The 109,632-nt window shown below is 43.3% G+C and overlaps 4 protein-coding genes and 2 non-coding genes across 10 annotated transcripts; 5 read left to right on the forward strand and 1 right to left on the reverse strand.

The window, feature by feature from the left end:
* The first annotated feature begins 12,976 nt into the window (after positions 1-12,976).
* Positions 12,977-25,219, forward strand: klf11a (Kruppel-like factor 11a). Its single transcript, XM_021600136.2, has 4 exons — positions 12,977-13,157; positions 15,115-15,366; positions 23,159-24,122; positions 24,263-25,219. The coding sequence occupies exons 2-4, from the start codon at positions 15,124-15,126 to the stop codon at positions 24,547-24,549; spliced, it is 1,494 nt and encodes a 497-aa protein (XP_021455811.2). The 5' UTR covers positions 12,977-13,157; positions 15,115-15,123; the 3' UTR covers positions 24,550-25,219.
* A 6,531-nt stretch (positions 25,220-31,750) lies between these two features.
* LOC110522065 (ribonucleoside-diphosphate reductase subunit M2) lies at positions 31,751-37,565 on the forward strand. Its single transcript, XM_021600137.2, has 10 exons — positions 31,751-32,063; positions 32,310-32,378; positions 32,980-33,123; positions 33,216-33,332; positions 33,428-33,561; positions 34,160-34,254; positions 34,330-34,463; positions 34,656-34,760; positions 35,000-35,113; positions 36,974-37,565. The coding sequence occupies exons 1-10, from the start codon at positions 31,971-31,973 to the stop codon at positions 37,124-37,126; spliced, it is 1,158 nt and encodes a 385-aa protein (XP_021455812.1). The 5' UTR covers positions 31,751-31,970; the 3' UTR covers positions 37,127-37,565.
* On the forward strand, positions 33,615-33,755 carry LOC118964513. Its single transcript, XR_005051574.1, has one exon. It is a non-coding gene; the product is annotated as a small nucleolar RNA SNORD94 (small nucleolar RNA).
* LOC118964512 lies at positions 36,681-36,815 on the forward strand. The gene has a single exon (XR_005051573.1). It is a non-coding gene; the product is annotated as a small nucleolar RNA SNORD94 (small nucleolar RNA).
* A 1,540-nt stretch (positions 37,566-39,105) lies between the features above and the next one.
* Positions 39,106-48,736, forward strand: lgals8a (galectin 8a). 2 transcript variants are annotated; one of them, XM_021600138.2, is made up of 9 exons: positions 39,106-39,258; positions 39,850-39,938; positions 40,093-40,303; positions 44,977-45,096; positions 45,333-45,386; positions 45,608-45,634; positions 46,139-46,227; positions 46,420-46,585; positions 47,102-48,736. In XM_021600138.2, exons 1-9 carry the CDS (start codon positions 39,220-39,222, stop codon positions 47,249-47,251), a joined length of 945 nt encoding a protein of 314 aa, XP_021455813.1. In that variant the 5' UTR covers positions 39,106-39,219; the 3' UTR covers positions 47,252-48,736. The 2 variants fall into 2 exon arrangements, with proteins under 2 accessions (XP_021455813.1, XP_036831505.1); XM_036975610.1 differs by lacking the exon at positions 39,106-39,258 and adding an exon at positions 39,683-39,710.
* A 3,666-nt stretch (positions 48,737-52,402) lies between these two features.
* LOC110522067 (probable palmitoyltransferase ZDHHC14) lies at positions 52,403-103,032 on the reverse strand. 4 transcript variants are annotated; one of them, XM_021600140.2, is made up of 10 exons: positions 102,385-103,032; positions 101,907-102,267; positions 76,949-77,109; positions 64,778-64,936; positions 64,375-64,512; positions 60,809-60,857; positions 59,312-59,414; positions 58,923-59,032; positions 55,683-55,785; positions 52,403-53,910 (listed from the first exon to the last, which is right to left on the reverse strand). In XM_021600140.2, exons 2-10 carry the CDS (start codon positions 102,149-102,151, stop codon positions 53,488-53,490), a joined length of 1,491 nt encoding a protein of 496 aa, XP_021455815.2. In that variant the 5' UTR covers positions 102,152-102,267; positions 102,385-103,032; the 3' UTR covers positions 52,403-53,487. The 4 variants fall into 4 exon arrangements, with proteins under 4 accessions (XP_021455815.2, XP_021455816.2, XP_021455814.2 ...); XM_021600141.2 differs by having other exon boundaries at positions 52,403-53,865; positions 101,907-103,032; XM_021600139.2 differs by having other exon boundaries at positions 101,907-103,032.
* Between the last annotated feature and the right edge of the window lie 6,600 nt (positions 103,033-109,632).

Consider the following 109,632-nt stretch of genomic DNA (forward strand, 5'->3'; position numbering starts at 1 on the left):
AACACCTAGGCCCGTACACATTAAGTTGTACACTTTTGCCACAATGGTTGTGATACAACAGAGAGATATTCGGAACCAAAAGAATGACAAAAGTGCTGTAGAGACCCATCGGAATGGTTGTGTAATAATCTTTGCACAGACGAAGGCTATTGCAACCATACTTAACAGGCGGATCTCGACCCGGGAACATTGTCTATACCTGACTTTATTTTTGTTGTATTGTTTATTTTTGGGAAATCAGTCTTGCTTTTTTAACTTACTGATGTTGTAATAGTAGAAAGCACACGGTGCCTTGAAAATTGGTAGTGCATGGGCAGTTTTCCTTTTATGTCCTTCACTGACTGTCTGACCTTAGAGAGCTTTTACTAACTTGTCAGCAGAGATGGGCAGTATTTCAATTACTTCTAAGTATTCTGTCATTTGTATTACACTGGGTTGAACTACAGTCCAATGTATTTTGCAACAAGATACTTCTGAGAGTTGTAATTTGTATTTTCAATACCATTTTTTTTTTTATAGCAGATCAATTTTGTGGACCCCTCTCACCCTGCATTGGTATCAGAAGCCTGATGGCACTATGGTGTGATTAGAGCATCTTATAAAATAATGAAATATAATTGTACATGTAAAAATGGACAATTGCAATTCAATGGGGCACCTTAAATTACATTTCGGGGAAAAAAAAGCCGAATCGGCTCCTTCATTCATTGAATCAGATGGCTCATTCATCACAAAGCCCAATGATATTGCAAACTACTTTAATTACTTTTTCATTGGCAGATAAGAAAACTTAGGGATGACATGCTAGCAACAAACGCTGACACTACACATTCAAGTATATCGGACCAAATTATGAAAGACAAGAATTGTACTTTTGAATTCCATAAAGTCAGTGTGGAAGAGGTGAAACAATTATTGTTGTCTATCAACAATGACAAGCCACCGGGGTCTGACAATCTGGATGGAATATGACTGAGGATAATAGCAGACGATATTGCCTCTCCTATTTGCCACATCTTTAATTTAAGCCTACTAGAGAGAGTGTGCCCTCAGGCCTGGAGGGAAGTTAAAGTCATTCCGCTACCCAAGAATAGTAAAGCCCCCTTTACTGGCTCAAATAGCCGACCAATCAGCCTGTTACCAACCCTTAGTAAACTTCTGGAAAAAATTGTGTTTGACCAGATACAATGCTATGTCACAAAATGAAAACAGAATTTCAGCATGCTTATAGGGAAGGACACCTCAACAAGTGCAGCACTTACACAAATGACTGATGATTGGCTGAGAGACATTGATCATACAATGATTGAGGGGGCTGTCTTGTTAGACTTCAGTGCAGCTTTTGACATTATCGATCAGTCTGCTGCTGGAAAAACGTGTGTGTTATGGCTTTACACACCCCTTGCTATAATGTGGATAAAGAGTTACTTGTCTAACAGAACACATAGGGTGTTCTTTAATGGAAGCCTATCAAATATAATCCAGTTAGAATCAAGAATTCCCAGGGTAGCTGTTTAAGCCCCTTGCTTTTTTGAATTTTTACTAACGACATGCCACTGACTTTGAGTAAAGCCAGAGTGTCTATGTATGTGGATGACTCAACACTACACGTCAGCTGCTCTCTAAACCCTAAACCTGAACTAAATCTTATAATAAATCATGTGGAAATAGAGCAAGTTGAGATGACTAAACTGCTTGGAGTAACCCTAGATTGTAAACTGTCATGGTCAAAACATAATGATGCAGTAGTAGCTAAGATGGGGAGAAGTCTGTCTATCAACAAGGCAGGTCCTACAGACCCTAGTTTTGTCACACCTTGACTACTGTTCAGTCGTGTGGTCAGGTGCCACAAAAAAGAAAATTGCAATTGGCTCAAACCAGGGCAGCACGGCTGGCCCTTGGATGTACACAGAGAGCTAATATTAATAATATGCATGTCAATCTCTCCTGGCTGAAAGTGGAGGCGAGAATGACTTCATTGTTACTTTTATGTATGAGAGGTATGTTGAAAGCACCGAGCTGTCTGTCAAAACTACTGGCACACCCATGCATACCGGACACCCATGCATACCCCACAAGACATGCCACAAGAGGTCTCTTCACAGTCCAGAACAGACTATGGGAGGCACACAGTACTACATAGAGCCACGACTACATGGAACTCTATTCCACATCAAGTAACTCATGCCAGCAGTAAAACTAGATTTAGAAAACCGATTTTAAAAAACACCTTATGGAACAGCGGGGATTGTGAAGCAACACAAACATTGGGACACACACACACACACACACACACACACACACACACACACACACACACACACACACACACACACACACACACTTAGTACTGTAGATGTGTGGTAGAGTAGGGGCCTGAGGGCACACAGTGTGTTGTGAAATCTGTGAATGTATTGTAGTTTTTAAAATTGTATAAACTGCCTAAATTTTACTGGACCCCAGGAAGAATAGCTTCTGCTTTGGCAGCAACAAATTGGGAACCATAATAAATACAAATACAAATGCTGAGTATTATTCTAGTGAGCTCCGCCCAACATAATGCCAATAATAATACCCAGTGTGCTTTGCAGTTCATTTTGATATGTTCATTTTCATTTATACATTTACATTTTTGTCATTTAGCAGACACTCTTATCCAGAGTGACTTACAGTCAGTGCATTCAACTAAGGTAGATGAACAACAACATATCACAGTTATAGCAAGTCAAATGTTTCTGTAACTGTTACTGAGAAGGTTGACATGGCAAAATGTGTAGAATTGTAGGAAAATAGCCTTAATAAAACAGCAACATTTTCTCTCCACCCCATGCCAAAATATGTAGAATTGCAGGAAAGACTTATTAAAACTGTAAAACGTTCTCTCCACCAACAAGAGGGGTGTTAACAGTTTGGGCTTACCTGCGTTGCGAGGTGGTGGTTTGTTACAACGCCAATAAATAACAATATCTATCCGGACCTTCTCAAGTAGTAGTACACCTGAGTACACCTGGTTTATTGTATCACAAAAATATCAGTTGTATAAGTCACAGCCATTGTGTGAAGTACATTGTACAGCTAGCCATATGATGAGCCTGAGTACCAGGATGTCCTGTAGGCAGGGTTGTGTAGGTTACTTTCTAAATGTTAGTTACAGTGCCTTGCAAAAGTATTCGGCCCCCTTGAACTTTGCGACCTTTTGCCACATTTCAGGCTTCAAACATAAAGATATAAAACTGTATTTTTTTGTGAAGAATCAACAACAAGTGGGACACAATCATGAAGTGGAACGACATTTATTGGATATTTCAAACTTTTTTAACAAATCAAAAACTGAAAAATTGGGTGTGCAAAATTATTCAGCCCCCTTAAGTTAATACTTTGTAGCGCCACCTTTTTCTGCGATTACAGCTGTAAGTCGCTTGGGGTATGTCTCTATCAGTTTTGCACATTGAGAGACTGACATTTTTTCCCATTCCTCCTTGCAAAACAGCTCGAGCTTAGTGAGGTTGGATGGAGAGCATTTGTGAACAGCAGTTTTCAGTTCTTTCCACAGATTCTCGATTGGATTCAGGTCTGGACTTTGACTTGGCCATTCTAACACCTGGATATGTTTTATTTTTGAACCATTCCATTGTAGATTTTGCTTTATGTTTTGGATCATTGTCTTGTTGGAAGACAAATCTCCGTCCCAGTCTCAGGTCTTTTGCAGACTCCATCAGGTTTTCTTCCAGAATGGTCCTGTATTTGGCTCCATCCATCTTCCCATCAATTTTAACCATCTTCCCTGTCCCTGCTGAAGAAAAGCAGGCCCAAACCATGATGCTGCCACCACCATGTTTGACAGTGGGGATGGTGTGTTCAGCTGTATTGCTTTTACGCCAAACGTAACGTTTTGCATTGTTGCCAAAAAGTTCAATTTTGGTTTCATCTGACCAGAGCACCTTCTTCCACATGTTTGGTGTGTCTCCCAGGTGGCTTGTGGCAAACTTTAACCAACACTTTTTATGGATATCTTTAAGAAATGGCTTTCTTCTTGCCACTCTTCCATAAAGGCCAGATTTGTGCAATATACGACTGATTGTTGTCCTATGGACAGAGTCTCCCACCTCAGCTGTAGATCTCTGCAGTTCATCCAGAGTGATCATGGGCCTCTTGGCTGCATCTCTGATCAGTCTTCTCCTTGTATGAGCTGAAAGTTTAGAGGGACGGCCAGGTCTTGGTAGATTTGCAGTGGTCTGATACTCCTTCCATTTCAATATTATCGCTTGCACAGTGCTCCTTGGGATGTTTAAAGCTTGGGAAATCTTTTTGTATCCAAATCCGGCTTTAAACTTCTTCACAACAGTATCTCGGACCTGCCTGGTGTGTTCCTTGTTCTTCATGATGCTCTCTGCGCTTTTAACGGACCTCTGAGACTATCACAGTGCAGGTGCATTTATACGAAGACTTGATTACACACAGGTGGATTGTATTTATCCTCATTAGTCATTTAGGTCAACATTGGATCATTCAGAGATCCTCACTGAACTTCTGGAGAGAGTTTGCTGCACTGAAAGTAAAGGGGCTGAATAATTTTGCACGCCCAATTTTTCAGTTTTTGATTTGTTAAAAAAGTTTGAAATATCCAATAAATGTCGTTCCACTTCATGATTGTGTCCCACTTGTTGTTGATTCTTCACAAAAAAATACAGTTTTATATCTTTATGTTTGAAGCCTGAAATGTGGCAAAAGGTCGCAAAGTTCAAGGGGGCCGAATACTTTTGCAAGGCACTGTACTAGTTACCTGTCCAAAATTGTAATCAGTAACGTAACTTTTGGATTCCCCAAACCCAGTCATGTAATCTGGTTACATTCAGTTACTTTTAGATTTACTTCCCCCTTAAGAGGTATTAGAAGAAGACAAAGTATGTTACCAATTGAACGACATCTATTGCAGGATAAATCAATGTTAAAGTTTACATAGCTGGCCGTATATGGATGTTAAATTTTACTTTATGGGTTGGTTTTGTAGGCTTCTTCTAACCCATCGCTTTCTACGACATATAATAATACGATTAAATTACATCTTTACATTAAAAACCAAAGTCTATCAGAATTCCAGTCATTCCAATAAATGTTATACCCCTTGATCTTCAAGAATAGGATTTTTTTGTTCCAACCTCTGTGTCTTTGTGAGACGCAGAGTAGGTGAACGGATGATCTCTGCATGTGTAGTTCCCACCATGAAGAATGGAGGAGGAGGTGTGATGGTGTGGGGGTGCTTTGCTGGGGACACTGTCAGTGATTTATTTAGAATTCAAGGCACACTTAACCAGCATGGCTACCACAGCATTCTGCAACGATATGGCATCCCATCTGGATGCGCTTAGTGGGACTATCATTTGTTTATCAACAGGACATTGACCAATAACACACCTCCAGGCTGTGTAAGGGCTTTTTGACCAAGAAGGAGAGTGATGGAGTGCTGCATCAGATGACCTGGCCTCCACGATCACCTGATCCCTTCCCTCCACGATCATCATATCCCTTCTCCTTGTGTAAACTACAGGTGAGCAAGGTAGCCTTGTCTGTGTGCAGTCTCAAATGGTCCCTATTTAGTTTAGTTCACCACTTTTGACCAGGGCCCACAGGGAATAATGTGCCAATTGGGACATATCCCTTCTCCTTGTGTAATCAGAGCCAGTCTCTGGCCTCACTTCACCCCACCCCAGGGCCGTGGGCTACATTCATCCCAGTGTGTTTTAGCAAGGCCTTGTAGGTCTCTGCTCGGGCCCAACTCTCCTGACTGTGTGAATTGTTAGCTGCATGGTCTAACTGGCAGTCACAGTGCTGCCTGCCTGCATGCCTCAGCTAACCGAAAGCGCATGTGAGGGTGTGAGAGACATCCCACTGGGCTAAAACTGGTTGAATCAACATTGTTACCTGGCCATAAAAATGTACAAAAAAATCTGTGATGACGCTGAATCAATGTGGAAACTGAATGGATTTGAAAAAAGTAATCAACCTAAGTAAATGTACTATTTTTTTCACCCAAATTTAAACCTAAATCCACTGACATGGTGATTTTTTTTGCGGATTACCCGTTGAATTTGCATTAGTTGACAACTCAACCAAATGCAAATCAAAACTTGTTGTTGAAATGATGTTGAAATGCCCAGTGGGATGCTTGGAGTGCTGTGTAATTGTTTGGTGTGGTTCAAATCTGAACCAAAGAGATATTTCACCTCATGGGTCAACAGAGAAGCATTCTCTTCTCCCAAATACACTTCCACTAAGGGAGTTTGGGGTGAGAGGGAGCGTGGACAGTATGCAATACAGCAAGCATGTTACATCTCAGTGCTTGAGTCAAGCCCTCCCTTTTTTGGGGAGTGGGGTGACCAACATTCCAGAACCCCACCCACCACAACACACTCCACTCTCTGTTAGTTAGGCTCGCTGAAGTGACGTTCATTTTCCTGTGTGCATGTTTGTGTGTGTGTGTGTGTGTGAGTTCCCCCTTGGTTGGTGAGCCCACCACTGTTCAGTGTCCCTGGGGGACGTCACATCTGTTGCCCAGAGCTCTCAGCAGCCTCTCTCTTCTCACACCCACCCACTCTGCATTGCCTCTGGGCTCACTGCGGACCAAATTAGTGACAACCTTAAAAGTTTATTTTCTGAAGTCTCTCAATCATTTGGGGGATCAGCAGGGCTCTGGTCAAAAGTAGCACACTATATAGGGAATAGGGTGCCATTTGGGATGCAAGCCTTTGTGATGAGTAGGATGAGGATCCACACCTGTGAAAATATAGTGCGTATTCTGTAGCATTACGCTACCAAAGTTGAAGGATATTGATTGTCTGAGTTCTTGGGCTTTAGAAGTTCTAAAGGGCACAAATGTGGGGTTGGGAGTAGGCTTGAAAGCGCGACCTCTGACCTCTGGGTAATGTGCACAACTGCTAGGACAACAGAACGTGACCTTAAGCACCCCTCGAGCATTTCACGCACTAAAGTCCTAATTTGCACACAACCCAACAGGTCAGCTCAATAACTAATGCAAATGATCTATTATAGATAATAAACTAACCTTGATGTGGACAGCAGTTTATGATCCCATCCCTTGCCTCTTTCCTTTCTGTTTTTTCTCACCGTAATAAGTTACTATCCCATCACATGCCAAAACACCAATCAAGTCTCCCCATTAAGTCTAGGTGGAGTCTAGCAAGCAAAGTGTTAGTTTACTCCATATTCCAGCGTTTCCAAGACAACAGCCACCCAATTAGAATTTCCTGTAGCTTGGGGTGATGTCATGTGTTGATGTCATTGTGGGATTTTGGTTCATATATCTCTCCATGTTCTAGAATTCTCATTTGATTCACAGAAAAGACCATCCACTTAACTTAACATGACATGCTCCTATATAGTAAAAGCATGACTATACAAGGTAAAACAATTGAAATGTAGGTTGCTCACACTCAGAAACTGGGGTTGACATTTGGCTGTGTTGAACAATGACTTCTTTGTTCGTAAGAAATTGCACGACTTTCGTCTCCTGGCCCCCAAAGGATGTCTTGAAAAACACTACATTTCATATGTGATCCTATTGAGGTCCAAATGAATTTGTTTAAAAGCAAGGCAATGCTTTAAACATTCTGTGGTTAGAAAATACCAGAAGTGTATATATGCTGGGTCAGGAGGTTAGTGGAGGAGCCAGATCTGTTATCCCTCAGTGTATTTTAGCATGGAGCGGCTGTCAGCTAAAGAGGTTATATATGTGCACTACACTACACTACCGCCCCTCTACTGGAGTCTGGAGGCATTGTGTGTGTGTGTGCATGAGGGTGTGTGCATGAGCGTGTGTGCGTGAAATGAAAGTTCATTCAGTTTACCTCCCCTCCCACCAACCCTCTCTCTCTCTTTCTCTCTAGGTCTCTTGGCTATCAGCTGCCTGCATAGCGGCCCCTTGGCTTGCAGTGTGGCGTCACCCTGCAACTCCCTGCCAAACAGCTTCCCTGCTCCCTGCCCTACACACAACATTACAATGCCTTCCACACCCACAGCCTCAACAGGTGCTATGCGTTGCCTTAAAATAACACAATCTATAGAACAAACTCACTGTGTGAACAAGGTGAGACTGGATTGATCTGGAACTTAGTGAGAAGAAAGTTGCACAATGAGAGAAAGATAAGTGTGTGTGTTTGTTTTAGCGCTATCGCATGAACCGCAGGTACACTATATATACCTGGGGGGGCAGGTAGCCTAGTGGTCAGAGCGTTGGGCCAGTAACCAAAAGGTTGCTGGATCAACTCTCCAAGCTGGCAAGGTAAAAATATGTTTTGAACAAGGCAGTTAACCCACTATTCCCCAGTAGGCTTTCATTGTAAACTAAGAATTTGTTCTTAACTGACTTGCTTACTGACAGTTGAATAGCCCTTCTAAGGGTAGCTTTTCCACTCTCTATTTAATATTGCTACTGGGTTCGAAACGGGTCTCCTGCATGTCACAAGACTGTGTTAGCCCACTTAGCTTAGCTAAAGCCCAAAGGGATGAGTTCAGGAAGCTTATACAAATCTTCAAGTCTCCAGCAAGGTTACTCAGCAAAAGAGCGTGGACCTCGGTTACATTTCACCCCCCTTTGACCTCATACTCAGAGATCACAGCACCAATATAACTGACTGGGTTAGAACTCAGGCCAACATCTTCTGTGTCAAACAGAAGCAGAAGGATCTGTGCGCCCCAATGAGAGTGCAAAAGAGGTGGTTTTCTGATCCATGCATTGTGATGAAAAACCTTATAGCTTGAGACCTGAAGACATGCGCCAGACAATGTAACTTTTCAGGTCTCCCCTTGCGCAATCGAAGATAGCACAGTGAGTCATTTTTGTCAAGGGTGTCAATAATTGTGGAAACCAAAGTGAATGAAATTGCCATTTATTTGACATGCATTCAGGTGTTTGACAGCTTTTCTGTGTTTTAAACGTGTAGATCAGGGGTACTCAACTCTGACCCTACAATGTCCGGAGCCTGCTGGTATTCTGTTCTACCTGATCATTAATTGCACCCACCTTGTGTTCCAGGTCTAAATCAGTCCCTGATTCGAGGGGAACAATGACAAACCTGTGGTTTTAATTGAACAGAGCAGTCATTAAGTGCATACAAAGGATATCAAGGATTCTGTATGGAGGAATGGTCTAAGATCCTTTCTAATGTGCTCTCCAACTCAATTTTTTTTTTAGAAAAAGGCTCAAATCAAAATGTATTCGTCACATACAGTTTACAACAGGTATAAAAAGTGCACTGAAATGCTTATGTGGTAGCTCTCTCAACAATGCAGTACATTCATGAATAACAACAATGAAGAAATGAGTCGAAATAACAAGTAGTAGAAGTAATGGAAGGAGTAGTATGCATAGTAATAATGGATGTATTTACAGTTTGTGTAAGTTTGTGTGGAAGGATTGGATGTGTGGGTAGTCAGTGCAAATAATTTCTACGGTGTATATAGTCTCTCTGGTGCAAATAGTCTCTAAGGTGCAGGTCTGTGACGAGAAACAGCTGGGTTTAGCTTTTCAGAAGTCTGATTGTCTGGTGGTAGAAGCTGTCTTGGTGACTGTTGGTTCAAGACCCGATACGCCGATACTGCTTGCCAGATGGTAACAGAAACAACAGTCCATGGCTCCTTGACGATCTTTCTGACCTTCCTCAGGCACCGCCTGCTGTAGATGTCCTGGAGGGCAGGTAGCTTACCCCAGTGATGTGTTGGGCCGTCTGCACCACCCTCTGTAGGGCCTCCTGGTTGAGGGTGGCGCAGTTGCCATACAGGCGGTGATGCAGCCGGTCAAGATGCTCTCGATAGTGCGGCTGTAGAGCTTCTTTAGGATTTGAGGGCCCCATGCCAAATTTCTTCAGGCACCTGAGGTTGAAGTGGCGCGGCTGCAACTTTTTTACCATGTGGTGGTGTGGTTGGACTATGTGAGGTTCTCTGTGATGTGCACACCGAGGAACATTTTATTATACCCTCTCCATTGCAGCCCTGTCGATGACAATATGGCTGTGCTCCTCCCCGTTTCCTGAAGACCACGATCAACTCCTTGCGTTTCCTGAAGACCACGATCAACTCCTTGCGTTTCCTGAAGACCACGATCAACTCCTTGCGTTTCCTGAAGACCACGATCAACTCCTTGCGTTTCCTGAAGACCACGATCAACTCCTTGCGTTTCCTGAAGACCACGATCAACTCCTTGCGTTTCCTGAAGACCACGATCAACTCCTTGGTTTTACTGATGTTACCCTCCAAAAGGGGAGGTATTGAAAGGTATTGAAAACAGAGGTGTCAATATTTCTGACCCCTACCTTTTTGAAAAAATATATATATATTACATGTTAAACAAAATCTCTTGCTTCTGAGCAATTGTATTAGTATAAAATAATATAATTTCCAAATGTTTTGGCGCATACAATATATCTCAGTATTTGTATTTATTCTATAAAGACATTTTTGCCCATCTTTATCAAGGGTGTCAATTCATTGGGACCCCACTGTAGATCGAAATGAGGGTTATTTCTGTGAGCTTAATACAACCTCCAGGGAGCCGGTGGGGAATGAGAAAAAGCTCTTTGTCTGCTGCCTCTATCTCAGACTGAATGACTGATGTATTCTCTCTCACCCCTCCAAGATCGCACAACATGGAAGACTTCTGCTGCATTTCTTATTTACACAAGTGGTGCTCATTTTCTGTGGTTCAGTTCACTGTCAAATGGAGCAAAGTCCATTGGACCTGGATGTGCTCAAGTCTGGGCAGCACCAAGTGAAATAAAAAGGTCCTTTTAAGGGTTAATGTAATGTACAACCACAACAAAAGGGGTGAAGCGAGCTCCCTTCCAGGCCCCACCCTGAAATTATTTATAGGAAGCCTGTTACCAACCTCAATGCATAGGAGTCCTTGGGTTCACCAGCTGGAGGGGAGAAAGGAGGGAAAAGGGGGCGGGAGGGAGGGAAGGGAGGGAAAGGGGGCAGGAGAGTGGGGTGCAGATTCGGGATTCAGTCATAAGAGACTGGAGAGGAGGAATACGGCACAGCGCACAGGAAGACAATAAGAGACACAGAAACAGTGTAGGCTGCTGAGGGTAGGACGGCTCATAATAATGGCTGGAATGGAGTCTATGGAATGGTATGAAAAACATCAAATAACTGTTTTCCATTTGGTTGATACCATTCCATTGACTCCATTCAAGCCATTATTATGAGCCGTCCTCCCATCAGCAGCCTCAACTGCATAGAATGTATATACCTAAAATGGTTCGCTCCTACAGACAGTGAGTCATGTGCCCGTGTCTTGCTATATAAAGCAGGCAGACAGGCATTGAGGCACTCAGTTACTGTTCGATTGAACATTAGAATGGGCAAAGCGAGTGATCTAAATGACTTTGAACATGGTATGATTGTCGGTGCAAGGCACGCCTGTTGTAGTATCTCATTACCAGCCTCCTGGGCTTTTCACGCACGACAGTTTACTGAGAATAGTGAGAAAAACAAAAAACATCCAGTCAGTGGCAGTCCTGTGGGTGAAAACAGCTTGTTGATGAGAGATCGAAAGAGAATGGCAAGAATCGTGCAAGCTAACAGCGGCCCACAAACCGGTAAATAACGCCGCAGTACAACAGTGGTGTGCAGAATGGCATCTCTGAACACACAACTCGTTGGTCCTTGTTACGGATGGGCTATTGCAGCAGACGACCATACCGGGTTCCCCTCCTATTTGCTAAAAACAAAAAGAAGCGGCTCCAGTGGGCACGCAATCACCAACACTGGGCAATTGATGAGTGGAAAAACAACGCCTGGTTTGACGAATCCCGGTTCCTGTTGTGTCATGCTGATGGTAGAATCAAGATTTGGCATGAGCAGCATGGCCCTTTCCTGTCTGGTGTCAACAATACAGGCTGGTGGTGGTGGTGTAATTGTGTGGGGAATGTTTTCCTGGCACACGTTAGGTCCCTTGATACCAATTGAGCAACGTTTCCATGCCCCAAAGAATTCAGGCTGTTCTGGAGGCAAAGGGGTCCTACACGGTACTATATGGGTTTACCTTATAAACTGGCCACTGAGTGTACATTTAACATTTAAATATACATTGAAATAAATATAAATTACATTTCAGTATATTATACGTTCTGTAATTTGTGCATTTTAGAAGTGTTTCAGTGGGCCATTTGTTGATATTTTCTATTCTTCCACACACTACTCTGTGATCCTATTTGATCATGTTGCATCATTTAATTATTTACTTAAAAAAATGTGGGATTGTTTTTGTTTACTATGGGTATTGACGGTAATTGTTCAGAATGTCATAACGATGAAGCTCCATTTATATTTCAACATATATTCCCATAGATCAGAAAATGAAAACTATCATAATAGCCTAATTGCATAATCTTATTACTGTATATATAAAATAAATGTCAAATCTGTAATATGAATTTTATGACCCGGTTGATTCACAACATTTACTTACACTTAGAGTAACATCCATTTAATACACCAGATTTTTACAATGCAATTACACTAATCGATAATAAAACAATTTAGACGCTATAAGATATTATCGGATTTATAAAATAAAAACAGCTAATTATTTATTTCGAAGCCAACGTATTGCATTCTGCAGTTTCCCTATTCATTTCTTTGTGCCCATTTTGCGCATGCCCGCTTAGCGCGCGCTCTCGTTCCAAAGCAAGCCAGACGCGTGCAAGTATCTCACGATTCGCCGTTTCAACCTTTCCCCTAGTTCTCGAGCATTGAGTTCACCGGGTTTACTCTGACACCACTGACTCCTTCGTCACGCCTTCCAACAGCCACGCACCCTCTTTGCTCCAATCGCGACGCAGACACGTCCTGATCACGCGCTGCTTGCGATCTGATTGGACGAGGTCCGCTACACCTTTGTTTTTGATTGGTAACATGTTACCACCCGCCAGTCTGCTCTGAATTTTGTTTCTGTTTTTTTCGTCTCCCCTTTTGATTCACTCAGCTAAGGCCAGTCTCAACAACTGGCAGCGGGAATACTTGTGTGCTCAGGGCTCGTTGAGTGGTTAAATTGCTACTGTCTCTACTGTTATTGTTTTACTCATACTTTCCATATGGTGACTTTCACATCACCCCCGAATTCATAGCAATCTTGTCGGGTAAGTTGATTGATTTTTACTTAAAATTTTAAATCTTCAGGTATTTCAAGACCATCGATAAGTTACACACAGACAAACACACACACACACACACATTACAGCATTATATAACTTGAATTGAATGCATTGAAGCAAGCCGCCCAAGTTGAACGTGATGTTCTTTTAACCCAGGCAGTCTGGTTTATTTGAAGTCAGAATGAAACTAGTGTATCCCCGCGCAACGGACAGTGTATCAACTGTGTGATCACACATTGCTACATTATATCCGCCCTATATCACTGCATTGTTACATTGTAATAATACTTTTCTTCAATACGTTATTTTAAACTGTTACACACACACATTGTTACACAAACACACACATGCGCTCAGAACTCTCTCTCTCACACACACACACACACGACGCTGCTGTTCTATTATATACTATTTATTCTACTGCGTGACCAAGTCACTGCCCATTTTATATTTGTAAATACAGTCCATTATTAATATGCATACCACCTACTCCATTACTTGTTTTGTTTTGGACTTATTGTTATTATTGATTAATGTACTGCATTGTTGCAGGAGCTAGCGCATAAGCATTTCGTTGCACATGATATTATACCTGCTGTAAACTGTGTATGTGACGAATAAAATTTTAATTGATATCGTGTTACATTTTAATTGTGGCCCCTAAAAGCCAAATGGAACTGTACATCTCATTTTGCATTTTAGCGGGGCTCAACTAGACTACTGTGTTTGCTGTATGTATGTATGTATGTATGTGCCATGTATCAGTCTGCTTGGTTGAACATTTTGGACATAAATTGACGATTGATTCATAGATTAGCTAATTGATAAAAGCATGAAGATTGGAATTGGATTATGAGCTGCTTCCATGTGTGTCAATAAAACAAGTGGCTGGTTGTTATTGCTGGAGAGTGTCCTCAAGCAGTTCAATAAGAGGCGGGGGTTCTCAATTCAACCTTCCTGATGCGGCCCACACCCCCTCCACAGTTCTTGCATGTTAATCAAATCGACTATTCTGGGTTTTTGTTGTTGATGTAGCACATTACTCACATGTCTATTTTTGGTGATGTCCAATGTTATGTGAGCTACTGGGAACTGGGAGGATTGGATGCACCCACCTGCCATCCACCCGCTCAAATGGCTGCTGTTAGCTTAGCGTTGCAGTGGGGCCCCTCTCTCTCGCCATTCCTCTAAAGCAGCTAGCAGCCTGACTACGTGCAGCTGAGCATTCAGCGGATGACAACAAACTGCACTACATAGCTACATGCACATCTAGAAGAATACCCAACCCTTGTTCATTGACTACTGTCTATGTGTTTTCCACCATTTTGAGGCTTAATATGGTTCATAACTTGAGCTAAAACCATCTGAGGGAACCATTGCAGTAGTAGGACTCTAGATATATTTAGTGAGATAGATGTCAGTGTTGAAAAGAGTCTGCAGCCATCAGAAGCTATTGAGCTGTAATTGTGATCAAATCAAATTGTATTTGTCACATGCACCGAATACAACAGTGAAATGCGTACTTACAAGCCCTTAAACAACAATGCAGTTTAGAAAAATAAGAGTAAACTAAAAAAATAGATAGGCAAAAAAAATGTTTTTTTAAGAGCAGCAATAAGAATGGGCAGTTTGGGCAAATACCAGATGGGCTGGTCCATCTTCATTCCACTGGGCCAGTCTCAATTTAAGTTTTTGCACATAATTTTCTTTATTTGGGGGGTGGGGGAATAAATAGACTAGAGTGCATGTTAGTATTCCCTAAACTGATTTCTGGTCTGATTAATGGTGCATCCTCGTTATGGACTCATTCTCTCCCACACTCCGTCTGATCTAATGGCCCATAGGGCTCTGGTCAAAGGTAGTGCGCTATATAGGGAAAAGGGTTCCATTTTGGGACACAGATGGTGATTGGCGGTGCATTTTCCCTGTGGCCTCCCATCAGGCTGATCTAATGGACATCAGGGTGATGATGATGGAGAGGAACAGGTACGACAGTGAGCAGTCCTGCTGCAGCACCTTTGAGTACCACGACCTGGAGGCCGCCGAGGCGCTCGTCAGCATGAGCTCCTGGGGTCAAAGTTCACCAAACCACAAGCCACGCCCCCTGACACCTACCTCTGACTCCTGCGACTCTCTCCTCCTGCACCCTGAGAGCATGGAGTCCCCCAAGGATCTGATCGCACTCTCATCACTGGTGAGTTGAATCCCATTATGTAGGCCTCAGTGGTTTTGAATTTCTACTGTAAAATATCACTTTTCTATGCTAACGTAGTTAGTCTAGTAGCCTGAGTATAGAAAAATGAGTGGTTGGGACTAACCAGCGGCTGCCATTTTATTCAAAACTACAATCAGCTTTTTTGCAATAGAGAATTGAATGGGTTTGTGTCACATTTGAGAGTTAAAATGTTTAAAGCAGGGATCCGCAGGTGGTGGGCAACCTTATGCCGCCCCACTTCTTGTGTAGTGGGTTCAAATGGAACGAAAACAAGGGGATTGAGCCCTGAGCCGTTTTGGGCTGGCCTTCTGGGCTAGGTGTGTCTGGCTAATCCCGCTGCCCCGGAGCTGGAGAGGAAGTGAGATTCACTTGCAATCTAACATTACAGCTGCCAGACACAAACAGAGCAGACATAGTCAACAGGTATCATTCTCTGTTCTTGGATCGGAATCAATGACCCCAAAAGAGAAAAAGAAGCAAGAAAACGACTGTTCATGACCAATCCAGAAACCGGATTAACATTGGAGTTAATTTTGAAAGGTGAAAGAGTGACGCCAACATGGCCACCGCTCTCATGGACTGGTAACGTTATGTACAGTGCATTCGGAAAGTATTCAGACCCCTTGACTTTTTCCACATTTGTTACATTACAGCCTTATTCTAAAAATGTATTAAATCGTTTTTTTCCTCATTAATCTACACACAATACCACATAAAGATAAAGCAAAAAATAAAATTAATTAATATCACATTTACATAAGTATTCAGACCTTTCACACAGTACTTTGTTGAAGCACCTTTGGCAGCGATGACAGCCTCGGGAGTCTTCTTGGGTACGACGCTATAAGCTTGGCACACCTTTATTTGGGCAGTTTCTCCCATTCTTCCCTGCAGATCCTCTCAAGTTCTGTCAGGTTGCTGCAGCGCTATTTTCAGGTCTCCAGGGATGTTCGATCGGGTTCAAGTCCGGGCTCTGGCTGGGCCACTCAAGAACATTCAGAGACTTGTCCCGAAGCCACTCCTGCGTGGTCTTGGCTGTGTGCTTAGGGTCGTTGTCCTGTCTGAAGGTGAACCTTCGCCCCAGTCTGAGGTCCTGAGTGCTCTGGAGCAGGTTTTCATCAAGGATCTCTCTCAACTTTGCTCCGTTCATCCCTCGATCCTGACTAGTCTCCCAGTCCTTGCCGCTGAAAAACATCCCCACAGTATGACGCTGCCACCACCATGCTTCACCGTAGGGATGGTGCCAGGTTTCCTCCAGACGTGACACTCGGCATTTAGGCCAAAGAGTTCAATCTTGGTTTCATCAGACCAGAGAATCTTGTTTGTAACAAATGCTTTAACAAAATGTGGATAAAGTCAAGGGGTCTGAATACTTTCCGAATGCACTGTAAGTGTTAGTTGCATTTTTAGCCTGCTAGCTACATTAGCTGCTAACCGTAGTGTGTTCAGTGTTCAAGCTAGCTAACACATACTTAGCTAGCTAGCTAACATTTTCTGTATTCTGACATTTTTGGTTTGGAAAGACCATTGACATTTGCGCAAATAAGGATTTCAATTTATTTGAGTGATATGACTTTTTCTTTCCAATCACCATCAACACTGTCAGTGTAACAGAACCATGGATAACTTGGGACTACTTTACTGCATGATAAAATGACAAATCTGTAATGTAAAAATCCACATTTACATTTGAATTCACAATTAAAAACAAAAATGTGACTGATTTCTAAAAAGAAATGGGACAATTACAATGACAACTGAACACTTGTAGAACTTAAATGAAACACACACACACAAGGCAGGACATGTACAGCTAGCTACCAGCTACCAGGAATAAAGCCTCAAATTTGCTGAAGCAGATCACGGGAGGCCAGTACTTTCCACACACAGCAGCTTGGAATAACAACTCTGTTGCCAGGTCCCTCACCTCCAGGCCACAAACTGTTATGTGCTGTTCCTGGTTCCCACGTTTCATCTCCTACTAGAAGGTCATCAGAGCCGGTATAACCACAATGCATCCGTACTGCTTTGCTACAGAGGGTCAATTCTCAATGGCTGACACAAATCCTTATTTCTATCTTGAATTGAAATGTTGATTTGGTTGGGTTCTGGTGTAGCAGGTAGAACGTCACATGGACACTGCTGATGGCGACGCATGTAGTGTAGCTGAAGGGTTAGGATATTCACATCTATGGCTGACTATGTTTCCTCCATCCAACAAGTCCAAGCTATCCTGTGCATTATAGGTTAACATTGTGGGAAAACATTAAACAAATTGTTATTTCATAGTACAATACGTCATATGCTGAACATCCTGCATATGCCAAAATAAAAAGGGATTTTGATTTGATAACTATACTGGACTTGCTAAATAGCCCTTACCCAGCTATCCAGTTAGCTAAACACTCATTTAAATAACTCAGTAAGAAACAGGGTGCCGTTTTGGAAGTTTACTTGAATCACAGTGTGAAACTGCAACAAACAGTAAAGTATGTTTTCAGTTACAGTAGTATAGAGTACAGAATGTATTCCACAATAACTGCACTAAATATAAGGAATAAGAGTACTCAATCTAGAGTCAAATATGAAATAAAGTTACTGGAATGCAACTGTATGCTTGATATTACTCAGCTAGATGTCCCTGGGGAGAAATAGCACTGAAGCTAATGCAAAGTAGCTAACCGTTAACTCAATTTTCAATCTATTACAGAAGCATGAAAATTATATGTGATAAACATTTATCTTGTGTTAATAAACAAATGTACTTACAGACATGGTGTATTACAAAGCTTATATAGAAGGATGTTGAAGGATTATAACTACTCTGTCAAACATTGCTTCACTTCAGAAACTGCTTCCTGTCACATGACACAAACAGTTTAATTCTACCCTGCTGCACTTAAACTGCCACTAGGGGGTGCTAAACAACTAACAGGTCCAGAACAATAACATAATATTGATAAAATATGAGTACATTAGTGAGAACGTACTAGAGGTCGACCAATTAATCGGAATGGCCAATTAATTAGGGCCGATTTCAAGTTTCCATAACAATCGGAAATCGGTATTTTTGGACGCCGATTTTTGTTTAGATTTGTTGAAATTTTTAACAAATACATTTTTTACAACTTTATTTAACGAGGCAAGTCAGTTAAGAACACATTCTTATTTTCAATGACGGCCTAGGAACGTTGGGTTAAAACTGCCTTGTTCAGGGGCAGAACGACAGATTTGTACCTTGTCAGCTCAGGGATTCAATCTTGCAAATTTACGGTTAACTATTCCAACACTAACCACCTGCCTCACGAGGAGCCTGCCTGTTACGCGAATGCAGAAAGAAGCCAAGGTAAGTTGCTAGCTAGCATTAAACTTATCTTATAAAAAACAATCAATCAATCATAATCACTAGTTAACTACACATATTTGATGATATTACTAGATTATCTAGCGTGTCCTGCGTTGCATATAATCGATACGGTGCGCATTTGCAAAAAAGGACTGTCGTTGCTCCAACGTGTACCTAACCATAAACACCAATGCCTTTCTTAAAATCAATACACAGAAGTATATCTTTTTAAACCTGCATATTTAGCTAAAATAAATCCAGGTTAGCAGGCAATATTAACCAGGTGAAATTGTGTCACTTCTCTTGCGTTCATTGCACGCAGAGTCAGGGTATATGCAACAGTTTGGGCCGCCTGGCTCATTGCGAACTAATTTGCCAGAATTTTACGTAATTATAACATAACATTGAAGGTTGTGCAATGTAACAGCAATATTTAGATTTAGGGATGCCATCCGTTAGATAAAATACGGAACGGTTCCGTATTTCACTGAAAGAATAAACGTTTTGTTTTCGAAGCTGGTGGTTCCTTTTAACATGAGTCTTCAATATTCCCAGGTAAGAAGTTTTAGGTTGTAGTTCTAATAGGAATTATAGGACTATTTCTCTATACGATTTGTATTTCATATACCTTTGACTGTTGGATGTTCTTACAGGCACTTTAGTATTGCCAGTGCAACAGTATAGCTTCCGTCCCTCTCCTCGCTCCTACCTGGGCTCGAACCGGGAACACAACAGCCACCCTCGAAGCATCGTTACCCATCGCTCCACAAAAGCCGCAGCCCTTGCAGAGCAAGTGGAACAACCACTCCAAGTCTCAGATCGAGTGGCGTTTGAAACGCTATTAGCACGCACCCCGCTAACTAGCTAGCCATTTCACATCACTTACACCAGCCTAATCTCGAGAGTTGATAGGCTTGAAGTCATAAACAGATCAATGCTTGAAGCACAGCGAAGAGCTGCTAGCAAACCCACGAAAGTGCTGTTTGAATGAATGCTTACGAGCCTGCTGCTGCCTACCATCCCTCAGTCAGACTGCTCTATCAAATATCAAATCATAGACTTAATTATAACATAATTAATACACAGAAATACGAGCCTTTGGTCATTAATATGGTAGAATCTGGAAACTATCATTTCGAAAACAGAACGTTTATTCTTTCAGTGAAGTAGGGAACCGTTCTAACGGATGGCATGTACAATTCTGGCAAATTAATTACGGTCTTTGTTAGGAATAAATGGACATCACACAGTTCGCAACGAGCCAGGCGGCCCAAACTGCTGCATATACTGCTTGCACGGAACGCAAGAGAAGTGACACAATTTCCCAAGTTATAAGAAATTCATATTAGCGGGCAATATTAACTAAATATGCAGGTTTAAAAATATATACTTGTATATTGATTTTAAAGAATGACATTGATGTTTATGGTTAGGTACACATTGGTGCAACGACAGTGCTTTTTTCGCGAATGCGCTTGTTAAAATCAATCACCCGTTTGGCGAAGTAGGCTGTGATTTGATGAGAAATTAACAGGCACCGCATCGATTATATGCAACGCAGACACGCTAGATAAACTAGTAATATCATCAACCATGTGTAGTTAACTAGTGATTGTGTTAAGATTAATAGTTTTTTATACGATAAGTTTAATGCTAGCTAGCGACTTACCTTGGCTTCTTACTGCCCTCGCGTAACAGGTAGTCAGCCTGCCACGCAGGCTCCTCTTGGAGTGCAATGTAAGGCAGGTGGTTAGAGCGTTAACCAGAAGGTTGCACAAACTAATCCCCGAGCTGACAAGGTAAAAATCTGTCGTTCTGCCCCTGAACAAGGCAGTTAACCCACCGTTCCTCGGCCGTCATTGAAAATAAGAATGTGTTCTTAACTGACTTGCCTAGTTAAATAAAGGTGTAAAAAAAAAACAATCGTCCACAATCGGTGTCCAAAAATACAGATTGCCGATTGTTATGAAAACTTAAAATCGGCCCGAATTAAATCGGCCATTGACATCTACTTTGTTTACTACAGCTAAATGGGGAGGGCATTACCACCAAATAAGCCAGTCACAACCGTATATTTTACATGCAGTGCATTCTGGAAGTATTCAGACCCTTTTGACTTTTTCCACATTATTCTAAAATTAAATAAAAACAATTCTATACACAATATCCCATAATGACAAATCAAAAACAGTTTATTTATTTTAGCAAAAAACAGAAATACCTTAACATAATTATTCAGACCCTTTGATCTGAGACTCGAAATTGAGCTCAGTTGCATCCTGTTGTTTCCATTGATCATCCTTGAGATGTTTCTACAACTTCATTAGTTTCAACTTCATGTTTCTACAACTTCATTCATTCCACCTGTGGTAAATTCAATTGATTGGACATAATTTGGAAAGGCACACACCTGTCTTTAAGGTCTCACAGTTGACAGTGCATATCAGAGCAAAAACCAAGCCATGAGGTCGAAGGAATTGTCCGTAGAGCTCCCAGACACAATTGTGTCGAGGCACAGATCTGGGGAAGAGTACCAAAAAATGTCTGCAGCCTTGAAGGATCCAAGAACACATTCTTAAATGGAAGAAGTTTGGAACCACCAAGACTCTTCCTAGAGCTTGCCCCTTGGCCAAACTGAGCAATCAGGGGAGAAGGGCCTTGCTTGGTCAGGGAAGTGACCAAGAACCCGATAGTCACTCTGATAGAGCTCCTCTGTGGAGATGGGAGAACCTTCCAGAAGGACAGCCATCTCTGCAGCACTCCACCAATCAGGCCTTCATGGTAGTGTTCAGATGGAAGCCACTCCTCAATAAAAGGCACATGACAACCCACTTGGAGTTTGCCAAAAGGCACCTAAAGGACTCAGACCATGATTCTCTGGTCTGATGAAACCAAGATGGAACTTTTTGGCCTAAATGCCAAGCGTCACATCTGGAGGAAACCTGGCACCATCCCTACGGTTAAGCATGGTGGTGTCAGCATCATGCTGTGGGGATGTTTTTCAGCGGCAGGGACTGTGAAATTAGTCACGATCGAGGGAAAGATGAACGGAACAAAGTACAGAGAGATCCTGGATGAAAACCTGCTCCAGAGCGCTCAGGACCTCAGACTGGGGCGAAGGTTCATCTTCCAACAGGACAACAACCCTAAGCACACAGCCAAGACAATGCAGGAGTGGCTTCGGGACAAGTCTCTGAATGTCCTTGAGTGGCCCAGCCAGAGCCTGGACTTGAACCCGATCGAACATCCCTGGAGAGACCTGAAAATAGCTGTGCAGCAACCTGACAGAGCTTGAGAGGATCTGCAGAGAAGAATGGGAGAAACTCTCCAATACAAGTGTGCCAAGCTTGTAGCAGCATATCCAAGAATACTCAAGGCTGTAATCGCTGACAATGTACTGAGTAAAGAGTCTGAATACTTATATAAATGTAATATTGAAGTTTTTTATTTTTAATAAATTAGCTAAACGTTCTAAACCTGTTTTTGCTGTGTCATTATGGGTTATTGTGTGTAGATTGATGAGGGGAAAAAAAATATTTAGGCTGTAACCTAACAAAATGTCAAGGGATCTGAATACTTTCCAAAGGATGTGATGTTGCGCTGTAACCAGTTTAACATGTGTAATGCTAATGTGACCATCCTATGACTTTATGGCCCATAGTCTACCAATGTGTCATGCAGATGAGCCATTGTTAACTTGTCTGACCACGCTGGGTATTCAGTCTTTCTGGTGGGTAGTTCACACTAGGTAGGAATCTATGCTGTATATAGGCAGGCGGTGTGCTCAATAGGCAAACATAGCTAACTATTTTGGTCGATTACCAACAAAATAACTATTGAATCACAAAGCATAACAAAAAATACCAACTATTTTTCAGTGAGATCCACTATTGGCTCCTTGATTAAGCTAGAAGTCGCTAGATCACGTTGCTGCGATGACATCCCAGCACCAATTTGCCTTCATGCGGCACAGCTGCAGTCCCTGACGTAGCGTTTCACCCCCTCTCCAGCCGCACACCCCCTCCCCTTGTGCTTCTCTGTCTGTGTATGCACCATTGATGTGACTTCTGTTGCACAGACAGTTTCTCCCACTCACGCTAAATGCTATCAAAACCGTAGAAACCCTCTGTGTCAAAACACTCCAAAGGCAGCCTGAAAAGTAGCTGAAATTTTCGCAAGAAACCTTTCCTAGTAAAAGTTGTGAAATGTAACGACAAAGTTACTAAGTTGGCAACACTGGCTCCGGGGCAGCAGGGTCATTCGAGTAGGCGGTATTAGCACAAAGACACACCTAGCCTAGAAGGCCAGCCCAGGGCTCAACCCCCTTGTTTACGTTCAAAGAGAAAACACTACACCAGAAGTGGGGCAGCATAGGGTCACGGACGACCTGCGATTCCTGCTTTAATTCATCTTTCTCTTTTCCAGTGCATGACCCCTCCTCAGAGCCCCATCTTTGCCGAGACCTCCACCTCCACAGCTGTCCACACCACCACCACCTCATTGGCCAGCTCCAGCTCAGGCCCCAGACCAGTCTTAACCCGGCCAAGACTCCGTGCAGGTCTGCCCCACAGGAATGCCCCTCTCCTGGGCCAACAACTTGGCACGGCCCCCCTCTTAGAGAGCTCTGGAGCTCAAGAGCTAGCCAGCAGAGCCATGGTGACCAGCGTTATCCGTCACACTGCTGACAGGGCCCTCTCACAGCACAGTATCAACATTCCACCTCAGTCCCTCATAGGGATACAACACACCTCCTCCAACAGAAACCCTACAGCAGCCTCTTTGGCCGAGACCATTCCCATGCAGACTGAACCACAAAGCTGCAGCACTGGTCCGTGTGTTAAGGTAGAGAAGGACGTTAGTCCATCCTCACCTGACAGCAGCACAGGCCCCTCCACTCCTCCCACTGAAAGTTCCCCATCCCAAGCCACAGCCACCTCCCGGTCCTCACTCCCCATCCAAAGCTCCCAGGTCCTCTGCCAGGTGTTTCCAATCAATGGGCGGACAGGGATGATCTCTGCGTTTGTCCATCGGGGTCCGGTGCAGATGCAGACACAGGGGGGGCCCAAGCCAATACTAGCCCAGTCACCATCCTCCTTCCCCCAGCCGCTGCAGCTGGTGGGCTCCTCAGTGACTCGCGGGACGGTGATGTTTGTGGTTCCCCAGTCCCCTGTTTCCCAGGCCTCGTCATGCCAACAGACTGTCATGACCCTCGGGAACACCAAGCTCCTGCCCCTGGCCCCAGCTCCAGTTTACATGCCCTCAGGGCAGAGTAGTAATGCCACACAAGCTGACTTCTCCCGCAGACGGAACTACGTCTGTAACTTCCTGGGCTGTAAGAAGACCTACTTCAAAAGTTCCCACCTCAAGGCCCATCTCAGAACTCACACTGGTAGGTACTACCTCCCCACCACACTTGTTAGACAATTCACTGGATATTCTAACCAATGGCAATTTGATTAATGGTCATGTTGAATAGGTAGTGGAGTTATCTTCTACTGATATAGTTTCCATTTGTCCCATGCCGTCCAGGTGAGAAACCATTCAGCTGCCACTGGGAGGGCTGCGACAAGAAGTTTGCCCGCTCCGACGAGCTCTCCCGCCACCGGCGAACACACACCGGCGAGAAGAAGTTTGTGTGTAACATGTGCGATCGGCGCTTCATGCGCAGCGACCACTTGACCAAGCATGCTCGCCGACACATGACCACCAAGAGGACCGCCACGTGGCCGACTGAAGTCAACAAGATGGCGGCATCTCAGGGTCCGTCGAGCAACTCCAGCCTTTCTCTCAGTGTGCTGGTCCCTTCCCCTAATTAGCTGGGTCTCAGGCCGTACGGTCATCTCAGGACAATATACCACCACCAACCACACAAGACCAGGGGTTTAAATTAAACAAAAACTATAGGCTGCTACTCATTCATGGACGGAGACAAACTGACCTTGCACTGGATTTTTTTATTATGCTTGTTTTGTACTTTCGATCTGTAATATGTATACAGTATGTAATGTTTAGCAAAATGTATGCACTCTTTTTGCCAAAGCCTTTGCATTGTGCTTTTCTGTTACTATTTGTCTCTGTGATTATAAATATGTATATATTAATATCTGTATATGAATGTTACGTGTATTCCAATCTGCATTTATTGAATATATGTTATTGATATTTTAAAATGTGTCAGTGGACATTATACCTCACTGTGATACTACCTACTTTCTTGCTTTGCATATTATTTAATAAACATTTGTCTTAAAAAGTGCTGTTTTTGATAGCTTGATTGTTTTTTTGAATTACAGATACAGTATATTATTACTTAATAAATACTTTATAAAGCCTCACCATACTAATATGAGTAATCCATTTATGAATGAATTCTATAGATATGCCATGTCCCAATGTGTAGTTTTACTAGCTTTCAATGTAGCCAATTGTAATTATTATGAGTCCCATTGTTTTTTCCCATAATAAAATACAAAATAAAATACACTAGTAAACTTGGTCTCTATATTTTCTCAATAACATGATGATGAAACACCCAATCTTGCTATTTCTCATTCTCAGCGGTGTTGGGGACAATATTACGTATTCTGTTACACAATTGCACTCGATCCCCTTTGATTTCGAATACCAGTCTCATCCCACCACCCAGTAACAACATTCCTCAAATCACATTGCAGTATTTTAGAGTGCTAAGGGGGCGTGACCAATTGGAAAATGTCCATTCAGCTGGAATATGATCAGAGGATTTTAACTGGCTAACACAGTACCCGCCCATTTGCCTTACTGACCGACATTCACATAAGCAAAATATTGAAAGGTCCCTGTAAGCGCTCCCACTAAAATATAGGCCAACAGCACCACTCAGTGGAAATAAATACTTCACAACGTGTGTGAATAAAGTAAAGCCGTGTCAGGTTTCCAGTTCTTAACTTTATGGACACACGACACACCAGGTTGGGCATCCTCATCAACCGGGCCACGGTGGAGACGCTCAAAAACGTCAAGTTCCTTGGCGTACACATCTCAGAGGAGTTGAAATGTTCAAACCACACGGACACCATGGTGAAAAAGGCACCACAGCAACTCTTCAAACGCATGAGGGTGAAGAAATTCAGCTTGTCCCGGAGGACTCTGTGTTCTACAGGAGCACCATCTAGAGCATACTGTTGGGCAGCATCACAGCCTGATACGGCAACTCCTCCGCCACTGACTGCAAGGCGCTACAGAGGGTGGTACGCTCATCCAAACACACAATTGGGTGCACACTGCCTGCCCTCCAGGACACCTACAACATCAGGTGTCGCAGGAAGGCAGCCTCCCCGCTTCCATCACTCAGACACGGGCAGTCATGGCCTCATGGCAAAAACTAACAGACTGGCCAATATCTTCTACTCCCAGACCATCAGGCTGCTGAAAAGTCACCACTAGACTAGTCAGCTATCTTGCGACACCTGGTGTCCTGTACTCCCTGTTCACCCATGACGGCGGGGCCAAGCACATCTCCAACTCAATCATCAAGTTTGCAAACGACAACAGTAGTAGGCTTGATTACCAATGATGACGAGACAGCCTGCAGGGAGGAGGTGAGGGCTCTGGGAGTGTGGTGCCTGGAAAATAACCTCTCACGCAACGTCAACAAAACAAAGGAGATGATCGTCGACTTCAAGAAACAGCAGAGGGTGCACCTCCCTTATCTACACTGACGGGACCACAGGGGAGAAGGTGGAAAGATTCAAGTTCCTTGGTGTACACATCACTGACAATCTGAAATGGACCACCCATACACAGTATGGTGAAGAAGGCGCAACAGAGTCTCTTCAACCTCAGGAGGGTAAAGAAGTTGAACTTGTCACCTAAAACCCTCACATTTTTTTTACAGATGCACAATTGAAAGCATCCTGTCAGGCTGTCTAACCGCCTGGTACGGCAACTGCAACCTTCCGCAACCGCAAGGCTCTCCAGAGGGTGGTGCGGTCTGCCCAACGTATTACTGGGGGCAAACTATTCGCCCTCCAGGACACCTACAGCACCCGATGTCACAGTAAGGCCCAAAAAATCATCAAGAACAACCACCCTAGCCACTGCCTGTTCACCCGGCTATCATCCAGAAGGCGAAGGTCAGTAACAGGTGCATCAAAGCTGGGACCGAGAGAATGAAAAACAGCTTCTATCTCAAGGCCATCAGAGTGTTAAACAGCCATCACCAGCACATTAGAGGCTGCTGCCTATAGGCATAGACTAGGAATCACTGGCCACTTTAAGGAATGGAACACTAGTTACTTTAATAATGTTTACATATCTGGCATTACTCATCTCATATGTATATACTGTATTCTATACTATTCTACAGTCTCTTAGTCACTTAATGTTTACATTTCTGGCATTACTCATCTCATATGTATATACTGTATTCTATACTATTCTACAGTCTCTTAGTCACTTAATGTTGACATATCTAGCATTACTCATCTCATGTGTATATACTGTTTTTCTATACTATTCTACTGTATCTTAGTCCGTTCCGCTCTGACATCGCTCCTCCACATATAAACTCACCAAAAAACGAAACTTCCTCTCACTGTCAACTGCGTTTATTTTTAGCAAACTTAACATGTGTAAATATTTCTATGATCATAACAAGATTCATCAACTGAGACATAAACTGAACAAGTTCCACAGGCATGTGACCAACATAAATGGAATAATGTGTCCCTTAACAAAGGGGTGTTCAAAATCAAAAGTAAGAGTCAGTATCTGGTGTGGACACCAGCTGCATTAAGTACTGCAATGCATCTCCTCATGGACTGAACCAGATTTGCCAGTTCTTGCTGTGAGATGTTACTCCACTCTTCCACCAAGGCACCTGCAAGTTCCCGGACATTTCTGGGGGGAATGGCCCTAGCCCTCACCCTCCGATCAAACAGGTCCCAGGCGTGTTTGAGATCCGGGCTCTTCGCTGGCCATGGCAGAACACTGACATTCCTGGCTTGCAGGAAATCACGCACAGAACGGGCAGTATAGCTGGTGGCATTGTCATGCTGGAGGGTCATGTCAGGATGAGCCTGCAGGAAGGGTACCACATGAGGGAGGATATCACATGAGGGAGGAAATCTTCCCTGTAACGCACTGCGTTGAGATTGCCTGCAATGACAACAATCTCAGTCCGATGATACTGTGACACTCAGCCCCAGACCATGACGGACCCTCCACCTCCAAATCGATCCCGCTCCAGAGTACAGGCCTCAGTGTAACGCTCATTCCTTCAAAGATAAACGCGAATCCGACCACCACCCCTGGTGAAACAAAACCACGACTCGTCGGTGAAGAGCACTTTTTGCCAGTCCTGTCTGGTCCAGAGATGGTGGGTTTGTGCTCATAGGCGACGTTGTTGTCGGTGATGTCTGGTGAGGACCTGCCTTACAACAGGCCTACAAGCCCTCAGTCCAGCCTCTCTCAGCCTATTGCGGACAGACTGAGCACTGATGGAGGGATTGTGCGATCCTGGTGTAACTCGGGCAGTTGTTGCCATCCTGTACCTGTCCTGCAGGTGTGATGTTTGGATATACCGATCCTGTGCAGGTGTTGTTACACGTGGTCTGCCACTGCGTCCTGTCTCCCTGTCTTAGGCGTCTCACAGTACAGACATTGCAATTTATTGCCCTGGCCACATCTGCAGTCCTCATGCCTCCTTGCAGCATGCATAAGGTACGTTCACACAGATGAGCACAGACCCTGGGCATCTTTCTTTTGGTGTTTTTCAGAGTCAGTAGAAAGGCCTCTTTAGTGTCCTGAGTTTTCACAACTGTGACCTCAATTGCCTACCTCCTGGAAGCTGTTAGTGTCTTAACAGTTCCACAGGTGCATGTTCATTAATTGTTTGTTTGTGCTCCATTAAACAAGCATGGGAAACCGTGTGTAAAGCCTTTACAATGAAGATCTGTGAAATTATCTGGATTTTTAGGAATGATCTTTGAAAGACAGGGTCCTGAAAAAGGGACGTTTCTTTTTTTGCTGAGTTTATATATTCCTAATTCATTCCTACTTAGATTTGCGTGTATTGGGTATATGTTGTGTAATTTTTTTGATATTACTTGTTAAATATTAATGCACTGTCAAAGCTAGAAGTACAATAATGTTGCTACACCCACAATAACATCTGCTATTCACATGTATGTGACCAATACACATTGATTAGATCTTGTCCCCCCCCAACAGACATTTACCCTACCCCCCATAAATTGTAAATAAGATGTTTCTAAATACTTCTCCTCAACTTGTTCTACATTAATGTGAACTCCACAATCATTACAGATAGTCCTGAATGGATCGTGAATAATGATCAGTGAAAAAGTTATAGATAAATATCATAGCCCCCCCCCCCCCCCCCCCCAAAAAAAAAACCGCTAACCTCCCCTGTTAATCACTGTAACGCTCCGGCGTCGTGGGTGTGGAGTCTGGCGCAGGAAACAGAGTGCAATACTGTGCTCTATGCACTAACGCAACACTGGGTGCTCAAAACCAAATGCCCCAAACACGGGGGACGAAAATAGTACAGCAGAATACACGGCCAGGACCAACCACGTTCCTCTACTACATAACCGAAGGTCACAATAATTAATCCCGCACAAAGAAACAGGCGGGCCTGTCTAATAAAGCCCAACTAATGACTCACTAACAGGTGCAAACAATAAACATACAAGGAGGGGGAGGAAAGACAATCAGTGGCAGCTAATAGGCCAGCGACGACTCATTCAGCACTATCCGTAATCATGGTAGCATCCACATGTAATACTGTTTAGAAACATTCTATTCTTATTTACAATAAACCTGACTCCAAAATGGCACAATACATTATTTACCATTCATTTCCATTGTGCACAAAATATTCTGAAACACAAAACAAACAGCAAATGCATCCAGTTTGTAGAGTCACAAGCTTGATGTAATCATTGATGCTAGGAATTTGTGACAAAATACTGTACAATAGTGAATTTGTCCCAACACTTTTGGTCCCCTAAAACAGGGTTTCCCAAACTCGGTCCTGTACAAAATGGGCTATAATTTCTAAACGGTTCACCCGATATTGATGTGGATTGAAATACCATCAAATGAACGTTTATAGTCTGCACTTTAACCTCATAGTCATTGTATCCTTTCAAATCCAAAGGCCTGGAGTACATTGCCAAAACAACAAAACATTTCACTATCCCTATACTTTTGGAGCTCACTGTATGTCTCGGAAAACGTACCTCAATCCAGGGATGAGAAATGCGTTGTACTCTGAACTGTCCCATGATCCTATCTGTTACACGGAGAAGATTGACGTTAGTTTGACCTTTCATTCACAAAGGGGGATAACCGAGGTTATATAGCGGCTGAGAATGCGTTTGCATAATCATTTCAGTCTTTGTTTTTTCTATGAGGTAAACACATACACACCCGGGGAAAAAACAAATTCTGTTCAACAGCACCATTTTGTTAGAAATAATGCCTGTATGCCTTTCTACTGACTCTGAAAAACACCAAAAGAAAGATGCCCAGGGTCCCCGCTGATCTGCGTGAACGTACCTTAGGCATGCTGCAAGGAGGCATGAGGACTGCAGATGTGGCCAGGGCAATAAATTGCAATGTCCATACTGTGAGACACCTAAGACAGCGCTATAGGGAGACAGGACGGACAGCTGATCATCCTCACAGTGGCAGACCATGTGTAACAACACCTGCACAGGATCGGTACATCCGAACATCACACCTGCGGGACAGGTACAGGACGACAATAACAACTGCCCGAGTTACACCAGGAACGCACAATCCCTCTATCAGTGCTCAGACTGTCCGCAATAGGCCGAGAGAGGCTGGACTGAGGGCTTGTAGGCCTGTTGTAAGGCAGGTCTTCACCAAACATCACTGGCAACAACGTCGCCTATGGGCACAAACCCACCGTCGTTGGACCAGACAGGACTGGCAAAAAGTGCTCTTCACTGACGAGTCGTGGTTGTCTCACCAGGGGTGATGGTCGGATTCACGTTTATCATTGAAGGAATGTGAGTTACACCGAGGCCTGTACTCTGGAGCAGATCGATTTGGAGGTGGAGGGTCTGTCATGGTCTGGGGCGGTGTGTCGCAGCATCATTGGACAAGGCTTGTTGTCATTGCAGGCAATCTCAACGCTGTGCGTTACAGGGAAGACATCCTCCCTCATGCGGTACCCTTCCTGCAGGCTCATACTGACATGACCCTCCAGCATGACAATGCCACACGCCATACTGCTCGTTCTGTGTGTAATTTCCTGCAAGCCAGGAATGTCAGTGTTCTGCCATGGCGAGCGAAGAGCCCGGATCTCAATCACATTGAGCACGTCTGGGACCTGTTTGATTGGAGGGTGACGATGGGGCCATTCCCCCCAGTAATGTCCGGGAACTTGCAGGTGCCCTGGTGGAAGAGTGGGGTAACATCTCACAGCAAGAACTGGCAAATCTGGTTCAGTCCATGAGGAGGAGATGCACTGCAGTACTTGTTGCAGCTGGTGTCCACACCAGATACTGACTGTTACTTTTGATTTTGACTCCCCTTTTGTTCAGGGACATATTATTCAATTTCTGTTGGTAACATGTCTGTGGAACTTGTTCAGTTTATGTCTCAGTTGTTGAATCTTGTTTTGTTCATACAAATATTTACACATGTTAAGTTTGCTGAAAATCTTGTTAGTTAGCCACTAGCCAGCCATCCAGCTTGTTAGTAAACTTTTTTCACTTGCTGTTCTGTCATATTTTTCTACACATTTCTAACTTTATATATGACATTATGTTTTGTAATTCAACGTTTTAAAAACATAGTACAGTCAAGGTTTTTTGGGATAAATAATGGCATAGCTCTATTGTTTGACATTAGCGCGCCTTTCCTGACATTTTAACTTTTTCCTTTCTTGGTTTTGTAACAGTATCAGCAGTTTTCCCGCAAGCTTTAAAATGACGCGTGAGAAAAGTGCAATCTGATTGGCTGCACCCTCTAAGAAATTTAAATACCAACAAAAGCTTTGACTCCATTGACGACTTGGAATCGACCGCCAGAAATTCAATAAATACGGGGAACTCGAGTTGTTTGCGTTTGATTGTGGCGTTGATCTAGGCAATGGGATTGTGCTGTTGATTGTGAATATATATATTTTTTTTTTGCAATTTTAGTGACGTTTAACTTATCCTCAAATTGTTTCTGTTGTGTAACTCGTGTGTCTTTAAAAATGTTTGCAACTCGTTCACCACTCGTCAAGAAAGATGAAAACGCTATCACCACTCAAATGGACAACATTTCACTCGTTGACAAGGAAAACACGGTAAGTTTGAAGTCGACGTGAACTCTATTTTACCTAGCTATTTTTTTGATGTCGTTGGTTTTATTTAAAAGGTGGGTAGGCAAACTCGCCTCAGCTGGTTAGCTAAATGACTTTACTAGCCGTAACCTAACTAGGCAAAGTTAACCTGTCACGTCTTTCTGTCCAGCATATTAATCAATTGAATGTAAATTAAGGAAGCCAGTTATCTAATTTGTCAAAGGTAACGTGTCATTCCTCCCAATGCAGCCTCCCAGCCTGAACATGACCCGGATTCTGGCCTCGAAAACCGCGCGCAAAATCTTTGCAGATTCTGAGGTGCGTGAACAATGGCTACTTTTGCTTGATGTTGTCAGTTTATGCAGTGCTCATTTTTGTAGCTCATCGACATGCGTAATTAACTCTAACATGGTAATTAGCTAGAATGTGTCCGAGGTGTTCATTTTCCGCAAATAATATCGCCTATTCTAGCTACCTGCCGAGTCATCAAATCATGATGCCGTCTATGTCAAATGTAAGCTAGCAATCGAGGAACTCAAGTCAAGCATATGTTTGAATGGTTTGTATTAGTTACACAAGCTGTCTACTCAAGTGTTTCATAAGGCTAACTAACGTCAGTTGCTAGCCAGTAGCCTTCCATTCCAGCCATGCCACGAAAGCCTTTGTCTTGAGTAGGTCACTAGCTAGTTACTGCTAACAACTGTTAAATAGCATAACTCAACCGTCTTTAACGTTGGGTTGTGGACAGTCTACATAAACTGGTATGCCTTTTTGTCTTATTTCATTCATGTATTTCCACTTAAATTATAAGCACATTCTGTTTTTCTAACCATTGAGGAAAGTTTGTTTTACCTCTGCAACATTTGACTAGTAATGAGATTAAACTATTTTTAAAATATATTTTTTTATACTTTGTTAGCCTAAAGATGTCGAGAAATTCAATGCTGAAGAAGAGCCACTCCTGAAGGAAAATCCACGCCGGTTTGTCATTTTCCCTATCAAGTATCATGACATCTGGCAGATGTATAAGAAGGCAGAAGCTTCTTTCTGGACTGCAGAGGAGGTATGTCCAAGTTGCTGCATCATTAGTGGTGTTGGCATAAGTAAATGATATGTGAGCTGGTTCATGATATTTTAGTTAATTTTGTTTTCCAGGTTGATCTGTCCAAAGATACACAACACTGGGAGTCTCTGAAGGAAGAGGAGAGATACTTCATCTCTCACATACTGGCTTTCTTTGCTGCTAGTGATGGCATTGTCAACGAGAACCTGGTAAATTGCTTGTGTGTGTACAATACAACAGTCAATATTTAACTATCTACACAAGAAATCACTGATCTAATGGGAGTCTCCTGTTTCTCTACTAGGTGGAGCGCTTTACACAGGAAGTCCAGGTGACAGAAGCAAGATGCTTCTATGGTTTCCAGATCGCCATGGAGAACATCCACTCTGAGATGTACAGCCTGCTCATTGACACCTACATCAAAGACCCCAAAGAGAGGTCAGACTGTCAGTCAAGCTCTTAGTTGGTAGTGCAGGGGAGTTCTGTATTTTCTGGCAGTGGTAAGAAGCGCTGGTTTATGTACCTCAGCTTTTAATGGGAGCTGAGTGTAGCTACTAGTTCTTAGCTCAGTGGGCATGTGGTCTGCTGACTGGGTGGGGTCCCAACATGATATAGATGCCAGACTGTGCCTCATGATGATAAAATCTACACCAATGCCCTTAATTCAAGACCCTACTGCAATATGTAGCTTTTAGGGTTACCGGACCAAATTTGCATAGGAATGAGTTACAGATCAGGAAATTCAAATTTAATGTGAGTCTAAGCAGTTGCTCTGTTCTATGTGCACTTTCTATGCTTCTGTTACAATTTTAATCTTATTTTCAGTTTTGTACACATCTTTTGATTAGTTTGAAAGTACAATACTATACGTTGAATGTTTTGTCACATAAACTGAAATTAGTAGAACTTAGTGTTCTTAGCAACCAGAAATGGCAGTGATTTCTACACATTGAACTTTTTTAAGTCTTAAGCATTTTATAGTTCAGCCTTCTACTTTGTGACAATGTTGCCTAATATACTTTTCTTTGTCTTACAGGGACTACCTCTTCAATGCCATTGAAACCCTCCCTTGTGTGAAGAGGAAGGCGGATTGGGCCCTGAACTGGATCGGCAACAAAAGTGCTAAATTTGGTATGTACATAACTTTTTTCCTAACCGGCACATGATTGGGTGGCCAGTTGGTAATGAGCGATGTTTTTATTCCAGGTGAGCGTGTGGTTGCCTTTGCAGCTGTTGAGGGGATATTTTTTTCTGGCTCCTTTGCTGCCATTTTCTGGCTAAAGAAGAGGGGGCTCATGCCTGGCCTAACCTTCTCCAATGAGCTCATCAGCAGAGACGAGGTGGGTGTTTCTATTGCGTTGATTTACCTATGATCCCAGCATGCTAACCTAATTGAAATTAAATCATTACAACTATTTGGTTACTAATACTACATGACGTTGGATACCTTTCATGTGCTTGTTTCACTGAAAAAGCAACGCTCTTCATGACTAATTGACATGATCATACTAACTAGTTCCATATGAATACAGGGCCTGCACTGTGACTTCGCCTGCCTCATGTTCAAGCACCTGGTGAATAAGCCCTCAAAGGAGACTGTCACTAATCTGATCAGGAATGCAGTTGAGATTGAGCAGGTATGTTGATTAAAAGTGAAGGACATGTTTCCCTGATTGAAAGTCCAATGCAGTTTTTCTATAATTTCTGGGTAACAATTAATTATCTTACTGTGATTTTCAAATGGCACATTTTGACCTAAACTGCACTACTTTTACCAGATCTATGGTTGTGCACTAAGGTGCCATTTGGGACATTAGCTTTTTGTACCCTGCTTATAATTATTTTATGGTCTGATTGTTACTTTTGTTAATTTCAGGAGTTCCTGACAAAAGCCCTGCCTGTAAAGCTGATTGGTATGAACTGTGACTTGATGACTCAGTACATTGAGTTTGTCGCTGACAGGCTGATGCTGGAACTGGGCTTTGACAAGGTGAGATTATGGTTCATGGCTTTGTCTCCTCATGGTACCTTAATCCCTGTGTATTTTTTTATTTTATTTCACCTTTATTTAACCAGGTAGGCAAGTTGAGAACAAGTTCGCATTTAGAATTGAGACCTGGCCAAGATAAAGCAAAGCAGTTCGACACATACAACGACACAAGTAAAACAAACATAGTCAATAATACAGTATAAACACGTCTATATACGATGTGAGCAAATGAGGTGAGATAAGGGAGGTAAAGGCACAAAAGGCCATGGTGGGAAAGTAAATACAATATAGCAAGTAAAACACTGGAATGGTAGATTTGCAGTGGAAGAATGTGCAAAGTAGAAATAATGGGGTGCAAAGGAGCAAAATAAATACAGTAGTGAAAGAGGGAGTTGTTTGGGCTAAATTATAGGTGGGCTATGTACAGGTGCAGTAATCTGTGAGCTGCTCTGACAGTTGGTGCTTAAAGCTAGTGAGGGAGATAAGTGTTTCCAGTTTCAGAGATTTTTGTACGTTCCAGTAATTGGCAGCAGATAACTGGAAGGCGAGGCGGCCAAAGAAATAATTGGTTTTGGGGGTGACTAGAGAGATATACCTGCTGGAGCGCATGCTACAGGTGGGTGATGCTATGGTGACCAGCGAGCTGAGATAAGGGGGGACTTTACCTAGCAGTTTCTTGTAGATGACATGGAGCCAGTGGGTTTGCAACGAGTATGAAGCGAGGGCCAGCCAACGAGAGCGTACAGGTCGCAATGGTGGGTAGTATATGGGGCTTTGGTGACAAAACGGATTGCACTGTGATAGACTGCATCCAATTTGTTGAGTAGAGGCTATTTTGTAAATGACATCGCCGAAGTCTAGGATTGGTAGGACGGTCCGTTTTACAAGGGTATGTATGGGGCGGCAGGGTAGACTAGTGGTTAGAGCGTTGGGCTAGTAACCGAAAGATTGATAGATCAAATCCCCGAACTGAAGGTAAAACATCTGTCGTTCTACAGTTAACCCACTGTTCCTAGGCTGTCATTGGAAGTAAGAATGTGTTTGTAACTGACTTACCTAGTTAAATAAAGGTAAAATAAATAAAAATGTGGGGAATTGGGTGCCATTTGGGAAACACACCGTGGGAGACTTGGGTCCTCTCTTCCTGGAAACGAGTATTCTATCGGAGTCATTCGCTGAAGAGGTTTGATCTTCCCTCACTCCCTTTGAATCTGCTGAAAAAGTATACACATTTGAAAACTACCCTAATTTTATCTATAAGGTCTTGCACAACTAGCTAAATTTGTTTTTCACTTCACACTTAAAGATTCCACCCCTGTAAATGTAATTTGCCTGATGCATGCGTGGAGCAGGAGTCTTATTTCATACACGCCCATTTGTTTCATCTTTGCCCTTTCTCAAAAGGAGGGAGGATGAGGACTGAGTTGAGCCTAACAATTGATGATGTCCTTTGAGACAAATGTGTCCTTTTGACATGATGAGTTTCAATCCAATAAAACCCCATGTTTGAGTTCTAACTATTTCCATGGGTCCATGCACTTTGTTTAGAAATTTATTCTGAAATGGGCTAGCAATGATGAAAAGCGCAGGGGTACGTACCTCAGCTGATAATGGGAGCTGAGTGTTGGTGTTCTCAGCTCAGTGGGCATGTGGTCTGCTGACTTGGGGTGCCAACACGATACAGACGCCTGACTGAGTCTTGCCTGTAAAGCTATAGTAAAAGCATGGACATGTAAAATGTAGGAGCTCACTACTGTAAGTCTGGAAAAACTTTGCTATATTGCAGATGTACAGTATTTAATTTGGATTTGCCTCAAACAGAAGCATTTAACAGACTTTCTACTAACTCTTCCATTTTAGATCTACAGAGTGGAGAATCCATTTGACTTCATGGAGAACATTTCGCTGGAGGGCAAGACTAACTTCTTTGAGAAGCGGGTAGGGGAGTACCAGAGGATGGGTGTGATGTCTGGCACCACAGACAACGCCTTCCGGCTGGATGCTGACTTCTAAAGCTCTGCTAAGCTCTTGAGACATTGACACTTTCAACACTTGAAGAGGACATGGGCCTAGCTACATGTTACTGGACCACCTCATTGTAGCTCCTCATCCATTCCTAAGAATGGTTCTCAAATGGCTCACTCTATATTGCATAGCTTTTGACCCATGGGTCCTGGTTTTGGGAGGCGGACTAAGTCTTAATTGCTGGGTCCACAGACATCACCATGCACATTACCATTCACAACCCACATCTCCATTGTCTGGTTTTATGATGTATTTGTATAGTAGCTTTTTTAATTGTTTTTATCTGTTTCTATTTTGTAATAAATGTACAAATTCAACATATGCAGTGGCTATTTTTATAATAATTTTTAGCCTAGTGTTTTCTTTTAGGTTTACAGATGGTAATACTGAAGAGTCAACTCTTGGAATTAAAGTAAAATTCAGCTGACCCCTGTAATTACATTTGTGTTCATTTGGCGTCGCTAATATCGTTTCAGTGGTGTATCTACTTGAATAACTTACTCCGCTGAATTCCTAAAGACAATACTTCTAAATAATTTTCCCTGACTCCAAATAAATAACATTTCGAATGCTCAGGCAGGACAGCAATATGGTCCCATTCCACACCATCAATAGAATGTTTTGTAATCCTTATTGCCTCTGATCTGGTTGACTCACTAAAAACAACTGCATTTTGAAATATTTGAGTAACCCTGGCCAGTTGTGTGGGGGGAATGGACTCAAATGTCATACTTGAGTAAAAGTAAAGATACCTTCCTATAGAAAATGACTAGTGAAAGTCACCCAGTAAAATACTAGATTGTTGATACTTCAGTACATTAAATATAATTGCATAAATACATTTCAAATTCCTTAAGCAAACCAGTTGGCAAAAAAAGTTTTATCCCAGGAGCACACTCAACAAGACTATTTACAGAGCATGAGTTTGCGTGTCAGATCAGAGGCCGTAGGGATGACTGGGGTGTTGCGTGTGAATGGACCATTCTATTCTGCTGTGCATTAAAAATGTAACTTCTGGGTGTCAGGGAAAACGTATGGGAGTAGTGGTCCTTAGGAATGTAAAAAAGGTAAGTTACAGATACCCCAAAGCTTAACTTGTAGTACTTTTTTTACTTGTAGTAAAATGCCTTAAAGAACTCTACACTGCTGTTCCAAAACAATTGTGCCATCTGGTTTGACATTTTAGGTATAGCGTTTCCTTTTGTTACTATTACTCTGGCATTTGAGTACTTCGTCCATCACTGTACTGTGCATTTAAAACGCTTAGTATTTTTCTGGCTGACACTTAACGGAGTCATTTTCTATTAAGGTCTACTTTTACTCAAGTATGACAAGTACTTTATCCACCGCTGGCGTTTCATAGTGACAATGAGTGGCAAGGAACATTGGCATATCACCAAATTTGAGCCAGAAGTTGAGCAGTATAAGTAGGCTACTAAGCAGTTCATTTATTTGACACAAATCGTACAATGGATGGGTTGGCTGAAAACTCCCAAGAAAGCTGAGCGCTTCCATTTGTTAGAAGTCCGCCTGTTTTGATTTTGGATGGCCAGATTGCTAGCAAGAATGGCACATTTCTAGGTGCTTAATCGTAAATGGCTCATTTCAGTTTAGTTATTCTTATTGAGGTCTTGTTTTGATTGGTTTAATGTCAATGCTAATATGTCTAAAATTCACTAGCTAACGATGTATTTGAGACGTGGTCATTGTTCAAACGTATTTGTTTTCAATTAACATTGGAAGAAGATATAGTTTACATGTCAATCTTAGCCAACCTCATGTTTTGCCCCATGCTTTTGCGCGCGTCGTTTTTGTTGCTAAACAACCAAACATATGGACCAAGGGCCCCCCACCCCCCCAAAAAAAACAAATTGTTGCAAGAAAGAAAATGTAATAAAGCGCAATCTGAAAACCGTGCCTCGACCCCAGCTGTCACATAGCGAAGGCGGGGCTTTGAATGTCATTGGCTGAAAGCCGTTTGTTTTTACATCGTATGAGGAAGTAACCGGACGGTTAATGAAAAGCACGGGACGTTGGCATTCTTGGGCCCATTTGAACGCTTTCTGCTGAACTACTCAACTATGTCGATCACGAACCCGAAACAAACTGTTCTGAATCCGGTGAGATGTTTTGAAAATATATATATATTTTTTAAATTGTGATTCATACTTGCTCATACATAAACTAAAGCAAGATAATATTGAATTCAGCTCGGTCAGTTAGCTAGTTATCAGCTAACGTCAGTTATACAAGCGCTGTCTCTTTCATCATTTATCAGGTTGATATGAAGCTGGAAAACATGGTTTGATGACGTTAGGTACACGAACAGTCCCACAAGTACTGAACCTTTCTGAAGTGTCTATGTAGGTCAGGCGCGTGCGTGCAATGTTTTTTGACAGCAGGAAATAGTTCATAGAGCTCATGCCGCGTTCATGACAACTGGGAAATAAGCTCAGTGTTTCCCACTTGGAAGGTGTCCGTTTCAACCAGTAGGAAGCTCTATGCAAAACTTGCATGCACATTTTAATTCGGAGGTTCAACAGTTTCCATGTTGTCTTGAATGCCGCATCAGGTCATACTTTCACTTTAGTTTTGTAGAATATGTCTATTATGAGTGTTTCAGTTTAACATAAATTCTCATTTCATGCATTCAAACAACAACCTAGTCTGACTATTTTGCTATCAATTAACACATTCTACTCTACTCACAGACCATTCCCTTTGCTGGGACAATCCTGGGAGGTTTACAGCCGGGGGAGATGGTGCTCATTCAAGGCACTGTTCCCAGTGATTGTGAGAGGTATGGGGTTGATTATGGATACACTACACACACATCTCAAGAATGACATCACATTACCGTCACGTGTCTCTAGACATGCAGTCATATGAAAGAACATTTTATGGAAGTTGATGAAGTCGCTTATAGCAAATTACAGCTGTGTGCGTGTGTCCAGGTTTCAGGTGGACTTCACCCGTGGGAACAGCACAAAGCCCAGAGCGGACATAGCCTTCCATTTCAACCCTCGCTTTAAGAGATCTCCCTGCATCGTGTGCAACACACTGGAGAGAGAGACCTGGGGCAAGGAGGAGATCCTGTATAAGAACGCTTTCACACTGGGGTCAACGTTTGAGATGATCGTCCTGGTGCAGAAAGACGAGTTTAAGGTCAGGATAACTAGTGATCAGATTAGATGCCTTTAAGCCCATACTCGTAAATCGTCTCATAGTAGCGGTGCTGATCTAGGATCTGTTTTGCGTATTACTAATCACAGTTAATAAGGTTAAATGCACTATGGGGATCTGTTCCTAGATCAGCACTCCTACTCTGAGATGCTTGATACATACAGCCCCAGATTCCCCTGATCTATAATAGCCTTTGCCCTGGATCAATGTTCAGGTTCATAATTATTCCTAACAATATTGTTAATTGAAAAGACTGGCTCGTGGTTCTGTGGGAATAGGTGTAGGTGCTTTTTGGCCTTTTTGAGAGTTTAACATGCAACATACTTTTCATGTAGAGAAAGGGATGCTCTTGAAATAAATGTTTTCCTCATGATCACGTCCTTTCCCTGTATCAGGCATAAGCCTGTGGACACGTCCCAAATGGCACCCTATTCCCTATTTAGTGCACTACTTTTGACAAGAGCTCATAGGGCCCTGATCAAAACTAGTTCACTATATAGGGAACAGGGTGACATTTGGGACATGGCCTGTGACTCAAAGATTCACTTTCATTTCCTTGTTTTTATGTGTCACTGTTCAGTCCGGTGGTTGTATATTAAGCATGGGGGAAGGTGCTAAGTCAGTTTTGCCTGCAAGATGTGTTAATAATTCAGTATAATATATTTTTCACTTCCCTTAGTGGTTGAGGTTGGCTTCAGAAGGTTTCTTATGGCTAAGGTAAAAGCCAAATACAGTGCATTTGGAAAGTATTTAGAGCCCTTCCCTTTTTCCACATTTTGTTATATTATAGCCTTATTCTAAAATGTATTAAATAAAAAAAGTCTTCAATCTACACACAATACCCCATAATGACAAAGCAAAAACAGGTTTTTAGAAATGTTTGAAATATTTTTTTAAAAAAGAAAAAAAAAAAGAGCCTTATTTAAAGTGGGGAGAACAAGTATTTGATACACTGCTGATTGAAGGTTTTCCAACTTACAAAGCTTGTAGAGGTCTGTAATTTTTATCATAGGTACACTTCAACTGTGAGACGGAATCTAAAAAATCACATTGTATGATTTTTAAGTAATTAATTTGCATTTTATTGCATGACATAAGTATTTGATACATCAGAAAAGCATAACTTAATATTTGGTACAGAAACCTTTGTTTGAAATTACAGAGATCATACGTTTCCTGTAGTTCTTGACCAGGTTTGCACACACTGCAGCAGGGAGTTTGGCCCACTCCTCCATACAGACCTTCTCCAGATCCTTCAGGTTTCGGGGCTGTCGCTGGGCAATACGGACTTTCAGCTCCCTCCAAAGATGTTCTATTGGGTTCAGGTCTGGAGACTGGCTAGGCCACTCCAGGACCTTGAGATGCTTCTTACGGAGCCACTCCTTAGTTGCCCTGGCTGTGTGTTTCGGGTCGTTGTCATGCTGGAAGACCCAGCTACGACCCATCTTCAATGCTCTTACTGAGGGAAGGAGGTTGTTGGCCAAGATCTCGCGATACATGGCCCCATCCATCCTCCCCTCAATACGGTGCAGTCGTTCTGTCCCCTTTGTAGAAAAGCATCCCCAAAGAATGATGTTTCCTACTCCATGCTTCACGGTTGGGATGGTGTTCTTGGGGTTGTTCTCATCCTTCTTCTTCCTCCAAACACTACGAGTGGAGTTTAGACCAAAAAGCTGTATTTTTGTCTCATCAGACCACATGACCTACTCCCATTCCTCCTCTGGATCATCCAGATGGTCATTGGCAAACTTCAGACGGGCCTGGACATGCGCTGGCTTGAGCAGGGGGACCTTGCGTGCGCTGCAGGATTTTAATCCATGATGGCGTAGTGTGTTACTAATGGTTTTCTTTGAGACTGTGGTCCCAGCTCTCTTCAGGTCATTGACCAGGTCCTGTCATGTAGTTCTGGGCTGATACCTCACCCTCGCTGAGGGTGATTGACCGTCATCTTGAACTTCTTCCATTTTCTAATAATTGCGCCAACAGTTGTTGCCTTCTCACCAAGCTGCTTGCCTATTGTCCTGTAGCCCATCCCAGCCTTGTGCAGGTCTACAATTTTCCCTGATGTCCTTACACAGCTCTCTGGTCTTGACCATTGTGGAGAGGTTGGAGTCTGTTTGATTGAGTGTGTGGACAGGTGTCTTTTATACAGGTAACGAGTTCAAACAGGTGCAGTTAATACAGGTAATGACTGGAGAACAGGAGGGATTATTAAAGAACAACTAACAGGTCTGTGAGAGCTGGAATTCTTACTGGTTGGTAGGTGATCAAATACTTATGTCATGCAAATAAAATGCAAATTAATTACTTAAAAATCGTACAATGTGATTTTCTGGATTTTTGTTTGAGATTCTGTCTCTCGCAGTTGAATTGTACCTATGATAAAAATCATACATGCTTTGTAAGTAGGAAACACTGCCGATTTTGCAGGTTATCAAATACTTGTTCTCCCCACTGTATTCAGACCCTTTGCTATGAGACTCGAAATTGAGCTCAGGTGCATCCTGTTTCCATTAATCATCCTTGAGATGCTTCTACAACTTGATTGGAGTCCACCTGTGATAAATTACATTTTTGGACATGTTTTGGAAAGGCACACACCTGTCTATATAAGGTCCCACAGTTGACAGTGCATGTCAGAGCAAAAACCAAGCCATGAAGTTGATGGAATTGTCCTTAGAGCGCCGAGACAGGATTGTTTCAATGCACAGTTCTGGGGAAGGGTACCAAAAAATACATGCAGCATTGAAGGTCCCCAAGAAGACAGTGGCCTCCATTATTCTTAAATGGAAGAAGTTTGAACAACCAAGACTCTTCCTAGAGCTGGCCGCCCGGCCAAACTGAGCAATTGGGGGAGAAGGGCCTTGGTCAGGAAGGTGACCAAGTACCCGATGGTCACTTTGACAGCGCTCCAGAGTTCCTCTGTGGAGATGGGAAAACCTTCCAGAAGGTCAACCATCTCTGCAGCACTCCATCAATCAGGTCTTCCTTTGGCCAGACGGAAGCCACTCCTCAGTAAAAGGCACATGACAGCCCGCTTGGAGTTTACCTTAAAGGCACCTAAGGGACTCAAACCATGATTCTCTGGTCTGATGAAACCAAGATTGAACTCTTTGGCCTGAATATCTGGAGGAAACCTGGCACCATCCCTACGGTGAAGCATAGTGGTGGCAGCATCATGCTGTGGGGATGTTTTTCAGCGACAGGGACTGGGAGACTAGTCGGGATCGAGTGAAAGATGAACAAAGCAAAGTACAGAGAGATCCTTGATGAAAAACCTGCTCCAGAGCGCTCAGGACCTCAGACTGGGGCGAAGGTTTTCCTTCCACCGGGACAATGACCCTAAGCACACAGCCAGACAACGCAGGAGTGGCTTTGGGACAAGTCTCTGAATGTCCTTGCGGTGCCCAGCCAAAGCCCGGACTTGAACCCGATCAAACATCTCTGGATAGGCGTTTTGCAATGGAAAACTAAAACAAGTGTTTCTCATTGGACAAAGTCTTGTAGTCCTTGTCCGTCCCTTTTTCAGTCTGCTTTCTTCCATTTGCCTAGTGAATATGACCCTGGCAAGCTAACTAGCCATCCTGCTGCTCCTCTTAGGAATCAGCTTGTTACTTGGTAACCAAGATTTAACATGTTGCTTATGTTAGAGCAGAGAGACTATGGAAGCCTTTTCGAGCATGTGTCAAACTCATTACACGGAGGGCCGACTGTCTGCGGGTTTTCGCTCCTCCCTTGTACTTGATTGATGAGTTATGATCACTAATTATACTGAACAAAAATATAAACGCAACATGCAACAATTTCTAAGATTTTACTGAGTTACTGTTCATAGAAGGAAATAAGTCAATTTGAAATAAGTAAATTAGGCCCTAATCTATGGATTTCACATGACTGGGCAGGGACGCAGCCATGGATGGGGCTGGGAGGGCATAGGCCCACCCACTAGGGAGCCAGGCCCAGCCAACCAAAATGAGTTTTTCCCCACAAAATGGCTTTATTACAGACAGAAATACTCCTCAGAAACCCCTTGTCCATAAGACGATCCCACAGGTGCAGAAGCCAGATGTGGAAGTCCTGGTCTGACGTGGTTACTCGTGGTCTGTGGTTGTGAGGCCAGTTAGACGTACTGTCAAATTACATTGGAGGCGGCATATGGTAGAGAAATGAACATTAAATTCTCTGGCAGCAGCTCTGTCGGACACTTTGTGCAGTCAGCATGCCAATTGCATGGTCCCTCAACTTGAGACGTTGTGTGACACAACTGCATGTTTTAGAGCTGCCTTTAATTGTCCGCAGCACAAGGTGCACCTGTGTATTGATCATGCTGTTTAATCAGTTTCTTGATATGCCACACCTGTCAGGTGGATGGATTATCTTGGCAAAGGAGAACTGCTTACTCACATGGATGTAAACACATTTGTGCGCACGATTTGAGAGAGATACACTTTTTGTGAGTTTGGAAAATGTCTGGGATCTTTTATTTCAGCACATGAAACATGGGGCCAACACTTTCAATGTTTTATATTTTTGTTTAGTATAGTAAAGAACTCATCACCTGGTTGTCTAGGTCTTAATGGAATGGAATGAGTTTGACACCTCTGCTTTAGAGGATTCTCCCACTGTTTGTCTCACTGTTATCTACCTCTCTCTAGGTGGCAGTGAACGGTGCTCATGTACTGCAGTATAACCACAGACTGGACCTGGATAAGGTGGACACACTGGCCATTTCTGGAAAGGTCAAGGTTCAGGCCATCGGCTTCTTCCCCGGCTCTGTAAGTAACTCATCCTAACTTCATTATTATATGTCAGATATGAAACATTTCATATTATCCAGCTATAGCCTAACTGGCTTTATGATTTCAAGGCCTCCAGCCATATGTTATGCACCTCAAGTTGAATTCTTCACAAGACGTATATGTCCTTGCCAGAGATTTAAGTTCTGAACAACAGTTTGACCTGTTGTGACCGACCCATGGGTGTAAAAAGTTTTTGTCACTTCAAATTGTAGAACTCCGGTCCACCTCCACCTGGTGTTGTGAACAACAGAGGCCCACAAGCCAATGTAAGGAAGTTGCTTTATCAACATGAAATAAAAGGAAATCTATTGTTGCTAAGACTGCCAACGCGGTTGTGGTGCTTTTGGAGGGGAGCCTTTTTGACTCCAAGCGATGGGATTGTTTAACACACTGCATGGACTCTTTATGCCAACATGTATAGCATTAAATTCAAGTCAAGTATGCTTTGCCTCTAATGAGAGCAAAACGTTTACTTTCTTTTTGACAGGAAGTGCTTTCAATGTCAGATGACTTGGTAAGTTGTTATTACATAATATATTATATGATTGTAATATGAAGCAGCTGTGCTGCCGATGTAATACATCACACATTTGATTAGAACAACATTTGTCAACTAGTTTTTTACATTTTTTAAATTTCAAATCAAATTGAGCCCACTGGTGCCACAACAACTGGGCCTTTGGAAGTTGTCTTATTGAATCACCTATTCCAGACATGGACAAATATCCCAATAGCATTACAGCAGGCTCTGAGGGACTGTGATGTACATGTCATTTTCCACAGCGTCACGGTCATCCGAGTCTGGAAGATTTGGTGCCATGTACTGTACTACCTAGAGCCTTATATTTGCAATACAACGCTCTGCTACTACCTAAGGTTCATCACATGTTACTCTGTACCAAGTCTGTTTTGTGATGCACCATTTTGAATACTTTACTCGTCTGACATGAACTGTGCTATTTATTTTGTGTGACCTGCTGACAGAAGTAATTTGTGATTTTTGTTGTTGTTGTTGCAGAGTCTGCCCTTCAGGGGCAAACTGACCAAGGGGTTGAGTGTAGGACACACCATCACAATCAAAGGACAGACCAGCCTGTACCCACACAGGTATGTATGTAGCAGGCTAGGGGACATGAAAGGATTGTCCAAATATAAAATATAATTCACATTACTCTGTTCAAATTCCACACCATTCTTTATCCATAAATTCTCTGAAATTTAGCAACTGTTCAATTAACATTGATGAAATGCAGCGTTTTGTCATTCGCTGCTAAATTGACTTTTGTATTTAACTTGTAGCTTCTTGGTGAACCTGAGAGTCGGTAACACGGAGGACATAGCGCTCCACCTGAACCCCCGTATGAAGGCCGCCGTGTTTATCCGTAACTCCTACCTGTCCGAGTGCTGGGGCCCCGAGGAGAACACCCTGCCCAGCTTCCCCTTCTCCCCTGGGGAGTACTTTGAGGTAACCCTTCCCCACCCTCTCCCTCTGTACTCCACTGGAGTGTATTCATTATCAAAATGTTAGGCAACAGAAAACATTTTGCGGGTTTCTTATTGGTGAAGTTCAGGTAGTCCCACTCTGTTTCTTTCCGTTTTCTTCTGTTTGGTGTCTAGTGAAAACGACCCTGGATACACTTGGAATATCTGGGGAAACGCCAGTACCACTTTAGGGTTTCTTGGCCTTGAAGTTGTCATCTTTCATGTCAATAGTCTTAAGACAGAGAATTTTGGTCTGAAACAGTTTTATTGTCTGCCTGGAATCATTTTTGAATGACAGTATCTGCATTAATTCACAGCAAGGCCCAACAATGGAAAGATACAGCATTATACTGGATCATTCTGAATCCCATTGTTTTATGTCAGATAGCATGACTTTCATTCCATTATGTAGGAGTGATGCTGCCTGATGCAAGACCATGTCTGAATACTACATCTGATTCTACCCCTCATACCCTCGCCCGTTTGTTGCTCGTTCTAGATGATCATCCTGTGTGAGGCCCACCAGTTCAAGGTAGCGGTGAACGGGGTCCACCAACTGGACTATAAGCACCGTGTCCAGGACCTGAGCCGCATTACTGAGCTGGAGATCCTGGGAGACCTGCAGCTGCTGGATATCAAGCTGTGGTGATCCCTGACCTCCAAGATCTGTTTTATGTCCCAATTGTATCTCCTTCCTCCCAAAGTGTGCTTTTGTTCACATTCCTTCACTGATTTGAAAGGAAATGACCCGCATGAGAAATATGGTGGTTAACTTCCTCTAGCTAGCCTATGCCTTCATCAATCCAATGCTTTTAAGGATATATTATTAGGACACACTGCTAACCTCCAAGATCTGACCCCAGTCACCCTTAGAAGGACCTCCAACTCTGGCTACGTCACAATTCACAACCCTTTTCCAGAAATGTAGTAGCAGACCTTTCACACTCCCCTTCATGGATTTAAATGGATTGGTGCAAGCATTGGCTGGAGGAAGTATCCACCATTGTAAAAGCCATGCAAGAAAGTGTGCAAGTGTGCATTTTGGGAGAAGCATGGAGAATGGGCCATAGCCACCTCAGCCAGGGACTCAATATAGCTTGGCTGAAAAGCATCTTCCACTGCATGTCCTCTACCCATTTTATCCTTGATATTCCTCCTATGTGCGTGGTCTGGTTTTAATTTGGGACTCTCAGTACATTAATGGACTACTAATCAAGTATCTGACAACATATCAATTCATTTTGGAGCAGGTTGAATGTAATTAGCAAATTATCTGCGGAAGCAGGTATGGGTAACGTGACAAACGGGTAGGTAAAAACAGAAACACCTTTTTATTCATTTTGAGGCAATGTGGGCAGGGTGATCAGGTGGCTATTGTGATAGTATCACTATGATCCGTTTTGTAATAATCATTTTCGGCCTAACGCATCAGAATAGCAATTTGTTTGAACCTTTTCATCCCTGGCATGTGAAAGCGTTCCTATTAGCAGGTTATCTCATTTACTAGACTCTACGGCTAAATATTTTCCGCCACGGGCATAAAATATGGATGAAAGCTGATCTAATTTATTATAGCTCTATGCTGTTGCACTGCTACCATTTCTCCAATCTAAAAAAATCGCATAATGTGATATGTTATACAATATACCATGTAGTACAAGAGTGAGCTTGTATGGTATTGAATGACATTCTTGTTTACCCTTTTGCCTAGTTAAATAAAATAAAAATACCCTTGATAACTGAGCAAAAAGGTTTATTTTATGTTTACGATATACTGGGAACAGTGGCTAAACTGACACTGGCTTATATAGCAACTTAACCACTATGTAACATATCTATAAGCAATATCTGCGCAAATATACAATTTATCAGGGAGCCTCTTTAACAAAAAGTTGGGTAGTCATCAACTTTCCTATGCAAGTTTCCACATAGATATTCGTGAGCTATCATTTTAAAGGTGGATTTTGTGCATATGCTACTGTGTGTTGAGTATTTTCTGTCCCCAAAACTGAAGTTTTATATTTGAATATCAACCAAGAACAACTAAGCAAAAGCCTACAAGCTTTACCATAGGAAATGACTGAAGTATGTGTAAAGTTGTGTGACCATAATAAACTAACAAATTAAAGTCGCACTCCAGTCTCCTTTTTACTTAGTTTATCACCTGATTTACTTAACAAAAGGCACATCTCAAAAGGTGTAGGGGTGTGTGTGTGTGGTACCACAGAATGAGTCATAATACCCATAAAACCTCGTGTTCAAACAGAGAAATGGTTACAATCATTTATCCCATAGGGGATTTTAAGAAACTCTTCAAATGAGGGCTGTTTTGTGTAGACTTATTTACTCACTACATTCCTAAAGAAAATAATGTACCTTTTACTCCATACATTTTCCCTGACACCCAAAAGTATTCATTACATTTTGAATTTGAAGCAGGAAAGGAAAATGGTGCAATTCACGCACTTATCAAGAGAACATCCCTGGTCATCCCTACTGCCTCTGATCTGGCAAACTCACTAAACACACATGCTTTGTTTGTACATGATGTCTGAGTGTTGGAGTGTGCCGCTAGCTATCAATACATAAAAAATAAAAAAATAGAAAATGGTGCCGTCTAGTTTCCTTAACCTCCTGAAGCTAGGGGGCACTATTTTCATTTTTGGAAAAATAACGCGCCGCTAGCTATCAATACATAAATAGAAAATCGTGCCGTCTGGTTTCCTTAATATAAGGGTTTGTAAATGATTTATACTTTTACTTTTGATACTTAAGTATATTTTAGCAATTACATTTACTTTTGATACGTCAGTACATTTAAAACCAAATACTTTTAGACTTTTACTCAAGTAGTATTTTACTGTGTGACTTTCGCTTTTACTTGAGTCATAACTTTACTCAAGTATGACATTTTATTTTTTTCCACCACTGAAATGTACATGGTTATCAAAACATCACGTCAGGGTAAGCCTGCACGAAACACAGACCTTATTTAAAGTGTTTCTAAAATTCCCTATGGGAAAAATGAATGGTGGAAAATTGATTGGAACCATTTCCCTGTTTGACCGCTAGGCTACATGGGTACTATGACATCTCCACTGTTGGGCTGTACTGTTCCTGCAAGCTAGGAGCGAGGTTGATGATATTAGAGGGCACCCTCAGACCTACTCATTGAATGACTTACTCAATGAAGTGTATAAAAAAAACACTATTTTGCTCACAACACTTTTTTATTTTATTACCCTTGTGTGTGTACATTCCTGTATTTATAGGTGGGACATTCTTTTGCAGTGAGTCTTTAATCCAGCACTACTACCGCCCTTGTGAAAGCTATACACTCCTGTCTGACAGCTACAGATTCCAGAAAACCAGTAATGGTGAGGGTGTTACTTGAACATGTGTCCAAATCCATTGTTCGAGTAGATCAGGCAAAGCTCTCACAACATCTGTCTGACATTGAACTGTGTCCTAGGTTTACTAGCCTGGCTCAGCAGCTACACCACTAGAAAGAAGGCAGAGCGTGATGGCAAATGGCACATTTAGGCCTTGGTCAGAGGTCACTTCTGGTGTGCCACAAGGGTGTGTGGTTTCACCACATCTGTTTCTCCTTCACATGTCCACCCGAAAAGTTGTCTTCAGTGACACTCTGGATACTGGGTATGCGGACAATATAGGGTTGTCCCGAGGCATACCATTAACCAGCATCCAAGAGGACACTTCCATGGGCTTGGAGGCAAAGCAGCTGGAAGAGTGGGCCCCATCCAACTACATGCTCCTGAACGGATAAAAAGTCTGTGGAAATTCTGCTATGTTTTTCAACAGACCCTCCACAACCTGCACCTCTAATCCTAGGAGAACAGGAAGTACCAGCGGTAACAATGACTAAATATCTTGGTTTTTATCTGGACTCTAACCTCAGTGGTGACACATGTGGCGCAGTCAAGGCCTCAAAACGCCTACACTTTTTGACTGTCCTTGTCAGAAATGGCCGACCAGATGAATATCTGGTCACAGTATACACTACACTGATCAGGCCTTCTCTGGAATACAGTGGAGTGCTGTTAGTTGGATGCAGTAAAAAGCAGCCGGCCCAAGTAGACAGGGTGCAGAGGGCCTTGAGGTTCATCTCCAGAGGTTGAGCAGTGCAACTACAGCTCCCGTCACTGCAGAGCAGGCGACAACAGGCTGCAGTGCACGCTTACTTTAAAGCTGCACCATTTTCTCGACTCCCCAATGGAAATGTTGCATACTTATTTTTGTTAATCCTCGATGATTCTTAATCAAGTGCATCATTTTGTATGTGTACCTTGTTTTAAATGATCAAATGCATGAAACTCCAAAAGAACATGTGTAGAATTGCAGGAAATGTACTTTAAAACTAAACCTTTCTGCCAAGTGACTGCGCACCTGGTGAAGGACATGCACACTCTTGACCACCCACTGAATGACCTACCCACTGCCACCACTTTACCCACTGCTATCAGACTGTGAAACACCACTCTGCCCACTGCTATCAGACTGTATAATAACTCTAGCTCTTAAATGGCCTTTCCTTAAAATTCTCTTTTTAACAATCACACATTAACATTTCAATTTTCATCATGAAAAATGTCCTTTAATGTTTCAAGTGTCCCGTATTCTATTCCTGTCACGTATTATGTGTTATGTATTTTAAATGAGTGTTTTGCAATTCTTAGTAATGTCAATTCTGCATTTTATCTGCGAGCAAGAATAAATGAAAACTTAATATATCCTTCATTGATTGTGCGTTGTGTATTCTCTTTGACGACAGACTGAGTGCCAGTCTGTTTGTGCTATCATGCCAACTCCCTTAGCACTGTTTGTCTTGACAACGAGCAATGGCAAGAGCACCAACAGATTTGGGACCAAGCTACAGTACTTTCAGTACAGACGATAAGTCTGAGGGCAAGTGAATCTCAGTCCTCAGTGTATCCACTAGAGAGCAGTATACAGCATCTATCAGCCCTAAAAATAGCATTTGCATCATTATCTCACGAACCATCCAGCCAGCAGCTGATCCCTCACAGCTGGCTTTGCCATGTAGATCTACCAGTACCTACACAATGTAAATAAGATATCAGTCACTGCCGTCAGCTGACTCAGGGCCGGCTCCAGGCATTAGTGATATAAGCGATCGCTTGGGGCCCCCGGCCGCTAGGGGAATCGCAGGAAATGACTTTAAAACTGCAAAAATATTTCTCCACACCATGGCAACATGAGTAGAATTGCAGGAAATTAGCTGTAAAACAGCAAATATTTTCTCTCCACCCTATGGCAACATGTGTAGAACTGCAGAACACTTTAAAACTGCACCATTTTCTCTACTCCCCAATGGAAATGTTTTATACTTTTTTTTGTTTATTCTCGATGATTCTTAATCAAGTGCATCATTTTGTATGTGTACCTTGTTTTAAATGATCAAATAAATGAAACTCCAAAAGAACATGGCAAAATGTGTAGAATTCAGGAAATGTACTTTAAAACTAAAAACCTCTGGTGGTCTCCCAACCAAATCTCGCTTAGGTCCACAAAAAGGCTAGGGCCGGCCCTGAACTGGCCTGCAAGCATTCAGTCGTAGACTTGTGAGAGAGCATGATACATAGTCTTCCGACTGTGACGTCTGGAAAACCTGGGAATTTTGTCAACAGTTGTACCAGACTTAGCTAGCAGCTCATTTCCGTCTGCAAAGGGTATTCACTGAAAAGGGTATTGGGTATTGTGTTGCCCTTCTGTCAAATGACTGCGCACCGGCTGGTTGAATAAATAAAATCCACCCTTGTACATAAAAAAATGTGAATTTATTAATTATCCACAGGCATTAATGTATAAAGCTGGAAGTCAATGACAATTTCTTGGCACAGTAATCATATTACATATTATCTACATCCCAAATGGCAACCTATTCCCTATATAGTGCGCTACTTTTGCCAGAGCCCTATAGGCCCCGGTCAAAAGTAGTGCACTAAATAGAGTGTGACATTTGGGATGCAGCCATGATGTTTTGGCATCACATTTGAACAAAACAAAAATGAAATGCGACTGGCGTCACACAGACACCAGGACTGACTAATGAACACCACCGATTACCACGTACAGTGTTGACACAATCTCAAACCGGAAGTGACATCATCTGTGGCCAGGGCTAACACTGATTGGCTGTGTCCATTACTACTGTATAAAAGAGTGTCACCACTCAGGACACACAACACACGTGGAAACCTATAAACAAGTCCTGTATTTAGTCCGGATTCATGTCTTTCCAGCAAATCAACAGTCCCGAAGAACCAGGGAAGTATCACGCTGTGTGTGTCCTCGGATGTCAGCAAAACAAAATGGCAACTGCCTTGGTAGGTTTTAGCTGAGAGAGAGAAGAGAGATTCGGGTGATTTCCTCTACATGTCATTGGAGAATAAAGCACAAGTCATGAACATTTGGCAGAAGGCTGAACCTGTATCCAGGCCTGGTAGACACCTGGTAGAGCACCAGCTATACTACTGTGAAGAGGAAGTGGGAGTCAGAAGTGTGACTTTGGTCCTGGTCAGGTGCAGTGGAGACTGAGGGTCTGTCTGTCTGTTTGGCACTACAATAGCTTAACTCAACAGGTGGGCGCAAATCTGGGTGGGATGGAGGGAGCGCTCAGGTGGAATGTTAGGGGAAATATGGCTTTGGTCCTGAGTGTGGAGGGAAGGAGAGATAGAGAGGGGAGAGGCTACGTCCCAAATGGCAACCTATTCCCTATATAGTGCACTACTTTTTACCAGAGTTCATGGGCTCTGATCAAAAGTAGTGCATTACATAAGGAATAGTGTGATGTCTGGGTAGTGGTTCCAAAGAGCCAGGGGGAAATGGCAGTGGGGCCCAGTCTCAGACAGAGCTGAGTTTAACCAGGCCCCTGACAGAGTCCTCATGCAGAGAGTCCTGGCTGGCAGGGTCGTAGAGCTGGGCCGGGTGGATGTGTCCACCGTGGGTCATGTGGGCAGCGCAGGGCAAAGTCAGAGGCATAGGGCCAGAGGGCGAGGGAGTCTCCTCAGGGCTGGCAAAGTGGTGGTGGTGGCAGTGGGTGTCTGGGTCCCTCAGAGTCAACATGTCCCCTGCACAGCTCAGCCCGGGCATGGAGGGCAGGGAGGGCTGGCTGGGGGCCAGGGAGGCACAGGGGACCACCAAGGAACTCTTCCCAGGGAAAGGGGGTCCCCCTCCACCAATCATGACGGAGTTGCTGTGGAGCAGGGGGGTGGCGGCAGCCTGCAAAACGAATTTGGTGCTCTGAATGCAGTGCTCTTGGTCACACTGAGGAGACAGGGACAGTGAAATGGAGAGATAGATGAAGATAAGAGAAGGGGAAAAAGAAACAGTAGGAGAATTATATGTTTTTGATGAGAGACAGGAAATGAAGGAAGGAAATTATAGGGGGAGTGGAAATACACACAAATAAAAAGGTTAACAGACAAAACAGAAAGAGGAGGAAAGAAGAAAAAGAACATGAAGTTAACTCACTACGTCAACTCAAACAACTCAACACATTTTGAGATTGCCCAAAATGGATTATTTTAGTTTAAAAAAAAGAATATTTTCATAATCTCTCCACGGGCGTTTGGCCAAAGTTACTTGTTCTCACAGCTGCCAGCTTCAAACAAGGCTGTATGCAAATGAGGAACCACCCAGAAGACTATGATTATTCTGCTTGAGATATAAAACACCTATTTGAAAAGCAATGCAGGGAGAGGATCCACCGACGTTGAGGGAATGATATTCATCATTATTCAGCAGAGTACCGGTGATTTAAAACATGGATATATTCAGAGTGAGGGTGATAGGAGTTCCTCATCCGTCACACTTAAAAGCAGAGTGAGAAGTGAGAAGCTACACCCCGTTGAATTAATGAATACAAAACACATGAGCTGTGTTCATTTACTATTAAATACTGCTCTCTGGACCAGAGGGTAAAGCCCACGGCAGCCACCGAAAGAGAGCGAGCAAGAAAGAGAGAGAGAGAAGTAAGAGCGAGAGAGAGAGAAGTAAGAGCGAGAGAGAGAGAGAGAGAGAGAGAGAAAGAGAGAGAGAGAAGTAAGAGCGAGAGAGAGAGAAGTAAGAGCGAGAGCGAGAGAGAGAGAGAGAGAGTGAGAGAGAGAGAGAGAGAGACAGAGAGACAGAAAGAGAGAGAAAGAAGTTCAGAGCCCAATAATGACATGGATATAGACCGATTACTGCCCTCTGTTGGCCTGTAATAACATCAAAGCCTGGTTCAATTTGTCATTTGTAAGCGAGAGCCCTTGAGTGAGTTACTGACGTACAGTAGTAAAACCTCTACAGGATCGGTGGGTCCCCCGCGAAACGGCTGAGGTAGCGTAGGCTAATGTGATTAGCATGAGATTGTAAGTAACAAGAACATTTCCCAGAACATAGACATATCTGATATTGGCAGAAAGCTTCAATTCTTGTTAATCTAACTGCACTGTGCAATTTACAGTGGCTATTCCAGTGAAAACCTACCATGCTATTGTTTGAGGAGAGTGCACAGTGATGAACTTGAAAATGTATTAATAAACCAATTAGGGACGTTTGGGCAGTCTTGATACAACATTTGGAACAGAAATAAAATGGTTCATTGGATCAGTCAAAAACTTGCACAAACACTGCTAGTGGCCGAAATCGAAATTGCGCCTGACTAGAATAATACATTATGGCCTTTCTCTTGCATTTCAAAGATGGTACAATTTCTTTTACAAAAAAAAAAAACATTGTTATCTTTTACCAGATCTAATGTGTTACATTCTTCTAAATTAATTTAACATTTCCACAAACTTCAACGTGTTTCCTTTCAAATGGTATCAATAATATGCATATCCTTCAGAACCTCAGAACCTTAGGAACCTCAGGCAGTTAGATTTGGGTATGTCATTTTAGGCGAAAATGGAAAAAAAAAGGGTCCGATCACATCCAGCGAAAAATGTATTTGAAAGCGTTTCTCAGCAGATTTAAATACTGAAGTGCCAACTCAGTCCTGTCAAACACTAAACATCTATTTACAGAATGCATAAAGAACCACACACACAACCTACCATGTGAGTGTGAAGCTGGGTGGAGGCGTACATGCTGCTTCCGTTGGAGTGTGACACAGGCTGGGTTGTGTCTGACTGGATGAAGCCTCTTCTGTCAATAAGACTAGGAAGAGAATACAGGGGACATGAGCAGAGGTCTTGAAGTGTGTGTGTGTGTGTGTGTGTGTGTCGGCAAGAGCATGTGTGAGTTTGTTTGGGTGCGTGTGTGGGAAGCCTCCAGGCCCCATCCCTCCATGCATACTCACACACAGAGCAGACTGCAGCCACCTGTTTCCAGATGGAGAACAATCCCCAACTCATTCCCTTGAGGTAACGGCAAACGTGTTAATGATGTGTGAAATTCCCAGTGGATCCAACCCAATGTACAGGTAAATGCCAAAATAAAAGAAACACCAGCATGAAGTATCTTAACAGGGCGTTGGGCCACCACGAGCCAGAACAGATTCAATGCACCTTGGCACAGATTCTACAAGTGTCTGGTACTCTATTGAAGGGATGCGACACCATTCTTCCATGAGAAATGTCATCATTTGGTGTTTTGTTGATGGTGGTGGAAAACACTGTCTCAGACGCCACCCCAGAATCTCCCACAAGTGTTTAATTTAGTTGAGATCTGGTGACAGATGGCCATGACATTTGGTTTATGTCGTTTTCATCCTAGTCAAACCATTCAGTGGCCACTCGTGCCCTGTGGATGAGGGCATTGTCATCCTACAGGGGCATAGCCATGGTAGCCAAACTAATGGCTTGCCTAGCATTATGGCTTGACCCTAAGCATGATGGGATGTTAATTGATTCATTAACTCAGGAATCACACCTGTGTGAAGGCACCTGCATTCAGTAAACTTTGTATCCCTCATTTACTCAAGCGCTTCCATTATTTTGGCAGTTATCTGTCCCTACCTACTGAACAAACCTTACAAATAACTCAACTACTATTACACATCCCATTGCGCAACTCTTCTCAAGTCAGTTGTAACCCATTCATGTAGTAGAACTTACTAATGAATCAATGATAAATGTTGCCCCACCAGATGTTTGACAAACTAACCTGATTTTGTATCTGAGGGTATCATAATGTGTATGGAGTCAAATTAGTGCCAAAAATAACATTGACACTACATTTACACTAATATTACTCCATAAATTTACTGGCTGAACGACATTATCTCCTCTAGCCAGACCATTTACGTTAAACGTCATAACCAACGATATGCTGTGAGGGCGCTAACCACGGAGGTGTCCCAAATGGCACCCTGTTTCCTATATAGCGCACTACATAGGGAATAGGTTGCTATTAGGGACGCAGACAATGTGCTGAGCTCATCCCCAATAGCGTGTAAGACAAAGCTAGTTCAAGTTCCCTCGAAAGACGGCAGAAACAGAGTGTACAGTAATTATTCCTGCGTGCGCTGATGGATATCGTGATTGAGAGTGCTGCTTATTAAAAAACAGTGGGAGGCTGTGTGATTCTCATAAGTGGAGCTCCTTCTGTCGGTGCTGACTAATGCAGAACGGGAGAGGAGTGGAGGATGGGGGGGGGAGAAGGAGAGAGAGATTGAGAGCTGAATCTAAGATCCCTTATAGCTACAGTCGTGACTGGTGAGGATCGTTAGTGCAGGGTGTGTGCTCATTAGTGCAGGTGGTGGGACCAAGTTGCTATTATTAGAGTCACAAGCAAGTCTCAAGTCACAAGTCGAGTCCCAAGTAGAACGGGTCAAGACTTGAATCAAGTCCAAGTTGTGCATTCCAAGAGCAAGTCGAGTCAAGTTCTTCAAGTCAAGTCTCAAGTCAAGTAAAAAAAAAAAATCTATACATGAAATGACTTGTTCAACTACAAATCTTTGTCTGTTTATTGAGGCTACCAGTCAGCCCTTTTCATTATTTTGTCTACAACACATTTTGACTAGCCTATGTAATTGTAAAATAGGGACTTTGGTTATCCAATTGTGAAAGAGTCCTATCATACAAAATATACAAGTAGATTTACCAAATATACACGGACAACAGCCAAAAAGAAATAGCCTCTGTATCAGGCTTAAAGGAAAACTCCAGCCCAAAATTATATTTTGGTATTTGTTTCATTAGTCGATTGTTGACACAGTCCCAAAATGTTTTGCATGTCTGCAATCACATTTTCAAGATATGTAACATTCAAAATACACAAATCATCCCCGTATGATGCATTTTCCAAATCGAATTGAGAAACCAAATCGAGTCTGTCTAACAGGAGCTCAAACAGGTAATATAAGCACTTGGCCCCCAGGACCATACAATTACCCCATTGGCAATTCCAACCAATCAGCTGGCTCTACAATGTCAAAGACTATTTCCACATCCATTGTTACATTGGTACATTTGTCTTAATCTGACTTAATGATTATTACTGACATTTAAACACAATCATTTTCTCTTATGGAGCGCAGGCCAAGTAGCTCATTTCTATGTGCACTGAGGCATGTGCGCTCCTATTACGCATAATACAAATGACAGAGACATAGGACACAGACACACGGAACTTCCGGCATAACTTTCAAGCTATTTTTACATTACAAAAGACCAGTAAGCCTATGCTAGGAATGGTTGCCCCATTGCTGGTGAGCTTGCACAGTAAACGGTTAATAATTACCAAACAATTTTTGGAGTTGCATATTTATTTATTATGGCAATTCTCTCTCCCTACAATTTGATGTTTGCGCTGCACCCAATCCTTTAGCTGTACAGTAAATAAGCAATCCGTTTGCTAGCTCACCCGACCTGTGTTGATTGACAGTTTGCTGGTCGAATCAGAGGGCTGAGTGTGCGTTTTACTAGCCAAGGGTGATGCTGCGGCTACTGTCTCTGACTGCATGTAAAGTAATCCACGTAGACTCTGTGCCAAAAAACGAGTGACAAAACACTACAAAACCTGGCTAGATCATTTAAAGTCATCAGTCTCAAATCAAAGTAGAGTCTTGAGGTTTCAAGTCCAAGTCAAGTGTCAAGTCATTTTATTCTCTAGAAAGTCGAGTTTCAAGTCATCAATTTTGTGACTCGAGTCAAATTCAAGTCCAAGTCATGTGACTCGAGTCCACAACTCTTGTGCACACCATGGCAAAAACGTTTTGCAATGGAAAACAAAAGGCCAAGTTCTCATTTGATACGTTTCAGCAAGTACCCTCCTGTTTCAAAACATTTTCTCCCAACTGAACATAAAACCCAGCCTTGCTGTTAGCTTAGCCCTGGCAGAGAGTAACTCACCTGGGTGGAAGAGGACCACAGAGGGCAGCACAACAGTTGGTCATGATGTTCCCGTAGCTGTAGGGATTGTAGTTGTCCTTCGCCCGTTTGTTCGACCACAAGCCTTTAATCTGGAGAGGGAACATGACCAATCAGACCAGAGGAGACAGTTAAGAAGGATTAGGGAGGATTCTGGAGTGTTCAATCTACCAAAACCTCAGCAGCGTAAGTGAAATAAATCATGCCAGCGACTTCTTACATGGAAGCCCAAGCATGAAATGACCCTTAATGTGAGACAGAATTGTTATCAGCAGTCAAAGTCTGAGAAAGAGAAAGAGGGGGAAGAGATGTGGTGTGTGTGTGTGTGTGTGTGTACGTGCATCTGTGTGCTTGTTTGTGTTCGTACTCACATCCTCATTGGTGGTCTGATTGGAGCTGATCAGGTAGGTGTGGAAGCCCGACAGACCCACAATGGACCACACCGAGAAGAAACACACCAGCACCTCCAGCACAGTGAGACAAACAGTCAAGGAAGAGAGGCCACCATCACCATAACAACCCATGTGTTGTCATGGCAACGCGACACGCATGCATGCCCAGTCAAAGCTCTTCTCTGTCCTAGCACCCTAATGGTTGAGCAAGCTTCCACCTGCAACTAGGACAGCAGAGTCCCCGTCCATCTTATAAAAACATCTGAAACCCTACCTCTTCAAAGAGTATCTTAAATAATCGCACAGCGCCCCCCCCCCCCCTCAGACCCCCTCCTCACACCTCTCCCCAAAATAAAGAAATAAAATAATTTTGTGAACTAACACTCACACTTTTTTCCCCCTCACTAGCTCTGACTTTTCTGATAGTTACTTTGAGAAAAAATGTAATTACCATGACCGTGATATGTGGTTGTCCCACCTAGCTATCGTAAGCTGAATGCACTAACTGTACGTCGCTTTGGGTAAGAGCTAAATTAATCAAATGTAAATGCTAAATGCGTGCATCAGTCAATTAGACCAAGTTGAGATGAACGGCATCTAAATGTGGGTGAGAGATGGAGAGGGCTCTTGCACTTGACCTTGCTAATGCACAGAGTTGGACATAGTTGCACGGACTACCAGAACATTGTGTTGGGGCCAGTGATTTCCTCGGCAATGCTCTCAACATATGGTACGGCTACATGAAATAACTGCTATGTCCTCTATAATGTTCTGAATGACTCCAGCCAAAGCGGATACATACCAGCCAATCGACTAACATACGCAGTCAATGCATACAAACACATCTAAAGCAACGCACGTGCCACACACAAGGCAAATCAATGACTCTCTCTCTCTCTCTCTCTATCATTTATTTAGTGTATTTCAGCCATCGGATTGTGTGCGTGTCAGATCCGTTGCCTTTCTGCAGGCTGATTGGGGGCCTGCCTGCCTGTGTGTGTGTGTGTGTGTGTGTGTGTGTGTGTGTGATCAAGGCCCAAATGATGCGTGACAGGTGCATGATTCTCAGAAAAGCAGCGGGGTGGCTGGATGGGGACTAATGGAAACAGAGGCAGTGCATCTGGCTGCGGCTGCTCCCTAATGGAAATGAAATGCCGGCATCTAGCACTCCCCTCAAATCAAACCAAATCCTGCACTACAATTTACAGTGCAGAATTTACCCCCTGAAAAATGGTGTTTATCGCTTCTGAGTGTGTGTTAGTGTGTGTGTGAAAGTGAGTGATAACCTTTAGATGACTCCCACAGTTGGAAAGAGGGAGATAAGGGCAGTGTTATCTGCCATTCAGAGATCATGCTAATGATGTTCTCTGCAATCTCCTTCCAATTAAAGGGTGAGTATATAAACAGAAATAAAGAAGTCCAACATCTAAATGTGCGCACGCACACATACACACTCTCCCCCCAGTAAAAAGATATCTGGCAGGGCTGTCTTTGAGTGCGCTGAGGAAGCCTGTCCGGTTGGATCCTGCAGAGAGCAGAGAGAGCAGAGAAACGACGGGGGTTTGTTACATAAGGAGGGGAACATCCAAAGGTCCACTGAGCACCATGATGATGAGCTAGTCAGTACATACACAGCATTACTTCCCACTGAATTAGAGCTTCTCAGTCCTGGTGACGGAATATCTCAGAGCTGCTTCACAGCACCCACAGTAGGACAAGAAGCTGTATGCTCCGAAGGAGATTATTCTGCCTCCGACTCAAACGCCTGTCAATGTCTGTATTTCTCATGTCTGGGAAAACATGTCTACGTACAGTTGAAGTCGGAAGTTTACATACACCTCAGACAAATACATTTAAACTTCGTATTTTCACAATTCCTGACATTTAATCCTAGTAAAAATTATCTGTCTTCGGTCAGTTAGGGTCACCACTTTATTTTAAGAATGTGAAATGTCATAATAATAATAGAGATAATTATTTATTTCAGCTTGTATTTCTTTCATCACATTCCCAGTGGCTCAGAAGATTACATACACACAATTAGTATTTGGTAGCATTGCCTTTAAATTGTTTAACTTGGGTCAAACGTTTCGTGTAGCCTTCCACAAGCTTCCCACAATAAGTTGGGTGAATTTTGGCCATTCCTCCTGACAGAGCTGGTGTAACTGAGTCAGGTTGGTAGGCCTCCTTGCTCGCTTTTTCAGTTCTGCTCACAAATGTTCTATAGGATTGAGGTCAGGGCTTTGTGATGTCCACTCCAATACCTTGACTTTGTTGTCCTTAAGCCATTTGCCACAACTGGAAGTATTATTGGGGGCATTGTCCATTTGGAAGACCCATTTGCGACCAAGCTTTAACTTCCTGACTGATGTCTTGAGATGTTGCTTCAATATATCCACATAATTTTCCATTCCTCATGATGCCATCTATTTTGTGAATTGCACCAGTCCCTCCTGCAGCAAAGCACCCCCACAACATGATGCTGCCACCCCCGTGCTTCACGGTTGGGATGGTGTTCTTCGGCTTGCAAGCCTCCCCCTTTTTCCTCCATACATAACAATGGTCATTATGACCAAACAGCTCTATTTGTGTTTCATCAGACCAGAGGACATTTCTCCAAAAAGTATGATCTTTGTCCCCATGGCTTTTTTATGGCGTTTTTGGAGCAGTAGCTTCTTCCTTGCTGAGCGGTCTTTCAGGTTATGTCGATATAGGACTCGTTTTACTGTGGATATAGATACTTTTGCACCTGTTTCCTCCAGCATCTTCACATCAAAGTACATTAATCTCTAGGAGACAGAATGCGTCTCCTTCCTGAGCGGTATGTTTATACTTGCGTACTATTATTTGTACATATGAACATGGTACCTTCAGGCATTTGGAAATTGCTCCCAATGAGGAACCAGACTTGTGGAGGTCTACCATTTTTTATCTGAGGTCTTGGCTGATTTCTTTTGATTTTCCCATGATGTTAAGCAAAGAGGCACAGAGTTTAAAGGTAGACCTTGAAATACATCCACAGGTACACCTCCAATTGACTCAAATTATGTTAATTAGCCTATCAAAGCTTCTAAAGCCATGACATCATTTTCTGGAATTTTCCAAGCTGTTTAAAGGTACAGTCAACTTAGTGTATGTAAACTTCTGATCCACTGGAATTGTGATACAGTGAATTATAAGTGAAATAATCTGTAAACAATTTTTGGAAAATTACTTGTGTCATGCACAAAGTAGACGTCCTAACCGACTTGCCAAAACTATAGTTTGTTAACAATACATTTTTGGAGTGGTTAAAAAACAAGTTTTAATGACTCCAACCTAAGTGTATGTAAACTTCCGACTTCAACTGTAACTGATGCTAGTCACACTGACTGTACCAAAATAGGTTAAGCCAGGCCTAAATGTGTAGGCTCAATAGGCTAAAATCGGTCAAGGATTTTCTACCAGGAACTATAGTCTTGATCAAAACACCTCTACTGTGGTTCAGCAGGGAATGTGTGCATCTCAAATGGCACCCTATCCTGTAGTGCACTACTTTAACCAGGGCCCATTTGGAATGCAGACAATGACTGACAGCTAATGGTTCAGAAGGAGTTCCCCAAACCCCATCTCTAGCCTACCCACAGAAACACTAAAAATAACAACTAACCAACATCAATACCCACAACCCGTAAAACTGACGCTGTTAGCCACAGTAATCAATGGGCCGAATGCTGATGACTGATACAGATTAAACCTGAATCCACTCGTTATCGCCGGTAGAAAAGCCATAATCACCCAGGAAAGCCATCGTGGGATTTGTGGAAATGACTAAGAAAGAAACAGGTAAGTCAAGCCAGGACATGTGTTCGTTGCCTCTCTCTCTCTGCACAGTGAGTGGTGGTCCCCAGACTGGGGTTGCACTGTGCAAACCTCTGGGGCCGTATGTATAAAACTCAGTGTATCTCAGAGGTGGAGTGCTGATTTAGGATCAGTTTATCCTTTTAGATGAGATTACATGGGGGGGGGACCTGATCCTAGTTCAGCACTGTTACTCTGAGAGGCTTGATACATACGACCCCTGGCCTGCTTCTGCTCTGCCTGATTGATCTGTGTGTACAGTAAAGCACCACAAACACCGCTCCCTCTCTCCCTCATAGAGAGAGAGAGACCAGCCGTGTCAGCAGCTTTCCTGACAGCCAGCCTCCACTGGCGCTGGGAAGCAGGGAGAGAGGGAGGGTAGTATTCTGAAGAGGGGTAGAGGTAGAGGGGCGGAGGGGAAGTGGGAGGCGGTGCTGATCGAGATGAAGTGCCCTAGGAGGTAGTGCTGCTCAGGGCTAGCGGCCTTTTGTTTATGGGTGTAACGGATTTCCTCCTCTTCGTCTGAGGAGGAGTAAGGATCGGACCAAAGCGCAGCGTGGTAAGTGTTCATGATGATTTTTAATTCAAACTCAGAACACTAAACAGAAAATAACAACGTGAATTTACAAAACCAAAACGGTACCGTGTGGCCAAAACACTCACATGGAAACAAACACCCACAAACCAAAAGTGAAACCCAGGCTACCTAAGTATGATTCTCAATCAGAGACAACTAACGACACCTGCCTCTGATTGAGAACCATACTAGGCCAAACACAAAAACCAACATAGAAAAACAAACATAGACTGCCCACCCCAACTCACGCCCTGACCATACTAAAATACTAAATAACAGAACTATGGTCAGAACGTGACAATGGGTGGATACTGCTGACGGTGACATACACCTGAAAACCTGGTTGTGGTTAACCGTCTGCTCAACCGCTGTGTGTTGGGTAAGGATAATTAGAGTTACAATTAAAGAAGGCTAGGGCAAAAAAATATATATATAACGTGTGAGAGAAATACCAGTGTTATGCATTCACTCATCTTGTCATTGATGATATTATCTGGATAACCAACAGTATGTTCTGGGCACCTGGGGGACATTGTTTGGGGAAAAACAGTGTTGTGCGTATTTCAGGGCATCACCGCTTTGTGTGTGTGTGTGTGTTTCAGTCTCTGGTCGGTATTATACTCACTCAGGATGACGTGTGTGATGACGAAGGCGAATATGAATACAGTGAGGAAGGAGAGGGAGAGGATGAAGAGGTAGAAGAAACGGTAGTTCCTCTTTCCCACACAGTTCCCCACCCAGGGACAGTGGTGGTCAAAACGCTCTGCAGAGAGGAGGGAGAGAGAGAGAGAGAGAGAGGGGAAAGGTACGTTTAGACAAAGGTAAATATAAAAGTGGTCGGACAGAGGTAAGGGAAAGAGTGGGCATAGAGACATAAAGAAGAAGAGAGAAGCAGATAGAAAGGGAAATAAAACAGTGGAAAGAGAAAGGGAGAGATGGGAGAGAGTAGGTGGTTTAAAAGTCATGCATATGGAGCAGCCATCGAGTCAGTTAGCTTCTCCTATTATTTTCAGGACTACAGCACTCACCCACACAGTTGTCGCACAGGCTGCAGTGCGAGGCCCGCGGGGGCCTGAAGATCTTGCAGGTGAAGCAGTACTTGAGCTTCACCGTCTGCCCGTTGATGACCACCTCTCTGGTCCTCGGGGGCGGCCTGTACCCTGGACCACTGGGGCCGTTAGCCGCGCCTGAGGAGGACCAAACAAGAGTAAGTCAGATTCAGTTCACAAGGGAAGCATATTCATTTGTTCTCCTATGGTGGATATTCAGTACAGCCTCAGAGCTGTATCTTATTCCTAAAGCACAGCCAGTCCGTTAGGGGCCAGACACGAGTACCTGTATCCAAGGGGGTTTGAGTTTGGGTAATTTTCAGGCTCTGTTTTTATTTCCCTGTGATAAACAAAGCAAGTCACACCATCACATTTCAGGGGCTTCTAAACAGCTTCTACCCCCAAGCCATAAGACTCCTGAACATCTAATCAAATGACTACCCAGACTATTTGCATTGCCCCCCCCCCACCTCTTCTTTTTACCCTGATGCTACTACTCTGTTATTATCTATGCATAGTCACTTTTATAACTCTACCTACATGTACATATTTCCTCAATTACCTCAACTAACCGGTGCCCCTGCACATTGACTCTGTACCGTATGGTGGAAAACTTCAAGATCATGTTATAATACTTTTATTGCATCAAATGGTTGTTTTATGCAACAGAATAGACGATTCTTATAACTATTGTGTGTGTGTTCTACTTAGGATGGGCCTCTGGGAGATAACACTGACAGGAGATTTACCATGTCTTTTGGGTGATAAAACCTAAAGAGCATTCCAGATCATGAGTTAATGTTTCTGTTCTATATGGTACCAGGGAGACATGGCTCCAGTATGGAGTTAGAGGGCCAGACACTGGTCTCTACACAATGAAAACTGTTGACACAGCAGATACTGTCTGCTATGAATTACAGGTGTCTTTCATACAAATCTTAACCTTGTGACCCATTCTATACATCTGTTGTTCGTCATGTAGGTTGAAAGGGGTGTATCTTGGCTATAAAATACCTTTGTACTTTGTCTCGGGGCTCTCAACGAATCATTTGAGCGTGAATCGTTGGCCAGCCAACATTATTGTAGAGCACTCAATCGATTCACTTTATATGTGTGCATTGTATTGACCTGCTCCCTTATTAATAAGCGATTAAAGATTTAGTTTAAGTATAACTCTGACTTGTGCGATAGGTTTGTCTCTCCTCATTTGATAGTAAAGAAATGAACCACCACAACCGGTACCCCCTGTACAGTATATAGCTTCACTACTGATATATTACTGCTAACTTTAATTATTTGTTACTTTCATTCCTTATTTTTTTTGGTATTTTTCTGAAAACTGCATTGCTGGTTAAGGGCTTGTAAGTAAGTATTTCACCTGTTGTATTCGGCGCATGTGGCAAATAAAATTTGATTTGATTTGATTACCTAGGCTTTCGGAGCTTGATATATCAGTCAGCACATTTTACTGGCTTCCTCACTGATGTATTTTACAGTGGCGGGCCGCTGCGGAACGATGTTTACTTGGCATTACATTATTCATCTGCTCAGCAGGACCTAGCACTCCACTCAGAGATAAGAGGCACATACACACATAGACTCACAAGCAAACACTCACATGCACAAACACGCACGCACACACGCACACACACACACACACACACACACACACACACACACACACACACACACACACACACACACACACACACACACACACACACACACGGCCTGCTCCTCAAGCTTGGAGATGGGGGGGGCAACACCTCTGCGGCTCTGCATATCGCTCACTCAGCGTCACTTAATTCCCTACTCCCGTGACAGGAGTTTTTTTTATTTGATTTTATTTAACCTTTATTTATTTAGTCAGTTAAGAACAAATTCTTATTTACAATGACGGCCTACCCCGGCCAAACCCTAACCCTCCCAATCACGGCCGGTTGTGATACAGCCTGGAATCAAACCAGGGTCTGTAGTAATGCCTCAAGCACTGAGATGCAGTGCCGCAAAACACCAGTCTCAACGTCAACAGTGAAGAAGAGACTGGCCTTCAAGACAGAGTTGCAAAGAAAAATACATATCTCAGACTGGCCAATAAAAATTAAGATGGGCAAAATATTAAGTTGGGCAAAAGAACACAGACACTGGAACTCTGCTTAAATGAACTCTGCCTAGAAGGCCAGCATCCCGGAGTCGCCTCTTCACTGTTGACGTTGAGACTGGTGTTTTGCGGGTACAATTTCATGAAGCTGCTAGTTAAACTAGACACTAATGTACTTGTCCTCTTGCTCAGTTGTGCACCGGGGCCTCCCACTCCTCTTTCTATTCTGGTTAGAGCCAGTTTGCACTGCTCTGTGAAGGAAGTAGTACACAGCGTTGTACGAGATCTTCTGTTTCTTGGCAATTTATAGCATGGAATAGCCAATATTTCTCAGAACAAGAATAGACTGACGAGTTTCAGAAGAAAGGTCTTTGTTTATGGCCATTTTTAGCATGTAATCAAACCCACAAATGCTGATTCTCCAGATACTCAACTAGTCTAAAGAAGGCCAGTTGAATTGCTTCTTTAATCAGTCAAAAAGTTTTCAGCTGTGCTACCATAATTGCAAAATACTATTTTAATGATCAATAAGCCTTTTAAAATGATAAACTTGGATTAGTTAACACAACGTGCCATTGGAACACAGGAGTGATGGTTGCTGTTAATGGGCCTCTGTACGCCTATGTAGATATTCCATAAAAAATATGCAATTTCCAGCTACAATAGTCATTTACAACATTAACAATGTCTACTCTGTATTTCTGATCAATTTGATGTTATTTTAATCAACATAAAATGTGCTTTCTTTCAAAATCAAGGACATTTCTAAGTGCCCCAAACGTTTGAACAGTAGTGTATAAATACACACAGTACCAGACAAAATAACTTATCCTCTGCAGCAGAGGTACTCTGGGCCTTCCTTTCCTGTGGAGGTCCTCATGAGAGCCAGTTTCATCATAGTGCTTGATGGCTTTTGCAACTGTACTTGAAGAAGTTCTTGAAACGTGATTGACTGACCTTCATGTCTTAAAGTAATGATGGATTGTAATTTATTTTTGCTTACTTGAGCTGTTCTGCCCATAATATGGACTTGGTCTTTTACCAAATAGGGCTATCTTCTGTATACCAACCCTACATTGTCACAGCACAACTGATTGGCACAAACGCATTAAGAAGGAAAGAAAATCCACAAATTAACTTTTAACAAGGCACACCTGTTAATTGAAATGCATTCCAGGTGACTCCTTCATTAAGCTGGTTGAGAGAATGCCAAAGCGGTGCAAAGCTGTCATAAAGGCAAACGGTGGCTACTTTGAAGAATCTAAAATATAACATATATTTATGATTTGGTTACTACATGAGCCATGTGTTATTTTACTTCACTATTAGTCTACAATGTACAAAATAGTAAAAATAAAGAAAAACCCTTAAATGAGTATGTGTGTCCAAACTTTTGACTGGTACTGTATAATATATATATATATATATATATATATATATATATATATATATAAATATATATAAATAACTCAGCAAAAAAAGAAAATACCCTTTTCAGGACCCTGTTTTTCAAAGATAATTCGTAAAAATCAAAACAACTTCACAGATCTTCAATGTAAAGGGTTTAAACACTGTTTCCCATGCTTGTTCATTGAACCATAAACAAACAATTAATGAACATGCACCTGTGGAACAGTCGTTAAGACACTAACAGCTTACAGACAGATGGTAGGCAATTAAGGTCACACTTATGAAAACATAGGACACTAAGAGGCCTTTCTACTGACTCTGAAAAACACCAAAAGAAAGATGCCCAGGGTCCCTGCTCATTTGCGTGAACGTGCCTTAGGCATGCTGCATGGAGGCATGAGGACTGTAGATGTGCCCAGGGCAGTAAATTGCAACTCCAGTTACCCGAGCCACTGACTTTTCACTCTGTTACCATCTGGCGAGTATTGGGTCTCGAACCAACATGCTGTTCTAATATAAACTATTGATTCCACTACCCACTGTATATTGTAAATACAGTGTTATAAACTGATAAAAGGACATTCTCCAAACACCCGACAGGGCCAACATCCCCGTTATTTGCAAGAGGAAGAAACGCAGGTACAGGGGACACAGAGCGGGATGCCTCGTGAGGACCCGCAGAAGGCGAGTGGGAAAGCTGCTGTTACCGTCAATACTACTCGCCAACGTGCAATCATTGGACAATAAATTAGACGAGTTACGATCGCGAATATCCTACCAACGGGACATCAAAAACTGTAATATCCTATGTTTCACGGAATCGTGGCTGAATGACGACATGGATATTCAGCTAGCGGGATATACGCTGCACCGGCAAGATAGAACAGCACACTCCGGTAAGATGAGAGGGGGGGGGGGGGGGGGGGGGGGGCAGTCCGTGCATATTTGTATACAACAGCTGGTGCACGAAATCTGAGGAAGTCTCTAGATTTTGCTCGCCTGATGTAGAGTATATTGTGATAAATTGCACCCCACACTACTTGCCTAGAGAGTTTTCAGCTATACTTTTTGTGGCTGTTTATTTACCACCACAGACAGATGCTGGCACTAAGACTGCACTCAGTCAGCTGTATAAGGAAATAAGCAAACAGGAAACCACTCACCCAGAGGCGGCGCTCCTAGTGGCCAGAGACTTTAATGCAGGGAAACTAAAATCAGTTCTACCAAATTTCTATCAACATGTTAAATGTGCAACCAGAGGGAAAAAAACTAATTCTAGATCACCTGTACTATAAAAACTGGTCAGATGAAGCAGATGCTAAATTACAGGACTGTTTTGCTATCACAGACTGGAACATGTTCCGGGATTCTTCCGATGTCATTGAGGAGTACACCACATCAGTCACTGGCTTTATCAATAAGCGCATCGAGGATGTCGTCCCCACAGTGACAGATCACGCTCTCCATAGCCGACGTGAGTAAGACCTTTAAACAGGTCAACATACACAAGGCTGCAGGGCCCGACGGATTACCAGGACGTGTGCTCCGGGCATGTGCTGACCAACTGGCAGGTGTCTTCACTGACATTTTCAACATGTTCCTGATTGAGTTTCTAATAACAACATGTTTCAAGCATACCACCATAGTCCCTGTGCCCAAGAACACAAAGGCAACCTGCCTAAATTACTACAGACACGTAGCACTCACGTCCGTAGCCATGAAGTGCTTTGAAAGCACTGAGCCATGAAAAGCTTTGAAACCCTAGACTCACTGTCACGGCCGTCCTCCTCTTCATCTGAAGAGGAGAGACGAGATGGATCTGAGGACCAATACGCGGCGTGGTAAGTGTCCATGGTAAATCTTTAATCAAGAAAGACTGAACACTATACAAACGAGTAACAAAAAACAATAAACCAAATTCGACCGTGAAGCTACAAAATGAGACCTGTGCTGAAACAAGCCATCAACATAAACAATCACCCACAAACAAACAGTGCAACCCAGGCTACCTAAGTATGATTCTCAATCAGAGACAACTAATGACACCTACCTCTGATTGAGAACCATACTAGGCCGAAAACATAGAACTGCCTCAAAACATAGAAAAACAAACATAGACTGCCCACCCAACTCACGCCCTGACCATACTAAATAAATACAAAACAGAAATAAAGGTCAGAACGTGACAGTACCCCCCCCCCAAAGGTGCGGACTCCGGCCGCAAAACCTTGACCTATAGGGGAGGGTCTGGGTGGGCGTCTGTCCGCGGTGGCGGCTCTGGCGCGGGACGCGGACCCCACCTCATCATTGTCTTAGTCCGCCTTATTGTCTGCCTCCGTGGCTTTCTCAGCATGACCACCCCTCTCAATGACCCCACTGGACAGAGGGGCAGCTCGGGACAGAGGGACAGCTGCTCGGGACAGAAAGACAGCTGCTCGGGACAGAGAGACAGCTGCTCGGGACAGAGGGGCAGCTGCTCGGGACAGAGGGGCAGCTGCTCGGGACAGAGGGGCAGCTGCTCGGGACAGAGGGGCAGCTGCTCGGGACAGAGGGGCAGCTGCTCGGGACAGAGGGGCAGCTGCTCGGGACAGAGGGGCGGCAGCAGATCTGGGCAGAGGGGCTCCGGCAGTGGCGCCGGACAGGCGGGGGGCTCCGGCAGCGGCGCCGGGCAGGCGGGAGGCTCCGGCAGCGGCGCCGGACAGGCGGGAGGCTCCGGCAGCGGCGCCGGACAGGCGGGAGGCTCCGGCAGCGGCGCCCGGCAGAGGCGCCGGACAGGCGGGAGGCTCCGGCAGAGGCGCCGGACAGGCGGGAGGCTCCGGCAGAGGCGCCGGACAGGCGGGAGGCTCCGGCAGAGGCGCCGGACAGGCGGGAGGCTCCGGCAGAGGCGCCGGACAGGCGGGAGGCTCCGGCAGAGGCGCCGGACAGGCGGGAGGCTCCGGCAGAGGCGCCGGACAGGCGGGAGGCTCCGGCAGAGGCGCCGGACAGGCGGGAGGCTCCGGCAGCGGCGCCGGACAGGCGGGAGGCTCCGGCAGCGGCGCCGGACAGGCGGGAGACTCCGGCAGCGGCGCCGGACAGGCGGGAGACTCCGGCAGCGGCGCCGGACAGGCGGGAGACTCCGGCAGCGGCGCCGGACAGGCGGGAGACTCCGGCAGCGGCGCCGGACAGGCGGGAGACTGCGGCAGCGGCGCCGGACAGGCGGGAGACTGCGGCAGCGGCGCCGGACAGGCGGGAGACTCCGGCAGCGGCGCCGGACAGACAGGACCACCTGCAGGGAGGAGACAGAGAGACAGCCTGGTGCGTGGGGCTGCCACAGGAACCACCAGGCTGGGGAGACCTTCAGGAGGCTTGGGGTTAGGAGGAGGCACCTGAAGGACCGGGTTGTGGGGGAGCACTGGAGCTCTGGTGCGCAACCTTGGCACCACTTCCCCAGGCTGGATAACCACTCTAGCCCGGACCCTCCAGAGTGCAGGCACAGGTTGAACCGGGCTGTGGGTAAGCACGGGAGATCTAGTGCTTACTACACGCACCTCTCCCTTAGGCTCCATTCCCACATTCGCCCGGCACGAGCGGAGCGCAGGCAGAGGACGCACTGCACCCTCCCAGCACCCCGGAGACACAGCACGCAGAGCCGGCGCAGGATACCCTGGACCAAAACTGCGTACCGGCGACCAGACCCGCTGAGCAGGCACCATACGCCCTGGCTCGATGCCCGCACTCGCATGACACTCTCGGGGGGCTGTCCTATAGCGCATCGGGCTATGGACACGTACTGGCGACACCGTGTGCTTAACTGCATAACACGGTGCCTGCCCAGTATCGCGCTGCTTATAATAAGCACGAGGGGTGAGCGGAGGTCTGCTACCTGGCTTAGCTCCACCCCTCGTGTGCCCCCCCCCCAAAAATGTTTGGGGCTGTCTCTCGTACCTGTCGCACTGCCTCCTCATATCGCCGCCGCTCAGCTTTCGCTGCCTCCAGCTCTGCTTTGGGGCGGCGATATTCCCCAGCCTGTGCCCAGGGTCCCTCTCCGTTCAGTATCTCCTCCCATGTCCAGGAGTCCTGTGATACCGGCCGCTGTTGTTGTTGCTGCTGCTGCTGCTCGCTGTTTTCTACCACGCCGCTTGGTCCTTGGTTGGTGGGTGATTCTGTCACGGCCGTCCTCCTCTTCATCTGAAGAGGAGAGACGAGATGGATCTGAGGACCAATACGCGGCGTGGTAAGTGTCCATGGTAAATCTTTAATCAAGAAAGACTGAACACTATACAAACGAGTAACAAAAAACAATAAACCAAATTCGACCGTGAAGCTACAAAATGAGACCTGTGCTGAAACAAGCCATCAACATAGACAATCACCCACAAACAAACAGTGCAACCCAGGCTACCTAAGTATGATTCTCAATCAGAGACAACTAATGACACCTGCCTCTGATTGAGAACCATACTAGGCCGAAAACATAGAACTGCCCCAAAACATAGAAAAACAAACATAGACTGCCCACCCAACTCACGCCCTGACCATACTAAATAAATACAAAACAGAAATAAAGGTCAGAACGTGACACTCACTCTAATTTGCATACCGCCCAAACAGATCCACAGATGATGCAATCTCTTGCACTCCACACTGCCCTTCCCCACCTGGACAAAAGGAACACCTATGTGAGAATTCTATTCATTGACTACATACAACTCAGCGTTCAACACCATAGTACCCTCAAAGCTCATCACTAAGCTAAGGACCCTGGAACTAAACACCTCCCTCTGCAACTGGATCCTGGACTTCCTGACAGGCCGCCCCCAGGTGGTGAGGGTAGGTAGCAATACATCTGCCACGCTGATCCTCAACACTGGAGCCCCCCAGGGGTGCGTGCTCAGTCTCCTCCTGTACTCCCTGTTCACCCACGACTGCATGGCCAGGCACGACTCCAACACCATCATTAAGTTTGCAGACGACACAACAGTGGTAGGCCTGATCACTGACAACGACGAGACAGCCTATAGGGAGGAGATCAGAGACCTGACCGGGTGGTGCCAGAATAACAACCTATCCCTCAACGTAACCAAGGCTAAGGAGATGATTGTGGACTACAGGAAAAGGAGGATCGAGTACGCCCCCATTCTCATCGACGGGGCTGTAGTGGAGGAGGTTGAGAGCTTCAAGTTCCTTGGTGTCCACATCACCAACAAACTAGAATGGTCCAAACACACCAAGACAGTCGTGAAGAGGGCACGACAAAGCCTATTCCCCCTCAGGGAAACTAAAAAGATTGAGCATGGGTCCTGAGATCCTCAAAAGGTTCTCCAGCTGCAACATTGAGAGCATGGTTGCATCACTGCCTGGTATGGCAATTGCTCGGCCTCTGACCGCAATGCACTACAGAGGGTAGTGCGTACGGCCCAGTACATCACTGGGGCAAAGCTGCATGCCATCCAGGACCTCTACACCAGGCGGTGTCAGAGGAAGGCCCTAAAAATTGTGAAAGACCCCAGCCACCCCAGTCATAGACTGTTCTCTCTACTATCGCATGGCAAGCGATACCGGAGTGCCAAGTCTAGGACAAAAAGTCTTCTCAACAGTTTTACCCCCAAGCCATAAGACTCCTGAACAGGTAATCAACTGGCTACCCAGACTATTTGCATTGTGTCCCCCCCCCCCAACCCCTCTTTTACGCTGCTGCTACTCTCTGTTTATCATATATGCACAGTCACTTTAACTATACTTTCATGTACATATGTACATACTACCTCAATTGGCCTGACCAACCAGTGCTCCCGCACATTGGCTAACCGGGCTATCTGCATTGTGTCCTGCCACCCACCACCCGCCAACCCCTCTTTACGCTGCTGCTACTCTCTGTTCATCATACAAGCATAGACACTTTAACCATATCTAAATGTACATACTACCTCAATCAGCTCGACTAACCGGTGCCTGTATGTAGCCTCGCTACTGTTATTTTACACTGTCTTTTTACTGTTGTTTTTATTTCTTTACTTACCTATTGTTCACCTAATACCTTATTTGCACTATTGGTTAGAGCCTGTAAGTAAGCATTTCACTGTAAGGTCTACTACACCTGTTGTATTCGGCGCACGTGACAAATAAACTTTGATTTGAAGTACAGTTCATTATTACTATGCATATTATCCCTTGCACATCTGTTCAGCTTTTTTTTCTGGAGGAGGAAATTGAAAATATGTAGCCAACTCTGTATGGCTTCATTTAAAAAGGAGGATACTTTAAACAGGGTTTTATTGCCATCACTCAGCATCACTGCCTTCCTTGGACAAGTATTTTCATACACTGTGCCACTGGTTTATTGTTTAATATAAACTGAGTGTATAAAGTTGACTATAAAGATTTTAAAGAGGCTGTAAAGTAACTGTGGATCAAAGTTTCAGGCAACACCATGCGTCAATGTGGTGAACATCTGTGGGACTGAGATTTAGCCTAAATATTTAACCACGACTTTGTGTACATGAAAAACAAGCAATTGACAGTGGTGGTGACGGCAGTTGCGTTGGGACGGAGCATACATTATGCATATTGGGGAAAGGGAAGGAGATCACTTGCTGTCACTTCAGATGCCGTTCTTATACACAGAGGATTGGGAATGCATTTAACAACAAGACTCCTGCTGGAAGACAGTGCAGGAATGATGAGATATGTATATAAAGGAGAGGAGCAACACACACGCACGCACGCACGCACGCACACACACACACACACACACACAGTGCAAGAGAGAGATGAAGCAGATATCAGACAGAAGGATTTGTTTGACTGCAAGTGAGTTGTGGGAAGCAGCAAATAAAGCAGCTTAGAATTGAAAACATATTGAGCTGCTCGAAAGCAAGCATTTGTTGTGAGCGAGACTGGAGAGAGGGAGCGACAAAGACAAAAAAGAGGGAAAGAAAGTTGTTTGAAGGAGTTTAGAGGTTGCAAGAGTTAGGGAAGGTTGTGAAACAGACAATAGGACTAGACAACTTCTCCAAAAGTCCACCGCTTTTTTCAGTGCAGGCCTGTAACATCACTTTTCATCAACGTTTAACAAACAAAATGTAATTCTTGTTGATAGGTATTGTTTACAGGTATGATTTTGATGGCAATTAGTACCAATTTCGCTGTTTGTAGAGCTGAGCACACAGTACTGAACCTCCAGATCCTCTACTAGAGGATGTGTGGATGTTGTTTCTAGTGCATCACATTGTGACCGGCCACAGACTGTAAACAACCGAATTGAGTAAATATAACAGTGAATTACTTCTACCCTTCCTCAATGGCTGTTTAAAACACTGTTGATGTGGTGTGACATAGGTGTGTGTGTCCCAAATGGCACCCTAATCCCTAAATAGTGCACTACTTTTGACGGGAGCCCTATGGTAGTGCACTACGCGGGGAATAGGGGGCCATTTGTGACGGAACCACGAGAGACGCTTTCTCTCCTGCTCTAAGAAAGCTGGAGTTAGATAAACAGAGCAAACAATGCCCAAATTTGGTCATTCTCTGGATATTTTGTGATTGACAAGTCTATTCTGGAATGCTGTATTCATAGAAAAAAACAGAGTTCCAAAAATACATCCAGATTGTTCTGTCTGTATAGCACAGATTTTGCTCATTGAAAATCACTGACTGATTCTTCTTGGTACGCATTGGATTGGACATCTCATAACAAAACGGAACTAGTGGCTTGCTCCTGTGATAGAGGGTTGCATCCCAAATGGCACCCTATTCCCTATTTATTGCACTACTTTTGACCAGAGCCCTATGAGCCCTGGTCAAAAGTAGTGAACTATACAGGGAATATGGTACCATTTGGGACTCTGATGAGATATTTTCTAGATTGAACTCTAAAACGAGGCCTTTAGTCAGACTGTTTGAACAACATGCCATTGGTGCTCAGGGCAAAGCGCCTCTCAAAGCTGATGTCATCTCCAAACATAAACAACACTGAATACCTTATAATCTCACACGTGAACACAGACACCAAAGGCGGTTAGAGGTCGCATGTGATTGGCTCGATCGGCAGGGTAGCCTAGTGGTTAGAGCGTTGGACTAGTAACTGGAAGGTTGCAAGTTCAAACCCCCGAGCTGACAAGGTACAAATCTGTCGTTCTGCCACTGAACAAGGCAGTTAACCCACTGTTCCTAGGCCGTCATTGAAAATAAGAATTTGTTCTTAACTGACTTGCCTAGTTAAAGAAAGGTAAAATAAAAAAAAATAAAAAAAAAAACCGTTTGACAGTGGTCAGGGGAAGTTCACGTTGACCTCAAATCTATCTGCCTCATTAGCTGAACTCAAACAAGGAGAATAAACAGCATCAGAGACTCTGAGTGCAGAGTCCTGCCTGGTCCAAGTCCAGATTGTTCTGTCTGTATAGCACAGATGTTGCTCATTGAAAATCACTGACTGATTTCTTCTTGGTACGCATTGGATTGGACATCTCATAACAAAACTGAACTATTCCCTACATAGTGCACTACTTTTGACCAGGACCTTGGACTACTTTTGACCAAAACCCACCTCTGGTCAAAATTAGTATACTACTCACATACACTATATAGGGAATAGGGTGCCATTTGGGAAACCATCCCCTGGACTCTGGACCGTCAGGAAACGAGGTTGTCTCCATAGTTACCTATTTGTCTCTCCAGGTCGGCAGCCTCGTCGGGCGTGGCGCGGGGCAGGACCCCCGGGTCACTGAAGCTGGCCCTGAAGAGCATCCCCAGCACAAAGAAAAACAACACCCCTCCGATCACTGGGATGGCTGGGGTCAGGTTGGACGCCAGGAACGGACAGCTGCACGAGAGAAGATAAAAAGAAAGGTTTAAGAATGGAAAAGTACGTAGGCCTAATTGGTAGCTGTTCTTAGTCTGGTCTCTGTATTTGAGTGGGTGGAATGTTTACAACTAATAAAACTGTTAGGACAAACAGACATGCACGCACACACACACAAACAGACACGCACAGACAGTAATTATTTGATTAGCTAACTCACTTATCCCAATCCCAGTGTTTTGTTCATGAACAGATGTTGGTTAGTGCAATCACATTAAAGCACTACTGTCATGTCCTTTGTATCTGACTTCATTAGGTGACAAGACAAGACGGCCAGGGCCAATGAGTAATGGCCTTCCTGGAAAGTGAAAATGAATAGCCTGCTTATCAATGGCACAATTCAACACACCCCATAGGGCTCTGGTGAAAAGTAGTGCACAATTTTATCCTCCTGAGACCCAGCATTTCATTTTTGTCTTCTCTAGTGAACGTCAGTTCTTGGTCTGTATCTCTGAAGCCATATAAGCCACAGTATTCAGTGAGATGTGTGTGGGTGTGACCTTGACAACTTTATCTTCTTGGTTCTTAAAAAAATGTCTACCATCAAAATTAGCATATATTATAGAAATTTTAAAATAAGTTTGATGAATTAATTACACACACTCCTTCGATATAAAGTTGTTTTTGATGAAAATGAAAACGTGTCAGTGTGTCACTTTCATGAGGTTGGAGTAATAACATGTTCAACTACTTAAGACATTGGTTCAAATCTAGGTTGTGCCTTTCTTTAGTTTAAGAAAATGAACAACTTAAGAAGAATTGTTCACTTCTCTCATTGACTTCTCAAACCCCGGCCTGGTCTGTTTCGCCTGTTTTGCAAGCTTTCCCGGGAGTCTAGCTATGTTGCGCCTCTGGGTTTAGAAACTCAGTGCTTTAATGTAAATGTGTTCATGTTTACATCCTAATGACCACGACAGAGGACAATTTTGCACATACAATAAAAGATAAATAACAATATTTTCTAACTTTTTTTCTTCGTAAAATGTTGTTTCCCACCCCAAACACTTCTTATGCAAAAAATAAATAAATAAGTGTATCCCAAACTTATTTTTTCTTTTGGGTCTCAGGAGGATATAGGGAATATGGGGCCATTTGGAATGCATCCACTGACTGAAATCTACTGGCCAAGGGCTGAGAAGAAAAACCATTTCCAAGCATCTTACTCGACTGGCATCCGTGACAAAGCCATGAAATGAAAGGTACGCCCTCGTGTTTATTTTCACATTATTTATAGATATGAACAGAGGCTCCCTTCTTCTCTTCTCAAAGCCTGCTGCTGTCTGTGTATCTAGTAGCACATTCTATGCTAGTAGCACATTCTATGCATATGGCATATGACCTTCTGTGCAATTTAAAAATATATAAAGTAAAAGTAAGCCTTGTCTGAGCCAGAAAAGCTCCTGTCCTGTAGGCCAATCTCCTGTTTATAGCGTGAGGTAGCATTATGTACGCTACAAGTACACCCCCTGGACTGGGCGCTTTCCATAAATATGTTATGGCCTTATATACATTTTTCCATTCAAATGGAATGGCCTCCCACAACAACAGCCACTGGCTGTCTGCTGTGGATTCAGCTCTAATGCAAATAGTACACTCCAGGAAGCCCCCGATACGATATTATCACGATGCAGGTACGATTTGTATTGCGATTCTATTAGGGCTGACCCGAGATTTCATTTCGTTTGCGTTCGCAAATGTATCAAAAATATGTCATGCCCGATATCCACCAGATGCATGTGTTTTGTTTTGTCGAACCCGCATTTTATGTACCTGAGGCACATGTACTTCACTTTTCAACTCTCTAAAAGCTAGGTAGTTGGAGTCTGTGTGTACTCCCGTTTGTACCACCGCACGGTAAAGCAACACACAAGTTGAACACATCGAATGAATGTAGTACGCAGCCTAGTGAGGCACCCCGAACGTAATGTTGCGTACTGCTTCATTGAAAATGAATGACATCCGCCGGAAAGCAAGACTATGATGCATCTGGTGGACATTAAGCGTGGACTAATTCATTGCGGAGGCCGCGGGGATGGCTCGGTCCATCTCTCTGCACAAGGCGCGTCTCTCTCCGGCCAGTTTGTGCACATCCATTGTTTCATAACTTAATTGTGTGAATTATTAGCCCTTTTATTGTTAGTGACTATCAATTCCTCATTACATATATCCCCAGTAATACATTTACCGTTAATTCCCATATTTTCTCATCTACAATGTTTGTTTGGTTACAGTCATTTCTGTTAATGCATACAGTCGTTTACCGTTCTCATCGTCGGAGCGGACATGTTGTTTGCAGAGTTCACAACCTATGCTACACTTGTGAGAAACAAGTTTTGGTTTATTTCATTCCATTTACGAGTTGTCAACCCATGAATTGTCTTATTTTTTGCGCTCCTGTCAATGTTGAGTAAAGACGCGCACCTGATTATGCATGGAAGTAAGCTTAGGCTACCTGGCCTGCGCGCAAATGTACACATTTGGGGATGTCTGATAGTTTTTCTGATTGTCTTAACTCACCACTGCTAATGAGCTGTGGAGCTTCTCAAAGTATTTTTTCATTCGCCTCAAACAGCAAGTAAACCAAGTATGTTTTTTACATCCATTGAGAATGATATACAATAGCTCCTCAATGTATTTGACTATTCTTACCAGCTCTCTCCCTTATAACCACCAAGCCTCGGTGTGAAAGGGGAAAATATCATGCAGTGAAAACGTCATAAAATACCTGATTACGCTACTTTCTTAACCCTTGCGAAGTTCTGCAAATACAGCGGTGTCTGTCTGGAGCTCACTGCAGGGGTAAACTGAGGGCCCAGAATAGTTGATGCAATGTTTCAAGTTTGCTAGAGCGACCAGAGGGCCGGACCAAGTTGATAGTTGATATGAACTTGCAGTTTAATAGATGATATGTTTCCAGTTCGATGCAGACAGGCAGAGTAGAGAGATGAATGTGATTGAAAGAACATGAACAAACCTCCATGTGTAGCCAATGTGATTTAGGGCTATAGGATATTTCTTTTTAAATCATGATATTTTCTACCTACAATGTTTTTATTTGTTGGCTTTATGGAGGCTTTTTTTTATATACCCATAATAGTACAAAAATACATTATTATAATTGAAGTGTTCCACGGAAATGTGTATATGAAAATCATAACTGGCATGCAGATCGGTTAGAAATTGTAAGATAAATTGTGTATGTGAAAAAAAAACTGATAAATTGTCAAGTTAGCACTCCCCATGAAAAAGCTTTCCAACCCCTGGTGTAGCCTATTACCAGCAACTTCAGGAGAATCATGGCAAAATCTGTGAAGGCCAACAGGAGCAGGAGGGTCAGGAACTGTTTTTTTCCCTTGGGGTTATCTTGATCTCTGGCTCCCTCGAGTAATTTGTGTGTCTTAATTATTTATTCAAACAGTGCACTTAAAGCATCAAGCTCAGTGCATATAGTTGATTTTATTAAAACACATAGGGTGTGTCTATATATATATATATATATATATATATATATATATATATATATATATATATATATATATATATATAAATGGTGCCAATTGATTGGTCAAAAGAACAGACAACATTTTGGTCTGGGACAGCCCTAGATTCTATATGTATGACAATTCTATATGTATTACGATTCGATATGGCAATTTCAATGCAATTCACTGTTCCAAACATTGGTCGCTATATTTCTCCTGTAGAGGGACAAGAGAGAGTCATGAGAAAATGAGTTTGATCAGTCATGGACATAAGTACTCAAAACATATTAGCTCACCATTTAAAGTGGAAATCTGCAGTTCAAACAATAACAAAGCAGTCTCTAAGCCACTATTTTGGTAGAACACGGAGGGATGGGGCTAGAGAAATGTAACCATTCTCAAACTCATGGACAGAGTTATGGATACAAGGACCGACCATCCACGATATCAAAATTATACAGTGTTTGTTTATTTTTACCTAGTTTACAAACAAAGACAAAAACAAGCTTATATTTTGGGTTCTGATGGGGTAGGACAGTTGAACTAAGCTCATAGGCATCTAAGTTATATTCTTCAAGAATCAACTGGTACATATCATCCATTTAAAGGTCTAAAAAAAATGGACGTAGCAACTGCAGATTGCCCCTTTAACGGTAACATCTTAGCGAAATAAATAAACTTTTTTTTCCATTTTATTTTTTGAATCAACACTTTGTCATATAAATTGATATCGTAAAAAAAAAATGATCCTGCTGTATCAATTTTTCCCACATCACTAATATCTTACCTTCAGCACTCTGGTCGATATCTTTAAAACATCCATTAGTACTGATGATCCATATTCTTAGGCAACCTTACCAATAAGAACTTTACCTCTGTCTGCAAGACTGAGTGAGAGGACAGAGCGACTGGTCCTAGGGGTTAGTAAGAACAGCCCCAGATCCTGTTATTCTGGGCTTGGTGGGGGAGATTCATCAAATACTCCACTTATGGCTCCTCTCACAAGACTTCAGTCATTCTCAGATCGTGGGTGCGTCCCAAATGGCATCTTGGCCAAAACTACTGCACTGTGTAGTAAGTAGGGTGCCATTTGGGACGCATCCCATAACATAAACGTTTGGGAAAGATTTGGAATGTTCCTTCCTAAATTAGATTGAGTATTATCTATTATACAACGATTTGATTAGTACAAGGATTGGATGTCCATTCATATTTTAGTGGGTACAATATCCAAATCAAAATCTTTCATGAAATAACCCCATGTAGGTTCCCTTAATAAAGTGCTCTATGTGTTGTTCCAATATCAGACATTGAGATCTCCATCATTTCATGGGGGGGGGGGCTTATGTTGAACTCAGGTTTGATTCATTGGTTTCAGGTTATAGCCTAGGCAGTGAGGGTAGAGGAGCACCTCTAAAACTACATTAAATCTTAAATGGTAGTAGTCATGAAGTGAAATACCATGCTTTTATCCACTTACTGCTGCATAGTCAGTGTTGACTGATATGAGAGCAGTATAGCTGCCACTTTAGCACTGTGAGGCGGCTACACGGGAATTGAATTAGACCGAAACCCAGAGACCTTATCAGTCCGTCATAATTGGGATTGGAAATAGCTGCATAAAGTTTCCAAGTAGTAGCTTAGTCCTTCCTTTTTTTTGTCCTTCTAAGGAGGAGGTTATCAACCAAGAAGACGTGGATGTCGATTATGGCAGCCCCCCGCACCTCTCTGATTCAGAGGGGTTGGGTTAAATGCGGAAGACACATTTCAGTTGAAGGCATTCAGTGTTATACAACTGACTAGGTATACCCCTTTCCCAATGTTGTTGTTGGCATTTTACCCAAAACAGGGATAAATGTCAGAGGGCTTGAATCTGGTGAATCTGGCACACAGTGGAGGGAAAGTTTGGGTAGGGACATTGTAGCGAGTCTTTCAATCTACAGTATATAGCTGCATTTCTCTATCCCACTGCCTTTGTAAAAGGACTGTGCCCTTGGTATACAGACTATGGAATATGGACAGTCTTAGAAACTGTACTGGAAAAATAGTCTGAATGAAAGCTTAAAAATACACAAGGACAGTATCTTCTGGACCCAAAATTTCAGGCAATGGTGTTCTGGGCCCTATTATTATTAAATGTATCCCCATGAATCAAATGAATGTTTCTCAGCCTTGAGAAGAGGAGAAGTGAAAACATTCAGACATGATCGTCTTTCCGTCATTTCATTTTCTGATGCTCTATGCAAAAAAATCACAAAACAACATGCAAACGTTAACCGGCAGTTGATCCATTCCATGGTTGAATCACGACACATTCATTTGACCATTTGTGCTATGTTTCCCAGGCAAATCCCAGAGCATGTTGGACTATAAACGGATGAATGTTTTGGCTCTTCACTCAGGCTAGAGGATTGTAATTACTTTAGTCTTATCCTTGAGTCAAACACAACCAACAGAAACCAAGGCTGACTGCATCCCAAATGTCACCCTATTCCCTATGTACAGTGGCTTGCGAAAGTATTCACCCCTCTTGGCATTTTTCCTGTTTTGTTGCCTTACCACCTGGAATTAAAATATATATTTTTTTTTTTGGGGGGGGGGGGGGGGGTTGTATCATTTGATTTACACAACATACCTACCACTTTGAAGGTGCAAAATATTTTTTATTGTGAAACAAAGAAGAAATAAGACAAAAAAATAGAAAACTTGAGCGGGCATAACTATTCACCCCCCCAAAGTCAATACTTTGTAGAGACACCTTTTGCAACAATTACAGCTGCAAGTCTCTTGGGGTATGTCTCTATAACCTTGGCACATCTAGCCACTGGGATTTTTGCCCATTCTTCAAGGCAAAACTGCTCCAGCTCCTTCAAGTTGGATGGGTTCCGCTGGTCTACAGCAATCTTTAAGTCATACCACAGATTCTCAATGGATTGAGGTCTGGGCTTTGTCTAGGCCATTCCAAGACATTTAAATGTTTTCCCTTAAACCACTCGAGTGTTGCTTTAGCAGTATGCTTAGGGCCATTGTCCTGCTGGAAGGTGAACCTCCATCCCAGTCTCAAATCTCTGGAAGACAGACAGGTTTCCCTCAATAATTTCCCTGTATTTAGCACCATCCATCATTCCTTCAACTCTGACCAGTTTCCCAGTCCCTGCCGATGAAAAACATCCCCACAGCATGGATGGTGTTTTCGCGGTGATGAGACGTGTTGGGTTTGCGCCAGACAGAGTTTTCCTTGACGGCCAAAAAGCTACATTTTAGTCTCCTCTGACCAGAGTCCCTTCTTCCATACATTTGGGGAGTCTCCCACGTGCCTTTTGGGGAACACCAAATGTGTTTGCTTATTTTTTTCTTTAAGCAATGGCTTTTCTGGCCACTCCTCCGTAAAGCCCAGCTCTGTGGAGTGTTAGACTTAAAGTGGTCCTATGGACAGATACTCCAATCTCCGCTGTGGAGCTTTGCAGCAATACTTCTCTTTGTTGCCTCTCTGATTGATTAATGCCCTCCTTGCCTGGTCCGTGAGTTTTGGTGGGCGGCCCTCTCTTGGCAAGGTTTGTTGTGGTGCCATATTCTTTCCATTGTTTTATAATGGATTTAATGGTGCTCTGTGGGATGTTCAAAGTTTCTGATATTTTTTTTATAACCAAACCCTGATCTGTACTTCTCCACAACTTTGTCCCTGACCTGTTAGGAGAGCTCCTTGGTCTTCATGGTGCCGCTTGCTTGCTGGTGCCCCATGCTTAGTGGTGTTGCAAACTCTGGGGCCTGTCAGAACTGGTGTATATATACTGAGATCATGTGACAGATCATTTGACACTTAAATAAAGTCCACCTGTGTGCAATCTAACTAATTATGTGACTTCTGAAGGTAATTGGTTGCACCAGATCTTATTTAGGGGCTCCATAGCAAAGGGGGTGAATACAAATGGACGCACAATTTTTTGAAACAAGTAATTATTTTCATTTCACTTCACCAATTTGGACTATTTTGTGTATGTCCATTACATGAAATCCAAATAAAAATCCATTATAATTACAGGTTGTAATTCAACAAAATAGGGAAAACACCAAGGGCGTTGGTCAAAAGTAGTGCACTATATAGGGAACAGGATACAACCTAAATCAAACTGGGACTAATCGGTGACTCTCCTCCAGTTGCCTTGCAAGCTGTTATTTCGACAGGACACAAAGAGCTCAAGAGGAAACTGTTACTACGGAAACGGGAACACTACGGTGCCATGTTTTGGTATGGAATGTGGGAGGAATGAAAGACCACAGAGGGAAAGGTGGGGGATGGGGAGAGAGACAGGAAAATCTCTGTCAGTCATCCCTCGACTCTCTGCATATTACCATTGATGTCAAATGAATGAATTTGCATGTGATAACATCGGGCCTTTACAAGCTGTCATGAGCAATTCTAATTGAAGACATCTGTGTATGTGACTTAATTGCCTTATATTGGTGACATTTTAGCACTCAATGAGTAGGCCATTGAATTGCAGGCTTTTCAGGCTGATACACTAAGCAAATCCAAAAAGGTTCTTAATTGGAACCCGTTTTGATTGCAATTATGTAAACCTTTAAAAATGACCCTTTGGAAACCTGCAGAAATTAGAGATCGATGGGTTGGACGATCCTTTTCTCCTCAATCATCTTGAAAAAAAGTATACTTCAAAACTGGAAATCAACCAATGCTCCATCGTTAAAAAAATGGAAAAGTCAAATACTTTATTATCTAAATGTTGAAAGTGCATGGGCGACTGAGAGAAACAAAATGCTGCAGTTTGAGGCCATGTGGCGGAGAGTGACACGGGTGCTGGAGATGGATGGAGGTGTAAGCAGGTGGGTCTGGGCAGGGGTGATGTTGTGGATGTTTGTATGCGTCTGTTGTCATTTGTATGTGTATGTTTTGTATTGTTTAAATATTTATATTAAAACTATTTGAATAAAAAGGAAGCTTAGAGATCTATGGAAATGTTTCACAGACCTTCAACGTGTGAGAAAGGATCACAGAGGATGACTATGAGTCTTGCTGACTTAGTTAACATTTATGTACACTGCATTCATCCTTTCCTTCCAACTCTCTGCTGCCAATGACTGGAACGAACTGCAAAAATCACTGAAGCTGGAGACTCATATCTCCCTCACTAACTTTAAGCACCAGCTGTCAGAGCAGCTCACAGATCACTGCACATGTACATAGCCCATCTGTAAATAGCCCATCCATCTACCTCATCCCCATACTGTTATTTATTTGGTTTATTTTGCTCCTTTGCTCCTCTCCTTTTGCTCCGTATCTCTACTTGCACACTCATCTTCTGCACATCTATCACTCCAGTGTTTAATTGCTATACTGTAATTATTTTGCCACTATGGCCTATTTATTGCCTTACCTTCCTTATCCTACCTCATTTGCACAGACTGTGTATAGACTTGATCTATTGTATTGTGTTGTTGTTTGTGTTGCACTGCTTTGCTTTATCTTGGCCAGGTTGCAGTTGTAAATGAGAACTTGTTCTCAACTAGCCTACCTGGTTAAATAAAGGTGAAATAAAAAAACATTTCAAAATAAAAATTCCGAAAGTATTCAGACGCCTTCCCCTTTTTTCATATTGTTACATCACATCCTTATTCTAAAATTCATGAAATCGTTTTTCCCTCATCATTCTACACACAATACCCCATAACGACAAAGCAAAAACAGGTTTGTAGAAATGTTTGCAAATGTATTAAAAATAAAAACGGAAATATAATATTTACATAAGTTATCAGACCCGTTACTTAGTATAACCAGGATCTCCAGGAGATTTTTCTCCAAGACCTGCGCCACCTGTCTGTTACTGTCCTCATCGCCCCTGGGACTGTGGCATCGACCAGCTTGCAGGCTCTACGCCTCCGCCCAGCCGCATCTACCCTCTGTCGGTGGCTGAAACCAAGGCCATGGAGGAGTACATCCAGGAGGCTCTCCAACGGGGTTTCATCCGAACGTCCACCTCCCCTGAGTTGGCGGGCTTCTTCTTCGTTGCCAAGGGGCCCGTTTTTTAAAATACCAAATTGGACCTACGGAGTGCCTACAATCTGATCCGCATCCGGGAGGGGAATGAATGGAAAACGGCATTCAGCACAATGTCTGGTCACTATGAGTACTTGGTGATGCCTTATGGATTAGCCAATGCTCCGTCAGTGTTCCAGGCATTCGTTAACGAGGTGTTCTGGGACATGCTCGGGTGCCAGGAGGTGGTTGTGTATATCAACGACATCCTGGTCTACTCGGTCACCTTGGCGGATTACATCGCCAACGTCAGAGTAGTCCTGGAACAACTCCTAGAGAATCACCTGTATGTGAAAGCGGAGAAGTGCCAGTTGCATCAGGTCGCTGTCTTCTTCTTAGGATCAGTCCATAGGGAGTTATGATGGAGAGGAAGGTCGGATGCAGTCAGGTCATGGCCAGTCCCAACCACCATAAAGGGGCTACAACGGTTTTTGGGGTTTGCCAACTTCTACCGCCGCTTCATTAGGAACTTCAGCTCCATCGCCTCTCCTCCTCTCCTCCCACCTCAAGGGTGGTCCCCGTAAGTTGGTGTGAAGTCCTGCAGTCAATGAGGCCTTCCGTATACTTCACCTCTGCCCCTTTGCTGAAACACCCAGATCCTACACTGCCCTTCGAGGTGGAGGTAGACACTTCAGAAGTGGGCGTGGGGGCCGTTCTGTCCCAACGTCAAGGTAACCCACAGAAATTGTATCCAGTGCATACTACTAAAAAAAACTGTCTCCTGCAGAGAGGAACTATGACTTCGGCGACCGGGAGCTCTTGGCGGTGAAGTTGGCATTAGAGGTGTGGAGACAATGGCTGGAGGGCGCCAAGGACCCATTTTCTCATCCTCACCGACCATCGGAACCTGGAGTACATACGGACAGCGAGGCGGCTGAACCGGCGCCAAGCAAGATGGGCCCTTTTCTTCACTAGATTCAACTTCACCTTGTCATATCGCCCAGGTTCAAAGAACATCAAAGCCGATGCCCTGTCCCATCTCTACGATTTGGGAGATGTTTTTCTGTCCTGAGTGCACCCATCATTCTGCCCTTCCGAGTCGTTGCCCCCGTGCTTTGGGACGTAGATGTGGGCATTCGCCAGGCTCTGGAGAGGGAACCTGTGTTCCCACAGGGATAAGGGATCGGATGTTGCCCTGGGCGTAGGGCTGAGCGATATGGCAAATAAATTATCCCGATATATATATATATATATTTTTCATAAGATAACGATAATTATCACAATATTGATCAAATAATGTTTAAAAGGTGCATATCTGCTTCAGACTCAAGATTTCCTGAACAAACCAAACGCTTTAATATTTCTTATTTATTGTCAGTAGTAGAATAACTCACAAATAACATTAACTCCACTTTTTTAAAAAGCTATAAACCCTTATAAGTTGTGAACAGCAAATATATATATTTTTTAAACAAATAGTGCAAGGCAATATGCATTATAACTGTTAGCCTAATGGCATATCACAATTGAAGTTGGGGTAGTTGCTGTCTTACAAGTTACAAGCAAGAAAGACAAGTCTGTCTACGATCTCTGGCTTTTTGCCCTATGGCAGGTCACTATGTTGCCACCTGTGCTAAAAACGTGCTCTGAGGGGGAGCTGGTCACAGGAATGCACAGGTAGTGCTTTGCTAGGTGGCTGACTTTGGGAACGTTTTTTTGGTGGATCTTCCACCAGTTCAGTGGATTGGTTTCACTGTCAGCATCAGGAGACTGAAGGTAGCAGCTGAGTTCCTTCTCTACCAGCTGGATTTCAGTAAGACCTGTGGTGATGGAGCATGGATTTTTGAAAAAACTGCCCAATTAATTTATCTTTTTAGCTGGCAGTTGTGGTGAAGCAGCAGCAACGTCTCCCTGTGCAGGGCTTTCATGTCCCTCATTGACCATCTCTGAGACAGCTCTTGCTATTATGTGGCCCACCTTCTCCTCTTTGATGTAATGCGTTTTAAACCGAAGGTCAACCAACGAGGCTATGTCCAGGAGGTCATCTGTGGCTAGGTCATCATATTTCTCATTCAGATAGTTCATGACTATCGTTTTGATGGTTTGGGTGAGCTCTGTTTCACCATCAGGTTTCATGACCTCTGTATTGAACAGGTGTAGTACTGGCTTCAGATAAGACAGACTGACATAGGACTCACCAGACAGAGCATCTGTGAATTCTAGGAGTGGGGTCAATATCTGGTTGATGGATTCAAGAACATCTATATCAGTATAGGTGGGAGCTAAGTGCCGGGTCTTCTGGTCACTGGACAAGACCTGCGAAATGGCTTTCTCCTGCTCCAGGACTCTTTGCACCATCTTTTGACATAATCCCCACCTGGTAGGCGACTCTGTCACCAACTTGTGCTGGGGTAAGTTGTAAGAGATTTGAATACAATTTTAAAATCACAATAATCCCTTTAGTTATATACAAAATGTAATATTTAACTTAATCAGTTGATAAAAAAATGCACATTTAGTTTCATCTAACCAATCACTTCAATATACACAATTGACAAGGTTACTTACCAATGGCCAAGTGCAGACGATGTCCAAAACATTGCAGTCGCGTCCATTTGTTGATTTGAGCGGCCTTCACCACGTTCGCACCCCTATCTGTTGTAATGCAGACCAGTCTGTCTTGACTGAGTCCCCAGGAGGCGATTCACGTCACGGGTATGGAAAGCCTTTATGGAGAAGCTGGGGGTCACGATAAGCCTCACACCCGGGTACCGGCCTCAGTCCAACGGGCAAGTAGAGAGGATGAACCAGGAGCTGGGGAAGTTCCTTAGGAGTCACTGCCAGGGGGAATGGGCCAGGTTCCTTCCCTGGGCAGAGTACGGCCAGAATTCACAGCGTCACTCCTCCACCGGGCTGACCCCCTTCCAGTGTGTCCTGGGATATCAGCCAGCCCTGGCTCCATGGACCCCGAGCCAGACCGAAACTCCTGCGGTGGACGGGTGGTTCAGGTGCGCAGAGGAGGTTTGGTCCACTGGCTGGTGCCGTCCTCCGCGACGCCCTTCCACCTCCCCTGGATATTGATGGGAGCCCTGGTCAGCGTTATCCTGCGGCTGTAGCCGTACGTCAGGAGGGGTACTGTCACGTCTACTCATGCTCTCCTGCTCCGCGCTCGACGTCGCCGGTCTACTAACCACCGGTCCTGGTAACCCACATTACGCACACCTGGCAACCATCATTGTGCACACCTGCTCCCCATTGTTGCGCACACCTGGACTTCATCATCAACCTGCTCATCAACCTGCTCTCTGACTCCCTGCGTATGTGTTACATTAACATTTATAATTATGACATTAAGTATTTATTTAGACACTTTAAATTGGGAATTATTTTTGGTGTATCATGAATTAGGGACATGAGTGACTTTTCTCCCAGTGATTTTAGCTCTCTGGGTCATACAAGTAGGCTATAGTAAAGTGAGAAAGATCATAGGCCTACTTATGTTTTTTGAGCATGTATTTTTTCACATAAAATCCCATAAAAAATAAACAAGTTCATATTTTTAAAGTAAATTGTTGTGGGGAAAACAAAGTTGGTTTAACCCTTGGACAAGTACCAACACATGGATATGAACAATCTACAGTGATCCCTGTTTAGACATTTGCAGAAGTAGCGACTGCATAACACAATCATCCAAACCGGAAAATGTAGGCTACATTAGCGGTCATATTTGGATAACTCTCGGGTGACAGAAACCAGAATATGAATGACCTAATAGCAATTACTATTTACAATTCATCACATCACGGGTGAGCTCACTATTGATTGAAATAATTCAAAGTAAAACAATGTCAAACTCCGCCTGGAGTTTGATAAACAACATTGGCACTTGGAATGGGTGCTATGGTCCGATGATATGAAAATAGAGCTCTTTGGCGTCGAGAAACTGTAAAATATGGTGGCGGATCTTTGATGTTATGGGGCTATTTTACTTACACTGGTCAACGGCATGAACTTTACCAAGTACCAGGATGCTGAGACTTGGTCTCAAGTAGATCTTCCAGAAAGACAATAACCCCAAGCACACATAAAAATCTACAAACATATGGTAAATTCACCACAAAAAAAAAATCAACATTTTGAAATGGCCATCTCAGTCTCCTGACTTGAACCCCATTAAAAACCAGTTGTTTGAATTGAAGAGGGCAGTCCATATTCACATACAAAGGATATCAAGGATCTAGAAAGATTCTGTATGGAGGAAAGGTCTAAGATCCCTCCCATTGTGTTCTCCAGTCTCAAATAATTGTATAAAAATGCTCAGTGTAGAGTATATTGTATTTTTCAGAACATCAAACTTTGAATTTTAAGAAAATAAAGGTGTACCTTTGATAAGAGAGGTCAAGGAACCCACCACACTTGTCTGTAGATCTGTAGCTCACATGGACAGGAAATATGAATGTATTTTCAGTTAAATGAAAAACGGCAATTCTAATGAGTGTACTATGAAGAAGGGATGTCATTGACCTAACATCAAGTGGTTTTAGATGTACTACATACGGTGCATTCGGAAATTATTCAGACCTCACACCTTTTCCACATTTTGTTACGTTACAGCCTTATTCTACAATTAAATTGTTCCCCCCCTCATCAATCTACACGAAATACCCCATAGTGACAAAGTAAAAACTTTTTTTAAAAAATTTTGCTAATAAAAAAACAAACAACTGAAATATCACATTAACATTAGTATTCAGACGCTTTACTCAGTACTTTCTTGAAGCACCTTAACTCGAGGCTGTAATCGTTGCTATTCTTGGGTATGACGCTACAAGATGGCTGCCGTTCTACAGTTCCCTAACCAACTGTGTTTTTTCACGTTATTTGTAACTTATTTTGTACATAATGTTTCTGGATATCAGGACAGCGATTACTCACCTCATAGTGGACAAAGTTTTTTCTTTAACGAGTCGGACGCGAAGGATTTACTTCAGACACCTGGCAAGTCCCAAATCCCAATCATTCGCATGAGAAAGAGATATAGGGGACGTAAATGAACTATAGATGAGCTACGATCACAAATATCCTACCAACGGGACATTAACCGCTAGCGGAACCCCTCGACAACATTCCGCTGAAAAGGCAGCACGCGAAATTTAAAAAATATCTAACTTTCACACATTAACAAGTCCAATACAGCAAATGAAAGATACACCTCTCTAGGGTAGGGGGCAGCATCCAGAATTTTGGATGAAAAGCATGCCCAAATTAAACGGCCTGCTACTCGGACCCAGAAGATATGATATGCATATACCTGGTGGATTTGGATATAAAACACTCTAAAGTTTACAAAACCGTTAAAATAGTGTCTGTGAGTATAACAGAACTGATTTAGCATCCAAAAACCTGAGAAAAATCCATTCAGGAAGTATTATTTTTGGGGGGGTTTTGTAGTTTTCTATTCAATGCCATTACAGTATCCATTGACTTAGGCCTCCATTTGCAGTTCCTATGCCTTCCACTAGATGTCAACAGTCTTTAGAAATCGTTTCAGGCTTGTATTCTTATAAATGAGGGAGTAAGACCAGTCTGAACGAGTGGACCCTAACGTGTCGCAGAGTTTTTTCAGGCGCATGTGCATTTCTTGTTTACCTTTTATATTGACAACGTTATTGTCCGGTTGAAATATTATAGATAATTTAGGCTAAAAAACAACCTGAGGATTGAATATAAACATCGTTTGACATGTTTCTATGAACTTTACGGATACAATTTTGATTTTTTTGTCTGATTGTTTTGACTGAGTTTGAGCCTGTGGATTACTGAAGAAAACGCGCTAACAAAACTGAGGTTTTTGGATATAAAGAGACTTCATCGAACAAAAGGAACATTTATTGAGTAAATTAATGTCTTCTGATTGCCACCATATGAAGATAATCAAAGGTAAGGGATTCATTTTATCTCTATTTCTGAATTTTGTAATGCTTCTGCTTCTGCTTCTGGGCTATGTTCTGGGCTAGGTATGTTCTGGGCTAGGTATGCTTTCGCCGAAAAGCATTTTATAAATATGACACTGTGGTTGGTTTAACAAGAAGTTCATCTTTAAACCTATGTAAAATATGTTTTGTTTTCTGAATTTTTATAATGAGCATTTCTGTAATTGAATTTGGAGCTCTGCAACCTCACTGGACGTTGGCCAGATGGGACGCTAGCGTCCCACATACCCTAGAGAGGTTAATCTACCCATCGTGTCCAATTTCAAAAATGCTTTACAGCTAAAGCACAACATATGATTATGTTAGATCTCTGCCAAGTTGAAAAAACACAGCCATTTTTCCAGCGAAAGATAGGAGTCACAAAAAGCAGAAATATAGAAAAAATGAATGACTAACCTTTGATGATCTTCATCAGATGACACTCATAGGACATCATGTTACACAATACATGTATGTTTTGTTTGATAATGTGCATATTTATATCCAAAAATCTCAGTTTACATTGGCGACTTACGTGCAGTAACGTTTTGATTCCAAAACATCCAGTGATTTTGCAGAAATACTCATAATAAACATTGATAAAAGATACTAGTGTTATTCACAGAATTAAAGATAGACTTCTCCTTAATGCAACCGCTGTGTCAGATTTCCAAAAAACTTTGAGGAAAAAGCATAATCTGAGAACGGCGCTCAGAACCCAAAACAGCCAGAGGAATATCCGCCATTTTGGAATCAACAAAGTTAGAAACAACACCATAAATATTCACTTACCTTTGATTACCTTCATCAGAATGTACTCCCAGGAATCCCAGTTCGACAATAAATGACTGATTTGTTCCATAAAGTTCCATCATTTATGTCCAAATAGCCACTTGTTGTTAGCATGTTCAGCCCAGTAATCCATCTTCATGAGGCGCTGGCACTTCCTCCAGACAAAAACTCAAAGTTCTGTTACAGTCCTTTAGAAACATGTCAAACGATGTATGGAATCAATCGTTAGGATGTTTTTAACATAAAACATCAATAATGTTCCAACCGGAGAATTCCTTTGTCTTCAGAAAAGCACTGGAACGAGAGGTAACTCTGTCGGCAGCGTGTGTCATGAGACCAAGGCTTTCTGCCAGACCACTGACTCAAAGAGGTCTCATGAGCCCCTCCTTTATAGTAAAATCCTCAAACCTGTTTCTAAAGATGGTTGACATCTAGTGGAAGACCTAGGAAGTGCAAGCTCATCCATATCTCAATGTGTATTCGGTAGGCCAAGCTTTGAAAAACTACAAACCTCAGATGTCCCACTTCCTGGTTCAATTTTTCTCAGGTTTTCGCCTGCCATATTAGTTATGTTATACTCACAGACATCATTCAAACAGTTTTAGAAACTTCAGAGTGTTTTCTATACAATACTAATAATAATATGCATATATTAGCATCTGGGACAGAGTAGGAGGCAGTTCACTCTGGGCAAGCTATTAATCAAAAAGTGAAAATGCTGCCAAAAAGGTTAAAAACTGTAATATCTTATGTTTCACAGAGTCGTGACTGAATGACGACATGGATAACATACAGCTGGCGGGGTTTACGCTGCATCAGCAAGTTAGAACAGCAGTAAGACAAGGGGTGGCAGTATGTGTATATTTGTAAACAACAGCTGGTGCACAAAATATAATATTAAGGAAGTCTCAAGGTTTTGCTTGCCTGAGGTAGAGTATCTTATGATAAGCTGTAGACCCTACTATTTATCAAGAGAGTTTATATATATATTTGTCATAGCTGTCTATTTACCACCACAAACCGATGCTGGCACGAAGACCGCACTCAATGAGCTGTATAAGGCCATAAGCAAACAGGAAAACGCTCATCCAGAGGCGGCGCTCCTACTGGCTGGGAACTTTAATGCAGGGAAACTTAAATCGTTTTACCTCATTTCTACCAGCATGTTAAATGTGCAACCAGAGGAAAAGAAAAAAACTCTAGATCACCTTTACTCCACACACAGAGACACTTACAGAGCTCTCCCTCCATTTGGCAAATCTGACCATAATACTATCCTCCTGATTCCTGCTTAAAAGCAAAAACCAAAGCAGGAAGCACCAGTGACCCGGTCAATAAAAGATGACAAAGATGCTAAGCTACAGGACTGTTTTGTTAGCACAGACTGGAATATGTTCCCGGGATTCTTCCGATGGCATTGAGGAGTACACCACGTCAGTCACTGGCTTCATCAATAAGTGCATCGATGACATTGTCCCCACAGTGACCGTACGCACATACCCCTAACAGAGGCAATGGATTATAGGAAACATCCGCACTGAGCTAAAGGGTAGAGCTGCCGCTTTAAACGGAGCGGGACTCTAACCCCAAACACGTATAAGAAATCCCACTATGCCCTCCGACGAACAATCAAACAGGCAAAGCGTCAATACAGCATTAAGATTGAATCGTAATACACCGGCTCCGACGCTCGTCGGATGTGGCAGGGCTCGCAAACTATTTCAGACTACAAAAGGAAGCACATGCGAGAGCTGCCCAGTGACACGAGCCTACCAAACAAGTTAAATAACTTATATGCTTGCTTCGAGGCAAGTAACACTGAAGCATGCATGAGAACATCAGCTGTTCCGGACGACTGTGTGATCACGCTCTCTGTAGCCGATGTGAGTAAGACCTTTAAACAGGTCAACATTCACAAGGTTGCAGGGCCAGACGGATTACCAGGACATGTACTCCAAGCGGGCACTGAATTTTGTCCCATTCCTCATGATAGAGCTGGTGTAACTGAGTCAGGTTTGTAGGCCTCCTTGTTCGCACATGTTTTTTCAGTTCTTCCCACAAATTTTCTATAGCATTGAGGTCAGGGCTTTGTGATGGCCACTCCAATACCTTGACTTTGTTGTCCTTAAGCCATTTTGCCACACCTTTGGAAGTATGCTTGGGGTCATTGTCCATTTGGAAGACCCATTTGCAACCAAGCTTCAACTTCCTGACGGATGCCTTGAGATGTTGCCTCAATATATTCACATAATTTTCCTCCCTCAATATGCCATCTATTTTGTGAAGTGCACCAGTCCCTCCTGCAGCAAAGCACCCCCACAACATGATGCTGCCACTCCCGTGCTACGCGGTTGGGATGGTGTTCTTCAGCTTGCAAGCCTCCCCCTTTTTCCTCCAAACATAACGATGGTCATTATGGCCAAACAGTCCTATTTTTGTTTCATCAGACCAGAGGACATTTCTCAGGAAAGTACGATCTTTGTCCCCATATACAGTTGCAAACCGTAGTCTGGCTTTTTAGTGGTGGTTTTGGAGCAGTGCCTTCTTCCTTGCTGAGCGGCGTTTCAGGTTATGTTGATATAAGACTCGTTTTACTGTGGATATAGATACTTTGTACCCGTTTCCTCCTGCATCTTCACAAGGTCCTTTGCTCTTGTTCTGGGATTGATTTGCACTTTTCGGCACCAAAGTACATTCATCTCTAGGAGACAGAACGCGTCTCCTTCCTAAGCATTATGACGGCTGCATGGTCCCATGGTGTTTGCACTTGCATACTATTGTTTGTACAGATGAACGTGGTACCTTCAGGTGTTTGGAAATTGCTCCCAAGGATGAACCAGACTTCTGGATGTCTACAATTTTTTTTCTGAGGCCTTGGCTGATTTCTTTTGATTTTCCCATGATGTCAAGCAAAAAGGCACTGAGTTTGAAGGTAGGCCTTGAAATACATCCACAGGTACACATCTTCTAAATCTTCTAAAGCCATGACATCATTTTCGGGAATTTTCCAAGCTGTTTAAAGGTACAGTCAACTTATTGTATGTAAACTTCTGACCCACTGGAATTGTGATACAGTGAATTATAAGTGAAATTATTAGTCTGTAAACAATTGTTAGAAAGATTACTTGTGTCATGTACAAAGTAGATGTCCTAACCGACTTGCCAAAACTATAGTTTGTTAACAAGAAATGTGTGGAGTGGTTGAAAAACTAGTTTTAATGATTCCAACCTAAGTGTATGTAAACTTCCGATTTCAACTGTACATATTAATATATGGATGAGCGATGAGCGAGCGGCATAGGAAAGATGCAATAGATGGTATAAAATACAGCTTATACATATGAGATGAGAAATGCAAGATATGTAAACATTATTAAAGCGGCATTATTAAAATGACTAGTGATCAATTTTTTAAAGTTGCTAATGATTTCAAGTTTGTATGTAGGCAAGCAGCCTCTCTGTGTTAATGATGGCTGTTTAACAGTCTGATGGCCTTGAGATAGAAGTTGTTTTTCAGTCTCTCAGTCCCAGCTTTGATGCGCCTGTACTGACCTCGCCTTCTGGATGGTAGCGGGGTGAACAGGCAGTGGCTCGGGTGGTTGTTGTCCTTGATGATCTTTTTGGCCTTCCTGTGACATCGGGTGGTGTAGGTGTCCTGGAGGGCAGGCAGTTTCCCCCTGGAGATGTGTTGTGCAGACTACACCACCCTCTGGAGAGCCTTGCGGTTGTGGGTGATGCAGTTTCCGTACCAGGTGGTGATACAGACCGACAGGATGCTCTCAATTGTGCATCTGTAAAAGTTTGTGAGTGTTTTTCTTCAGCCTCCTGTGGTTGAAGAGGCGCTGTTGCGCCTTCTTCACCACGCTGTCTGTGTGGGTGGACCATTTCAGTTTGTCCGTGATGTGTACGCCAAGGAACTTAAAACGTTCCTCCTTTTCCACTGCTGTCCCGTCGATGTGGATAGGGGGGTGCTCCCTCAGCTGTTTCCTGAAGTCCACGATCATCTCCTTTGTTTTGTTGACGTTGAGTGAGAGGTCGTTTTCCTGACACCACACTCCGAGGGCCCTCACCTCCTCCCTGTAGGCTGTCTCGTTGTTGTTGGTATTCAAGCCCACTACTGTTGTGTCGTCTGCAAACTTGATGACTGAATTGGAGGCATGCATGGCCACGCAGTCATGGGTGAATAGGGAGTACAGGAGGGGGCTGAGCACGCACCCTTGTGGGGCCCCAGTGTTGAGGATCAGCAAAGTGGAGATGTTGTTTCCTACCTTCACCACCTGGGGGCAGCCTGTCAGGAAGTCCAGGACCCAGATACACAGGCTGGGGTTGAGACCCAGGGCCTCCAGCTTGATGATGAGCTTGCAGGGTACTATGGTGTTGAATGCTCAGCTGTAGTCAATAAACAGTATTCTTACATAGGTATTCCTCTTGTCCAGATGGGATAGGGCAGTGTGCAGTGTGATGGCGATTGCATCGTCTGAGGACCTATTGGGGTGGTATGCAAATTGAAGTGGGTCTAGGGTGGCAGGTAAGGTGGAGGTGATATGATTCTTGACTAGTCTCTCAAAGCACTTCCTGATGACAAAAGTGAGTGCAATGGGGCAATAGTAATTTAGTTCCGTTACCTTTGCCTTCTTGGGTACGGGAACAATGGTGGCCATCATGAAGCATGTGGGGACAGAAGACTGGGATAGGGAAAGATTGAATATGTCCGTAAACACACCAGCCAGCTGGTCTGCGCACGCTCTGAGGACGTGGCATGGGATGCCGGCCCAGCCTTGCGAGGGTTAATACGTTTAAATGTTTTTCTCACGTCGGCCACAGAGAAGGAGGGGGGGGGGCCCGCAGTCCTTAGTAGCGGGCTGTGCGGTGGCACTGTTATCCCCAAAGCGGGCAAAGAAGGTGTTTAGTTTGTCTGGAAGAAAGACGTTGGTCACCACATATGTCTTGTGTCTCAGCTGTTGAATTGCCATTCCACTTTGTCCCTATACCGACATTCTTGTTTGATTGCCTTGCGGAGGGAATAACTACACTGTCTGTATTCAGCCATATTCCCAGTCATATTTCCAATTAGCCATATTCCCAGTTCCATTTCCAATGTCCTACTCTGAGCACTCTGGAGCAGGTGTTCATCAAGGATCTCTCTGTACTTTGCTCCGTTCATCTTTGCCTCGATCCTGACTAGTCTCCTAGTCCCTGTCGCTGAAAAACATTCCCACAGCATGATGCTGCCTCTACCATGCTTCACCGTAGGGATGGTGCCAGATTTCCTCCAGACGTGACGCTTGGCATTCAGTCCAAAGACTTCAATCTTGGTTTCATCACACCAGAAAATCTTGTTTCTTATGATCTGAGAGTCTTTAGGTGCCTTTTGGCAAACTCCAAGCGGGCTATCATGTGCCTTTTACTGAGGAGTGGCTTCCGTCTGGCCACTCTACAATAAAAGCCTGATTGGTGGAGTGCTGCAGAGATGTTTGTCCTTCTGGAAGGTTCTCCCATCTCCACAGAGGAACTCTGGAGCTCTGTCAGAGTGACCACCGGGTTCTTGGTCACCTCTGTGATCCAGGCCCTCCTCCCCCGATTGCTCAGTTTGGTTGGCCGGCCGGCCGGCTCTAGGAGGAGTCTTGATGGTTACAAACTTCTTCCATTTAAGAATGATGGAGGCCCCTGTGTTCTTGGGTACCTTCAATGCAGCAGAATTTTTTTGGTACCCTTACCCAGATCTGTGCCTCGACACAATCCTGGCTTGGTTTTTGCTCTGACATGCACTGTCAACTGTGGGAACTTATATAGACAGGTGTGTGCCTTTCCTAATTTTGTCCAATCAATTGATATTACCACTGGTGGACTCCAATCAAGTTGTATAAACATCTCAAGGATGATCAATGGAAACAGGATGCACCTGTGCTCAATTTTGAGTCTCATAGCAACGGGTCTGAATATGTACAGTACCAGTCAAAAGTTTGGACACACCTACTCATTCCAGGGTTTTTCTTTATTTTTACAATTTTCAAAATTGTAGAATAATAGTGAATACATCAAAATTATGAAATAACACATATGGAATCATGTAGTAACCAAAAAGGTGTTAAACAAATCAAAACATATTTTATATTTCAGATTCTTCAAAGTAGCCACCCTTTAACTTGATGACAGCTTTCTTGGCATTCTCTCAACCAGTTTCATGTGGTGATCACCAGGAATACATTTCAATTAACAGTTGTTAAAAGTTAATTTGTGTAATTTCTTTCTTTCTTAATGCGTTTGAGCCAATCAGTTGTGTTGTGACAATGTAGGGGTGGTATACAGAAGATAGCCCTATTTGGTAAAATACCAAGTCGATATTATGGGAAGAACAGCTCAAGTAAGCAAAATGAAATTACAGACCATCATTACTTTAAGACATGAAGGTCAGTCAATCCAGGAAAATTTCAAGAACTTTTAAAGTTTCTTCAAGTTCAGTCGCAAAAAAACATCAAGCGCTATGATGAAACTGGCTCTCATGAAGACCGCCACAGGAAAGGAAGACCAAGAGTTACCTCTGCTTTAGAGGATAAGTTCATTAGAGTTACCAGCTTCAGAAATTGCAGCCCAAAAAATGCTTCAGAGTTCAAGTAACAGACACATCTCAACATCAACTGTTCAGAGGAGACAGCGTGAAAAAGTCTCCATGGTTGAATTGCTGCTGCTGCAAAAAAAATAACACTACTAAAGGACACCAATGAGAAGAAGAGACTTGCTTGGGCCAAGAAACACGAGCAATAGACATTATGACCGGTGGAAATCTGTCCTTTGGTCTGATGAGTCCAAATTTGAGATTGTTGGTTCCAACCTCTGTGTCTTTGTGAGACAAAGAGCAGGTAAACGGATGATCTCCGCATGTGTGGTTCCCACCGTGAAGCATGGAGGAGGTGTGATGGTGTGGGGGTGCTTTGCTGGTGACACTGTCTGTGATTTGTTTAGAATTCAACGCACACTTCACCAGCTTGGCTACCACAGCATTCTGCAGCGATACGCCATCCAATCTGGTTTGCGCTTAGTGGTACTATCATTTGTTTTTCAACAGGACAATGACCCAACACACCTCCAGGCTGTGTAAGGGCTATTTTACCAAGAAGGAGAGTGATGGAGTGCTGCATCAGATGACATGGCCTCCACAATCACCCGACCTCAATCCAATTGAGATGGTTTGGTATGAGTTGGACCGCTGGGTGAAGGAAAAGCAGCCAACAAGTGCTCAGCATATGTGGGAACTCCCTCAAGACTGTTGGAAAAGCATTCCAGGTGAATCTGGTTGAGAGAATGCCAAGAGTGTGCAAAGCTGTCATCAAGGCAAAGGGCGGCTACTTTGAAGAATCTAAAATCTTAAATATATTTTGATTTGTTTAACACTTTTTTGGTTACTACATGATTGATTCCATGTGTTATTTCATAGTTTTGATGTTTTCACTATTATTCTACAATGTAGAAAATAGTAAAAATAAAGAAACTTAGTAGGTGGGTCCAAACTTTTCACTGGTACTGTATGTAAATAAGGTATTTCTGTTTTTACTTTTAATACATTTGAAAAAAATGTAAAAACTTGTTTTTGCTTTGTCAGTTTGTAGATTGCTGCAGATTTTTATTTTATTTTATCCATTTTAGATCAAGGCTGTAACATAAGAAAATGTGGAAAAGGTCAATGGGTCTGAATACTTCCCGAAGGCACTGTATGTCATTTGGACTGGAAGCTATTGAAAATGAGATCTGTACGTTAATTAATAACCACAGATGTACTAGGCGAACATTTTTGGAGAATCAATTGTGAGGTGTACCTTTGATAAGATATCTAGGAACCCAGCATACTTGTCTGTATATCTGTAACTCATATGGACAGTGAGCTATTGAAAATATCAGGAAAAGTTCAGGTGAAAATCAGGGTGGTGAACTGGAATTGTAATGTATGTAGCATGGATGGGGGGGGGGGGGGGGGGGGGGGGGGGGGGTGTGTAAGTGACCTCACATTATGTGGCTTTACATCTGCATTTCACCTGGTATCTTTGTAGATAGATAGATAGAATATAGCACCCTTAGTAGTTAGAGGTAACTAATAAACATATTGGGCCCTTTAGCGACTTGGCACTACGCAATGTGTAATGTTGATATAGGGCTAACCCTCTTGAATGGGAATGCAACCGATATTGCACTTTTACGATGGTCCCTAAAGCACCTGAGCGCCAGAAATTGCATATCGCCTCCTTTTCGGCTCTGTTAATGGAAGAGTTCGACCATCGGTAAAAAGAAATGGTGTACCTTGCTCTCTACCATCATCTGATTATAGTTATATAATTATCATCATCCTAGGACCTTGCATCTGAGAGCTATTGACGAATGAACTCCGAATATAATATAATATATTAAAAACAAATTGACTGCGGTTACATAGCCCACCCCTTGCTCACAAATGTGCTCAGTGCATCACCAGTGAATTACGTTAAGGTCTTGCATGAGCAACTGTAGTGTGTAATTTAAACTTACTCGAACGCGAAGAAAAGCCCGCTGGTGACCATGATCAGGACTAGGGTTAGGTAGAAGACCCCGGTCTGCCTCGCCATCATGACCCTTCCATTACAGTAGAATCTATTTCGACCGGGAAAGACTTGCCACTTCCTTCTGGGAATCTTCTTCTTTTTGTGCCCTAAGGTCTCCATAGGTAACGAGTTGCGCGTGCAGATCTGATTATACTGGCATTCCCGGACGGGCTCATCAAGTCCGAGATACATCTGTAAACAGTGCACCTTTTACAACAATACAAAGAATCAAGGGGCAGCTGATAAATGGGGGGTAAAGATGTGTGCTTGTTCCAGAGATACTCCTTTGCCACAGAGGTGATGCAATGCTGTCAGAGCAAGAAAAGTTCCGTTACTGAACAATACATTTCCACTACTCCGGTTAGTGGGATAAGAAGAATAAACATCCTGATGATCGTTTATTCAAATAATAAAACATAGCCTACTTTTTAAATTACGTTTCCTCTTCGGCCTTGCATCCTCCTGAATTTGATCAGATATGCCACTTTGTCTGAGAAAAGAAACATCATTGCCTCAATTGTTTGAATAATACTTCCATTGCGTTAAAAAAAAACTAACTGCCTGTAGCCACCCTAGGCGACCGATGTTACTGTCAAGTGGCCAGACTTATGTAAACACAATGAAAATCAAAAATCTGGAGAGGAAGCGAGAAGAAACCCAGTCATAAATACGTCCTTCGAGTGTCCTTAAAAAGAGAAGAATGCTTTTCACATGCCACTCAAAGTGTAGAAAATGCAATTCTCCAACGAGAATGTCCGACAAATAAAAGACGAGGATTTTACTGCAGAATAGCGCCGATTAGATTTCCTAGAAGTGGTGGCACGGCTTTTCTTGCAAGCCGCCAGCGCAATAACGTCGTGCCCTTGCTCTCGAGAACCCAAGGCATTAAACAAGGCATTATGCAAATCACAAAGGTTCTCAGCTATAAACACCCTTTACTGATGGGACCATGTAAACTACAATCCCGAAGCTCTGTTTCAACATTTAGAAACATCAATAATCCAACCTGGACTCAGCTGGTAGAGGTAACATAGTACACGTTAATAGTTGTCGCTGGTAGAGGTAACATAGTTGTTAAGATAATGGGCATAATGCCAACCCAGAGATGGCGCTAGTGGGGCACATATCTAGGATATATAAACAGGTGCATTATGAGTATCTGATTAGGATGTGTGACCTGTAATTTATAATACCTGAGTAAAGGATTATGCTAGCATTTTTACCACACTCTCTGACATGAGTTATTCCCATATACATAATAACATGGTGTTAGAAGTGGTATGAATATGGAAAATAGGATACGGTATGTGGACAATGTAATCGCTGTCAAATAAACGCAAGTGGGACAGCTGAGCGAGGACAAAGAGCCTGCAATGTCTCTCAGTCAAATAGTTTTTCTGTGATCAGTGGGAGAATTATGAAATCACTACGGGCTTAGATAACATTTTAAAAAGACCTGATTAAAAAAGACCTGCATGTGCGAGTGGCAACACTGCTTAAGAGAGTGCCATATGCTTCAAAGAATATCCTTGACGTTTTACAAATACATTTTGAACCCAGTCGTAATGTGATTTATGAAATATTTATTTTTAACACGTGAACAAACTCAAGCAGAGACGTCTGGTAAAATATGTTGTGAGGCTGCGTCAATTGTCTGATTCATGTTATTTAGAATCAATGACAGACAAAATGATCAGAGACAGACTTGTGATTGGGTGTAAAGATAACAGAGTAAGAGCAAGTATGCTGTGCGAACCACAACTTACGCTGTCTAAAGCCATAGATATATGCAAAGCAAGCGAACAGATGCAGATCCAATTAAAAAAGATCAACACTGTCCCTGAACAGGCAGAATCTGTAAATTATGCCACTCAGAACAAATACAGAGACCATGTTGATAAAAAATGGAAACATTCATCAGACAGTGATGCAAGATGGAAAAATACTAAAGATGGTGCATGTACTGTGGATCAACACACGCAAGAGCCAAATGCCCAGCACATGGGGTTGTATGCAAATTCAGTGGAAAAAAATAACAATTTTCCTAAAGTGTGCAGATAAAGGCAAAGTTAAGCTCAGGTTCACAAGTATTACATTTATGGGACATATTTTGACAGCTTAAGGCCTGAAGCCAGACCCCAAGAAGTTGGAGGCAGTACAGCAAATGCCGCCACCTACAGACGCAAAAGCATTGCAGCGACTGCTTGGTTTTGTAAATTACTTAGCCAAATTCTTACCTCCTATGTCTGACGTATGTGAGCCATTGGGTTGGCTGACCAATAAAGAATGTGCTGTGGGCATGGCTTCTTCAACGTGATGATGCATTGGAGCAAATCAAGAAATTGGTAAGCACCCAACCAAGACTGAGGTACTATGACCTCTCTGAAGAAGTGACCCTACAATGTGATGCAAGTGACAAAGGCCTAGGGGCAGCGCTCCTGCAGAAGGGGCAGCCCATTGCATTTGCTTCAAGGACATTGAGACCCACGGAGCAAGGATATTCCCAAATTGAAATGGAGTGCCTAGCCATAGTGTTCGCCTGTGACCGTTTTGATCAATACCTTCATGGCGGGGACTTTATCACGGTGCACACTGATCACAAGTCGCTTGAAGTTATCTTCAAAAATCCTCTTCTGGCCTCCCGGGTGGCGCAGTGGTTAAGGGCGCTGTACTGCCACGCCAGCTGTGCCACCAGAGACTCTGGGTTTGCGCCCAGGCTCTGTCGTAACCGGCTGCGACCGGGAGGTCTGTGGGGCGACGCACAATTGGCCTAGCGTCGTCCGGGTTAGGGAGGGGTTGGCCGGTAGTGATATCCTTGTCTCGTCGCGCACCAACACATTGGTGCGGCTGGCTTCCGGGTTGGATGCGCGCTGTGTTAAGAAGCAGTGCGGCTTGGTTGGGTTGTGTATCGGAGGACGCATGACTTTCAACCTTCATCTCTCCGAGCCCCTACGGGAGTTGTAGCAAGATAGTAGCTACTACAACAATTGGATACCATGAAATTGGGGAGAAAAAAACGGGGTAAAAAAAAAGCGACTTCAAAGGTTGATGCTAAAGCTTCAGCGTTATCAGGACATCACAAGGCTGCTTCCGACTGTTGCAAGGAGCTGACACTGTCGTAGTCCATGTGGGGTCAAACGACATCAGGAGGGCTAGCTCGGAACATTTGAAAATTGATTTTAAAGAACTAAGACTCCATCAGCCTTGTCTCAGGATGGTAAGTTGGTGGTTGAAGATATCCCTCTAGTGGTGTGGGGGCTGTGCTTTGGCAAAGTGGGTGGGGTTATATCCTTCCTGTTTGGCCCTGTCCGGGGGTGTCCTCGGAGTGGGCCACAGTGTCTCCTGACCCCTCCTGTCTCAGCCTCCAGTATTTATGCTGCAGTAGTTTATGTGTCGGGGGGCTAGGGTCAGTTTGTTATATCTGGAGTACTTCTCCTGTCCTATTCGGTGTCCTGTGTGAATCTAAGTGTGCGTTCTCTAATTCTCTCCTTCTCTCTTTCTCTCTCTCGGAGGACCTGAGCCCTAGGACCATGCCCCAGGACTACCTGACATGATGACTCCTTGCTGTCCCCAGTCCACCTGGCTGTGCTGCTGCTCCAGTTTCAACTGTTCTGCCTTATTATTATTCGACCATGCTGATCATTTATGAACATTTGAACATCTTGGCCATGTTCTGTTATAATCTCCACCCGGCACAGCCAGAAGAGGACTGGCCATCCCACATATGCTCTCTCTAATTCTCTCTTTCTTTCTCTCTCTCGGAGGACCTGAGCCCTAGGACCATGCCCCAGGAATACCTGACATGATGACTCCTTGCTGTCCCCAGTCCACCTGACTGTGCTGCTGCTCCAGTTTCAACTATTCTGCCTTATTATTATTCGACCATGCTGGTCATTTATGAACATTTGAACATCTTGACCATGTTTTGTTATAATCTCCACCCGGCACAGCCAGAAGAGGACTGGCCACCCCACATAGCCTGGTTCCTCTCTAGGTTTCTTCCTAGGTTTTGGCCTTTCTAGGGAGTTTTTCCTAGCCACCGTGCTTCTTCACCTGCATTGCTTGCTGTTTGGGGTTTTAGGCTGGGTTTCTGTACAGCACTTTGAGATATCAGCTGATGTACGAAGGGCTATATAAAATAAATTTGATTTGATTTGATTTGATTAAGACTAAAAAAAAAATGGGCAATCAGTTCAGGTCCATTACCACCATTGGGCCGCATGTGTGTAAGATTCAGCAGAATGCTGGCATTACACATCTGGCTAAAATATTACTGTAGCTCTGCCGGAGTCACTTTTATTGATAACTTTGACACCTTCTGGAAACAGAAGATACTCTGCAGGAATGATGGAGTCCATCCAAATCATCATGGCTCCTGGACTCTGCCCACGCATTTCAAGGCTGCTTTGAAACAATGACTTTTCAATGATCCAAGGCCAGCTCAGTTAGTCCCTACAATTGTGACAATGAGTTGTCATAATGCTGCATCTAATGTACATGATCCTAGAGGCATTGGCAAACACAATGTAGGTAACTTAATTGATGTGACCCTAATTGCACCGAATACCTCTGTTTATCCTACAGATATTGTATGCAGTAATCATGAACCTATGAACCAGTTACACTGTTAGCACTGAGGTGGTGTGCCCTAGTAGGAAGACCACTTACTAAACTAAAGACCACTCACTAAACCTCAACTAAATCTTGTAATAAATAACGTGGACATTGAGCAAGTTGAGATGACTAAACTGCTTGGAGTAACCCTGGATTGTAAACTTTCATGGTCAAAGCATATTGATACAACAGAAGCTAAGATTGGGAGAAATCTGTCCATAATAAAGCGCTACTCTGCCTTCTTAACAACACTAGTAACAAGGAAGGTCCTACAGGCCCTAGTTTTGTCGCACCTTGACAACTGTTCAGTCGTGTGGTCAGGTGCCATAAAAAAAGGACTTTGCAATTGCAATTGGCTCAGAACATGGCAGCATGGCTGGCCCTTGGATGTACACAGAGTGCTAATATTAATAATATGCATGTCAATCTCTCCTGGCTCTCTCCAGGCTCTCCTGGCTCAAAGTGGGCCTGAGGGCACACAGTGTGTTGTAAAATCTGTGAATGTATTGTAATGTTTTTAAAAATGGTATAAACTGCCTTAATTTTGCTGGACCCCTCGAAGAGTGCTAATGGGGATCCATAATAAATACAATTACAAACTACAGGTAGTATACAAGAAAGGAGTAGAGCTTCACATTGCAGATTTCTTGTCTAGAGCAGCACTACCAACAGCTAGTTACCTGCAATATCGGACAAATGAGACAGTATATGCTCTACAGGCTGAGGTTGAAGATGTGTACTATGCTACTGATCAAAACATCTCCCCACAGACAAAGGATGCTATCAAAGCTCATTCAGCAGAGGACAAGACTTCTCAAATTCTTCAGTCTTTTATCCTAATGGGCTGGCCAGATACAAGAAAGAGTACACCCATCCTGGTGAAGGACTACTGGACATACAGAGACTAATTCACAATGCAGGAAGAGGTTGTCTACAAAGGCGACAGGGTGGTAGTGCCAGACACTCTACACCCAAGGATTCTCTCTCATACCCATGCAGAGCACTCAGGGGTCGAAGCAAGTATCAGCAAAGCCAGAGACTCAGTATTCCGGCCCAACATGACCCAAGAAATTAAACACTTTGTGGCTGTGTGCAGCATATGTAATGCTAATCTACCTAAGCATCAAAAGGAAACGCTGCACCCACATGACGTACCAGCACGTCCATGGTCTAAAGTGGGAATGGATTTGTTCACAGTAAAGAACGTTCCTTTTCTGATTATAGTGGATTAATATTTTGATTTTTGGGAGGTGGAGAAATTCATTGACACAGCAGCATCAGACTAACATGGAATCAAGAGCATCAAGACAGTTGTGAAGAGGGCACGACAAAACCTATTCCCCCTCAGGAGACTGAAAAGATTTGGCATGGATTTGGTTCAGATCCTCAAAAGGTTTTACAGCTGCACCATCGAGAGCATCCTGACGGGTTTCATCTCTGCCTGGTATTGCAACTACTCGGCCTCTGACCGCAAGACACTACAGAGGGTAGTCCGTGCGGCCCAGTACATCACCGGGGCCAAGCTTCCTGCCATCCAGGACCTCTATACCAGCCGTGTCAGAGGAAGGCTCTAAAAACGATCAATGACTCCAGCCACCCTATTCATAGACTGTCCTCTCTGCTATCACACGGCAAACGGTACCAGACCGCCGGTCCAAGAGGCTTCTAAACAGCTTCTACCCACAAGTCATAAGACTCCTGAACAGCTAATCAAATGGCTACCCAGGCTATTTGCACCCCCACACTGTTGCTACTCTCTGTTATTATCTATGAATAGCCACTTTAATAACCCTACCTGCATGTACATAATTACCTCAACACTGGTGCCCAGCACATTGACTCTGAACCGGTACCCCCTGCAGGTAGCCTAGTGATTAGAGCGTTGGACTAGTAACCGAAAGGTTGCAAGATTGAATCCCTGAGCCGACAAGGTAAAAATCTGTCGTTCTGCCCCTGAACAAGGCAGTAAACTCACTGTTCCTAGGCTGTCATTTCTTAACTGACTTGCCTAGTTGAATAAAGTTAAAATAAAAAATGTATACAAATATAGCCCCGCTATTGTTATTTACTGCTGCTCTTTAATTATTTGTTTTTCTTATCACTTACTTTTTTTATATAGGTATTTTCTTAAACTGCATTGTTGGTTAAGGGCTTGTAAGTAAGCATTTCACTGTTGTATTCGGCGCATGTGACAAATAACATTTGATTTGATTATACATTTTTATTTGAAACCCAGGTCCAGCGACTGTCAACCCAACACCTTATCCGTTACACCAAGATGAGGTCTTGTGTTAAGGTCGCTAGAAGGCAAGGGGTTAAGGTTAGGGGAAGGGTCAGCTAACATGCTAAGTAGTTGCAAAGTAGCTAAAAAAAGTAGCAAGTAGTTGCTAATTAGCTAAAATGCTAAAGTTGTCCTTGATGAGACTTAAACATGCAACCATCGCGTTGATAGACGTTTGAGTTATATTCCTACTCATCCACCCCGACCAACCACCCTCCTTTCATTTTTTTGCCTTAAGTAACCTGTCTTATGTTACCATACCAAACGGATTTACATTCCCTGGATTTACGTTTACTATGTTACGTGTAATCTATGAGACCTGGCAGAAAATCACTTGGAATAGGGTTTACAAAACATGGAACTTATCAGAAACAATCTTTCAAACTAAAAATATACACTTACTGTAGCAGGTTTGCTACAGATCCATAAGGCTATGTGTGCCTCTAGCCTACGAACTACACTTTCGCTAATTGCATCTTTAATTTAACCTTTTGTTTTTGAAATATACTTATTGCTGATATGAAAGATACTTATGTTTCCAAACCCAGAGGGATGCATGACAGCAAAGTCACTACACAACACAACACAATACAACACTAAACCATACATTAATTGCACTGTAATGGCGACAAACGGTGCCCACAAACTGTTAGGGCCAACATAAAGCCATCCCAACAGCAGTCCCAACATCTTACCACTGCTACACCTGGCTATCAGCGCAGCCTTGTCTGGCAGCGAAACAGTTCATTCAGCCTCATTTACTGCCTTTAAAAAAACA

Source organism: Oncorhynchus mykiss, chromosome 4 (genome assembly GCF_013265735.2).
Source record: "Oncorhynchus mykiss isolate Arlee chromosome 4, USDA_OmykA_1.1, whole genome shotgun sequence".
Classification (NCBI taxonomy): Eukaryota; Metazoa; Chordata; class Actinopteri; order Salmoniformes; family Salmonidae; genus Oncorhynchus; species Oncorhynchus mykiss.

Bases quoted from the DNA above. Each gene is read 5' to 3' on its own strand.
- lgals8a (XM_021600138.2), top strand. From the start codon at position 39,220: ATGTCGATCACGAACCCGAAACAAACTGTTCTGAATCCG. The intron at 46,228-46,419 runs GTATGTATGTAG...TTTAACTTGTAG, and splicing joins ACCAGCCTGTACCCACACAG to CTTCTTGGTGAACCTGAGAG. The intron at 46,586-47,101 runs GTAACCCTTCCC...TGCTCGTTCTAG, and splicing joins CCCCTGGGGAGTACTTTGAG to ATGATCATCCTGTGTGAGGC.
- LOC110522067 (XM_021600140.2), bottom strand. From the start codon at position 102,151: ATGTATCTCGGACTTGATGAGCCCGTCCGGGAATGCCAGTATAATCAG. The intron at 60,858-64,374 runs GTGAGTATAATA...TGCTCTCTGCAG, and splicing joins CATCACACACGTCATCCTGA to GATCCAACCGGACAGGCTTC. The intron at 59,415-60,808 runs ATATCTTTTTAC...TGTTTGTCTCAC, and splicing joins CTCAAAGACAGCCCTGCCAG to TGTGCTGGAGGTGCTGGTGT.
- LOC110522065 (XM_021600137.2), top strand. From the start codon at position 31,971: ATGTTTGCAACTCGTTCACCACTCGTCAAGAAAGATGAAAACGCTATC. The intron at 33,333-33,427 runs GTAAATTGCTTG...TTTCTCTACTAG, and splicing joins GCATTGTCAACGAGAACCTG to GTGGAGCGCTTTACACAGGA. The intron at 34,255-34,329 runs GTATGTACATAA...TTTTTATTCCAG, and splicing joins CAACAAAAGTGCTAAATTTG to GTGAGCGTGTGGTTGCCTTT.
- klf11a (XM_021600136.2), top strand. From the start codon at position 15,124: ATGGACATCAGGGTGATGATGATGGAGAGGAACAGGTACGACAGTGAG. The intron at 15,367-23,158 runs GTGAGTTGAATC...TCTCTTTTCCAG, and splicing joins TGATCGCACTCTCATCACTG to TGCATGACCCCTCCTCAGAG. The intron at 24,123-24,262 runs GTAGGTACTACC...CATGCCGTCCAG, and splicing joins CCATCTCAGAACTCACACTG to GTGAGAAACCATTCAGCTGC.